Below are 144179 nucleotides of genomic sequence, written 5' to 3' on the forward strand. Positions count from 1 at the left end.
AAGAAAAGACGTACAACTGCGACAAAAGCAAACGAATTCAACAATTTGGATTTGAATTACTCAACGTAAACCCCGTACAAGATTTTGAATGTCCGGACAGTATTCAATTACACGCCTTACTCTTCTTAATTTAATGCATAACCTCATGTCTGTTTTGTCATGTGTCAAGAACTATCAACCAATTCTCACAATCCAACAGCCAATCAGAGAAGGAGGCTGAGATGAGTTTGGCGGTGCTTGGAGAAAACATTCATAAGAGATGAACAGCTGCTGCGAGAGGTAAGTCATTAGCAAAGACTTTATTTAGACACACACATGCACGCACACACGCTCACACACACACACACACACACACACACACACACAGTAAAAGCAGCAAATGTGTGTTAATTCTCTGAGTTTCGTCCAGTGAAAGCCCTGGAACAAGTTGTGCGGCACTGCTGTCGTCCTTACACCGAGCTGAAGGGCCCTGAACTATTCTTTGTGCTCCACCGAGTTCAAACTGCTTATTTTTTGCACCATGTTACGCAACTTTCTAGTCACTAGATGAATGTAACTGTCTCTGTTGTTCATATGTAAAGTCATTAAGACCTACCGACAGTTACTATAGATACCATCTGCATACGTTTCACTATTTGCTTCGCCTCATATTGCTGTGAGACAGTGTGTGCAACGTTTAGACATCATCTCTTAAAGCTCTCTAGAGCACCCACATTATGACTCTGAGGGTGAAAGACCAATGGGACAAATGGAGTTATCCCACACACATAATAACTAGCTCCTCTTTAAAATCTACTGTGGCCAAATGCAATCATTTCTGCGGAGTGACGAGGGAGGTGACACCGGCCCCAGTGAGGATTCGGGCGCACGCTGCTGAATAGGGGGGCTAGCCCACATTTGGTGAGGAAACAGTGTTGGTGTATAAATGTGTGAATTTGACTCTAGTGTAAAGCGCTTTGAGTGGTCAAAATGATTGGAAAAGCGCAATATAAGTTCAGTCCATTTAAATCTTTTTTTTTGTTTGTTTGTTTCATGAGACCTCTAAACATTTGAAATATTGGGATCAGCTTGGGATTATTTGCCAAGCTTTATTTATCGTTTCAATTTGGGACAGGCATTCTTTGGTATCAGAAAATACATTTTGATGTCCGTATTTGGAAACATCTGTCACAAAGACATGCGACTGAAAAGCGGTTTCTGTCTGTAGTGAGGCGAGATACGCCAACTGTGTGTGGGCCTCCCACCCCCTCTCTCCCTCGTGCATCGAGAAGGGTCAAGTTAGTCAGTGAATATGGAATGAGCAACAGATGCTGCAGTGGTCACTCCAATTTCAAGCACTGTTTGACCCTGAAACTGCCCCACCTTTGGCCTTTCTCCCCTACACACCCTCATCTAAAGTTCCTCTACAAGTGATACAGATACTCGTGTCTCAATGTTGCAGATGGCCCAAAATAAAGTGCATGCTCAAATCTTGGCCTTTTACGATCATCTCTCTGGGAGTTTCCTCTTCAGTAAGAATTGGTATTATGAACAAATCCACTTCCTGAGCGATAGCACAACTTCTATTTTTAACCACAAAATGTGTTCTCCATTTGTCAAATTGCTCGATATGGCTGCGACAGAACGCGTTCCCGCCTATAATAATGCCATTAAAGTCAAAGTTTGTTCTGACATACCTCTGTAGCGTAGCCATGCTAGTGAGTCGTTTCTGTTGTGGCAACAAGATGAGCAACAATGACTTCTTCTACTTTATTCTCCCTCCAGATGCTGGTCAGCCAGTTATGTTCTATAAATTAATTGTCAAAGTAAAAGTAACAAAATAACACTTTACCACATAATAAATATACTTTTTCATAAAGCCCAAAATATGTTTATTTATTTTTTATTGGTCTGATGTAATCATCTAATTTTAAATGTCATGTTTTTGTTAGCTAAAAGCAGAAGCTTAGCATAATTATCAAAAAGAAATACTTGAAATCATCTGTGTGTAGCTATTTTATATAATGTGTTTCACTTAGTGATCTTGTTCCTGAACATTATAATAATACCTACTAAAATCTATTCAATCAGTCTATACTGAAAGACGATGTTGTGCTCCAGTCTGTCGTGATTCACCTCACAGATCAGTGGTAGGTACAAGAAGTAGATTGTCAACAACTGTAATGTTACCTGGCTAGAGCAAGACATTAGATGATTGTTATGTTCATCATTTAATGTCAACTCATCCTCAATAATTAAAAAAAGAAAAAATCTATTTATACCGAGGGAATTTTTTTCCAATCACAAGACAACAAGACAATCACATACAGATTCACAACCCAATCTCTGAGATCTCTGATCCGATGCCTAAAGCGTGTGATCTGACTCCTTTCGAAAGTGAGGAGCGGCAGCTCTACCTTTAACTCCCTCTGCAAGATGGCGCTCTTCATCCTGTCTTTGCGGTTCAGTCCAGCCACCCTATAAGGAGGAAGCTCATTTCAGCGAGTCGCATCAGAGGTCTTGTTCTTTTGGTCAGGATCCACATCTTTCTACCATAGGACAAGCAGAACATCGATTACGAGGATATTTAGATTAAACAAGCAGATCATTGGAAACAGCAATGTAAAAGTTGCCCTGTATTATTTTAACAATAAAGTCACAATTAATTGGGGGCAAAAAAGTTAACCTATTTCATCAAGCACTAAAGAAGTCAATGAACAAAGATGATCAGGAGACCTGGCATCAAATCTATAGTTATATTCAGAGAAGGCAAGTCAAGCATGTCACTGTACTCGGCTTTTACTCACGTTAATTTGTTATTCTCATAAACCATTCTGCCGTTATGTAACGGTGCTGTGGGCACTTTTTAACATGTAAAGTCTGCAGCTTCCATTATTTATGCCCTTTCAGAGCACAGATGTACGTGGGATATGCGCCTGCACTGGATTGTGTATGAAAATGGACGAAACGTCCCGCGTTCAGCGGAACAAAAAAATGTGCCAAACTGCCATCAAAAGTGCCACTTTCAGAGAGTTAAAGCCTACTTACCGGTCACAGCATCCATTTTGCTGTAGCTCAGCACCATCAATAGCACGGTGGAGCTTAGTGTCTTTCCTTTTCTCCTATCCACTGCTTGGAAACCGTGTTGACTTCGAAACATCTTTAGAAGCGAACTGGGTTTTACACTTTTGCCCGTTTAGTTTTATTCATGACTGTACAGGAGTTGGAGTTGTTTTCTTCTTTTTTCTGACATAAAGCATAAGCCCTTGCTCTGTTGCTGTCTTCACAGTACACTCACAGGCATTGGAGTGGTAGCACCATGCCCTGGTTCCCTCTGTCTGAGTGGTACTGATACGTTGCAGAAAAAAAAAGTGGAAAAATGAAAATGGAAAATTACCTCCAAAACCTTGAAATTCATCTAGTAGCTGGTTAACATTAAGCTTCAGGAAAATCTATGGATTAAGTCTAAAATCTAACCATTTTAAATGAACTCATACAAATCTGCCAAGATGATATGTCAAATATCCAACATATGGTCAGCCAGTGTTCAGTTCACCCCAACATGCCCATGATGAGTGACTACACTTATTGATTCAACTCAATAATCTGTATTTGCAAGTAGAAAATACAGAAAATACTCTATAACATAAAGATAAAATCTTCTTTTTTCTTTATATTTGCTTTTTCTTTTCTTTTTTTTTTTAGAAAAAAAAAATCTGAATAGATAATGCTCCAAAAAAGTAATGTGATCTGTTTTTATTACAAATAGTCATAAAAAAAAAAATAATCTGACACTTTGAGCAAATTTGCAACAATAAAGCAACTATGCTTGATTGCAGGTGCACAGCCTGTAATCCCAGCCAGGCTTGGAGCCGCTGTGAAGCAGCCACATCTAAACAGAGTTTTCCTCTGGGACCTGTTACCATAGTCACAACCATCACACAGATTAGAACCTGACCTTGGGGAGATGCGCAAGCCTCTTCTTGCTGATCTCACTATGATTAGGAAACAGGGACAGACAGAAAAGCAAAAGAATATGTGCGACAATTAAGCAATTTGTTTTTTCCCCCAATCAGCAGAAACACAGTCACTACCCGAGATGTCAGCCGCTATGCTGAATTTGTGCGAAAAAGAAATCACAAATTTGATAAACTTACCTTCATTTTCAGCTAACGATCAAAGTGGATAGATTTTTAAAGCAAAGCATTATAAAATACATCGATATTTAGCTTTATTAATCATTTTTCATGAAAATACACACTCATTTATTTGTTACATGGAGTGTTTATGTAAGCAGAAGATCATACTGTACTTCCCCAGTCCCAGAGAGCCCAATGTTTCTCTGCACCTGTTCCCAGAAGATTGCAATGGAAGATCCACCAGTGAGACTTCCTGGAACTGGCAGCATCCCCTGCTGTAGTGAACTGGGCATGAAAACAAGCTCCATTAATGAGGTGCCTGCAGAGCCTGCAAATGTTTCAGATAATGGTGGAAAGTTTTGTTTTTTTGTTTTTTTTCCCTAAGTCTCTCAAAGTTGAATTTAACAAGTTCTATGATTATAATGACCAACTGGAAATCCATTAAAAAGTTGTGCAGTCAATTCCCTTCAAACTCTATATACTGTAAGTCCCGGGCTCTGATTGCAGAGGAGATTGCACTCTCCACAATAGACTTGTAGATTATATACATCACCTTGCTGCAAACATTGAAGGACCTGAGTTTTTTTCAAGAAGTAAAGCAACAGCTTTACTGTTGCATCTGTTGACCAGGTGAACACGAAAGTATTTATACTCCTCTCTTTCTCCCATGACGGAAATAATGCTTAGCCTAACTCTGTTTCTCTATAGCCACTGATGACTGATGGGTGGGGGTTTTATGGCTGACACCATCTGGACATGCAGCCTTCAGTTCCTCCAGCTGCCTCTTCACTTGACTTCTAGAAACAAGACAAGTCGGAGGCAAAAAGAGGAGCAGCATCTCCTAACTTGGTTGAAGACAAACGGGAGGTGTGGTGGGAGGTAAAACATTTAAGGTGTGACAGACAAACTGATGTGTTTGGTCAGAAAAGAAGGATGCTGAGTTTCTTCAGCTTCCAGTGACCACTTCCTCATAATTCTCTTCGTTGCAGGTTCCCTAAAAAAACAAGGAGTTTATATTCCAAGCAGAGCAAAATAAGCTTGTGATCTGATTTTTCCACAGGAGGTCTTGCTTTGGAGATGTAAAAATCTGTGACATTTGCATAAAACAAATCCAACGTCTTGTTTTTTCCCTCGTGGAGCAGCAACCTTCTTGAATAACCTTCAGAGATTGCAGAGAGTCTTGCCTTGAAAAGAAAACTGTTCTTTGTGCTTTGTACTGTATGATTTCGCAATGAATAAAGATGCATGTCATTCAATACAAAGGTTGTGCAAAGTCCCCAAAACTCCAACATCTCAACAAATCTTTTTCGCATATGAGAAACAGGAATTGTGCTTTTCTTAATGTGACTCTTTGTGTGTGTTTGGTCATTTTTTGCCTCTACAAACACACAAAAGACAACATTTGTGCTGAGATTTTGTTATTATGGTCATCCATTAGAAGCATGCTACGTGTCATAAGAGCAACAATGTGCCACATTTCATAACTGCATGTTTCTGTTTAGCCCTTGGCTTCAATATCACAGATGGATTTATTTTATTTCATGGTAAATGACAGAAAAACTAACCCTGCTGCATGTAATTCATTCTTGAGTTCTCTTTCTGTGCAGAAATACAGATACTGTCAAGATCTTACTGCAATTTTTTAAAATATTTTTCATTCAGTTAATTTAAATGTGGCAGATTTTTGTTTCTGGTGACTGTACGTACAACTATCTCACTTTTAGTACACAAAGTATGACCTGGTATTGTAAATAGGTGTTCATTCTGCAATAGAATTTAAATTGCTTCCAAAAATCGTCTTTGTGGGACCAAATGTTGTTGTAGCCTCATTTGGTCAGCAGAGGTCAGTGTTGTATGGACGTTCATTCATGAAATGTTCTCATCTGAACGGAACTCATTCATCAGTATTCCCTTTAGCTTTATCTGGGCCAGATGTTTGTAGTTTTTCTTTACATGAATAGTAATTCAAACAAAGTTTCTACAACATAAAACAGAAGCTGTTTTGTTACAATGGAGTGACACTGCTCTTTTGTTCCTTTGTCTTGCCATCAGCTCATGTAGTCCCTGTGGTTCCATCAACTGAATAAACTACTTTAAAATGTTTACATTTGCAGGCAGATGATGAAGTGTCCATGGCCTGCAGCAAATGTTAATATGTTGTTTTATCTTTGAGTGAAGTAACAAATACGTCATTGGGCTCAACCACTGCTTACCTGTGGAAATGAATATGCCTCAGGGAAACAGCTTAGTGCTCCCAAGGATTTACATGCGTTAATTAATTTTGTTCTGTAAATATATTTGTCCCTGAATTTGAATGTATTTGTCCAGTTCACATAATTTTTTTTTTTTTTTTTTTTTAAACGTGTTAATTTAAAACCAAAGGAAGAGGGGGGAGGATAATTGACCAGCTGTCACCATAACCATGTCTCTATGGGTAATGTAGGCCTCTCCCAGTGTTGCTTTTTGCTACCATTTACAGTTGTGATTCAGCTGTGTTTACAAGTGCATTGGTGTTAAATTTGTATGTAACCACTATGGTTTAAACTTACAGTCTTTTTGTGTTCTTATGTGTATAATTATAATTCACACTGATTGATAATAATAATAATAATTATGGAACGCATTGAGGCGGAACTGTTTGTCCTACTCGAATTTCTTCACGATACTTTATAGCAGAACACACGCTGCAGGGAGAAGCCGCGGATTTGATTTTCCGAGGCTAACTAGTTAGCGCGTACCCTGCTGTGTGCAGCTTTCTCCTTCAACAGGAATGTCACTATTTTAAGACAAATCACAGCGTCAACTTAAAACAAAACAAAATGAACCTCGATAGACTCAGAAAACGAGTTCGGCAGTACATTGACCAGGTGAGTGAACTGGAGCCCTTGTTGGTTTCTGTGTTGCTAGCAGATGCTAATTCCCAGCACACTTGACGGAAAAAAAGCTTCACATTTCACCGGGTTACCAACAAAACGAAAACTCTAACATAAGTGAAAACTGCGTATATAACTAACCTTGTGTTTTCTTATGTGCTTGTTTATAGCAACAGTATCAAAGTGCGCTGTTTTGGGCCGACAAGATAGCATCCCTTTCTCATGGTGAGTAGCAGTCGGTTGTCTTGTTAAATTAATTTGTACAACGACCGGAACTTTTGCTCCTTCAGAGCCTACAGAGCGTTAAATCCAGAGTACTGACCCCTTACCTGTCCAGCGGGCGGACTTACGGATTTGGGGCGCATCTTGGTAACCTGTTGACCGTGGCTCCAGTTGTCAAGGTTTCATCACGTTATCCCCTCCAGAGCAAGGTCTGATCAAAGGAGGAGAAGTGGGATCAATTCAGTGAAACGGACCTGTTGATCCCTGTTTAAAAAAAAAAAAAAAAAAAAGAAATCGTCTTAAATACTACCATTAAAATCCTCTTGCCCTGTCTCCTTCCTTATCTGTTGAGATGTATTTATTCACTCTTCAAAAGAAAAGCTGCTGCTCTTTTTTCTCTTCTATAATGTTAATGAGGCATTTCTGTTAAAACTACAGTTGTTCAGGTATGAGTAGCTTATCGTCGAAGCTACTTGGTGTGTTTACAGTCGGTCATTTTGTGCCAACATTGGGTGAGCAAAAGAGATAATCTAGAAAACCTGAGGGTACTGACATTATTAACACACTCAGTTTTAAGTGATTTGCTAATATAATCGAAAGTTGGAAAGGTAGCTTGGTAAGAATTTCAGCGTTGCTTTGGACCACCACGACTGAAATGAAAACACAAGGTCCCTACACGTCCTAGAAAAGTAATCAACTGCATTGATTTTAAGTATTTTTCTGTTCTGTGTGAAAATCATTTTTATTAGAATTTATGGACCGCCTTCATCTTTGGCGTGTTTTTTTGTTTTTGTTTTCTGATTCATTTTTTGATGTCTGTGTTTCTTTGCCTTTCTAGGTTTGTATCCTTGTTGCTTTTAAGATTTGTGTTAGGCACGCTGATTCGTGTTTTTTTTTAGTTATGGTTGTAATTTTTTAAACTTCTCACCAATGATATTGTTGCATGAAAATGTGACGATGGGGTTTCTTTATTTGGCATGCAGAAGATCCCCAGGATATCTACTGGCTAGCTCAGTGCCTTTACTTAACCTCACAGTACCATAGAGCCTCACACGCCCTCCGTTCAAGGAAACTCGACAAGGTAGGTGGCATTTGACGCTTTTCACATCAAAACGAGCCTGTCTGAAAAAGATGAGCCGTAAATTGAGTTTTCTGTTCTCTCACATAGTTGTATGGAGCTTGTCAGTATCTTGCTGCTAGGTGTCACGTAAGTAAATTAAAAAATATGGAAGTTGTAAAATGTTTCATGCATGTGTATTAGTGTGGATGATCACATAGGTGAATCTCCTTTATTTTATTTTTTTACTAGTATTCTGCCAAAGAGTTCCAGCAGGCCTTGGATATCCTGGATGCAGAGGAGCCTGTTAACAAGAAATTAGTAGATAAAAGTGAAAAGGACGACAGCGGGACAGAATCTGCAAAGGAATGGGACATGTCGCCTGCTTCTGTAAGTTAAACTTGATTTGGAAATATTCCACAAATAAGGTTACATGTCAACCTACATAGTGGTGCAGTAAGTAGAGTTCACTGGCATAGATGTGACTGATTCCCAACTTGAAGCTTGTCTAAATAGGCAGAGTGGATTAGAACAAGGAGTCGGCTCAAAGATGAACCAAACTTTTGGAGTTCCACTTAACTTTTATGTTGTGAATTGACCTATCAGAAGCTCCCAAAAGCCTTGATATTATCAACTGTCTTTTCTGTTTTTAGACGCGTTTAATTTTGGTGCATGTGTATTTCTGATTTTGGAGAAACTACTGAAGTATATGTGCTAATATTTTAGGAATTTAGTGAATAATTTTGTTTCAAATGTGAGTGTTTGGACAGATCTTTTTCCAAGAAAATTTAAGGAGTAATCTTAATGTACAAATTGTTATGACACCAGAGTATGACAGATCAATCATTTTTAAGCATAATGCTTAATGAAATGATTTACAAAATCAGTTTTTAAACAGTTATTACTTTTTAAAAAAAAACCACTAAAATAATTTCCAAATTTTGTTTCCCCTCTGAAAAATGTTAGATCAGTAGCTCCATCTGCCTCCTGCGGGGTAAAATCTATGATGCCATGGACAACAGGCCCCTGGCCACCTTCAGCTACAAAGAGGCCTTGAAACTTGATGTCTACTGCTTTGAAGCCTTTGACCTTTTAACATCCCACCACATGTTGACGGCACAGGAAGGTGAGGTTAATCTGTTCCGATGACCTCATTGCCCCCTATTATTTGTTTGGTACTTCTATAATGAATTCACATTCCCATAAACATTCCTGCAACAGAAAAGGACTTCCTGGACTCGCTTCCTCTAAGTCAGCAGTGTACTGAGGAAGAAGAGGAGCTGTTGCACTTCCTCTTTGAGAACAAATTAAAGAAGGTAGGAGGCTCTGCACTTGATTTATTTATTTATTTTTGTACAAAAAAATAATATAACACATAAATTGTAAAAATAATTCTTGATAGATATAGCAGTTTTGAATGTAGTAAATTATAACATAACCCCCATTTAAGTATCAGGGCACCTATTCCTAAGCAGAGTACCCAAGTACATATGTTGGTTGATGCATTTGAAAACTAGAGATGGTGGAAATTCTGCAACGTTTAGATGCGTGTCTGGTTCAACAAACTGAATCAAATGGTTGATTCTCCTCCCCCCCGTCAGTATGCATTCAAGTTTTCCAGAGTCCTGCTATTGACCTGATTATTGAAATCAGGTGTGTTGAAGCAGAGACAAATCTAAAAGTTGCAAGACACTGGACCTTGAGGACTTTAGTCTCCTTAACAGGAAATATTTAATCTACATCATCTACAAAGGAATCCTAAATAGATTATTTGCTATTTTAGCCTCAAACTACCAGCACCGGATGCTTGAAGTCGTCTTTATATTTTGTCAGTTCCTCTTGGGTTTTTTTTGTTTGTTTTTTTTTTTACCCTTGCCATTTAAAGGCCAGACTTTGTGTGTTTTTGTTTGAAATAGTAACACATTTCCGTAAGTCTTTATCAGAACCCTTTTTTTCCTGTTTTTGCTCTCGTACAGATCCATATCTGACTCTTGGTTATCACGCAGAGAACATCCAACTCACGCACTGTTGTTTTCTGTTCCTCTGCAGTACAACAAGCCAAGCGATCTGGTGGTGCCAGAGATGGTCAACGGTCTCCAAGACAACTTGGATGTAGTCGTGTCTCTTGCTGAGAGGCATTATTATAACTGTGATTTCAAGATGTGCTACAAACTCACATCAACGTAGGTGTCTGTTGTTTGTTTTTTGTTTTTTTTCCTAATAAATTGGTGGTGTTGAACGGAAAATGTGTACTTCCACTGAAAATTTGCATAAAACATTTTTTTTTTTTTTTGTTAAGCAGTCAGAGTTCCTGTTTTGCGCTTGTACTAAATGTCAGTAAATTGACAAAAGCAATGAAGAAACAGAAGGTGTGACAGTTTGTACAAAAGGTGGTTGTTTCCCCCACTTCATAAAAACAGGAAGTGTAAAAGTCTCCTAACCTCTAGTTTTGACTCAGAAGATGTGATATTTTTTTTAAAAGCACGACGTTTGCTTTTCAGGGTAATGGTGAAAGATCCTTTCCATGCCAACTGTTTACCAGTTCACATAGGAACGTTGGTAGAGCTTGGAAAAGCAAATGGTAATTTAACTCGCGTAGGGTGCATGCATTTACAGACAACATTTATTAGAGTTAACAGGACTGATCAGTTTTTCTTTTTTCATTGCAGAGCTGTTTTACCTCTCACACAGACTTGTAGACTTGTACCCCAACAATCCAGTACGTATTTTTTGTTTTCCATCTTTTCTTTAGAAATTCAAGCAATGGCTTGTTTTTGTGTTTGTAACTAAGTGACTTTTTTTTTTCTCAGGTTTCCTGGTTTGCGGTTGGGTGCTATTATCTCATGGTTGGCAACAAAAATGAGCACGCTAGGCGATACCTTAGGTAGGTATTTGCAGTCAAAAGAAAAGGTGTCCTGCTTTGTTCCTCTTGAAGTCGGGTTTCTTTTTAACTTTTATTTCCTGCAGCAAAGCCACCACTCTAGAGAGAACTTATGGTCCTGCGTGGATCGCCTATGGTCACTCCTTTGCAGTGGAAAGTGAGCATGACCAAGCCATGGCTGCATACTTCACTGCTGCTCAGCTGATGAAAGGGTAGGTAGCAACTGGTTCCCACTGGATATTGTCTCTTGTTTTTAGGCCAGTCTCTTACTTTGAGCAGCAGATTCTGTATTACTCACATCAATAATCAAGTTACATTCAAATCTTTTTTTTTGTTTGTTTGTTTGTTTTCCCCCTGATTTTTATGGTCAGTTTGAACTTCAGTAAATTCTCTTCGTTACACCTTCATGCCTAAACATGTTGAATTGTTGCCATATAATTTGGTCTCTGTGGTAACAATCAATTGAGCAGGGATAATTAGTAAAATATTTACTTCTATGCAAAGTACTCAGACTTTTTCTTGCATGAATACACGTGAGGCAACAACAAAGCAAGTTTAAATACCTCGAGGGATGTATAAACAGACATATTTAGAAATGTGTTTTGCATTTGAATTTATTGGATCATTAGCTTTCCTACTCAAAAAATAAGTTCTCAAATCCTCAAGATGATATCAAACTCAGACCCAATACAATGGCTCCTCCTGATTACTTTAAACAGTTTGAAAACAAGTTTATTTACATTGTCGTGGTCCTTTTTTTTTTTTTTTGCCAAGTTTTACTTTCTTTTACAATACTACATGTTTTCCTTGTACATTAAATCTGATTTCCACAGATGTCACTTACCCATGCTCTACATCGGCCTGGAGTACGGTCTGACTAACAACTCCAAACTGGCAGAACGTTTTTTCAGCCAGGCGCTTAGTATCGCCCCAGAAGACCCGTTTGTCATACATGAGGTGGCAGTGGTTGCATTTCAAAATGGAGAGTGAGTATATTGCTCCAATCAGACGAAACACAGTATTCCTAATAGATAAATGTTTTTTAAAAGTTAATTTTAGTCTTTGTGCAGCTTCTTTGATGACCCTTTTTACTGAATTTACCACTGTTGATTAAATAACCAAACAATGTTCTGCAAATATTGCTAGCATAAGCTGCTGTTTTATAAAATATCTGCATATTTTGCCTCCTCGACTGGTGCAGGTGGAAAACGGCAGAAAGGTTATTTCTGGATGCAATGGAGAAAATCAAAGCCATAGGGAATGAGGTGATTCATTTCAATTTAATACATGGCTTTAAAACTCACGTTCTGCATAAGCATTACTTATAATTTATTTTTTGACTTAATTTAAGGTTACCGTGGACAAGTGGGAACCTTTGTTGAACAACTTGGGTCACGTGTGTAGAAAACTAAAGTAAGTACACGGTCATTAAATTGTGTTGTGTTTTTTTATGTCCTAATATAAACTGATCAACACCTTGTAAGCTGTATTTGAACCTACTATAGATTTATTTTTAATCTGTTAACCGCTAACCCTCTGAGGCTGTGGGGGGGGGGGAGCGTCCTTGTTTAAAAAACTGAAACTTGAACAGTCGAAGGTATTGTAGGAGTGCTTTGTGTCATCTGATAAATACAAGAACTAAATGTTAGTCAATCTTCTATGTTAGTTTATTAAATTCAGTCTTTGAATAACAGCTTTTTGAAACTTAATATTTTAGAAAGTACGACCAGGCTCTGGAGTACCATCGTCAAGCTCTAGTGTTGATCCCACAGCATGCCTCCACCTATTCCGCCATAGGATACGTGCACAGCCTCATGGGGGACTTTGAAAGTGCGATCGACTACTTTCACACGGTGGGTTTAAAAGACTTTGATTTCTCAACTTGGTGCAGTTTCGTGTGGTTGGTAGTTTGTTGAAACCAGAGAGGTTGTGTGTAAGAAGTATTTGTAAGGATGTGTACATCACAGCATTTTAGTTTGAACAAGTAAAATATTTCAAGTAAGTTATAGAACCTTCATGAAATGTTTTTGTTGGTGCTTGGTTACAATTTTGACAGGGGTATAAAAAGTAGCTTGAGATTGGATTGATGTAGGTTATTTTATTTTTTTTTTTGTTGCCAGAGTTATTGTGTTTTTGTTTTTTTTTAATTGCTATTTTCTATGATAGGCACTCGGTTTGAAAAGGGACGACACTTTCTCAGTGACGATGCTTGGCCATTGTATTGAGATGTACATCGGGGACACGGATGCATATATAGGTTTGTGTTATATTGGAAGTCAATAAATATATATTTATATTTACTCTGAATATCTTTAGCAGTTTCACTTGGTCTGAAATAAAAAAAATTCTTCATATTTTAAGGAGCTGTTTTAACAAAAATAAAATCTAAAAAAAATGTTCACATTAATGTAAGACATGTAGATATGATGTGCTAAGTTAAGAATGATTTTAGATGACTAGATAGGATCCTATGATTGCTGCTTTGTTAGATTTTGTCCATTCGATCCATAATTACACACTTTTTGGATAATTAATATAGTTAGAATGGAAAGCAGAGAAAAGGGAGTGAAATTCAGGAAAAACATTTATCAGTAAAGTAATAAAACAGATTTCATAAGGCCCTACGATTAGAAATGGTAGTAAAGTCTTGGAATGTTTCACATTTTGCTGAAGATTATGTCATTAGCTCATTTATTAAAGGTGTTTCCACTCTATCACATTCTGCAAATGTCCACAATTATCATAAGTAGCAATATAATTGAGTTATAAAATCACTTCTAGAATATCTATAAGACAAAGCATTGTAGGAAAATATGAGCAGTGGTTTACAATGGTTTTACCTTAGTTCAGTTGTTGAATTCAAATACCCATATAAAACAATAAGCATGAACAATACTTGCATTAATTCTGCAAGTTTAAAAAATATATTTATTTATTTTTCAAAAAGGCACTGACATCAATGACAAAGTGCGAGGCAGCTTGAACACCCCGGCCCTGATGAAGATGCTGAACACATCGGAGTCGACTGACCTTCAAGCCACGCCAAGGTCGGAAGAGACTAACCTGTCGATGTTGGAGACGCCGGCGTCCAATCAGGAAAAGATGATGCTGGAGACGCCTCTCCGGCTCTCATTAACGCTGGAGTGCGACATGTACGAGAGCGACGTGATGCTGGACACCCTATCAGACACCAGCACGTGATTTCATCCCGTCAGGAGGTGGAACTGTTGTAGCAACTGGTCGTCATAGCTACACATGTCCACGCCCCGAGGACAGCAGTCGGTCAAAAACTCTTAGCAGATGTCCTCCACCATGTGGACTCCCCGTTCTGTGTGTTATTTTTGTATCAGAATGCTCTTGTGAAGATTTTTAACATATAAGTGGCTGAATTTGTATGCAGCACATGGCGTTGTACCACAATTTCACAAGAATGCACTTTAAAGGAGGGGGAGGTGAACACATGCCTTGTTTCAAGGGTTGAATACGTTTTACTTGGGGGGGGTTAAAAACACTGGGAACATGTGGCCCCCTGACAGGAACAAACACAGCCACACACCTCGCAACACAAGGACGTTTAAAGTCACTCGGTTAATGCCTGAGGCAGGATCCTCCCTGCTGATTAACCTGTGGATCTTCACTCTGTCGAAAGAGCTGGCTGAGAAAAATCTGATTTGATTTTTGGTTATTACTACAATAAACCACACATTTATCTTAAAATCTTCGTATGCCTTGTTTTTGTCTGTCCCTGTGTGTGGAATATCATTTAGTATTAGAAAAGCATGTAAACACATTATGCCAACTGGTTAAATCTGGATGAAATACATAGATGTTTAAAATGGGTTGTGATTTAAGAAACCTTTATTTGGAATATATATATTCTTGGGTTTGTTGAAATCAATTCATTCATCCATCTGTATATCCAGATCCTATTTTATAAGATCAATATGTTTTAATGTTTTATCAGTGAGAAGGCGTGTGTTCAGTCGTGGATGGGGCAACGGAAGGAGGGGCTCACCTGAGATCCATTCATGCAAAAACCGCCACTGGTGACAACTCTCCTAAATCCTGTGTGCAAACCGAGATCAGCACGCCTTTCAATGGATGTCATGCCTGTTAGTTGGATTAGAAATGGGCTGTACTCCGTCTAAGTCGACCGGCATTTACACCAACGATCGGATCTGTCAAGATCCGGAAACCTGTTCCACTGTTGTCCCCAACTTGAAGAGTTCGGTATCCTCACCTGAGGGACCCCGGCTGCGTTTCGATACCAGCAGTGGAAAGAACACGTTACTTAATGGTGAGTTTATGGGTACAGTGAAAAATTAGAGGTAGAAAACTTGGCTTTTTTTTTTTACTTAGGTGAAATGCAACCCTGTGCATTTATTTTCAGTTCCCTTCCGAGATTCCTACAGGCGGGTAGGGAACCAGTCTGGAGAACTTGACTCCTGCAGCTCTACTTCTTATAGCTCTTCCTGTTCGATCCGAGAGCCAAACAGAACCACCAGTCTCCAAGCATCTGATACAGACTGACCTCAAACTGGATATAAGTTCAGGTGAAGTTCTTGTTTTTTTTAATTTAATAAATTAGAATTAGTATTCCTTCACATACAGTGCAAATAGAGAATTCAGAAAACGTTCCACACAACTAAATAACCAGAAAGAATTGTAAAAACCATTAAGCAAAAAAGCATTTTCTTACCACTCGCGATATTTGACTCTTATAGTCTCGCGAGGACACGGTAAGGCTTAACGCCAAGCGAATTTAAGGGAGATGGGAAGAAATGAGGTCTGATAAGGACCAAATGACCGCGGGTAAGGAGAAAAGCATCTTCGAGATACAATTAAAAGACGTCCCAAGAGAGCAAGAAAACATTCCCGCCAACGCTAAGCCGAAAGAAGAGAAGAAGGAGGTTTTTACGAAGGTACATAGCCGAGCTGTTGTTTACGAAGAGCAGACATGGAGACTCGAGGGGAGGAAAGGATGTTTCAGCACCAAGGATAGCAACAGGATCAGAAGAGGGGAATTTTAGGAAGCAGTGGGGAAACTATGCAGACTCTTATTTTTTATTTTTCCTTTTGAATTGTTTCTGTGCTACAGTTATTGGACATGTTTCTGCTATGAAGCTAACATTAATAGGTGACAGTCTAACGAAAGAATCATGTAAACGCTGCACAGCTTAATGTCCTGTTATTCCTTCATACAAAAAAATACAAAGCTTATTTATTTAGTTTTTGCTCCTGTATCTCAAGAAGTCGCAAACTACACCGTATTGTACCATAGTGTCCAGAACCAGCCGAGGTATAAGCGAACTAAGCCAGTGTTTAGTTTAACAGCAGGGGGAACCCAGGAGCTGTTGATGACTCACACAATATGTAAATCAAAATATGTTTTAATGTAGTTAATGAACCACCTTTTAAAGGATCTAAGCGTTTTAAACAAACTGACATGTACTGATATATTGTAAAGCATTGTGAGTCCCTTCATTTTGAGCTCTATTTGTGTTCATTGAACATAAGGCTGTTGATGTTTATGATACACAAGAAATATTGTGTATCAATAGCGTGGCATTGATTTTCCAATCATATGAGTGTTGAAAATTGGCATCAACATTAATTCTGATTAGTATTTGCTTTTTTTTCTTTGTGTGTTGAGTCTTTGTCATTCCATACTATTATTATTAGATTTACAATATGTGTTAAAAAATACATCAGTGCTATCACTGGCTTGTGCAACAACCAAAGCAATGCTTAATGTTGTTCTGTCATATTTTTCAGTATGTTTTTGACCATTCTACTTTCCACAATCTCTCTGGATACAAAAAAGCTTAATTTATTTGAATCCCCTGTTTACCAGTGGAGCAGCTTTCCAAACAGCAGAGATGTAAATATTATCCAAATAATGATGGAGTTCATTCACGTCCCTTCATATCAGTAACACAGGGTTACTGACTTATATTCAGATGAATTGATAACAACCTTGAAGGTCATTCTTACACCATAGAAGGTCACCAGAAAGACCTTTAAGGCGCAGATCGTATCGTGACTGACGTACACTTTGAAGGTTTAAATTATGGAGGTCAAAACTTTAATCACTTTGATGTAAAATTCATTTCCTGCACTTTTCGTTGAATAGGAAAAACACACGTATGACTTTTTTTTGTTGTCTTTTTCAGGTGGTTATTCGAAGACTCCCTCCTAGCCTGTCAAAGGAACAACTGGAAGAGCATCTCAGTCCTCTTCCCTCTTATGACTACTTTGAGTTTTTCCCAGCAGATCAAAGGTACCGTGAGGTTTTATAGCCCTGTGGTTCAATAGTCTACTGTTTTCATCCTCGTTTATTGACCGGTTTTTGCCTTTACAGTCTCTATCCCCACCTCTTCTCCCGAGCTTATATCAACTTTAAAAGCACAGAAGACATCCTGCTGTTCAGGGATCGATTTGATGGCTATGTCTTTATCGACAATAAGGGTATTTTAATTCTTTCCAAGCCCATTTTGTCTGTGTTGACAGCTTTAGCCTTCATTGTTGACTTGCGGCGTTCAGCTGTATGAAATACAAACAGAATCTCTGGAGATAAATGTTGACTTTTATGAAGGTGAATTAGACCATTTGTTGCCATTGTTGCCTTTTGACAGCTGGTCTATTTAATTTGACTCGTATTTCAATATTGACCCAGGTCAGGAATACCCCGCTGTGGTAGAGTTTGCGCCTTTCCAGAAGATTTCCAAAAAGAAGCTGAAGAAGAAAGATGCCAAAGTTGGAAGCATTGAAGAAGGTTGGAAAACAGAGGAAAATAGATCGATTCTCATTAAATGTACTAATCTTGTGTGGCATTTACATTGTTCCTGTACGGATTTAGAATAAATTCAGCACAGACAAGTTTAGCGTATAAACTTTTTAAACTGTATTTCATGTCCCTTCTTTTTTTTTTTTCTTTTTTCTTTGAATTTCACTCAGATCCAGAATACAAGCGGTTTTTGGAAAACTACTCCTGTGATGAGGAGAAGTCCATGGCCAATCCTGAGACTCTTCTTGGGGAGATAGAAGCTAAGACCAGAGAGCTCATTGGTACAACATCACACATTTTGGACATTTTTTATTTTTTATTTTGACTTTTTCTGACCTTATTACCGTTTGTAATATTACTACAACCTGCAAAAAAATAATAATAATAATAATAATAGCAAGTAGACAGTATATAGAGAAGTAAGTAAATGCAAAAGCACAATCCTATCACACTTATGTTTTTCAATAAAATCCATGTCCCAAATACCAACAATGAGATGATATTAATATTATATGATAAATTACGTTTCACTATATTTACTTTATGTATTTTATATTTGTTTGTTGCCTGACAGGTGATGCTTTGTTTTGTTTTTAAAGTTAAAATGTTGGGAAACTACGGAAGAAAAACACTGATCTATAGTTGCAGGACAGATTTTTATCTGCTCTTTTTTTTCTGTTGGAATGAATTTGTGTTGTTTTAATTGAAAAGTCTTACTCCAAACATGTCAAAGGTTTAACTTCAGATATGTATATATTTTTAATATCCACATCAATTTTATGTGAGTGACTCTTGTTTCAAGTACTAATAACAAAGGAGTATAAGCTTATTTGGACAATGCAGTCACCAGCTCCTCCTTATCTTTTATATCATGTCCAAAATGTACAAAATAATTATCGCATTTCTTTGCAGTTTACTTAAAGTTAATGTTACTCTAAGAAATCAACTCGATTTTTGACTCTTCCTCCGTTTGCTTTTAGCCAAACGAACAACGCCTCTCCTGGAGTACATCAAAAATAAGAAAATCGAAAAACAGGTGAGACAGAAGCACGGGTTGTAAAGACCAGAGCTAAAGCAAACAGAAAGATAATTTTCTGTGCATCACACTTTCACCAGAGGATAAGAGAGGAGAAGAGAGAGGAGCGAAGAAGAAGGGAGCTTGAAAAGAAAAGGCAACGGGAGGAAGAGAAACGAAAGCGGCGAGAGGAGGAGAGACGCAAGCGGAAAGAGGCAGAGAAGCAGAAGAAACTGTCCGATAAAGACATCAAGATTAAGGTCGCTCCTCATTTCTGACAAAAACACCTCTGACCAGCTTTTAGTCTTTCCATTTCAGCTAAATATCTCAGAGTAATGTGCTTTGTGTTATGTGCATTGATAGCTCCTAAAGAAGAGCGACAGAGACGACGACGTTGACTCGGACCGAATGAAGGAAAAAAGCGAGCCTTGTGACGCAGGTGTGGGCAAGTGGGAGAAAACCGGAGGACAAATGAAGTCGAAAGAACCAAAAGAAAAGTACGAAACACCCAATCCATAAAATGACCAAGTAGTTTGCAAAAGTTTATTTTTATTCTTAATGAAAGCCAAAAGACAACTCAGCTTTATCGCTTTCACACGTTATAAAAGTTTTCAAAAAGTACTTCTCTTGTAGTAGTTGTATTTGTGGTAATGATATATTTGCATATACGGCACCTCATTTGACCTTAGTGTGTCACTTCCTGTCCAACTAATTTAATCTTCTTTAAAGCACCACAGCTGACAGTCAGCCAGAAATTAAAAACATGAAATGTCTATCAAAACATTGCATGTAAAAAAAAGAAAAGAAGAAGTTTTGATAATATTTCAAGAAAGTATTGATGTAACTTTTAGGAAAATGTGAGGATTTTGAAAACAATCTTCTGATTACTAAAGTGGACATAATTCACTACTAGCTACTTTTTTTTTTTTACTGTTACTTTATTTTCAGTATTTCAAAACAACTGTAAATCCTTCAACAATGAAAGAAAAATTATGGTCATCAATTTTTAAATTTCAGGCTGAAGTGCAATAAGTTACATGAAGCCTTTAGGGTACAGCTATGAGGCTAATATCTTCTTTAAATATCTGTCAATTGTATGTTATTTCCTCGTAAAAGCCTTTTATTGATTTTATTCTGGTATTTAATTGGCTTGAGCGACGACCCTGAGTTCCTCCTTTGTGTTTACTGCTAGCTTTGCTGTAACGCCACATTTCAATATACATTTGACCAGCAGAGGTCAGGCTGAGAGCGACAAAGAGCAGAGAGATCAGCACGGCCGCAGGCAGAGAGATAAGGATCACCGCGGCAAGGACGAGGAGAGGAAACGGCAACGCCACCACTACGAATTCGACAAATTCATGCGGCGGAAAGATGAGACCAAATGGGGGAAGGGCTACTGCCAGGACCGAGCCAAGAAAGAGGGCCATCATCACAGCTACTCTTACTGCCCTGACGGGGCAGACAAAATGGGAAAGGAGGACAGGGAGGACCTGAGCAACAGAAAGGAGCGCCTCCGAAACAAGGTGAGCGAGAAGGTGAGCATGAGATGGAACAGGAAGGTGCGTTCCAGATGTCTCCCGTGATGCTGAACGCCTGCGAGGAAATCGCAGTGGAACACAAATGATCATCTTTTGGTTTTGTTTTTCTGATTCACTAAGTCTGAAAAACATGTTTTTCAGGAAGTTCTGTGGTATTTTTGGGAAGAGGGTGAGAATTAATGGCATAATGTGTAGAGTTGCGAAAGACGTAGGTGGAAGGTTACTTTCTAGGGCAGTGATCTTGAACACAATGAGAGAGATGCCTACATGCTAGAAGTCAGTGTCTAGACCTAAATCTGATTGAACATCTGCGGAACGATTTAAAAGTCAATTTTTTGTTACTTTACCACAAACCCCTGTTGTATGTGGTCGGAACACAACAAACTGAGAAAGTTCAGGGGGTAGGTATCACTTTTGGAAGACATTGTGAGAAAGTTTAGCTACTTTACTCAGTGAGGAGCGAAAATGTATTTTAATCTTCAGATCACAAGTGAGACAAAATGTGTAAGAGTTCAAGATGCACAAGTAGTTTTTGCATTACACACTAAATGTGCATCTGTGAACCCTGACTTGGCCTTGTTTTTATTTGACATCGCTCTCTCTCTCTCCCCGTCCTGCAGGACCGTCCTGCCATGCAGCTCTATCAGCCCGGCGCGCGCAACAGGAAGCGCATGAGTTCGGCTAATAAAGGCTATGACTGCCTCCCTATCGGTCATTCCCCCGAATGCAGGACGGAGCATTGTTATGAGGTTGTTGCCATGACAGCGGGGATGGAGAGGGGGTTTGAGAAAAGCAAAGACGAGCAGTGAATACTCTAGGTCTCAAGAGGAAAGTAATGGGGCATAAAAATCAGTTTTAAAGGGAAGCTGCTGTCATTGGTTGACTGATTTCTTTCTTCCTGTTTGTAGGTTGGTAATGAAATTGTATCTGTGGAACTTTCTTCATGCTATCTAGCTTTCAGGCCCGTCAACTTTTAAGGTACTCTGCTCTCGCTCTTTGTGGTACAGAAGCGTCTCAGTTAAGACATCCCGAAAAAAATGTACTTTCAAGACCGATGACCTTGCCTTCTGCATGGGAACTTCCTTCCAACATCTAGCATATTTTGTCATTTGTGTTGTTTTTAGTAACCTTATATATTTCTATTAATATAAAAAATATTGTTGGTAAAACTGACAGACAACAGATCTTTTAAAAAGAAGGTAAGAAATGTCCTTTACTATATGTACAGGCAACCAGCAGACTAAAAATTGATTATTAAATCCAATTTCAATGCCACAATTTATTTTTATTTATTTTATTGTCAGTAATGCTTTGTACACAATCAACTACAGCGCCACAAGAAAGTATCCCTTTATGCTTTTCCATATTTTTTTGCATTAGATCCGTCTTAAAACTGATCTGAGTGTAGTTTTATCTCATATAGCTTACTATATTTAGTTTACTTATAGTTTTCTATAAAAATGTTAAAACAGATTTTCCGACAATTTTGTAAGTAAGAAAAGAAAACAAATACAGTAGGTGCATAAGTACTCACTAAATCGGATCACAACTGATGAGCGGCAGCAACATTTGATGAATTTTGTGGCTGAACGTGATTGGACACATTTCTCCACACAAGGTCCTACAGTTGACGGAGCAGAGCAAAAACCAAGCAGTGAAGTCAAAGGAGTTTTCTGTAAGACCCCCAAAGACTGGATTCTATTAAATCACTAAAACTGGCATCCATCACCACTGTCATTTTTTTTGGTAATGCATCAACGGAAGCCTTATCCAGGACCTTTCATAGACCCAATACTCTGAATCTCAGACAAAGGTAAAAAAAAAAAATAAAAATAAAAAAAAATCTTCCAGCAAAACAATGACACAAAGCACACGGTCAAAATGCAAAGGAAGGAGCTTCAGGGGCAAACTGTGAATGTTCTCGAGTGACGCAGACAGAACCCGGACTCGAATCCAGCTGAATATTTCTTGAAATAGCTGAAAATGACTGCCGACCAACACTACCCATCCGACCTGACTGAGCCGGAGAGGATATATGCATTAGAAACAGGGTGGAAATACCCCCAAAACAGTGATACCATGCTGACATGCTTATTATGTCAAAATGCATTTTTTTTATAAATATGCAAAATGTCTGAAAAAACTGTTATCTCTGTATTGCAATGAACTATATTGAGCAGGTTGAAAAGGGGAACTAAACTCATATTGGTTTTAAAATGAAGCTGCAATCAAATGTGGAACAGGCAAGCTGTTGTGAATATTTTCTGGTGGCTCTGTAACAGATGAAAATAACAGCCTTACATGTTATGAATAATTATAAATAACATTTCAAACATTTTGGATTGATTAGTGACATGATTTTATTTATTTTTTAATATTTTATTGCTGTCAACAAAATAAACTATATATAAAAAAAAAATAAATAAATAAAAAGCCTTCCGTTATGTGAATAGACGGTATGTGAATGATTTTGTTTTTCTGCTTTCAGGTTTTTTTTTTGTGTTGAACTGTGAGAAAAAAAATAAATGTCTGTAGTAAAGAGCGTTTAGCTTTGATTCGGTTATTTTGGTTGTTTTTGGGTGAGGCTGTTTTATCTCCAAAACTGTTTATTCTGCACATGAAATGAGTCACTTACAGTCAGAGCTGTCGAGGACAGACCTGCCCTTCTCACTCTGACTGAACCAGAAGGCTGATATGGTGTGTATAGCAGGTCTGCTGCCATACACACGCCTTCCTTTGAAATCATTCTGCGTTACAACAAATTATTATTATTATTATTGTTCTTTGTGTTGTCTTTTGTCTTACCCAGAGAGATAAACACGAACTATGCCTGAAAAACTTTCCCCCAGATAAAGCAGAACTATGACAATCAACAGGAAACCAGTCGCATCAGAGCACACGTTGCATGAACTCGTGAGCGAGCCCAAGCTATCACATTCTGCCTTCACTTTAAAGCAGACTTTCTCGCCTCACACTTATATTTGTTTGTACATTGTGTCTGGGTGTGTACTTAAAAGCTTAGAAGGTAAATAACCTCACTGCTGTAATCTACATTATTTGCATGCGCTTACTATGGTTGAACCGGTGTGAGCTCACAGTCCTTTTATTTTAGTTAAGCACCTGCTCATAACAGAAAGTGATATCGTCACACATGGCATGTTGGGATTTCCCTAACAATACATATTTGTGTTTTTTTGTTTTTTGTTTTTTAGTTTCCATTGTGGTTCTTCATCATAAGCTCTTTATTAGTATCCACTGTGTTGTACTTTTTGTATGATGTGCTCTGAAAATTTACAAGTTAGTTCGGAATGGAAAACATTAACATGATGGGAGAGAAATAATGCAAGATGAATGAAGGAATCTGAGTGCTCTACGTATCGAGATCTGTTGTCCGTTGAGCTTCGATTTCAGGCGTGAATCAAACATGTGGCCGTTACTACAGTTGGTAGGATGACGGTTGTCACATGGTGCATTTCCTCTCAGTGGCACTCTATCAAGTTTAGACCACATTTCCTCACCAGCCTTCCTCAGTCAAAAGTATCTGTCCCTCCATCTACAACTGCCACACACGTGCCCACCTGCCTGGTTTGCCTCGCTGCTCACAAAGGTACGTTTTCAACTATGAATTCCAACAGTTCTGAACTTTTTGTTACTCGCAGTTCAGTGTTAATGTCAACGTGTTCCTCGTGGCACCTTTTGTTTGCTTTTAATTCTTTGCTTTTATCATCCGTACATTGTGTTATTGTGTCGATGTGTGATGTAACAACATAGGGAGTCTAATTTGGACAACATATGGCGTTCTTGTTTGTACTGAGTTACTCAACAGCAGAGAAGTGAAGCTTTTTGTAATGTACACTGTTTTTGATATCATCTACTCAACCTTACACAATAGTGATAATATGTAAAAGTGAGTTAGTGTGGATAGTATGAGGAAATCAAAAATGTTACTGTCGTGATGTTAGACACAGCGCCGTGTTAAAGTATTGAGCCATTGCCTTTTGTTTTTTTTTTTGTTTTGTTTTTTGGTCAGATTTTGCTTTAGAGCATTATAGATAAATGTTTTCTGAATATCTTTCAAAGCATTTTCATCAGGTTTTCAGAGTTGTTGTTTTCTTTTTTAATTTATTTTCCATCTGTGTATTTAAAAGACTACAAGCCTGGTTCCTCAATTTAATACCAAGACTGCTCAATAAGTAGAATTTATTAACCAATCCCTTTTCTACACCTGCCTAAAGCTGACACGGTCGGGACGGAGCTGGCGTGTAGGTCAGCACAAACTAATTTTTATACCAGTACCCATTATAGCAAATTAACAAATGTAAAATTCTGGATTAAAATACGAAGTAATTACATATTACAATAATATGATGATAATTTAACTTTTTTAACTTAATTTTTGACATTCCCTCATATCTCTTCAGTAATTTGCAGGAAATGAGAGACTTTGTCTCAGTGGCAGCACACCGTAAATATTGTCACTGTACGCAATAAAAAATGTAACGAAAGTGTCTAATTATTTTAGATATTATAGATATAATAATTATAGTGAAATTGCCACAATCTGTCTTAACACAGATATCTCTGTGGATGCATTCAGGACACTTATCAAAGGTGCTAAATGAAGCACTTTGCTGCCATCTTGTGGTCAGAGTTTGAACAATACCAGTTTATGTTTTTAACAGTCTTAAGTTGTATTTTAAAGGGGGGAGTGGGGGATATTATCTAAAATCGATTTTTTTGAGTGTTACTTCCTGATACAATGTTATTCCCTCATCATAAACAGACTTGGAGTGTTGCTTTGACTCTTCCATGAATGTTTGAGAAATCCTTAATTCTCCCATGACAGCCACTCGGGGCGCCTAAGCACTCCGCCTCGGAGCTGTAGTCTCCAAGAGGAGCTTCTGCCTCACAGAGCACCTCTCCCCCTACACTCCTCCTCTCTGCTCCTGCAGACTAGCATCAGGAACAATTAACAAACACCTGACAGAACTGCACACTTGCTGAGCTTAGCATATGAACTACTTCCTAGTGCAAGCGCTCTTAAGAATGTTGTTAAAAACTTGATGAAAAAACGCTGCTGTGATGACGTGCTGAAGGCGGTGTCAAAAAGAGCAGGAGCTTCTTAAAGAGACAGAGGCCCAATTTCAAGGCAAAATCAAATTTCTTTTAAGTTGTGTTTGAGATATACAGCATGTTAATGACAACTTAGGAAAACGTAGTTACTTGACTGTGCTATAAAAAGGTAGTGTGACTCGAAAATACATAATAATGTCCCTTTAGTTATAGACAATGGGCCAGAAGTTATTGCACAAATCATTAGCTGTAATTGAGTTTTAAAGCTCATGAAACTAGTATACTCAGTTGTGCCTGTTGTCTCTAATTTGCAACAGACACTTTTATCTGTTAAATGAGCCATGTTCAAATTAATAATCTGAGTTTGTTTTATGATCTGCTTGACGGTGACAATGCTCTCAATTTAGATTTTGAATTATTTCAAATAAAAGGAAACAGTAAATGGTCCATGTGTTACAGTGCACTAAAACAAAGTGTCACTATGTTTCTCCAAATACCCGTAACACCTTATTGGCTTACCTGCCCGAGGAATAGTGTTGCAATGAAATCTACTCAATCTAAGGCAGCATAGACTGCAAGTGGTTAAAGGAACTAAGTAGAGAGCTGGTTACAATTATTGAGAAATAAAGATAAAAAGGATGTTTCTCAGCTTTTTTGACAACCTGGAACCTCCTCTACCACCAACACCATAGCCACCACATAGGAGAGAAAGTGTTTGCGTACCATACCCATGCTGACATCCTGACTTCAAACCACTGTTACTCGCTGGGATTGACAAGATATGAGTTTCTCCTGTCAGTTGAAGACATATTGGAGCCAAATTTAATTTTAAAATCCACACTGTAAAATTTTGCAAATGTACAAAAGGTGCCAAGAGTTTGCATATGTTACCACAAATCATGCATGCCCTTTTCCTGTGTGAAAACTCCACCCGTTTGCATGTGCTTTCTTCTTGCACACAAACAACCCTGGCTGATGGAACCTGAATCTCATTTTCACACCTTAGCTTAAAAGAAAAATATGCATTGCGTGCATCACATCAGAGAAGCTGTCCGTTTTTTTTTTTTTCTCTCCCCACCTTGCGGTTTCTGGTACGTCATGTTTCTTTTTATCTTCTGCCTTTTCATTCTGATTTCACAAAAGTAACAATATGTTTGTGAAAAGAGCTGCTTGTCATCGCTATATTTCTGATGTTATCGTGTAGAAAAATGAATATGACTACCAGGGACTAAAAAAAAAACAACTCTCATGTTGATTTCTGACACACAGGTAAATGGTGACCATTCCATCTCATCATGACGGGGAATTCCAGCAAGTTGCACCTCGACAACGCCACCCTGTCACTGTTTCGGGATGTGAACACCAGCACTGTCATATCTGTTATATACATGCTTGTCACTATCATCAACTGGGTGGGAAATGGCCTGTCAATGTGGCTGCTGCTGTTTCGTACCTCCCCAAAAACGCCCTCCATCATATTCATGATTAATCTAACGCTCACCGACTTGGCTCTTGGCTCCGCCCTCCCCTTTCAGATCGACTACCAGCTCCAAGGATACAACTGGAGATTGGGGTCCAATATGTGCAGGTATTAATGCTTCAACAAGAACTTTCTATTTCTTTTCCACTGAAACAAATGGTTAGACTTTGTCACTACAAAAAAATTGCTGTTTTAAAAACTAATATTTGTTCAGATAAAATTAGCAGGTTAGTCATTTGACTTCTCAAGCTACTTCTAATGTTTCGCCATCTGAACTCTGAAAGTAACTTCCTTTTAATTGTGACCCAAAATGTCACACCTTTTCCCTGCTTTTCTTAATCCTGTAGTCAAACACAGTCTTGCTTTTTTTTTTTTTTTCCCCATTCCCCTTGCAGCTTCATGACCCTCGTTTTCTACGGCAACATGTATTGTTCTATCCTGACGATGATGGCCATCGGCATCGACCGCTACCTGGGCATCGTGAAGCCCATGAGGTTCCGGAAAAACAAGAAGAGAAAGTCTGTTGCTGTCATCAGCTGTCTTCTGATGTGGGGTTTGGTCCTGGGTGTCTTGTACCCTCTCATGACCACCGACCTGACCTACAAGGTCCCGGAGCTCCAGATCACCACATGCTTTGACGTGCTGAAACTAAGCATGCTGCCGTCCGTGGGGGCCTGGGCGGCTTTCCTGTTCAGCATGGTGTTTCTTCTCTTCCTTTTTCCTTTCTGTGTTACAATGTTCTGCTATGTTAGTGTCATACACAAGTTGTCCAGTGATTCCAAGACTGTCCAGAAAGGGAGAGCCATACGTCTGGCTGTTGTCGTTCTGCTGGTCTTCGTGTTCTGCTTTGCTCCCAACAACATCCTCCTATTGGCTCACAGTGTCCTTAGACTCTTCTACGGCAAGTCTTTGTACATGGCCTACAAGCTTTCTCTCTGTTTTAGCTGTCTGAATAGCTGTTTGGATCCTTTCATATATTACTTTGCGTCAAAAGATTTCAGGCAGAAGCTGAGAGAGATCATGAATCTCCAGAGTCTGAGTAGTGCAGACTCTATAAGGATGGAGAACAAAGAGACTTTGTATTCTGGATAAGCAGATTTATACGGTGAAGAAACATATTCAGGTGCCTTTGCGATGCCGTAACTACCCTAACAATGCAAAAAATAAAGAAAGACTTGCAAAAGAAAGCAAGTGACTAAAGGAAAGGGAGGGTTTTGGGATCTTGCAACATATGTTCTTGGTTCATATTGCAAAATCTTAATACATCTATCTCTTTCTTTAACAATAGCTTTAAAAGGTTTAAGCTGTTGGACAGTGACTAAAATGTTACTGCTCCAATCATAGTTTGTGTGTTTTCTCCATTTTATATGCAATCGAGTGGTTGGGAAATCGTGGAGTGCCACAAGCATTTATGTTGGGCCCGCAGTCACTTAGCTTGTTCACCAATCGTCAGATCTTCCGTAGGTGTTAGAAATTGTAACCCGATATCTGCAGACGTTACAGTCATACACAGAGAATAACAATGATGAATGAGTGACTGTTAGGATTGTTGCACAAAAAGGGCAGTTTCTCAGCTTACAGTGACAGAATGTATTTGACAAAAATCCTATGAAAGACCTATCCAAATATTGGTATAATATTTATATAAATTGGGCTGAACAAGTATGGATGTCAAAAAGTGTTTTACGAAGTTGTATGATAGTACAATGAAATATAATGTAACAAGCACAAAGGTCAGAAATGAGTCATCTGTGTCCATTGATCCTCGCCCTGCTTACTGTAACCAAGCAACTTCAAACCCCATAACGTCACTGTGTGATCAAACCTTCATAAAACACATTCTTTTCACTGTTTTATGATTGTACTTTACTATAAACAAACTCTGCACTCAGACGGTTGCCTTGTTTTTAAATTTGTTCAAAAATACAATGGAGTCAACATTGGAGGTTTTTGAACAACGTTCAGACAGTGGGAGCCTCAACGTTTGCTGAGAGTGTAGGATCTTGTTAATGAATACATACTAACTAAAATAAGATTTTGAACATTTTACGTTACATGAACCGATAGGATTTGCTGCTGTTTAAATGAAAGAGTGATAAACATCAACCGACAGCATGTGCTGATATTTAACATCTCTTCATGGCTGTTATTTTTGCAAAAAAATATGTAGCATCCAAAAATGTGAACTGTTATAAAAAAGAAATGTACATATTATGTTAGCCTAACATCCCCAAATAAGTTTTATCTTAATGTTGTTGGGTTTTTTTATCTGTTTATAAAAATGTCAGTGTTCTGTGGTGTTTAAATGTGTGAATTTGACAACATTGTCCTTTTGTTTTATTAAAGTGTATTAAATGATTTCCTCTCTGTTTTCAGGATTTTTTTTGTATAAAGTGATTTCTCTCTTTTTTTTGTTAATATAATCTTTGTCATTATTAATATTACTTTTTTCGTTGGTAAACAATAGAGCGGATGTGTACCTTAACATTCAGACAAGAGATGTGCTGAGGAGTTAAAAATAAGCAAATAGAGGTATTTGACAAGGGTTAGGTGCTCAAATATTGTGCCAGACAAGCAAAAAGAAATTGTATAATGCAGCACCAACGCCATATTTAAATACTTTGAATGAAGAGACCATTGAAGTAAACAAACAGCTAGTCGTCTTGAGGTTTTAATTCAATTTCCAGGTGTTATACTACCACCCGATATTCTGAATCCATTTTCAAAATTTTATGCTGTTTTTAAATTTCTCTTTTAAAAGAAAATGTGAGAGACTATTGTTTTTTGACTTCTCTCGTGCATTCAACACTATCGGTCCAGGTCTATGAGATGAGAACTGATGCCAATGCACAAGAGGAGCCGTCATCCTCTTGTGCCCCAGATTGTGGACTGCCTGACTAGCAAACAACAGTTCATCCACCTGCAGCGCTGTGTGTCAGATATTGTTGTTAGCAACACGGGGGCTCCACAAGGGACTTTCTCTGCCCCCTCTTCCGATTCACCCTTTATAGCATGGGCTTCAGCTATTTCGCTGATGCCTGCCATCTACGGAAGTTCTTGGATGACTCAACTGTGGTTGGTTGTAACTGTGGTTGGTTGTAATAGTGAGGTTGATGATGAGGTGGAGTGGATGGCTGCTGTGGGCAACTATGTTTCATGAGAACCACCCGCAGTTCAATGTGACAAAGACCAAGGAACTGGTGGTGAATCTGAGGACGAGGACTAGGATGTCAGTGATCCCTGTTTTCATCCAGGGCGTCAGTGTGGACATTGTGGAGGAGTATAAATATCTGGAACTCCATATTGTTTGTAAATTGAACTGAATTAAGAACACTGACGTTCTCTACAGGAAGGGCCACAGTTGCCTCTATTTTCTGAGATGGCTGTGAGGTCCTCCAACATCTGTTTGACCTTGCACAGGATGTTTTCTGAGTCTGTGGTTGAAGGTGCTATCCTGTTTGCTGTGGTGTTCTGGGGAAACAGGCTGCAAGTGGAGGACACCAACAGACTGATCCACGATCAAGGCCAGTGAGCTGAACTGAAATAAGCATTTTACCCTTGGGGATCAATAAAGCATATTCTAAACATTTTATAACATTCAACAAATATGATCAATTATATGTGTATTATATTATTGAATGTTATACAATGTTATGGGGGCGGGGGGGTTCAGCCTCCGCTCGCTGCCTGACAATATTTTTAGACAATATTTTCATATATTTCCTTGATCAACAAAAGCCAGAGATCGCCGCTTTCGCCGGTGAATCTGCTCCATTAGACGCCGGCTGAAGAATGGCGCGCACCCACAGGCATTTGATCCTTCACTTGTAGGCTACGTCATCACGTTGCAGCCGTCATTCGGGTTATTTTAGCAAGCTGCTCTTTCCATGTTTCCTGGCTTCTGCAGGTAAGACTGGAGACCAGCGAACAGCTATTGAATTAAATGATACGTAATTTTTCAAATTAATTCTCGTTTGCTAAGCTGAGTGATTCATAGACGTGAACCTTGCTGGTTTTGTCACGGTTTCTGTTAAGTTAGCTGATACGAGCTAGTGCTGCTTGAACTGTGTGAGTGAGGGAGTTATGAACCACAAATTTACACAAATAACTTGACATAAATACATAACTTTGCACATTTTGTCCTGAATACCATATTTACGCAGTTATAGTTAACTGATTTCAGTGGCTGCAAATGCTAGTCTGTTTATTCAGAACTTTATAAAGATGCTGCAACATAAAATTAATCTTTCCAAACTATGCAAATCTTACAGTAGACCACTGGTTTTATTTCACTGCTGAACATCACGTGATGAAGCTGAAAGTCTGTTGTTATGGCAATATATTCATTGATAATGTGTGTAAAATCAAATAAGTAAAAACAAAATAGAAACGTTCAAATAAAATCGCACACTAAAGGTGTAGCATCTATAGAAGTATATCGTGTTATACTTCCAGTGATGAACTGACAGCACAGGGTGACGTCATGTTGATCGATTATTTAAACAGTGTCTGTGTGTCTGATAGATCTGTGGCCTCTTTCCTTTCACCTCTCAGGTCAGTTGAACTCTAAGGCCACCATGGTGCTAAATCCCGTCATTTCTAAGCTGTCTGGTAAACTGGTTGTATTGGCTAGTTCCTCTCCTAGAAGACTGGAGATACTCCGCAATGCGGTATGTTTTTTACACATTTGGTTAAGTAAAGCAGCCCCTAAAACTACTACTCAGTGATTCTTGAGAATAAGGACAAAATGGGTTTTAATTTTCCCATATATTTTTTTATTATTATTTCTCAACCTTATGTATGCAAATATGACAAATAATGTTTTGGAAATGTAAAGATGCTAAGGTGCAGGCTCCCAGTTGCAACATTTGTTTTAAAAATTAAATTTTTAATGGACCTGACGCAGAACTTTGTCATCACCATCTGACAAAAATAAATATAAAATTATTTTAAAAATACCCTATTAGTGACATGTTCACTCATTTTTACAGACAAATACTTCTCAAGAAACAAAACCTAATATTTAAAACAAAAAACAACAAAAAGTCCATCTGACGGAGTTGACACTGCATGACGGAGTTGACACAGAACTGAAGGTGGTGACAAACTAGTGAGTAAAATTAAAAACTTGATAGTAATGCAATTTATGTAAAATACATTAAAATGAATTAATTGCACATTTAAGTGAGATTTGTCAACAATTTCACTGAAAGAGTCAGAAAAACTCTGATGGAGTTGACATCTGACGGAGTTGACAAAATACCAAACTACCTCAATTTATATGATGTTATTCTGAAGGAGGCCATATTGTAACTCGTCAGGTCCATGAAATCTTTACAATATACCAAAATTAAGCTTTTATTTCACAAAATTTCATCAAAGTTTTGTAAATTGCCCGTTATGGTGTTGACACGTCATGGTTGTGACAAACAACTTAGGAATAAAACAGAAGAAAAAACTAAAGAACAACATATGCTAACCAGAGCTAACTAGCCCTCTGAGCAAAGGAAGAGAAAGGAAGTAGTCATGGGGTCCTCAGAAGTTCTGGTGCCCCCAATAATGTCTGATTTTTTTTTTTTTTACATTCTTTTCATGTCTGACGGTGTTGACAAAAACTAGGGACAAATTTCAATGGAGTTGGAAAATATATAAAAAATGATTTTTAATTCAGTTTACTGATACTTTTATAATTATTTATATGACTATTTATACTTAATTGTGATCATATATAATTTTAATATTTCTTTAATTGTTTTAAACTACTATAATGTATTGAGTTCTGCTCCTGGACAAGGGCTTTTACAGGCATCATCCACCTACTACAATGTTTAAAATAAAAATAAAAATTCAGCAAACACCAGGAAAATATACATTGTTGTGCTCACATGACTCAGGTTAGTTGAGTCAGATATTTGAAAAAAATATATTTTGTGCATATTTTATTCTAATTTTGTGCTTTATCTATAGGACCTGTTTTGTCCCTATTCTCAAGAATCACTGTACTATCAAAAATATAATGTTACCAGATTTACAAAATTCATCAAATGTTATCACAGTAAATGTGTGAATTAGGTTGCTCTCATGCTCTTAGTTGTATAGTAAAATGGTATTCTGTTCAAATAGATTGTCTTTTTAAGAGATTGTGAAAAAATATGTTTGGTTTCTACAAGTTTGCCTCAGAGTTAAAGGCATCCTGCTTTCATTTGTATGTTTTTTTTTAAATTTTTTTATTTATTTAGACGCAGATGCTTACACTCTAAATCGTTCAATCGTATTTTTCTCTCGCGTGTGCTAGGGTTTACGTTTTGAGGTGGTGCCGTCTTGGTTTAAAGAAACTCTGGATAAGCGACTTTTCAAAGCCCCTCATGAGTATGCTGTTGAGACAGCCAAGCAGAAGGCCCTGGAGGTGGCCAGGAGGATGCCAGTTGTGAGTTTGGCTATTTTCTCAGTATAATACGCAAAATTGCCTTTTAAGTAAATGTTCTCATGAACACATTTTGACCTAATTTGCTTCAGAAACACTTGAAAACTCCTGACATAGTGATCGGAGCAGATACCATTGTGGTAAGACGAGAAAAGCGCTGCAGAATTTACCCACATGATGTTATCGTAAACATGTTTGTATCTAGCTGTTTATATGTTTGTGGGCCATAATTTGCAGACTGTCGACGGTATGATTCTGGAAAAGCCGGTGGACAAACAGGATGCGTACAGGATGCTGTCTAGGTATAGACTTTGCACTGTCTTACAAATTACATTGAAAATAATTTAAAAAAGTGTGATTTTTATTTTATTTTTATGTTTTTCAGTTTGAGTGGTAAAGAGCACAGTGTTTTTACTGGAGTTGCCATTGTCTTGTGTCATGAAAAAGACGGTATGTTTTAACATTATAACAGTTTTGCTTTTGGCACATTTCTAAAACTTAAAGTAAATATATATAAGTATATATCTAGTTGAGGAGATTTTTTTATTTTTAACTTTGAAATCAATTTTTTTTAATTTAAAAGTAATGTTTGAACTTTTCCTGCTCCCCTCCCAGATGATGAAGTGGACTACCAGTTGATAGACTTCTATGAAGAAACAAAGGTTAAGTTTGCAGATCTCTCACAAGATATGCTATGGGAGTACATCAATAGTGGTGAGCCCATGTGAGTATAGAAATTTGAACTTTGGGAGTCGGTATGTAATATCTACTCAGTCTGTGTGGTAACATCACAGTCCATCTTTTTCTTTTCTTTTTTTTTACTCACTATGAGGTGCATGAACTCGCCTGTTTCTGGACTTTGAAATTTGTTAAGGCTGTGTCCACCTCGTTTGATTTGGCAAGGTTTTTCCATCATCCCATCCACCAATCAGTTATCTGAAACTAACTGGGTCACAAGGGCAACAGGACCAAGAGGGAACCCAGAACCTCTCCTAAGCACCATCCAAACCATTCCCTGGCCAAATGGACTATATAATCCCTCCAGCAAGTTTTGGGTTTTGGGTTTCCTCCTGATGGGACAAACCTAGAAAACCTCCAAAGAGAGGCGCCCAGGTCCATCCTGATGAGATTCCTGAATTACCTTGACTGATGCTTTCCCATGCGTAGAATCGTCAGCTCTGTTTGATGATTCTCCACTTCTTGAGTTCTCACCTAATGGTGGAACTTCTCACACTTTTTCTCTAGAGCTGAATCAGGCAACCCACCGGAAGAAACTCATTTCGGCTGCTTGTCTCCAACATATCTTTCTTTCAGTTATGATTTGCGCCTCATAACCATCTGTGAGAGTCGGACCGTAGATGTAAATTGAAAGCACCTTCTTCACCACAGGAGATCAGATTAACGTCAAGTTCTGCTGCAAACAAAACCACAACCTGTCAGTCCATTACCTGCTTCGTCCAACCATCGTCTCGTTCAGAAGACACCAACACACTTTAGATGCTCTGCTCGAGGCCGAAACTGACCCTAAACATTTCAAGTTTTGCATGTAGATTTTTACGTGGCATTTCCTTTTTGCAAGAAAGCCGAAATGAGTCAGAGTAGATTGGGGGGGGAGCATTCGTGAACATCAACTCCCGAGTCCTGCCACAGATTTTTAATCAGATTTATATCTGGACTTTGCCTGGGCCACTCCAAGGGATACATTTGCTTTTAGTCTAGAGCTCATCTAGACCAAAAGATGAGCTCTTTTGGAACTCATCCAAAAGAGCTTATCGAACTCACCTCAGAGTTTCTACTGAGATGAAACTCTGAAGCGTTCGAGTTTCATCTCAGTAGTTCGGGGTTTACCGCCGTATGTTTAAGACAGAGTTTGACTCATCATGGCAAAGCTGAAGAAAATCTGTGAAGATGGCAGTGATTGCTATCCAGGGGACAGTGATTGCTTTCCAGGGTTTCCTTCAGGATTGCCTGAAGCAAGTCTGACCAGCTTCCATGTTCTTACTGAAGGAAAGCATCCTACAACAAGGCACTTTGAATTGCCTTGTTGCTGAAAATGAGCTATATAAATAAAATTACCTTACCTACATAGAACGATGCTGCCACCACCATGTTTCACCCTGGACAAGCCTTTTGAGGGTAGTGTGCATTGTTAGTTTTCCAACACACACTCTCTCTCGTCATATATTACTGCTTTCAGTCTATGTGATACTGTAAAGTAAAATGTTTTCTGTGTGTGTCAGGGACAAAGCTGGCGGCTACGGCATTCAAGCTCTGGGTGGCATGCTGGTGGAGTACGTCCACGGAGACTTCTTAAACGTTGTCGGGTTTCCCCTCAACCACTTCTGCAAACAATTAGACATGATGTACAACCACTGCTCTTTCATCAACCCTGAGAAAACCGAGTCTGTCTATGACAGTCATTCCACCCCGATTCTAATTGAGCAGAAAGACACCTCCACATCCATCCCCAAACCCAGCAGCCCTTCGGCCAGCCCGCTTCATAAGGTTCGTCAAGGCTGCTGCGTGTTCAAATGCTGTCGGTCTTTGGTTGATTTTGCTACAGAAACCCTGTTTCTTACAGGTGAAAAAGAAAGACAGAGAAAGTGAGGCAAACATCAATAGTTTGTCGAAACAGGATGCTGGAGAGATCAAGCTTCATAATTCTGAAACTGCCATATTGAGGAGTAGAGAGGGAGCCGTCATTGATCACAGCGAGCCTCAAAAAGGAGACTTGGAGCTGATTTATGAGCTAATGGACGGATTCAAAGCCTCAAAGGTAACAGGAGTTTCCAGCATTAATTTTACCTTTTAGCTTACAGTTTTTATTGAGAATCTCTATGCAGTAAGGACTATCGGTCATGTTTTATTCTTTTTTTTTTTTTTTTTACAAATTTGTTCTAATATTAAAGCAAAACGTTGCCGTTTTGGTGAGAACGTTGAGCCAGGTGCTAAAATGTGGTTTACAAGTTGCACTTTTGCACTTATTTTTTTTTTTAGTTGCACTGCTTCCTGTTTTTTTTTTTTTTTTTTTTTTTTTCTAAGTTTCCTGGCAACTTCATTGTGCCCATCAAAACATGCTCACGGTGATAAAACACAGCTGAGATTGATATCTTTACGTTTCTTGATGAGTAAGTGAAATATTTTGGGTTTTTCAAAGAGGATGACAATGTGGGAAAAAAAAAAATAAATCATCGTTCTTGTAAAATGTTTCAGAATTCCCCCTACAGATTTGCACAATTCTTTCTCTTTTGCTTTCTATAGAGCGCTTGCTGTAACACTGGTTCCCACAAAATGATTTTTTTTTTTTTCCACGTTGCATCAATCTCAACTCTCACTTCTTTCATCAAATGGTGCTTCGTTTTTGCTTTTGATCTCTTTCAGTGTGGCAGTTATGACTTGATTTATGTTGTTTCCAAAATGTGGTTCATGTCATTGGTGTAGGTTTGTAGAAGTATGTCACTCAATCAGTGCTGCTTTCTTATGTCAAAGATTTACTTGACACCTCCGCAGTCACACAGTCATTTTTCTGCTTCCTGGCAGCCTACATTAAAAACTCTCATGCTTTCAACAGATCACGCCTGTTTCTCTGGTTCTCACTTTCTGTTAGGGGGCTCTTTTAAAAACTTTGTTTTTTTTTACACTGTGCATCACCTTGTTAACATCACACAATCTCTTACTTGCCTTGCATATCTAATTATACCATCTATAGCTTGATTGGTGCTCTGGAAGCTCGCAGCTGGTGAGCAGATCACACCTTTTGTGTTGAAGTTAAAGCCAAAGCAATGCGTACAGAGGTTTCTTTATTTATTGAATTTTGCAACTCGAGCTTGAGCTTAAATAGTCCAGTGCATTGGAAAAGAGGCACGGTACAACTTGAACTGGGGCCCATTTCAAGCCTTTTTTTTTTTTTCTTACTTGTTCTTGCAAATTCATGCAAAAAGTGGACAGTGTTAAGCTTGACTGTTCACACTTGGCATTAAAATTCTTTATCTGATTTTTTTCGCTCCGTACACCCAAAGGGGCGTCAAAGAACACGCCCTTTGCTGGTTTGTTGAAAGACTTCAGTAAGTGGGACGTTTTAGCTTTGATGCCTTCGTAATCATTTTTCTGTGTTTGACTTTACGGTCATGGGAAATTTTTGCTGATTTAAATCACCGGCTGATTAACTGACACAGTATATTTTCCACTCGTTTCCGTTTTGTATAATTTTTTTTTTAAGCTGGTGTGAATTTGTTAATCTTTTCCGTAAGTCTAGCTCACCCACTGACTCTTTTTGGTTGCTCTAATACATTGAGTTTTTATTTATTTATTTATTTTCCTTTTTCTTAAATTACAACCCTCTTCCCTGTCACAAAACATTTCTTGAATATTGGGGGTTGACAATTTCTTACTTTGGATATGAATTTTACAGTTTCTTTCTTTTTTTTTTTTTTTTTTGCAAAGTCCTATATCATTTAAAAAAAATAATGGATAACAATATCCCACTTGCTGTAGTATTCTGGTTGCTTTCTTTTTCTTCATTGTGTTCAATTAAATAATTTAAACATTAACCATGACTCTGATTAATCAGCGCTTCATTATTTAAAAGTGTTCTGCTGGAAAAACTCTTGCAGCTTAATTATTTATGCTAACATGCAAGCTGTGAAAAAAGAACACGAAGAATAAAAAATGCTGAAATTAACAGAGCAGCACAAAGATGCTAATGTTTTTATTTATTTTTATTACTTTTTTTTTATCACCTGATAATCACTGCCTATTATTTTCGTGACCCAACATCTTTGTTTTTTCTGTGGAAACATTTTCATCAGGAGTTTCTAAAAGGTATTAATCCAACAAATAAGTTTAATTTGACTGAGACGTCAGTGTCTGATTTATCGATGCTGTTCATCAATTGCATTTCTTTTTTAAAGCAAGATTCTCGATAATATTGCTGCTGCAGGAGGAGGGTTGGCGGATCTTCAGTCCGTGCCTGTTCCTGCTCTTGTTTTGGTGTCATCTGTTTTTGCCTTCTTTTTTTTTTTGTGCGTCATTTTTGCTGAGTATCATTTTGAAAGTGCGCTTCTTAATTTATCTGTAGATCTTTTCGCCTTAATATGATTACATCTCGTGCATCGTTGCTGTATCTCCCGAAAATGTTCCAGGCGCTGTTCACGGCATCGAAGTTCTGCCTGTTTGACGTTCTGCACAAGAAGCCTGGGCTGGACGCAGAGCAGATAGCCCAGGAGATCAAAGCCTCTGTGAAGGGGACAGAGACGCTGCTGGAAGCTTGTGTGTCACTGGGGCTGCTGAAGACCAGAGATACAAGTTAGTCATTCCTCTGACGCTGTTTTTATTCCATAAGCAGCTTCACTTACTAGGTTTAAAATGGCTAAATTGGCTAATTTAGTTCAAAAAGCATATGTTATCTAGATTAATTTAACACAGTGATGTATCTCAAATGTTTTTTTTTTTTTTTTTTTTTTTTCTGTTGTTTTTATCTGGGACCACTATCACAATCAACCTGCTCCAGTAAGCATGTATTTATTCCTCACAGTTATGATTTGCGCCTCATAACCATCTGTGAGGGTCGGACACTCAAATATTAGGCTTCTCAGAAAATTTGAATATCGCACAAAAAACAATCAAGTCCTTCAAACGGAGGGTAATCTGTGAAAGCTGATCTGTAGAAGATTACTATAGATCAGAGTGCCATGCCAAGGTTTGCATAATGGAAAATTGAGTGGATGGAAAAAGTGTGGTAGAAAAAGGCACACATAAGATGCAGAGAGGACACCTGCTTTGAGAGGAGTATGAACCGCATTCAGAAGGCGTGGACTCCATCGGTTGTGAACACTTAAAAGAGCAACCACACGTCGCCCTATTTAGGGCCGCAACTTACTAAAATAAGTTACTCTGTGTGTAATAAATCTACATCTAAGTTTCATTGATGGAACTTAATTTCGGAATTTATGTTTCGATAACATTTGAAAAAAAAAAAATATTTGTTTTTGTTATTGTTTGTTTGAGCAGGACGCCCAAAACCTGGATTTGAGAACGCGGACGTGGCCTCGTGTTTCCTGCGCTCAGATTCTCGTTTCTCGCTGAACGCCTACATTCTTCACTGTAATGACACATTGTGGCCCGTTTTCTCTCACCTCGAAAGCGCGGTGCGGGAGGGAACTAGCCAGCGTGGGAAGGTCAAGGCATCTACAGAGATTTGTCAGGTGATCATCTTGCAGTTCACTATCTGATTGATGCGGTGTAGATGAAACTTTCTGCAAAAAGCTTACCGCATTGATATACCATACTGCTTGTTTTTTTTTTTTTTTTCTTTTATAGGAAGCCAAGCTGAGATTCATGCATGCCATGCACAGCTCTGCTAAAGTGGCAGCTGCGGCCGTGGCGACGGCCTTTGACCTCTCCAGCTACAAAACGGCCTGCGACGTGGGCGGTAAGAAATGAAGGGACGAGGAAAATGAGCTCGCCGTTTTTCCCAATGAGAAAACGTTCGTCCGCTTACGATTTTCTCGGTTTTGCCAGGATGCACCGGCGCCTTCGCGTACGAGTTGACTAAAACCCACCCCGACCTGTCTGTGGCTGTGCTCGATTTGCCTGCCGTTGTGGAGATGAGTGGGCCGTTTCAGCGGCAGCACGCAGACAAAAGGGTCACTTTCAAAGCTGGTTAGTTGTCAATCATGTTGTTTTCAGTTACTAGATGTCGTAGTGATGTAGTGATGGAGCCAGAGCTCTCATTTGCACTGTAAATTCCCCGTTTCCCTGCTGTTCGGACAGGAGACTTCTTAAAAGACGAGTTGCCTAAAGCGGACTTGTACATCCTGGTGAGGATTCTCCATGATCTGAGCGACGAGAAGCTGCATATTCTGCTGAGGAGAATTTCAGATGCGTGCACTCCAGGTATAAAAGCTAAAAATAATTAAGAAAAAAAGGCAAATTGTGTATAGTTTCTTTGTATTTAATGTTGTTAGACTGTTAAAAACAATTAGAAGCACTAAGCCGAGTGTTGTTGGAATATAAAATCAAAAAAATCAACTGCTGCTTTGTTAGCATAAAGGAGCAGCGCGGGGCTCTCTGTGAAACCTGTGCGAGGAAACAGCCGAGCCAAAGCGCCTGCTCGCTTATACGGTGATTTATTCTTTCTGTTCGTGCTCTTAACGTTGCATGTTTGCATATACTTTCTGCCGCCAGGCTGTGGCCTCCTGCTGAGCGAGATCTTTCTGGATGAAAACAGAAGCGGCCCGAGCCGAGGGCTGCTGCAGGCTCTCAGCATGAGCGAGGGGAAGCAGCGGAGTGCGGCGGAGTACAGTCGGCTTTTGAAGGGTCACGGTTTCATAACGGCACAAGTGAAGCACACGAACAACCTTCTGGATGCAATGCTCTGCACCAAGGCGTAGCAGACTTGCACCCTTACCTACATTTAGAGCTTTGTGATGTTGGTTATGATGAAGGATGTTGTTGAACTTTGCCAATATTAAACACTAACTTTTGTTTTTGTTAAATATGAAAATAAGTGAAAGATGTCCTTATTTCAGGCTGAACTCTTTATGTACAGGATGTCAGATTTTGCACTATTCTGAAGATTATTGAATTAAGATTGTTCTGTTGTGCCAACTCTAAAATGAAGACATTTAACAGCTGCATGTAACACTTTCCTAAATCTAGTAACTTTATCCAGACTTTGAAAATTCAAATTATTCATCAAACGTTTTGTTACATAATGAGTCTCTTCACAACTATGTCTGCTGGAAGTAATATTTTGTTTTGATTAAATAATAATGTAAAATTCCCTCATGTCAGAAATAAGGTTGGGGAAATGCACAGCAGTAGAATTAATGTATTGCACTTAAATGTTTTTAGAGCAACATGTTGCACAATTGAAAATACTTAGTATTAGAATAATTAATAATATAATATGAATGGAGGGCACACATTTTGCCAAGTAAAATTTTTTTAACTTGTTACTGTTAAAAATTTTCAGGACAAAGCGGGGAATGTTAGAAACATTTAATGTTGGAGATGTTAAATCCTGCTCTTGCCTTCGGACTTTAAAAACAGAGCTGTCATCAGAAATGACAGTTTGCAGCTATTACTATGACATTATTGTCATACATCCTGTTTGCATGTGAAGTAAACAGGATGTAAATGAAAAAAGTGGTTGGGGTACATTTACAAATATAAAAAAAAAAAATACTTTTAATAATATATCAACAGAATCAATTTTAGCTCCATATTATACCTTTGCAACTTTGTACTTCCGCCGTCCATACAGACTTGTCCCTGGGGAGGTGGCGCCTGTCTCCTGCATACATTGGGTGAGAGGTGGGGTACACCCTGGACAGGGGCAACACAGAGACACACACACTCTCACTCAGCTAAGGGCATGAAATGCAGCGTCAATTACATTAAAAAAAGTGATATAAAGTGCAAATAAATAAGCTGCGTAGCAGTTTGGGGCTTGACTGCTGCAGTTTTGTTCACTTGATGTTGGCAGGTAGTTTCAGGTAGACTATGTTGAAGAGACTGTTTCTGACCGATCACTGGAACATCCTCTGCAGGGCCCTGTTGCATGGGATAGTGCAGCTGGAGCTCCACACTGAGAAGCGGTACTTCAACACACTCCACAACAAATCTGCAAAAAAAAAAAAAGTGTCCGAAGCGACGGTTGTGTTAGCTTCCTTCTGTATTGAACGGTTGCTTAACGTGAAGGACTTGCATTCAGGTCATGACCTTCTGGAGTTGATCGTCCTCTTCCTTGTTTTTCTCACAGAGAACCAGGATGTTGTCTCCACACCGTCTCTTTCACAGTTTGACATCCTTCCTGCTGATTGACTCATCGCTTGTGAGCATCTTCAGAAACATAAAAAAAAATCAAATAAAAATTGCTGCTTTGATGTAGCATAGAAAGGACGTTGCTTTGTCTTTCAGTCTTCATCGCTCCAAAAACACATCATCTGTCCGAGCTTGCTAAAGTTGAATTCTCCATACAAAGTGTGGTTTGTGAGTTTCTTGCAGGATCAAGTAATCTCCTCAAGATGGCGCTAAAAAACCACCGCATCTGCCTGAGAGTAGCAAAGAAACATATGGAGATCCCTATTGACAGAGAATAATCCCCCCCCCCCACCCTCCAACGTCTGCATATCTGTTACCGGGATCAAATTAATAAAGAACGACAGAGAACTATCAGAATTGAGGTTGAAGCTGCCAGGTTGGATATTAATGTGCATTGTGTGCATTTGGTTTGGAAGCACTGCCTTGTAATCTGTAAAGGGGTAGGACACCATCCCCTAATTCCTTACAGATCCTCTTCTTGGATTTCAGTTTGGAGGCAGCAGTTAAAGCAGCCAAAGAGCCGCAGGGAGCACGGGGAGGATCACTGGCTTTGATAAACAACGCGGATCATTTTGGATTGCTTTTTAAAGTATTTTCCTAGGAGGGTAAAGAAGGGTGGTCAGTGTTATTCACTGCTATTTTCCTGTCATTTCGTATCCAGGCTCTCTGTGACATCCAACTGATTTCCATTTCTCAGGTTTCAGTGTGTGGATAAGGAGAGACAGGAGAAGGGGGGACTCGAGTTCAAACATGACACCAAAGCAATTCACAAGATGCTTTATTTTTTTTCCCCCTTTCTCTCTTTTTTATTGACAATGTCAACCATGGCCATTACAAAAAAAAAAAAAAATCACGTTTGCAATGCTTTTCGGAACAACTCGAGGTCGTGTCGCTTCTCACTTTTAAAGGACATCAAAGGAAACCAGAGCAAAACGGGTTAAATGTTGTGGGAAAATTTCAGGCCTTTGAAATACAGATGAGCGTCACAAATCAAAGCAAAGTCTGTTTCCAACCCCCCTAACTCCAAGAAAACACGATGAAGCATTTCCAAGAAAGGGTATTTTGCATATCTGTCCACTCTTGAGTGTCCCGGCAGCTGGACCCGCTTCACCCTCCAAAAATGCCTCTCCTCTCGTGTGCCGGCATCAACAGCAAACACTCTGCTGCGCGTCCTAATGAAAACCATTCAAGTCAATCAAGTTTAGCGGAGACCAAAGGCCAGTGTAATTTGGGAAAATTGCTGAAACTCCAAAGTAATCTTCTGTAATGTGATCTTGCGTATTGAGCGCTGGCTGTACTGTACGTGTCGGATAAGAGCTCAGTCATTTTCTTCAAATGCAGTCCTGACAAGCAGCATGGCTATCCACCTGCAAGTAATCATCATTCTAGTGTTAAGTGCTTTGATATTAAAATGACTGATTTAAGACCATTTGCTGCTAGCAGATAGGGGCCTTAAAGCACTTCCACATGTTGATAGAGAGGATAAGGCGAGTTTGTGAACTGGCTTGGCTGCGTGTTGCAGAGCGGCCAGCGATAACATGTCCTGCGCGTAGTAATAGAGCAGTTACGAAAGCAAACTTACATTTATCATGAATGATGTGATCAGAACCTTTTAGATAGTACCAAGAGCAAGGGTTTAGATTTATTATGTTTGTTTTTTTGACGTCAAATTGAAATGTTGTGCAAGTTGCAAAGATGCCACTTGAGGGCAACGTTGGCTAAATAAAACATCCACAGCGTTAACGCTACCTTTTTTTTTTTTTTTTTTTTTAGGGCTTTGCTTAACAGCCAGAAAAAATAATTTGATTAAATAATTATGTTTGATTTTTTATTTATTTTATTTTTTTTTTAAATTGCCCATCTCGATTTCTTTTGCGGCATCTTAAAGATAAACAATATTTGTTTATTGCCGGAGCCTTTTAGCTACTTCAGGGAGGGTCTGCGGAATCCAAAATGCTTGGATCCAGAATAACAAACATCCTCTAATCAGCGCATTTTTCGGAATTGCCTTTTAAAAACTGAACTCATGCTTGGGCACCTGTTTCAAAGAGCAGGCTTGTTTATCAAAGTCCTCCTCTGTCAACAGACGAGGACTCTGTTGACAGAGGAGCGAACGTGATGACGGCTGGCTCCTCGGCCCACATCTGATTTCAGCAAATGTGCAATTGTTCAAAGTGAGTTGTGCTTCATTGATTTGTTTCAAGGCAGAGGAAAAATAACCTGAGGGCTTCTACCAGTTAGAAATAACAATGGAGTCCTTCTTTGCTGTTTGCCGCTTGCTGGCTTGACATCATTGGTAAAGCAGAGGGATTTTCACTGTGGATTTAACTAGTAGTTGGGGACTGGGGTAAAAATAAATCAGATACTCCTCATTGAAGTAGTTTTATTTTGGCATATAGAATTTCAATAATACGAGATTAGGGGAGCTTATAAAGCGCTGTTCCGTGTGTTGTTATTTTTGATGAAATGCTGCATTTATCACAAAAATGCCGGATGTAAAACTGGAAATTAAAACAAATCTTTTTTTCTTTTTTTTAAGATTAAATTAAAGCTCATTGTATTAGTTTTGATCAATCAGAACATTGATAAATATAATAACTGAATGGAAATTTAGTTTAATTAAAGAGCATGTTTTGATGTATTGGAAATATGAGTGACTATTCTACACATCTGACACACTAGCAAATGGGATGTGATCCCAGCTAATTCAGCTATTAAATTTCTACTAACTTTTAATTTAAGAAAAAAAAAAAACTCATAGTGATTACCTAATCTCATGCTATGTTCTGCATGCACTGAGATTCAATCACCTCTGCATAGCGAATGCTGGAAGTGTGTTGAGATGGCAGCGCAGACATGACTTTAATCTGGTTAATTGAGCTTATAATTTTTTGGAACAACTCATACATTGCAGATAGAACAATAATACGAATAAAGGAATTTATTGACTTTGAATTTACTTACTGAGAAAAATGACTGACTCTGTACTTACACAGTGGCACAGTATGAATTTTTTACATCCAATTTTAATCCCAGTAGCCACACATAAGCTAAACCTAACGGGAATACGTCATAAATCATAGAAACAGTAAAGAGATGACAAAGGCAGATAGCAGCTTTAGCAGGTTTCCTTGAAAATGTGCAAAGATTTACTAATTTGTGATTTTCAGATGGAGCAACATCAAATCTTCTAGTGTAATTTTTAATTTTTTTAATTTTTTTTTTACAAACAGATAATGTCGGATCTCACAGAAAACATGTATTTAAAGCAGCCACGCATATTTGTCAAAATCAGCAGAGGAGCAGGGTAGAGGTTACCATTAGAATGAAAACAAAAGCACATCTAACCCTGACAAGACATCAACAAGGACCACATCGCGATAAGACAATTATTGTTGTGGTCAGATATGAAAGCGTCTCACCCCTTTCTGTCTCTTTCTGTGACTTGTCGTTCAGCGATGCAGTCGGGCCGGAAACTCTCTGAGCCGAAATGGTTGGTGACTGAGCTTTTATCAAACCGACTGAGGGCGCTTTGTTGTTATTTTAGGATTCCTCATGGGTGCAGTCTGAAAGAGCAGACGAGTGGGTTCCATCATTACATGGGTGCACATTACAGACACAGAGGAGTGTAACAGACACCAAGGAAAAGAAGATAATGTTGGGATGCTTATGCTCATGTCAATTGCATTGACTAATTTTTTTATCTTTTGAAGAAGAAGACTGTTTTTTTTTAAGGCAAGGGTTCAATATGATTCTCTCGGTTCATCTCATCTACTTTTCTCTAAGCTTTTCGCCAAACATATGCAAAGTCAAACTCCAGATATTTTGTGAGGACCCCACGAAATTGCCAACTGAGGAACAATAGTAGAAATGCAACACCGATCTTTTACCGTTTGAAGCACACTTGATCTGTGGTACGCAAAAGATTCAAGAAAACGTTGGAAGAAAATCTATAAGGAACGAACCACGAGATCCATCCGGAAATGCAAGACAAAAGTTCAACATTCTCTAAGCTGAAAGCCACTGTAAAACATTGAACAGGACTTATCTGGTGCAAAATAAATGGGTATAAAAGGTGCTGGAAACTCCTTGATGAGAAAAAGGGATCATCTGGCTTTTTGTCAGCATCTGTGATTTTGAGTGTGTTTTTGTTATACGCAGAAAGAACTGGTAACTTTCACATCTGTGAAAACATCAATAAACTATTAACCAGGCATGTATGATTTTTTTTTTTTTTTTGCAAGACAACACCTAAAGCGTATTGTACAACAGCTTGGCTCAGAGTTAAATAGTCCAGGTGCTACATATACAGCCTTGTGTCCAGATCTGATGGATCCAGCATGCAAAAAAAATACACAATACCCCAAACCAAGCGAAACCTGGAAAATGTTTCATTTTCAAAACCACGGGTCTGATCAGTTCCCAGACACTTATGTAATAATGGACAAAAAATTTATATCAAACAGAAAGTTAAACATGTAAAAGACTTTCGTCATCTAATATGGTGTAGTCCTACTGATGAATCGTTTAGATTCAGGTCATCTGTAAATATTTGCGGCTTATCCTTGCATTTAATTAAATGTCTATTTTAAAAATACGAGGATTGAATCTGCTCACTGAGACGCCATCCTCACCACGGCTATTTTTGAACGCGGCTCTCACATCCGTTGTTACAACTGTAAGTCAAAAATCTAATTCTCCGGTTAACATCTATTTGATTCTCCATTCATACAAAACGACTGATCACAAGCCCTGACGATGTAGCACGGAAAGCAAATGCTCAGCCCCCCCGAATGGTTCTGTGGCGATGCGATATTCGCCGGCGGGGGGGGGGGGGGGGGGGGTCTGTGTAGCGGAGTTGTTGTTGTGTCTGCTATCACAAGGCTTGAAGGTGCTTCCGGTGTGGCCCCCCGACACCGATCACAGGCAACCGCTGTTTTAAAACAAGCGGAACGATATATTCCTCTCGCTGCGTGACGATGACCCCTGCTCCTGACCCCCTCCAGCGGCGCCTCACCCCTCCAAACAATAACAGTCAATTCCCCCCACACATCTGACAAAGCCGGAGAACAACTTATAAATGATATGCATCTCCTGCTGGTCCCATGGCAACCGCCTCGACTTTATTGTTGCGCTTCTTTGATCCCGCCAAGCTTTGATTCATTTCTCTTTCACCCTTTTAGCTAAACATATCATGTGAATTTGGAGCTTTGTTCCTGACAGGCCCCGTCTTACCTCGCTCTCTCCACAGGCTCCTGACGCCTCCCAGAGGAGCCGCGGAGGAGGAGAGGAATTCCACCGGATTCAAAGCACTTCGACGGGCTGCTTTTTGACTCCTCCGTCTGTCTTGGCTTGCTTCTCTCCCCTCCACTCCCCGTGTTGACCTGCTCCTCGTGATTCCCCCCCACCCCGCCTACCCTCCTGCCAAACCATCTTCCTGGTCCTGAGGGACCAACACCGTACAAGCGCAGGCGTACATGTTAACAAGGGGCACCGGGTTTCAGACGTTTATTTAAAACACTTTTAATAGCGCGTTCTTTAGCATGACGAAGTCTCGTGGAGAATCAAGTTAAATTAGCACGTTCTCGTTAGATTTTATAGGTTTGTCGAGGGGGCTTTAGATGCCCTGCCAAGCTCCTCGTAAACTCCACACTTTGAGTTTTCATTGAGAAACTCATTGTTGGCATCTTGACATGGTCTTAAACTTCCTTCCAATGAGTGCGGCCGTAAACTGGGAGGACTTTTACCCAATGAGTTCGCAATGAAAAATGAAAACGAGTATGTTTTTTTAGCACCATCTGGTTTCGATCAGGACAATATCCTAAACACGACCGGTTTTTTAAATCAGCCCTAGCCTCAACCTGCCTCCCAGACATCGGCCACTCATTATTCTGGTCAGGCGTCTGCGACAGCTACGCGGGATTTTTAGCCTTTTTTTTTTTTTTTTCACCGCTGAAATCTGTTGATATTCCCTTCATAATCACTGCGCTCTTTGTTTTAAGCTCTCAGAATGGCATTGTGGGCCCTCTAATTGACTTTATGTGCGTGCATGTGTTGCTCACATTGATAAATGCTTGCACGCAATCGCAATATGACGTTTTAATAGTCGTGACACATGTTCTGGTCGAAGCCTTAAGATGACCTCCATATATTTCAGGCAACAAGAACAACAAGAGATGAATATAACCTTTCAGAAAGTTGCTCTGCTTTCATTATGTCAACTAATACCACCCTCACATTTCTCGAGTCCAGCCTGTAAATTCAAATATATGTGCTGCCGGGTCCTGTGCATGTGCAGCAGCAGAAATAAGTGTCTTTGATGGAAAAGTCTGGGACCAGTTAAGTCTGTCACTGTCAATAAGAGCAATATTCTAAGCTGGAAAAGGAAGATGTGTTAGGTGATGTGGGATATTTTTCCTCCGGCCTTTATTGCCCAGTTATTCTTCGTGTCTGGCTGAAATTGCAGAAAAACATACTACGCTACTGAAACCATGAGAGCAATGATCGTGAATTCAAATGCAGATTGTTTCCATGCTTAGCTGCGCGCTCCAAAAGTACCCCTTTGAACTTTGTCAAGGTACGAGCCCGATAGACGATCGCGTCCAGTGAGTCGGAATGTGAGTTCGGATGAGGCGAGTTTGTCAGATTCAAAGTATCTATAGAAAATAACAATGTTTAAGCAGGGATTAGACGTGCTGTTCGTTAAGCCCACATTTGTGAATTGCTTTTTTTCCACCCCTCTCATAGATCAGGTGTAATCTTAAATGTCGTTTTGTATTAGCAATAAGTAATAAAAGGTAAAGAGTCTTTCATGTTAATTTATGTAATGTGCTTCTCTTAGAGATTTGAGTTACCAAGATAAATTAACTCTTCAATAACAATCAAATTTATTGGATGTGGCTGCATTTTACGTTAAAGACCAACACTAAATGATGCATAATTGTGAAGGGTAAGGAAACGGCTGCATGTTTTATTAATTTTCCCAATGAAAATCTGTAAAGTGTGGTGTGATTTTTTTTTCTTGTGAAAAGGTTAATATGGCATGAATGCATTTACAAAAATTTATAAACATACGTTTATAGCTGATCAGTATATGTGCACATCAGAGATGCAAACTGAGGCAGAAGCTGCACTTTTCATAACCCTTCTCGACTAAATATATCTGAAATCAGAGCTGTTTATTTGTTTTGGATGAAAGCAGTTAATATATTACTGCTACTGTACAGGCCTGAGTATTCTGAATGTCTTTCTCGCATATGCCAGATGGGCTATTAAATCAGCATCACACGTCCTATAAATGTCACCACAAAAACTGCAGTGAAAAGGCTGCCGTCACACGTTAGAAGCTTAAATGTTAAACATTTTTCTTTCAGGGATTTGCAAAACTAACTGGACCTAGTATTTTCTTTCAACGTAACGTTAAAAAAAAAAAAAGCATTCTCTTCAGCATTTCCTTTTGGCTTCTTGAGACAGATTTGCTCTCAGTCTCTACCAGACTGATCTCTTAAACCTCTACACACACTTGTTTTCACTTCTGGCCACTAATTTGCTTGGGTTAAAGGTGGACTGGCTGTTCTGAGAATTACGTGAACTCGGCCATCGTCTGCGCTCATAATAACGATTTCAGTGCAAACAGGTGCAGTGAATAATACGGGGACGTCGGTCAAACTCCGGCTTAATCAGTCATTCATTCGTACATTCATCACTGTCGTGCTAATCTTTAAAACACCCGTGTTTTGGTTCTGTGCTTTCTTCTCAGGTCTTGTGTTTTTGCCGCTTACCCAGAGCCGAGTATACTTCCCCAAAAAGCAAACGGGAAACATCCATCCGGCAGCATCAAATAGCTCCAAGAGCAACATGAATCTGAAGCAGAAGTTCTGACACTGATGGGGAAGAATTAAAAATTGCAGCTTTCCTAATTCCCTTCAGGCCATGAGCACTTAAATGTATTTTCAGATTTGCTTTAGTGAATACTGCAGCTTAATGAGGGGGTGGGGTGGGGGGGAGGGACTAATTTTCTTCCGTTAGCTTTCGAAGTTTTTCATTGCTGGAAAGCAGTGGGAGCCACTTGAACACATTACACTTTTACCTTTTATGCAAATAATTGACGCATTTCATATTGTCTTGCATTCCTTCATGAGTTCTTCTCTTTGCAAATCAGGGAGCAGACTTAAAGGCAATCCAGGAGGAGTTTATGGCTTTTTAGATGTTAGAGCAAAATTATCAATACACCATTACTGTGTTAAAAAAACACTTAAAGCAAAAGTTTTGCCAATTTACTAGCTTAATGGGCTTAAAAGGTGGTTAAAGTTAGGAACTAAAAGTCATATATTGATCTCAAATAATATCCTGTGATATCAATTGTGATATGTTTTTATTGTGGAACTAGCTTAAAGGGGAAATCTGATAAATCTGATGGATTTTAATAGTCTCACAAATTACACAGAGGAAGAACAAAAATCTTTGATGTTTGCATAAGATACTGGATACTGTTTACCAGTATTAAAGATAACTAAACATCAAAACAGTATAAATTTTAGTTTCTGTTTACTGTGTGTGCGCGCAATCTAAAGTTCCTTATGTAATATACTTTTGTGAAAAGTGGCACATATAAAAAAAAACTAAACAAAAAAAACAAAAAAAACAATCCACATTATACCAAGAAGAAAGAAAATGAGGGTTGTCTGGACAGTTTAAAAGAAGGAAATACAGAATTAATTCTGCAATCCCGGGACAGGATGTATTTCTATAATCTCCTGCTGTGCCTCCATCTGACAAACATGAGCCACACTTCATATCCCACAGGGAGCAAAACGTTTGAAAGTTCACATTGGTACCTCACCAAACTTGAGTCTTCAGAGCATTAATTAACCAAAATGATATGTAGCCAACTTGAATCACAACAAATCCACACCTTATGCATGAGCGCTGGCTTTACTTTCTGCACTGCTGTTGCAGTACAATCACCGACCAATGGAGGGCAGTGTGACTTTGGTGAAGCCTGATCAAAGATCCAAAGCTGCAAAATGTTTCGTTCAACATCCTGCTGTGGGGAGGATAAAGAACATGATCTATGAATTGCACTGTGTGTCTTCTGCCATTCAGATGTGACACTCTAACAGGTTTTGATCCTTCGCATGATTGTGGCTGATGAATGGAAAATATTCTGCAAGAATTAAAAGGAAACCACGAAACACACTACCCTTATGGTATGTTTCTGTGTCAGCCTTTATGACTATTTATGGCATATATGTTTTTTGTTTTACAAATTTTATCATTGCGTAGCACACACACATACACACACACACACACACACTCACATGGATGTAGGGATTGGGGTCTTCTTATTTTTTTACCAGATAGAGTGATTTATTATGCTAAGATACTTTTACATGAAATAGCTAAAGGTTCAACAGAATTAGACAAAACTTTTCAGACACAAACTATCATTATTTCATGTTAAATTGAATTCAAGGTGTTTAGACTTTTTTTTTGTCTTTGAAATTAAACCGAATTTATTCCTCTCAACGTTGTTGTTTAAAGACGTGTTTAAAGAGCCTGCACATGGTTTGAGGAAGGTGGGTTAAATCCAAAAACAACCCATGTGAGCTAACCTCACACCTGAGGGTGAGACCCCCACAGCACAACCTCTGCTTTTAGAGGGAGGAAAAATGTGATCAGAGAAGCGAGCGCTTGTGTTAAAATCTTAAACGCACAAATGGGAGCTTGTATGGCATGGATTTAAACTGACTTTGATTGTGTTAATTGTTTGAGTCAGCTCAGTTCCTCACTGCAGAGATCTTTACGACCTCATGAATGTTTTTTTGTTTTTTTTTAATGTCCAGTGAAATTCCTCCAGCTGCACATCAGGGACATTCAAACCACTCAGACACACACACACACACACACACACGCAGGCTCACGCTGAGTTATTACTGTACCTCTCCTATAATTCTCTGAAGCGCCACTGCAAACAGCTGCCTGATTAATAAGTCAGATCCTCTAAATGTGGCTCAGAGTCATGTATCTTTTAAAACTACTTAATAATGGTAATCAAGATTATCAGCAACGTAGCGATTACATCTTTACACTTTCCTCTCTTAATTATGGATCTCTCTCCCTCTGTGTGGATGAAAGGGCTGCTGCTCAGTCTCAGGTGGATTGTTCATCTTAAGTGTTTATGATGGTGTGTTTGCATCACAGCGAAGCTATGCGCCCTTAAAGTGGCAGTGCCTGTGAATCAACCACAATGGCGGCGCTCCTATGTTTTATTTATTGATGTGTTTTAGCTAGGGGAAGACCTCACGTTCATTACCATAAAGGCCCTCTAGACATTGAGTCGCACACAAAAGACCGAGCCGTCGTGCGTGCGTGCGTCGACGGGAGCTGAGCAGGCCGCTTTGCTCCGACTTTGCCTCTCGCCGCCAAACAGCGCGAGCTTGAAGCTGACAGTGTCAAAGTGTCTTTGTCTCGTGCACATAAACTGTCCCTGAAGCTGTCGTTGTTGAGAGAGATGTAAAACACGAGATTTTTTTTCTCTCTCTCTCTCTCTTTATGAGGGAAGTTGTTTTCATTCCCTACTTCTATTTTTTTCCTCTCTTCTTCTTTTTTTTTTTTTTTAATATGTCATATCTTTTCTGTCAGGGCCCCGAGGCGCCTAGTGGTGTTCATGCGAAAGAGGAAGAGGAGCGCGCGCAACTGCAAACCCAGCGGAGTTTGACCATACTGTACCTGCACTCATCCTTCTCCATGCTTATTTTGTTTAAAAAAAAAAAAAGTTCAAAGTGTAGTGCGTTTCACACAGTCTTGTTGCCATCTGATCTGTGCGTGTGTGCAAGCATGTGTAAAGGAAGGCAGATGCTGGTAAAGTAAGTAAAAACTCAATATGAACCCTGCAGAGGCCTCCCCCCTCTGTTCAATTATTTAGAGTCAAAGAAAAAAAAGAAAGAAACAAAAAAAAGCAAGGAGTAACGTGTTTCCTCTGAAGTTACCGCTCCTGTTCGGGCAGCACCGAGTAACATATTTATCTAGGCTCATCTTTGCCAAATAGCCGGAAATGGAAACAAATACCTTCAATTGAATTCCCGGCTCTAGCGTTTTCCTTGAGCTGCTGCAGTATGCGTGTGTGCGGTGCGTGAGTGTGTGTGTGTGTGTGTGTGTGTGCACTGTGGCGGAAAGCCTCCTCGGCACCAAAGATTGTGGAAGCGCTGACAAGCAATATTTTTTATGGCATCTGGATGTACACTTGGCAGTTTCGGTATTCTACCCATCTCTTATGACGGGAAGGCAGCAAAAAAAAGAGAGTGATAGAGATGACGAGGAGTAAGCAGGAGAAAATGCTCACCTCTTTAATTTGATTAAAGATTTAGGAGAGAAAAAGAGTCACATTTCCTCCCTGACACGTCTCTACCTGCACGGCGCACTCTGACACCTGATTCCATAAAGAGGATGTCACAGCCGAGCACCGCGGTAACGCCGGTAATTACTCTGAAGTCAAATAAATAAATATATTTGCTTCCCTTTGTGAGAGTCTGACAGGTTTTCCAACATTTTTGACGGGTAAAATTGCAAGTGTGTGTGTGTGTGTGTGTGTGTGTGTAGGGGTGTACTTTTTTGTGGTTGTGTGTTCAGATGTGGTGTCTTTGTGTGGGTGTGTGTTTGTGTTTACATATAGTGAGGCGCTAGCAAAGGAGGGAAATCAGACAGGATGAAATTTTGACAGCTACAGTATAGCTTGTTTACCCCCTCTTATCTTTTTTTTTTTTCTTGACTGTGATAATCTGCTCAGCCGCGCGCACCGACGGCGAACCTCTATTTGAGACAGATGAGGAGCGAGGTGCAGCTTTGTAAATAATAAGGTTAGAGTTTCTGCACAGTTGCTAGTTGCTGCGGCTGATCTCGCTCCCATTAGCGACAATTGGCTGTGACCTCACCTGCTCGGCTCGGCGCTGTCATCACGGCGCGGCGGGCTATCATCATCCGCCGTGGTCATACGAGGAGACACCGGGAGAAACGCTGCTCTGCTGAACCAAAGCAAGTCTGATGCTTGTTGTCATGAAGGCTCACTTCTTGACTTTTTGTACAGTTTATCTGCAAGAAACAGTTTCAGCGAAAAAGAAAGAAAGAAAAAAAAACATCTTAAGGAAAAAGGCTCAAGTAGCGATGTGCCTGCTAGCAAAAACTGGTGATGTTCGTAACTGTGACTGTACAAGCTGTTCAATACGAAATGGTAGATGCTGTTATCTGTCACGTATTTTGTGTCTAAATGTTTACAGCTTGCTCATATAATCTGATTGACCATTACAGTGTTTGCTGGTCCTCTGTGGCAAAACATATAATTTAAGGCTGTTGAAAAATAACTATACTCATGTCTAATTTGTGACTTTTGTGGTGTGCGCTTGACCTCTGTTTCTCCATGTTGTCCTCTGACATGTCCATCCAGCATGTTAAGTCTCTGACAGCTGGAGATACCAGTCGACTGAAACCCTCCAAGGACTATTGGATATAGACTGTTGGTGAATGTATGCTTGTGTCATTTTTAGTTTTCCATAAAGTGCTTCTCTTGTTTTTCAACGTCTGTATTAAAAACTCTTGAAATGATATTGGGGCTTTAGTGATTTATAATTCTTTTATAAAAAATTGGGGTTGTTTGAGTGATTTGAATGCATCATATCGTTAGCACCTGAGTTTAATTCAGAGTTTTCTGTTGTGGCTCATATTTTGTAATGGGTTTGCATTACATTTGCTGTTACACCCCAAATCTGCATGGATGTAAATCTCAGAAGTACCTCAGTCAGTAATTCAAATATTCTAGCAGGTTATAACAGGTTGAAGGGTTGGGTATTCCTGCTTTATGACTGATATGATAGGTATCGTCATACAATGCCAGTAATGTGATATTCTGTGTTCAATATCGACTCAACACGCAAATCAAATGAACGGATGGTTGGAAGAAACCTGAACCCTATTTGACAACCTTTGCATAATTGTTTGCTCATACGTATGTTTCACTTCTTCACTGTGAGCAGACATGTTTACGTTGTTTTTTCCAAGTCAAGTCTCAACTTTCTAATGACTGAAATGTATATTTTTTCATTTGGTGCATCTCTGAACCCTTGCATCACTGTAGGTTATGATTTCAAATATGTAATGTTTGCCCTTAGGCTTAAACCACCACATGGACATAGTTATCTTTTAATTTTTACTTTTAGTTCATTCAATTTAACATCCAAAGACCTGCTGAAGGCCAACTTATATTATTTTGAAAATTTATCAATATTTAATTGATCCTAATATTTACCCACTACCAAAAATTATTTAAAAGTTATGGCCTAAGAAAAATAGAAAGAGATTTAAAGATGTTAATGTTGAACTTCTGAATGAATCAAAGTGCTTTTCTTTGCTTCTGTATTGACTCAGTTAACGTCAGTTTATATCGATATCTTCAGATCACCCTCTCCTCTAAGTAGAGATTTTTCTTCTCCTCACTTAGTCCTTTCCCGCCAATCCGGGTGTCACGTGTTTCCACGGAAAAAAAAAGAGGCTCCACAGCGCCATCTGTGTTTCAACTCAGGCAATACAAAATAGCAGGGGGGGGGGGGGCGGTTTCTACGCAAATTGTGACGTCATCCGTGCACCAGTCAGCTGAACAAAGAAACACCAATCAAGAATGGCAGTGAATGTTGTGCACTAGTCTGATGAGGAAACCCAGATGAAGACACACATCTCCCCCTGGTAAGAGTGCCACCGTACAAAGTTATCAACTTCTCTGTTGTTTTGTGACATTAGTCTCTCCTGTGTAAACAAAGAAGGAACGCGCATAGCATAGCACAGCCCAGCCAGCTCCGCCATCTTGCTACTGAACGGTCAATGCATAATTTGGAAGATGGGAGAAATTTACGCCCTCTCCCAGGGTGGCAGGAGTAAAATGACATCACTCTGTTCTTGCCGCTCTGGTTTGGGAATTTGGGCAGCTTGTCCAAAAACACATAAACTGGACAGAACTTTGCATGGTATTGGAGAAATGTGAAGTCTGTCGCAGTGGGAGAGACCTTCTAAGGTTTTCTGAGTTTTCTGCACTTGAATTCTTGTGAAATATGGAATGTTCTGGCCATCAGAGACGTTTTTGTCTCAAGTAAAAGAACACGTCTCTCTCTTCTTGTCGAGTATGTATGACCCTACAAGTGTGTGTGTGCAAATAAAATATATGCTAAAAGCCAAATAACATCTTTGTTATTAAATCTCATTGGCGGTGGCTGTCACAGGTCTTTGAGCCGGTGTTGGTTTTACTATAATCTCAAGAACATTATTTTGAACATTTCAACATTATACATGTTATACATTTTTGATTATATTCTCCCCATTTCAACTTTTTTTTGTCCTTCTGACTTCAATATTAAAAGGTAAGCAACAAAACAAAAAAACTACTTTCTCCTCATTTTTTTTTCTTCATCATAAAACAGACCAAAATGTGAATGTTAGCTATTGAACATGGCTAGCTCAATTATCAATAAAACCAGAAACAGAATGAAATAACTTGGAAATCACAAACAGTTCCAATTAGTAGGTGCTGAGCAAAGACTGCTCTAAAGCTCCCTGACAATAATGAGGGGCAATTTTGTTTATAGCCAATTCATTATGAATTCTGTAACTTACTTGCATACTTAAATGCATCATCTGCACACGTAGCCACAGTAAGCTCTGTGGAAGTTCAAATAAGAACAAATTCGTATGGGGGCAGGGGAGAGAAGTCTTTAAAGTGAAGGGAAAATAAGAAAAAAAAACTTTGATTTTAAAACCCACATTTATCCTGTTTGCTCATAAGTAAAGTATTTTTTTAATAGACAAATATGTTTAAGAAGAAAACGTTTTTACCACGGTAACAAGAATATTGTCCAGTTTCGCACAAGATAAAGGATGTAGTTTTTGTTTGTTTTTTTGTGGTAAGAAGATCATTTTCAAAGTATATTAAGAAAGCCATTTTAGAATATTTATGGCTCCTTTACCGTATGTTATTTTCTTTCAGAGAACGATTAACTATTCTGCAAACTATAGATTTTAAGAATAAGTAAAATGCACCAATACACAAAGTTGCACATGAAACATGAAAGTGTATCAGCTATAAAATGATGTAATTTTGGAGATTAAATGCAGACGCATCGACTTCATGGTTTTGTACGAGTAAAATCCAATCCATTTAATAATGAGGAACTCTGGGTTTTACTTAGAAACATAATCCACACAGTTATTTGATTTTGTGGGTTATTGCTTTCGTTGATGTACACTTTGTCAGAAGGCAGACAAAATTTAGCAGCAGGAACACAACGGTACATGTCTCACAAATGACAACAAGAATAAGTCAAAGATGGCGGAGGCTGTTAAAACGCCATACTGCTCTTTATTTGTTTAGATACCCCTCCTCACAGTGAGACTGAGAACAAGGGTTTCCGATGCATTTCTCTTGACTTGAACACAGTTGAACTTTCTCACTGTCGTAGTTAGTTTTATTAGGAGTACTGGTGTCAGTTAGCAGCAGCATTGCTCATTTAAGATGCTTCAAAGAAAGACAGAAACAATAACGGAAAACTCTGAAATTTAATTTAGTTTTGTTATTATATAGAAAATGCATTTTGCTGGTCTATTTAAAAAAATTAGTAGCTCTTTTTTTTATGTTGCACTAAGCCACGTTGGTTTTGACGGTTCTAAGTGACCTTTTCATGAAAAGTAATAATTTAATTAACTAAAGAGGCTTGCGCTGTTGCATAATCTAATTCCTTTGCTTTGTCCTTTTGCACAGAAATAGAATTACAGTGTATCAAATCACACGAGTATCCTGACACTTTACAATTTGATTCAGTAAATCAAATTGCATGACTGTTGATGGTTGTACTGTTCGCTTCCAGCTCTGTAACTACAATGAATTGGAACATTATGTATTGAGATACTCGTAAAATCGAATACAGACCAGAAATGCATGTTACATGGAGTCCACAGAAGTATGCAAACTCCTCCATGCCAAAGGTCAGACTTGAAAGAGCAGTCATGTAAATAGAAAATGGCTAATAATTGCCTGAACATATGCAATCATAAACCCAAACAGTCTACTAGATTCTATAAAAAGCAAAAGTGTACAAATGTCAAAAATACACAATAAATTATAAATATGTAATTTTTTTCTAAGCTGTCTTTATTGCTAATCACGCACATTTTAAAGCATACGCTGCTTAATTTCCATAAATTTTCCAGCATAATCACTATTAAAAATGACCAATACAATAAAGCCCTTAAAATGAGTCCCAATCCCTATTTGTATACCCTCACACTCTTCCTTTCGGGTTATGAGTGACAGAATTACTCATACTCAAGGCCTTTCCAAACCTCTTTCCTTCCATCTCCTGTTCTCTCAGACCACCGAATGTCAATCAGCGATTTCCCCCACGCAAATTATCAACAAAATATCCACACACTCGCAACGCCTCCACGTCTCGGGAGTCCCCTGCACACACCGCAGCGGTGTCAAGCAGTCGCACTTCTCCGGTGAAGCAGATGTTTGGGATGCACTTTTACCATCTTGATCAGGTATTCACACGTACAACCTAAAACTAGCCCCTTTTTCCTTGACAGAGCCCTGCCATATAAATTATAGATGAAGAAACAACCTTTAAACATGTTCATTAAAGGCAGCTCTTCCGTGAAAAAAAAAAAAAAAGCTCATAAATATTTCTTTTAAGCAAATCTCAACACATCTCTGCCACCTCCTCCCCTCTCTGCTCGAACAGGGTATTCTCTTTTTCCCAATCAACTAGAATGTTTGAGGGGAAAAGAGAGTTACGGTGCCTCAGCGACCTTGACTGGAGACAAGCAGGAGACACATGCGCGTCTGGATCAACTTTGCCAGTGACGGCTGTTAGCTAGCTCCCCTCCAGAAGCTGAGCCTGAGCCTGCCTGCCTGGCTGCTGATGTGCTATTACTTTGCTCTGGAAGAGTTGCTTGTGCAGAGGATGACACATTATTATCCTTTAATCTCTCTCTCAGCTTGTTGAGCATCAAATTGAAATATCCTGAACAGATGTAAAAACACATGTGAGCCTCGGCGCGCAAGCTGCGCTGCGCTTTGTTTCATCTATCCGTGATGTGAGCCTTAAGGAGAAGCTTTTTAAAATTTCATCACTATTCAAAAGGATAATTAATACGTACCCCCAGGCTTTGATTATGCGATACCCAGTGTGGAGCGCTGGTGTTGCCATAATGAGCCACTCATCAGTACTCTCTGCCTGTGCCTCCCCAACAAACATACAGTTTGCATAAGGTACTTAAGATTCTGCAAAGGTGCCGTCGTCCCTGCACGTGCGGTTCTATATGTAGGTACTGACATATATTTCTGTGCAGGTGCTTGTGTTGCTGCGGGAGGCTTGAGCGCTCTGCTAATTTGCAGCAAGGCGCTTTTATTTAGATCTCGCTAGATGTTGTGGTTTGTTTACATGAGGACCCCTGTCAGGTTGTCATTAGAAAGCCGGGCCCTTTGCATAAAGCCTGGCACTGCCTACGCCCACACACACACACACGCGCGCGCACGCACACACACCTCCTCTCCGTCTCCTTCAACTCATTCTGAGCCTAAAATCCCGGAGAAGAGACACTGGTTGTCAGTGCTTGGGAGCTGATGCGATGTAAGTGTGAGATGGACAGGCAGGTGGAGACTGACAGGCCCCGGTATGTGGAAGGAGGCGGGGAGGGGGAGTTCTCACATAATGAGACCTGTCAATTTGAATGCCTAAAGGCTAAAAAGTGAGCAGGCCACAGCTGACGACTCAGGCGAGAAATATTTCAGGATGTCGTCTCACCCTTGACCCCGGCCAGACTCCGAAAAGGCAGCAATTACTTTCGTTCCACGGATGTAACTGCAGCTTTTGGAGAGTTGGAATGCACAAGCTGACTTTGCTGAGACCCTAAAAAAAATCTGCTTGTCTAGATTTATAAGCTGCCTTTGTGAAAGGTTTGTCTAAACAAATCCCCTTATGCCGACTATTTATTTTTTCATAAAGTTCCTCATCTGCGCCCCTGCTTGACAGCAAAGAAGCCGTCGCCGATAGACTGTAAGTGTATCCACTGCCTTCCGAGTTGGAATACAATGCACTGCCTCCTTTTTAGAGAAACTCTGGAATTGTGGCCCAAAAGTAGCGGGGTATATGGGGAATAGAGAATGTCATCAGAGATTTGCCCAGGGCCACGGACAACCCTGTGATGGTGCTTTACCCTGTTAGGAACTTAACATGTTCCCCCAGCACCGAAGTGACATACGAGAGGGGCACTGGGACCTCCTGACAGCAGACGGACCCACGTAACTTTCCTGTTCTTAAATCCAATTCCATGCTTGACACTGGGGAGAATTAGCTTTGGACAGGTGAGTGATAAGTTATCTGGGTGCATACGGCAATTCGCACTCAGGCCTTCTCGCAGAGCTCTGGAGGCAAAGGCTTTCCAGGTCCAAAACAACAAACTGAGCCCTACAGCATATGGCCACACTAAGAAGTCATAAATGTCTCTTTTGTGTCTATTTAAAGAAATTATCTTGTCAATCCCTGATCAATAGTTTTCTCGCAGGTTTAATGTGCTAAAGTATACATTTGCCCCAGTAGACTGGAGAGCTGAGGACATCAATATATTTAGCTTTGCTTTTTGGTTTCAGGGTTGCTGCTTTATTGACTTGTGTAAATGATCGTGCTCCAGGGAGGAGGTTGGACTTTGAGGATATAAATAATGAAATAAGACATGTTTTTTTTTTTTTTTAAATTAAAGGCAATACGGAAGGAAACCAACACTTTACTCTATCACAATGTGCTGATTGACAGAATTGCCGATCCAATTTATCTTGATTGGTCCTGATCTGCTGGCTGGCTGGTCAGGAAAATAAATCAAGTATTTTCTAAGCAATTAATACAATTTATGTAAGTGCATCCATGTTGCAGTGTCAGAAACCTGCTTCTGTGTGGAAGTTTTTGCAGAGTGAAAACGTCTTAATTATAGCAATTTTTAGTATCAGTGTTTAAATATTAAGTCTGTAAATGTAAAAATGCTGCTTAAATGGACACTATTTTCTTGTAAATATTAAGCTATAGTTGCAGATCATTCAGGCTGCAACCGAGGGAACAAGAGTGTGACGTTCTGCATGAAACAGGAAGGCTGAATGGAGATTTTAACCTCTGAAAATATTCTGCTTTGAAATGTTGGCAGAATTTTGGAAATATCAGCTACAAGTCAAAATTTTCTAGAATTACACATGGAGATGTTGAATTTTGGTCGATGTCATGGGCATCTGACTGTGTTATAAAATGTTCTACTGACCATTTTACAACAAATAAAACAACTTTTCAGCAATCCGTTATTCCAATCAAGCATGCAAGCAATCTGTAAAATATTGTTTTTTGTTGCTAAAAAGAAATCTGAATCAATTGAAATTGGCATCAGCAGATGAGAACTTTACAAAAACCTGAGATTGGATCTCAGCCATAGATCGTGATTGGTGCATCTCTAATTTCCAAAATTTTTCCTCCTTTTTTTCCCCCTCTTCCACCTTATCCTACTCTTTACTCCTCTCCTCTTTGAGTGACAATTGTTGGGATTGTCAAGTCCTTCCAAACCCTCCTCTATACTCCATCTCCTCCCCCGGCCTCTCTGGTCAATGAGTGTCAATCAGAGCTTTGGCCCTCGCGCAGATTGGCAACAAGTCTCCTCGTGCTCACTGAACAATTATAACTGGGCTGAGGTGAAATGGATTCCCACGTCGACTCTCCACTCAGTGCTCTCCCTTCCCTCGGCCGCCGGGGTCCTGCCATGGGAAGCAATTACCGCTGGATGCCAGCTGACAGCCCGATTCCGTTGCCAGCCCGATCAGCCCTCATCCTCAGGCTTTCCCTAGGCAAATAGCATCCTCAACACTCAAATCAGACCTCTTACCAGCCATTGGCTTCTGTCAGAAAAATGGATGGTTCCCTTTGTTCCCCTGGACAATATAAGATGGATACAAAGACAGGGAATAAAGAGGTGTTTTGATTTTGGAAAATCTAAACTCTTCTCAACTGAGCGCCCTTTAGAAGTTAAGAGAAGGTCTAAGCGTTGCCTTGTGGTGTCAAGATGAGGGAAACAAGATGATGGCGGTTAGGACAACCGAGACCAAAAGAGAGCATCCATAGTGAGTGTCCATAAATTTGACGGGCAGACGGAGTGATAAGTTACGCCTTTGTAATATCGAAGCAGCATTTTGTTTAATTTTTTACATCCTTTTGGGGGGACTTACTGTTTGGTTTTGCCAAACATTGTCCACCAATTATTTCTTTCCCACAGTGACGAAGGTTTCTGATGGCGTTTTGGACCGTCACTTGTGCACTCGCTCCTTTATCACTTTTTACCTTTACTTCTGAGAAGATGAAAATTGTTGCACCCAATTTCACTCAACGTATCAGATGGTCTTTTGGAGACTTTGTTCAAAGGGAGCAGGTGTAAGATGACTGAATCCAAATGAACAAAAACTGTAAAATTAATTGCTATAAAAGTCAGATAGTCATCTGCCACTTTGCTTATTAATTGAATAAACACATCAAGGCAAAGTTCAGTCAGTCCTTTAATCATTTTAATTAATGCACATTGTTCTCGTTCCTCTCCCCTTTTTCTCCAACTAACTCCCGCCGTCTCCATGTGTACCTATATTTGTGAAATAATAAATAAATTAGAATACATGCCGCCACCAACTAATTATCATGCAAATAAAGCAGGAACAAAGCAGACAGGGACTGTTAATCTGTGCCAGATCGCGGCAGAAATTCCCCAACGTGCGCAGAGGTGTCCACTGTGCAATTAGAGGGAAGTCTGATTTGGGATGCTATAGAAGAGGAGAAGAAAGCGCAGCACTAAAGGACAGGAACGACTGTCACTTATTCGCTATCAAATTAATTCCTTCTGCCTTTGTCTTTATGGCACGGCGGCTGCAGTGGTTTTACGTTATTTTGGGCTTTGTCTCCTTCTTTCACTCATTAGAAATGTTGTGCAAACTCAAAAAGGTTAAAGATCCAACCTCAGAGTTCACAGGTTCTTTTCGTAGAATTAAATTTTCTTACGAGAGAAACTGACCCTCAGGAGTTCCCGTCTGGTTGAACACCGATGTGTTCTGAGAGTTTCTGAAAAAATACAATAAAATAAGATAATGTTTTCCCCGAAATTCACCAGCATACACACATCTTTTGTAAAGCTTTTGTGTTTCCTGCTCCACATACTCCACGTACACGTGGCAGGTCTACGAACCTGGAGAATCTGTATGTTTTGTCGATGAATTGGAACAGTATGATCAACAAGTCATATCAAAACAGAGAACCTTATCAGCACCCTGCAGTGTAGCTGTTTACAGTAAATATCATTTAAATATCAACAAGTTGACCTCAACATCCTCAAAGCATTCCAGAGTATTCCATAAATATGTTATGGACATGCAGTATTTGCAGAGATAAACATGGCATTTTATCATATAGCCCATGCTGCATTGAAACTGGACAAATACGACCAAAACGAAATGGATAGTTGAGAGCATAATGAATAAAAGTGTGCCCATGCTCAGTTTTTTCTTTTTCTTTTTACTTCAAAGACAAATAAGAATGGCTACAGAATGGCTGAACTACACTTTCAGAGAAACACTTCAACTTTTAAGCACTAACCTAGTTTAGAAATCTATTATATACCAGGTTATTACTTCCTCACAGAAGAGAAAATCCTGTGGAGAAGAAAAATCTGCAAATAGGACTGTGTTTAAAAATTTAAGCTGGGCCTTGATTTCCCCCCGGTGCATTCAAAGCACGCATCAAGGGTGAACAACTCGGAGAAATTAAAAATAAAAGAAACTCTAGAATGTAATCTTATTATTACTATTATTATTTTTTCCTTCTCAGTGGCGCTGGGGTGAATATGCCATGAAATAAGAAAACAAACATCAGCAAAACTGCCTTATTATCAGCAATCCCATTATCATAACGACCTGATTTGCCTAAATCATGTCCCTATTAGGCCCAAAAGTCTCTCTGTCCCCTGCGGCTAATGAGAGGCCAGGCTGGGATTCTTCCTCTCGGCTCTGACATGTCTTTTATTACCCTCACACTAAATGGAGGCAATGATGAACATTTCGTTTGTGTGATTACTCGTTCTGCACCCTTGATGTCTGAGTCGAAGAGTTGTGTGCCCTCTTTTAATATTTGATTGTTTTTTTTTTTCTTTTTTTATTTCCCCCTATGTAATTTGGTCTAATTCATCACATGAGCCTTTCATTCGCCGATTCGGTGACATTTATCTGATGTGGATGCACTGATTACTGGACTCTGATATTGTGTTGGCCTTTGATGTCCAATTCCTTGTTCTTGTCCCAGTTTTGGCTGCAGCTAGTGCAGAAATGTCTCCTTTTTACTCCCTTCCAAATCTTGTGCGGAGCTTGTTTGCCGTGGCCTGCAAACAACTTAGCGAAATTACTCGCATATTATTTGGAAAATTACGATAAGGGCACAGCTAGATAATCAAAACATTTGGCTTTGGCGTGCTCCGATTAAGTGAATATTTTGGGAACGGCTTAAAAAGCTCAAGCTGCAAGCCTGGTCAGTCAAGGAGTAACTCTCGGCAGACCAGGGTCTCCGACGCGTCTCGATGTTTCCTGAAAACCGGAAGGCGAACCGCCCGTGGAAAAATTGCCCGCAAACCGGCTTCCAGACTCTACGAGTAAAACTTCAGGCTTGTTATAAATGCTAAAAACAGAACAAATTGGTTGTGTAAACAGCTACAGAATGCAAAAGCACGAATATTTCCACAAAAATAAAGAAAAAATGGATCAGATCCCTCACTCTCTGTGTCCATTCAAATCAGTTTTATTATTTCTCTCTGCTTCCACAAAAAAAAACCCTTCATATATCAGTTAAAAATATGAGGGAATTGCATTCATTATTTTCATTACACGCACCCACCAAATTGCATCAAGCTTATGAAATATTTCTTCCGTCCTGTTCAAAGGCTTGTTAGAGCTTGTATTCAATTACAGCTGTGGCAGGAACATGCTGTCAAGTCTCTTTAGCCAATCATTAGTTGGCGACTATTCCTACCCGCACAGTCGGCGGAGTTAAGTCAGCGAGCGGACGACACGCCTAATTGTTGTTCGATGGCTAAAGGTTGACTAATGAACCGGGGGCGGAGGACGGGACTGACGGAGGCTGTTGGTGAGAGGGTGGTGGTGGGGCGTGGGCGGGTGTGTTCATCAAGCTGAGGGCTGCACTCAGTGCTGAGAATTTGCAAAACTTTCCCCAGATCAAAGTGGAGAAGAAACGAGCCATATTTGGAGCATTTTTCCACTCGCTGTTGGGTCTGTTGGCAACGCAACCTGGAGTTGAAAAAAAGGGCAGGAATCATGGAGGAAAAGGATGGGTCTATAAATGAGGGAAAAAATATAATCTATGTTGTCAAGAGGGTGTTATTCCGTGACTGAATGTTCACTAAACCTGACAGATGAACTGTAATTAATTATTTGCCAATAGAGTCAAAAAGGTTAACAGCAAAACCCATTGTTGTTCTTTCAGATTTTTCCACTTCATTTGCAAATTACAAGCAAAGTATTCAAGCCTGCTAAGTTCTATTAGGTGTTCTGAAATTTCTACAAAACAGTGGGTAAACCAATTATATTTTTTATTGTGGACCATGAGGAGATGATGGGATTTAGACTAAATAACATGCAAGATCACTAAAGTTACAAGGGTTAGAAAAACAGGTCTCTTACTGATCAAAAATGTGGATACAGTCATGAATTTCATATTAAGTTGAAGTTTTCAATTATCCTTTTGAAAAAGTTATTTCAATGTGGCTACCACCTGGCTGTCTTTCAGCCTTTTTTTCTGTAATTTATTAATTAATTTGACTTAATTTGTATATTAACTACAATTCCCTACTTTGTTCCTACATAAGTTGGCTCAGGAAACGACAAACTTCTGGCCTAACTCCAGATTCATACTTAACTGATCTCAACATCCTGGCGGCGTTCAGTTTGTCACCTACTGCCGAGATCAACTCAAAACCTTCCGCGATCGTAATTGAGCATCTATTGATTAAATATGACTGTAGTTGGAAAACAACCATCAGCGTTAGCTTACCGTGCAACGTCTGGGCAACCGGAGGACTCCTGGACGGACAGCAGCGGTGCACCATGTCTGAAAGATGGCCTCCGAAGCAGATCTCCAAGGCTTGTCACTCTCATTCTTTCAGCTCGATGCTCCATAGAGCTGCCTCTGGATATTGTACTTCACTTACGATGTACAGTAAAATCTGCTCCTTATAGTTGGACCACAGCTGGTAGCTACAAAGGTGTCCCGAACCTTCAATCGTAAGCCAACTTCAGCGGCCGCTTCGTCCAAACTATAAACCCCCCGATGGTGAAGCTCTGAGTCCATGAGAGCCTCCAGCTGAAACACGTTCTGTCTGAGCGGCCACACGAAAAATAGTCAGGAGTAATAACACTATTTTCTAATGAAGTTAATGAGCTTCAGTTTATTGATAACCCGTTAGTAGGTCGCCAACTTTCTTGAAGCAAAGTATGGTGTGACGCGAACCAACCAATTGGGGAAGGTGTAGCCTGATGACGTGCCTCTCCTCATTTGCATTTATTATTTTTCTAAGTTTTGCGGGGAAAATAGAATGTGATAAATAAGAAAATAAGGAAATACTAAATGAATAAGGGGAATTGGAAAATGGGAAAATAAAATTTTTTCAAACAAATGTTAAATGAAAAATAGATAAAAGAAAAAATGGGTAAATAAAAAAGGGATATATGAGAAATTGATTAATGAAACTGGGAAATAGAAAATCGGGTTAATGGAAAAAGGGAATTGAAAAATGGTTACATTAAAAATAGATTAATGAAAAATGGGTAAATAAAGGGATAAATGAAAAATGGACAAATGAAAAATGGATAAATGAAAAAGAGAAATTGATAATCTGAAAAATAGAATTGGGTTAATGAAAAAGGGAAATTGAAAAGTGGTTAAATGAAAAATAGATTAATGAAAAATGGGTAAATGGATAAAGGGATAAATGAAAAAAGAAATTGAGAAATTGATAAACTGAAAATAAATAAATGGAAATTTGGGTTAATGAAAAAACTAAATTAAAAATTGGTTAAATGAAAAATAGATTAATGAAAAATGGGTAAATGAAAAATAGATAAAGGGAAATTGAGAAATTGATAATATGAAAAATAAATAAATGAAAAATTGGGTTAATGAAAAAGCTAAATTATTTATTTATTTTTTTTATTTATTTCACTCATTTTCTTCATTTATTGATTTATTTTGCTCTTTTTTATTTATTTATTTATTTACTTATTTAATTTTGGCTGAAATGGCTCTCCATAGTGAACAGATTCAAATTTCAGCCCAACTTAAAATAGTTGATTTTAAAAGTTGGTGCTTATTTTTAAGTCTTTACCGTCTTATTAACAATATCAAAGTCGCCTCAGTGTGGACAGTGACTTTGGTTTTCCAGCATTCTCTGGGTTATGATGGAGCCTTTGGTGGTTCCTGCTTTTGTTCCCAAATTCCTTTCATCGCTTTGCATATAATGACTAAAACCTGCAGTGACCAAATAGCAAAACTGTCTCCAACACAAATCCAAACCGGTTTTGTAATGAATAAAGCAGGTTAATGTTATGCTTTATGAATGGATCCAACCTCAACACTATTGAAAATTTATGGGCTAGGCTTAAAAACCAGGTCTATACCAGGAAACCAGCCAGCTGAACTTATGCAAAGAGTGGTTACATTTCCCGTCACAATTTTGTCGGGATCTTGTTGATTGATACTAAAAAGCCTGTTCTTTTAATCATGTTTGCCAAGAGACGTTTATCCTATAAATTGTGGGCTATATGATGTCTGCTTTTTGAACCAGTGTGCAAATCTGCAATACATTCAAACTTGCACATTAAATTCTTGATTTTAAAATGCATTTTCATTCCACCATTTCCATTTTTTTGCTTTACTTTTGTACTGCCTGAAGCTGGTCGTTCGCCACATCACTTAGGAGCGCAACAGTCACAGAAACAAAAAAGCACAGATCACTTTTTAGCTCTACTGTTGTGAGCCTGGTATTTAATGATTACAGTGATTTTGAAAAGAGGATGTGTTTTTAGAAAACCTACTTGTGATTTTAGATTTTATAAATGAGGAACACAATGGGGCTAAAACACTGAATGTTTTCATCATGCTAATTCAGCAGAGAGATGATGGCTAATGATGCAAATAAGTGACCTAAATTTATCATATTTCTTTTTCAAGTGAATGAAAAAGAGAACTGAGAGTACATTGCATGCTAAATATTTAACTTTTGCAATAAAGTAATTATTTAGACTTTCAAATTGGGATTTCTTAGGTGGTTATGAGCAGTAAATATCTCACTTGCAGCACTTAGGTTTTTTAGCTTTTTGCTTTGATGATCAGATTTTCCACATAAAAGTTGGTCTGAGTTGGCCTGGGACAATTGTATAACTAAACCCAACTAGGTCCTAGGTCTGTAATTTTTTAGCAGTTAGCATTTTGGCCTTTGCTAATGCTAGAGAAATTAGATCATCCAAAGGTTGCTAGTTTCGATCAAGGTTAAAAACTGACCATCTTTCGTCACATTTGCACAGATGAGAGCCTCACACCAAATGTGGCACTGGCAGCCAATCAGACAACATTTCCTTTGGACATACCTTAATTAGCCATCACTTAATGTTACACAGGCAGGTGTTTCCAAGGAAAAGACTGTCATAGCAGGTGTTGTTGTGATGCTCCAAGATGTGTTATTTGTGTGTGAAGAACCATTTTCTATGTGTATTTAAGAGAATATGGGGTCAGAGAAATGTGCAACCACTGATATACTATTACCTCATCTATCTAACAGGTATTTTCTTTTCATATAACATTAAACAAGCCCACACCCATCCCCTGTGGGTGTGACTTTCCATCCCCACCTTGGGATGGGAATGCTAAGACTTGTGCACTAGTAGGTCTTCAGGCTTAGACTATGATGTTACACGGAACGAGTGTAAGCGTCATCAGATGGAGAGAGACGCAGAAAGATGGGTAGCAGGTGGCAAGACGGCAGGACTAGAAAAACCCTGAGAGTAAACGAGTCAGAAGAATCTAAAGTAAATATAGCTGAATAAAAAGATTTAAATTCAAAATAATGTGCAAGAATGCGAGTGTTCGGCTACATTCACACTGCAGCCTGACGTGACCCAAAGCCAAATATTTTTTGCCCTTATGTGACCTGTGTCTGATGTTTTCATGACAGTCTGACCAACAGATCAGATTTTAACAAATGCCAGCCAGGCCACTTGGCTAGATCTGGTCCTAAATCTGATACAAATCTGATCTTTACAAATGTGACCTGTGTCTTATTAATGCAAATGTAGCTGCATGTCCTGCCACACGTGTGCATTTTTGCTTCCACGTAAACTACAAACTGCCATTAAATGTCTCCGCACTTGAGATCAGGTGTTACCCGTCTCTTTTTTTATATATATTTCTACGCTGTGCAATTTACTTTTGCCTATTTTCAAAATGTTATTGCACATAAGTAATGGAAAACTGAGAAAGTAAGCACATATAAAAGGAAGAAATGTAAACATGCCTTCTCCAAATGTCCGCACCTTTCCTCCAATTTTTTATACAAGTTGCAGATCTAGATGGACGGGGTTAGAAGCAGGACTCCATTCCTGCTCATGAAAGCTGCTGCAGAGTAACGTGAAAAATCTGGACAGAGTGAGTTTGGGTGTGATTCCCATCTGCCGCTTCTGTAAAAGCCGTTGAAGTCTGATCTGCACAATGCCGTGTATCTGAGAGTTTTCTTGGAGGTGCTCATGTTCTTCTTTTTTTTTTTTTCATATGCACAGCAAACAAACAAGCAGCAGACCCTCCTTGCGAGTGTGACTGTGTCACTGCATTTCATCAGAATACCCCAGACTCACCATCAGTCTGAACCAGTTCAAATAGCTCAGCTCAATCCCTCAGCAGCCGACGCAGAGGCACGAGTCCTAATAAGCTCATGCTAAATGTGATAAGCCGCTTTGTAGCTTCGTTTTGCCTGTGTTTTTTTTTTCCCCTCCTATTCTTTTCTTCCACCCTGGTGATTTATTCACTCCAGGCAATGTGTGCTTTTTGTCGAGCGCAGACTTACACACGCCACAGAGCAGCGCAAATAGCTTTCTATCTCAATTGGTCCCTTGGTGTCACAGTGGAAAGATACTTGGCCAGAAGATGTGGTGAAAAATGATTTTTCTTTTTTTTTTTTGTTGCAAATATTCAAGTGCTAAATCACAGTGTGTGTGCGCTCCGAGGAGGTTGAGTTTAGTAGTTTAAAGAGGCCCCTGATGGAAACTGTGACTGGAGGCTGAATCCAAAGAAATCCAGTGAAACCCTGTGCACTGCTCATGAAAATTCATCCTCAAGTACCTGCGCAGAGGTCAAACCAAAGTTTGGGTATATGTTGCCAAAACACATGAAAGCCTTTTTTTTTTTTTTTTTTCCCCATTCATGAGTCTGATGCCATTTGGTTTCGGTTAGACAGGAAGAGACAAACGGAAAACTAGATCTCTTGAGAAGTTTTTATATTCATGTACAGTGCCGTATAAAAGTATGCCTACTCCTTGGGTTTTGATACATTTTGTGATGTTATAAACTCAATCTTCTCTGTCTCTGCTATAAGCTCCACTTTCAACTCAACATGGCCTCTGTTCCTGCAGAAGAAAAGCGTCCCCACAGCATTAACCTGCCACCACCGTGTTTTATAGAGGATATAGTGTGTCCAAAATGATGTATAGTGTTTAATTTCTAAAACGCAAAGTTTATTGCGTGTTGCTGATCAGAGCACTTTCCTTTGCCGTTTCCCATGCATGGCTTGTTACGGTTTTTCTTCGACGTCTACTTTATTCTGGCCAGATTCACTGGAGACGTGGATCTCTGTAGCTCCTCTAGAGTTGTCACACGTCTCTTTGTGGCTTATCTGATTAATGTCCTCTAAACTCGAAAGCGGTTTGAATGCATATGTGAATGATTACATTTTGTGAAGGAGGAAGATGGGCTCGGTGTTTTTTTTCAGATTTTTTTGTGTTGTTTCCCGCCGTGGTTGTTGTAGCAACGCCACCTCACGGGTGAGGGATTGAACAGGTTTTTCAAATGGTCTAGTTCATTTTACGCAGCTTTGTGTGAAATCGAACCGCGCCAGATGAAAATGTTACAACTGTTGCAATTTTGATCTCCAATCAAACAGAGTCTACCTGACTATAAGAGTGGAAAACATCCTAACTTACAAATGACTGGACTCTTGTCAGATAACTTCTAAGTGTAATTTGATTTAGGGATGCCAAAGCAAAGGGGTCACTCCAAAACACACACAATTTTGAGAAGTGTACAATGGAGCATAGAGTTAAATGGGCACACCACAAACTTTAGACTTGTATTTGTTTTTAAAAAAAAAAAAAAACTATCAGCCAAGCATCATTTCCTTTGACTTCCCAAATACTGTTCTTCTGCTATCTCTGTCGCATTAAGTCTCAATGAAGTTTTTTGGCTACAAGTGTTTGAGCAGAAATACAAAGTAAGATGGTGTGCAGCATACGATTGTGTGCATGTGATTTTACTGCATGTAATTTGTGCACTCCTTTGCATGTATACAGACAATGAGGCACTCATGAGCGCAGCCCTCTGGCATCTCTGTCCCGCTTTGACCAGCTGGTGAATTGCACAGCCAAAGAGATGAAAAGCAACCTCGCAACTCACCAGAGTGGTACTGATGGAGCCTTTTAAGAGCAGAACCGTTCCGGCGAGTGAAAACATGGCCAACACTCTGGCTGATGTCATATCCCAGCTGTTAACTCAATCAAAGCAGGTCCCACCACGACCGAGCGAGCCTCAGCACAATGCATACCACGCAACGCGCAGTTGCTCAATAAAGTACGGGGAGCCTTTTGAAGCGCCGTTTCTCCTCTGGTACTCCTGTGACCTCCCTCTGCCAACTAGCGGGTCTCCGAAGGCCTGCTGGTTAAAAAGAGCCGAGCTCAATCAGCACATGCTTAGACTGGTGATGACTCCCATCTCCTTGTTGCTGTTGGCCTATCAGTGTTCCCTTGTGTTGCCCTCCATTTGCCATCCTCCGAAACAGGCGGCATTCCCGTGCAGCTGTTGAGAGGTTGTCCCCGATGTCATCTTAACAACGCCCTACTCCTCTATTTAGCACCCGTCTTTCGGCATATGTACCTAAGAGTTTTTGTTTGATGACATGTTCTTGGTGGTTTTCACAGTTCAGACTGCTTATCGGCCCCCTCCGTTCGCTTCTGCTCTCTGGCATGTGGAATGTTGATTGTGTGGTATAATGGCATGAGGGACAGAGTCCGAGTCAGAGCAGTGAGTTTGCTGTCTTCTTGTGTCAACAGGCATTTTAGCCTGCTTCTCACCAAGAAGGGCACAGCATGGCCAGCACACAACGCAGAAAGGACAAGCAGTTATTCTGTTTTGACAACTGGTGCCAGTGAGACCTCGGCTTGACTGTCAGTGTGTGTGTGTGTGTGTGTGTCCGCGTGTTTGTGCTGGTTTATGAATATGTTTGTCAGAGCTTTCCAGAGAGACTAGGGGAGCAGAATGGCCAAACACCAAGTATACTCTTCTTTCTCGCCTAGGGCAAGGTAAGACATGTTAGCATTCATAGACTCGAGGCACCAGAGGCCAACTGGTCGAAAACTGGAAAATATTGACAAATGACGTGCACCGTGCAGTAAGCCTCATTTAGGGCCGGGAACTGACAGGCTAAGAGGTGGATGACTGGGAGCGAGAGAGAATAAAGGAAATTAACCCTGCTTAGGAATTCATCTTTTTTTTTTTCTCTCTTTTTTTTGTGAATAGCAGAACCAAGACATCCCCAGTGTGCAAATGAATCATCAAGCAACATTCAATGGAGCATTACTATAAGGCAAGATAAAAAAAATAAAAATAAATTAGCCATAAGGTAAAGGTAAAAGCAGTGCTGACTTTGTTAGGGGTTGCAATCTAAAAATGTTCACAGTAACACGCTTAGACAGTTCTTGCGATTTTTCTCCAACACACCCACATCCAAATGTGGAGACAAAAAAAGAAAAGAAAAAAAAAACGAGAAGATGCTTTTATTATTTTAATTATGCTCTTTTTGTTTCACTTTTCCCTGCTGAAAGTCAACGGAGGAGCGCATTAGCGAGAGAACAAGCGTGTCTCGTGTTTGGAAGCACCCTAGTGATTCTTCCGCAGGTACAAACGCCGGTGTTGGAAATTGCGCTTATTAAAGTCAATACTTATACATATTCCTGATGCATAATTTATGGACACATTTTTTTTTCTTTTTTTTTGCGGCGTTGAAACAAGCACTGGAGAGAATCATTTCACACAACCCCAGAGTTTGAACATTTTCAAAGCGTTCAGAAAAAGGTGCAGAAAATATGCAAGAATTAGGGCAGTGAGGAAAAAAAAAAAAAGAATGTTAAGGAAAGGCTTTTCAAGCAATGAATTTATTGAGGTATTTTTAGCGCGCTGTATTGACAAACATACTTTAGGTTTTACCCTGAGAGCCGGAACGACTCTTTGCTCTCCTATCCGCCTCAGTGAGCTGCTTGTTTCAGTGACTTAGTAAAAAATTAAGCCTTAATTTCTCTGTTGAAGGGGTCTGAAGCTGGCTTCTCAAAATAATGTTTTGCTGACCTTCCACACTGTTGGCATTATTGCATTCTTGTGCATTATAGTGATTAAAGTCACTGTTGATACCTGGCAGCTGCGAAAGCTCCTTAATTCTCAGATGTCATTAATAAATCCCATGTTTGGGAATTCAATACTTCTTCCCCTGGCATCATAAACGCGTACACCATAATCCGCTTCTGATTAGCCGACTGCGGCTGCACTGAAGGTTTGCTTTACTGGCGTGACAAAACATTGAGAAGGTTTAGTCTAATTAATTAGAGGGTGTGTCATTTAATCTTGATTAAGAAGATTTTTGTCAAGTAGCAGTATTTCAAACTGTGAGACAAGCGTGCTTACGGTGTCTCTGAACATGTACTACCACTTTTGTAGCCAGCGTTCTATGTTTGCAGCAACATGTTTTGCAATGAGGTGATACTGTCGCTTCTCGATACATCCTCAGCATCAAGGAATGAGAGAAGTGAAAAGGTGTGAGGGATCTGATTTTACTTTTAATGCTTTCAAATCTCTTAGTTTGTTTGCGTTATACACCAAAAGTTGTGTATTTTTCTAAACGCATCACCGGGCTCTGAATCATAAGTGAGGTGTCTTTGAACATTGCTAAATCAAATTATTGGTAGCCATGCCGCCATTGGAGCAGGAAAGCCAAATGTTGAACAAGAAAAAAAAAAGAAAAAAAAAAGGCAAGTTGGTTCAGAGAGGATAAACAGCAATGCACTCTTTCCAGTTTTATTCCTGGCTTTTCTGGTAAGATTATCTAGGTGGTACCAAAACTTCAGCCTCCCATTTTATTTCCTCCTTCAATTTTAGGTAAAGTGAGAATAAAATCCAAAATTACCCTATATAATAATGTTTTGCTTCTGAGAGTCGCACAGGTTCTTGATAACTTTTTGGTGCTTAAATGTATTTTAGTTTCAGCCATTTGTTTCCTAACTGGGAAACAAGTGGCTCAATAAGCAGTATTTATGATCTGTGTTTATAATCTGTTTACAAGTTATTTAGCTTTGATTTATTAAGCATAGGGGAGAAGAAATTTGCTGATTGATATTAGACTCAGATTTAAGATTAGTGGCTCACAATAAACATGTGTTTTCACTTTTAAAATGTATTTGAAAGCCTTAATTTTCCATATCACTTTTTTTCCGCTTTTATAAAAACAAATGCTGAGAAAAAGTAGAAATTTATTTTTCCTTTTGGATGCAAGTGTAGGTATATAAAAATATTATATATTATCTCATAATATTGATAGTCCAGGTACAAGGCAAATAAAATGCTTTATTTGTATATGTGTGTGTGTGTGTGTGTGTATAAGTGAAAGATACTATATGTTCTCTTTAAAATAAGGCAAAAATATCTTTTTCATCATCTTTCCAAACTTATGTCTTCTGTGTCAGACAACAGGTTAATGGGGCAAAACAACACAATTTAATAAGTCAACAGTTTGTGGTTAAAATCATTAAGAGTGCGGCTAAGCAGGCCCAAATTGTGCACATTCCAGACGAAAGCGGGCCATCTGTTCCCCCTTGGTGCACAAAACATCTCTTTCATATTAAGTGTTTATTGTTTTTCTAGATTGATGCCCGTAATATCGGCCCCTTTCAGAATGACAGATTAGCATCACCTTCTAATCAGCGCTATTAGGAGATAAATATCAGTAATTAAATCACTGCGGCAATTTCTTTTTACAATAATAAGATTTACAAATGTAAGTGATTAAGTAATTAGCTCACATCTCTGAAGATTACAGTCCTCTGGACTTTGGTCTGTCTGGTTTTCTAAAGATTACGCGGTTTTACTTCAGTCGGCTGCCTTTGTTTTGTCTTTTGTTTTTTTTTTTTTTGTTTTTTTGAGAATGAGATGCTTGACCAAACCAAAAAGCACTTTGCAAATGACCCTCAAATCCCTTCAAGTGGTCCTGTTTTTTTTTTTTCCCTCTTTCCTAAGTGCGCTATTTCCCAAGTGGACATGCAGCACAAGTATGGCACAAGAGGGAGATTTATGCCTTACATTTATTCCAATTGAAAAATTATGTACACTTGACAAAATAAGGTCAGATGATATTTCTCAGCAGCTATCAAGGATTTCTTTGTCGCTCGGAGAACACTGGCCCTTGGGCTACCCTCGGTTTCAACATTTTTAAAGTTCTACCTTTTCTATTTACAAAGTAATTTGTCGGTTAGTGTTAATTTCCTAAATGCAACAAGAAAAAAAAAAGCCCAGCAGTGCTAGAGAGAGAGAGAGAGAGAAATTAAAGGGGGGAAAATGATACAAAGCAGCAGAGAATCAGGTAAATTGCTTCCATGTGTTGCTGGCTGCCACAGTCAGAGGAAGTGGAGCGCTGCCTAAATGCCCCTGACCCGCCGAGACTGGGCCAGCTCAGTTTGAAAGGCCCAGCTCTCTAATGAAGGCCTAATTTTTATTGCCACTCCATTGACTTCAAAGCAGTTCAGGTTGCCAAACATAATTTCACTGGAGGTATTTTCAGGTGCACTGCAAATAGTTCATAAATAATTTCCCCATTAGTTCAGGCGATGTTCCCTTTGAGTGAATGTCTCGTCTGTTCGGTCCCCAGAATGCCACTACCTAACCCCCCCCCCAATTGCTTGCACGGCGATGACTCCGGCTCTGCCAAACTGCAGACCAGCAACCGGCCTTGCGACGCCTCTCCGATCCCCCTGCACCCCACACTCGTCACCCCTAACCTTCAGCCTGACGGAGCTTAAGGAGTCAAATACGGGTTAGTGGCTCAGCGAGATCAGAACAGCCACTGCGAGGGTCTGGTCGCTGCTAGGAAACTCCAGAGCCAGGGGGTCCGCGGCTCCACCATTACAGGATTAGTGAATTAAAATAAATCCAGCCTCAAGAGGTCTGATCGACGTTCGCTTATTGCTTGTGACTCCGCTGCCACTTTGAGACAAAATCAACCGGAGCGTTTCCACAATTTAACTACCGAGGAGTCGTTTACATTACGTTTTAAGTCGCACAATCACCCACGCTCACCATGAGAGAGTTTTATGCACTGCTTTCACATGATAGAGATTATTTTCTTTTCCAGTCCATCCCTATGGTCCCGCTGCGCTGTAGTCACTCGGTCACATGAGCGACAGTGTTCTCTGGATTTGAGAGCCTCGTGGCCTGAGGGCAAAATAAAATGACTGTGCACAGCCAGAAAAAAAAAAAAAAACTGAAGCAGGTGGACGGTGGACATACATATAGCAACAACTCTTTTTATTTGTTTCCAAGTGGCTATACTTATTCTCCTGCTGGGCTGTCAAACATATTGACTGACTTCGTTACATTCATATAGATCTGGTGTTTTGGCCTCTGTGTTTTGCTCCACGTTTTAACAGTGTGAGATTTGTTTTCAGCAAATAGTGAGCGTAGTAATATTTAATTTGATCACACCACCACACTGCTTGATTTTTAAGTTATGCGATTCTTTGTACACATCAATCTCCATTTAGACTTAGTCATGCTTTAGTTTAGTGTCATTTGGGATCTTCTTCTGATACCGCGGTTCACATCCATTTAACTTTGACCATCGTAAGCTTCTGAGTTATTTGTACGAAACAATTTAGGGGTTTATTGTCAAATGGAAGGAAAAGGACACAAGGTTTTAAAGTCATTTAACAAAAATCTTAAAAGTGTGGCGTGCATTTGTATTTAGCCCCTCCTTACGCTACGATTTCTAAATACAACTAAATGCGTACAGTCGCATTCAGAAGTAACTTGATTAGAAAGTGTCATCTGTTTGTGTGTAAATTAATCACAGCATCAAGACATTTGTTCTGTGAAGGCCTCCGTAGGTTTTATAGAGCAGCATCAAATGGCTAGCACCACGAAAACTAAGAAACCGACCAGACAGGTCAGGGATAAAGTCGTGGAGAACGTCAACATCAGTTATGAAATATTTAAAAATTACTAAAATGTATTTAAGCATCCTAAAAGCCAATGAGGGAGAGGTTCATTTGTGCTTTTAACTTAGTCATAGGTTTTTTAGAAAAAAGGGGTAAAGATAGACGTTGTATCAGTGTTCAGAAGGGCTGCGTTTGTTTAAAAAGTATAATTGTAAAAATCTGTTTTCAGGCTACCAGCAGACGTTTCATTCATTTGTTTTGAGATTTTTGGTTCTTCTTGTTATTTGTGGATTGGTTAGGCTCTTGCTTTAATGTTAGTCCTAAGCTTTTGTTTCCTGTTTATGTCTGTGTCCAGTTGTCATTTTTTTCCCCCTCCAGCCTTTCAGTCCATGTTCCCTCACAGCTCCAGTGCATTCAGTCGATTCGACTCACCTGGTTCCCACTCATCGCCTCCCCAGCAGCGATCAGCCAATCAGCTGTTGTGCAGTGGTTCTCCAGCTCCCCGTTTCCACCCTCCAATCCTGACATGGTCATAATTAGTTTAGCTGAATTAGAAACACTGGAAGGAACAACGTTTTTTGAAAGATTCCCCACATTTTCAAGCACTTGTTACTGTCCCAGTGTGAAAGTTTGTAGCTGCAGCACGTTTTGTTGTTTTATCTGGGTTTATTTGTATGCTTTTAATTTGAAAATTCTTTCCCATCCTACTTCGTCCTGCTGATTATGCAGCAGCAGCAGCAGCAGAGTGTAGCACTCTGCAGTAAGTACCTGCAGCCTGCCAAACCGTTTCCTCGGTGCCAGTCCATGAGTTCTTGGTCGACGTTTTTTTTTTACGCAGAAGGAGGGAAGCCAGGAAGGAGGCACTCAAGAGATCTGGAGGTTTCTTCTAAATGTTTTCTTCCTGCGCTGAACTTTTCAGCTGAGGGTTTTTAGTGGCAAGACTTTAAAAAATATATATATATTATATATATATTTTATTGTAATAAATTTCCTACTTCCTTTTTATTGACTGTGTGGTCCTTGCATTACCCTCTGTGCCTGATTAAGTGCATGTGACCCTGGTTTGGTATTGCACTGACTTATTGTACATGTGTTTTGTACATCTTGCTGAGCACAGTTCAGTCGACCATCTAAGAGAGGATTGTGCAACAGCCCCTAACGCTAAAGAACGGTAGAGCCCTACGAGAAAAGAGAGCGACTAAGACTCCTCTGTTCAAAGTTTGGAAAACGTAAATGTGCAAAGCAGAGAAATGTCCCCAAAACCCCCGTGGCTTGACAAAACATTGAACCAGGTGGGATGAATCGAAAATGCTTGCCAAACTTTTTATTTGCAAGGAAATATAGAAAATTACATTTCAGACTGATGCCGAGCCTTAGCTACCAATTAAAGATCACTCAATCAACCATCATGAGGATGCTCGCCGACCTTTCTTGTCACGTTAAAAGACCTGAATGCAGTTGGCCACAATGGTTTTGAATGGAGAATGAAGGCCCCTCCCCCCTCTAACAATGTTGCAATTGCTGAAATAACTAAAAACACACCAATATCCAAAAGAATAAAACCCATGAAAGCACACGTGTTTCAAATTGACATTCTTAAAGAAGCTGTGTGATCTAGTGAGGTTGTGCTTTGACTTAACAAGCTGTTAAATCTCTTCTATCCTTGACCAATGTTCTGTAAAATAACTTTAGTGACAAAACAGAAATCAAAACAATGCAGACGTTAAGCCGTGAGATGATTCAGACAGCTCCGCGGTCGATTGGACACTGAATCTCCTTGACAGGAGAATCAGGCTGGGCTCCCCATTAACCACCTCATCCCCTCTTCACCAAAACGGATTTTGTCCTCCTTTTTTACATCTAGATGTTATTATTGTTCTGTAATTGCATTTCCTTCCCTGCAGCGGACCGGCGGAGGGGGAAAAAAATGGAACACTTCTTTATTGTAAGCAGGCAGGTATTTTTTTGCAATAAACTGGGGTGTTGTCATCGTACACGTAACGTGCTTAATGTGCAAACGGGTCATAAATCACGGCAGGCGATAACTGATTACTCTCGACTCGTTCTCTTTCCGTCTCTTTCCCTGCTTCGTTTTGGTCGCGGTTGCACAGCTCATGTGGTGCTTCACATCCAAGACTCGCACATTCATAATCGGTCTTCTGTTGTTGCGTTGAAATGTGGTTTGGCACGCAAAAGGGAGGTTCTGAAGAGGTCTTAAAATCTTTGTTGTTGTATGATCAAATTAACACTAAGCACTCTATGTACAAAAGTTTGTTTCTGATAAGAGACGAGAGATGAGCGTCCATCAAATGATAATGGTCACAATTTATAAGGAATATCAGTAAATTTAAGCAATGACATGTTGCCACCATGAGTGGCACCGTTCCAGAATTGTGCTGCTCGTCATGGCAGCATGTTGAAGTGTTAAAATTATTAGAATTAAATTAAAATAAATAAAAAAAAACATTTGAATTAAGCCAATGTATTTTTTTGTTTTTCTCAATTAGTGAAACATGAATGTGTTTGTTAAAATATCGACGAATTAACAATCGATTACTAAATCAAGGACAGCTTCATCTCCTGGACTCCATTTTTAGAAATCTTCAAACGGCCTGGCTAAGCTGAAAATGTTTGACTTTCCAATCTGTAATTTCTATTAAAATAAATTTAAAAAAAAGCCTCTGCCATGCGTTCGTTGTGATTAAAGACTGATGTGGATCATGATTCATGACTGCAGCCAGTCTGAATCCCTTACAACCAGCCATTAATGATGTTAGTATTGGAAGAAGGAGAGGCTTTGGTATCTGTTAAACACATATGGATGCCCTTAATGAGACCCTGTTTTTATTTTTTTCCTTTATACCATGAATAGCCGCCTTTCTCAGCTTCAGGGACCCGTCTCACCGTCAGATTTACAGTCCTTACACCCAAAACAAAACATCATCAACTAATTTAGTCGAAAAATGAAAACGGCCAAAAGAAAATGTCTTTTGATGCGACAGTAGATTTGCCACTTCAGGGAGTAAAAGGAAGTTACCTGATTTTACTACAAAGAGATTCCTTCTAACGGTTGTGTTGGCTGAACATGTGTCCAGACTGGCTCTACGCCCTAATCTGGCCCTCAAGGGGCCCCTTTATCCAATTTCTACAACTCCCAACAGGAAATGAGGACTTGTGGGGCCACAGGTAAGGACACACCAGAGTGAGTCATGTGGAGGGTTACCGAAACTGCACAATTGAAAAAAAAAAACAAAAAAAAAAAAAAAAGATCTAACACATCCATCAGTGGATCTCTGATTAGGAAAGTTGCAAAAGAAATATCATTATTGCAATTAAACGACTTAGTCTGAAGCATGAAGCAGATAATTTACGGCTAGAAATACTCATTACGCAGTTTTCAGAAAGCAATTTAATTTCAAAAGAACATTTAAAGAGTTTCAGGGGGTTTTGTCTTTGCGCAGAAGCAGAGACATTAAACGTTCGGACCTAATTAATCAGGAAGAGAGGCGCGACAATGATTCGCATCAAACACTCCTCGTCTTTGGATATTTCCTCCAGATTTTCTGCTAACGCTTTTTAATCATAAATGAAAACGCACAAAAAGAGACACTCAATTAGATCAGTCTCCAAAGTCCCGGCCTTATAGGGGAGAGAGGGGGAAAAAAAAGAAATTCCTCTAGCCCTTTGCTAACTTTCAAGCTAATGCATAATTGCTCTCTTGTGACTTCATGCCAGTTGCAAGCTCAGGGTTTAACTTGCCTTATTAAGGCGTTTTCAGCGCTGCATGGATTTGTTATATTGAGTTTAGACTGACTTGATTCAAACATATAAAGAATACAGAGAGTGAATTTGCCCTTGTTTTTATTACTGTGTGACAAGTTGTGAAGTTATAGTCTGACATGATCGTGTTGGCATTTCTGTAAATAGTTTTCCATCAGCTGAGATGTTTTTTCTCTGGTAACAGCAAAATCTACAGAAGCCTGTTGAGAGATTGTGAGGTTAAGATACAAATAGCATTATATATATATATAATGCTATCAAAAGATTATTTAATCCATTTGCAGCTTAAAATGAGTATGTCACATGTTGATATGAACAAACATTTTGAAAGAAATGGAGAAGGAAGACATTTTACTAAAACAAAAGCAACTAATCATCTATCAGCCAATCACATAGATACTTTAAACACAAAACAGGCAGAAGTAAAAAAAGGAAGATATATAATTTTCTTGACAGCATTCTTTTACTTACTTAGAAATAAAAAAATTTCTATTCTCCTTGGTTTCTTTAGATACATTATTTAAAAAAAAAAAATCCATAAACAGAAACACAACATTCCATTTGATGAGTTCTGACTTGTTTTCATAAAATTTAAGTGAATCCACAACTATCATTCTTCATTGAAGTTTGTGTTAAGTTCACCTTGTGAATGCATTTTTTAATGACTCATTTTAATTCAGGTGACAACTAGTAAAATATGCATTTTTTTATATCCTAAAATATCTAAGCATTTAAATACATTATAACATATTATATTTGAAAGCATAAATAAAGTCATGTAGCTTCAATGGACTATTGAACAACAATTGTTGGATGTAATAACAGTAACATGATCAGATCGCAGCCATAAACATGAATAATCAGCTCAGTTTGGTTTCTGGAATCAAATTGTACCAAATTTCCATGTAATCACAGATGACCATGTGGGTTATGCAACAATTAAATATAAATGTTTAGATATGAAAACAACAGACATCACTTCATCTACGCATCTAGTTATGCTGTCATAAAATGGAAACAAGTATTTTAAATGCATCTTCGACTGACAGGCTTTTTCATGTTGGAATCAATGTGTTTCTTTGAATTAGTAATGTCATAAATATGCTAAATATTTGTTACTTTTATGTCGTTTCAAAACTTTTATTTTTATAAGTTTACTCCTGTTCAGTTTTCTTTGTATTCCCTGTATGTTAATAAAAAAAAAAATACAGTTCTGTTGAGTTGGCAATAAATAAGACAGAAAAAAAAAACTGTCAAATCCCTTACTTTATCACATGGATTATACTTTAAGCAGAAAAATTCCTGTCATTTACATGGAAAAAAAAAGAGAGAGAAAGGATGCCATTTTAGAACCTAAACAGCGATGAGGCCTTGCAACATCACGTCACCACATCTCCTCGGCTAATAACCGGAGTGATTGGAGTGGCTTTGGAGTGGCTGTGGGACAGTTACTGGTTGGTAAAAGAACTCTGAAGATCTGATTCTTCTCATGCCAACTCGGATCACAGCGCAATGGCGTATTTCTTCCTGCCTCGTCCGCTCAGCGAAAAAGAAATTGCATTGACCCCTTCTATCTATTGCTTCCATATGTGAGCAGTTATCTCTCTTGCAAATGGAAATGAGACCCAAAATTGCAACAAATGGGCCCATGCCACTGAATGCAGATGTTCTCTGCTCCTTGCCCAGAGTGCACACGCCCGATCAAATTAACTTTAACCCCCTCCGCCGACAGAACAGACATCTCTTTTACAAACCCTCCACTCAAGCAATTTGTTTTGAGTCGAGGCCCCGGGAACAACTGGATGTCTGCACGCGGTAAATATGAAGTGATGGTATCGAGACACCTGGACCGGGCAGGGTTCAGCGTCACCGCCGCTTGAGGGGCCTCCCCCACCCCTTCTAACGTAAGACTACTAAGTTCTCCCCACTTCCTCTTCGGCGGCCCAGTTTGGCCTCCCGGTCGGCTCCTTCTCGTTGGGTTTCCTTTCTCAGCTGAGGGCAAGTCGGTTGTTTGACAGAGAACACCTGCTTGTTGGCCGACTCTGACGAGTTGGGGGGGTAGCTGGCTGGGTGGGGAGGGGGCTTGAGGGTAAGAAGCTACAGTCAGATGAAAGAGGCGAAAAGATTGCGAAAGACTAACAGGTGCTTCCTCTGTGCGACTCTGGGAAAAAACCAGGACTGGTAATGCATGTAAATGGGGAGCAGGATTCCTCATGCCCACGTCCCTCCAAACCCTCCTCCTCCTCTCACTCCTCCTCCTCTCTGCTGAAAAATAGGAAAGCCTTATAAAAGTGGCCTCACAGATAATTTAGCAAATTGGTTAAATGTTGCTGAGTGCCTGGAGTGTTAATATGCTTCTATTCAGAGCAAGGGAGAGGTCAGAGAAGTCACTGGTTTGCGAGGGCCCAGACAGAAACACAACAGTGCTCTGATGATCCCTCACTGTGCCCCGTAGGCCTCTTCTGTAATGACCGGCACGTCTCGCCATATTTACCGCCGCATACATCCGCGCTGCTCCAACCACCACGCGTTGTTTACTCACGCACACCTTTGAAACGGGTGCGATATTGTTTCTGATGACTATGTTCTTTGTCTTTGGGTCATTTCCTGTGAGTTTTATTGCACACACACACACACACACATATGTATGTACATATACAATGAACAAATTCTTATTTTCCTTGGTCGCTGCCACCATCTGCTCTCCTTTAGGGACCCTGATTATGGGTAATGAGCGTTTCCAAGCCCGGTTCCCTCATCGATCTCAAAACACAGAGCATGTCCCTGTTATTCCTCCACATGCGCTCGAACACATCCATCTCTCTCACAGTCACGGCGTACGCAGCAGCAGCAGCAGCCAGGCATCACCGGGGCAAAATCCAACCAATCATTTATATTGCTGTCAACTTAATGCACACAAATATTACATACATGTAGAAGGCATGCAGAATTGGGACGTACAGGTGCTAACTTATTAAACCGGGTCTGTTCCCCGGGCCGGGCTAATGAGGTGCAGGTGAGGAGCTGTTGCTTTAATCAAGTGGAGAGCGGGCCGCGCGCAGATTTGCAGCTTGTTGAAAGGCCAGTCGTACACATGGGCTTCATTAAGAGGTTAAGGGAAAATCAGTCAGGAACAATTGTTTTCCCACTCCCGGTGCTCGAATGGCGTGGTGCGCTCTCTTCATGTCTTGCGCACACATCGACAGAAACACCGACGCGGCCGCTGCACATGTGCATACATTCAGCGGGATGATGGATTTCAGCCTGTCTGCGTTGCTCTCTCTGTCACCTCAGACCGCCAGACGCAGGCTTGGGTCAGGGTGACATCAACAACCTCAAAGCAGCGTTTGAACTACATCAGTCAGATATTTACGGGGTTACTGTAATAAAATATTTGACACCTGTGTAAGTCTAACTGGGCCACAGGCGCAGTTCTCTCCATCCATTACCGAGTCCTCGTTGCCATACCCATCAAACCAAATGACAGCGTGGGTTCGGATTGACATTCAGTCGCGACTGCAACCTGATTTGCAGCCTGTGGCCGTTTTCTTTACGGCCTTTGGCCAGTCTTGTTGACCTAGTGATGATTTACTTTGGGAAATGCGGCTAATACTTTGCGAGAACCCTTAGCGACACAGTTAATTGAAAAAGCTTTGAGGCTCTTGTCACACAGTCATTGTGCCCTGGCACGCCTCAGATTACCTTCATGGGTGTAACTTTAAGCCAATCATTGTCCCTAATGAATGAAACTGTTTATTTTCATCTGCTGTAGTTTACACTTGGCACATCAACCAGTTCAGGAGATGTAGAGGTATCCAAGAAAAAACTTACACCGAGAAAAAAATGCTAAGAACTGCTGGAGCATTCTGGTTCATTCCAAGCACAAAGCACACATGGCGATATTTCATCCTGACATAAACGTTTTATGCTTGACCTTACTGCGGTGGTACTGAAATTCATATTGTAATGTTTCCTGCGTAATTAGACGTAAGATGTTTGGAAGCCTAAACGAATACCATAACTCAAGTTCTTTCAGTCCACAGAACCAGACGTCGTCGTTGACTTATTCTTACATTGCGTCTTGTCTTCCACTCTAAATGTCGAAACAAAATGTAATTTCTCTGTCCAGGTCATGATGACATCAAAGAAGAGCCTCTTCCTTAAGAATTAGGATTTGTAGGATGTTTCGATGCTCTTTCCAAAGAAATCTGAGCGAATCGTGGTCAGCAGTGTCTCTCTCCACCAGCCTGCGTCCACAGCTCATCAAATCCAGTTCCTACGCCGGCTGGTAGGTAGAGGCAGTTTGCACCACAAAATATATATATATATTTTTAAAGCATTATTTACTGGCTGTCATGCATCTATTCTCATCTCCAATGAAAAATCCTTCATAATAGCACATAGAGCCAAAAATACATGATCTTTTCCTGGAGCAAATGTGGCCACCGCCAAATTGTACACTTCCCTTCTCGAACAAGTAAGGACGGATAAAGGTTAGAGCTCCGAGAGAGAGGGGAATAAAAACAAAATCTTCATATTCAAATATCAAAGATAATTTAAAATACAGAACATGTGTTCAGCCCGATGCGTTTTAGGAGCAAATGTGCCTCACCATGTATCATGGTTTGAGTGCTTTAAGTGAAATGATAAAAAAGGGAAAAGACAACTAGCTGCAGGCCCGCAAAGAGCCGTTTGTGATTTATGGACCACTGGGGAGGTATAAAAGCACATTCGCACAAATTATTCCTACAATTCAGACAAATGAGCAAATAACTCCATGTTAGTCTTGACGGTAATAAATGACCTTTTCAGGGAGCTGTAGCGAGTTTAAAATGGAGTGACTTGTAGGAATTATTCTGTTGAGGAGGAAACACAAAACTACATTTTATGTGCAGGGCAACGACGCTGCAAAGTGTGTTAGCGGCATGCGATTGCTGGAAGTATTAATAACAGATTTTCATATCATTTGCAATTTTGCCAGACCGCGTTTATGAATCGAAACCCTCCGTTGTTTTGTTTAGACAGATGCGCTACGACATCCAAATTATCGATTTGTTTTCATCTGTTTAAAAAGTTGCTCCATAAAAGAGACGCATTATGCAAATACGCAAAGCATGACACAGAATCCAGGTTTTCTTCTTTTTTCCCCTCTTATGTTGATTCGTGTAAATTTCCTTATTGTTCCAACTCCCTGTTTCCCACAAAAGCCAAAGAGTGAGTTTGCGACGCGTTAACTCAGGCAAACCGAATCTTTTCTGCTTACTCTAACAAACTTTATGTTTTTTTTATTATTATTATTATTAACAAGGGAGATTTGTAAAGCAGTGCAAGCTTTATCGGTCTTAACTTTAATGGCTTCTCGCTGCTTAAAAATCCAATGCTTCATCCTGCTGTTGAACTTTTTGGGATAAAATTCAGAGAAGGTGTGTGTGTGTATGTGTTTTGTTTTTTTTACCCAAAGGTTTTTAGCATGCCGGTGTTGGGGGGTGGGGGGGAAACTTAACTCATCCCCGCGTCGCTTTTGCGAGACTTCCTGTGAAGACTGGAAGGTCATCTCTGAATAGAGTGGCGGTTTTGCATAAAACTCTGCGGCTGATTTGTGACAAATCTGCTTAAAGCGTCACTCTGCTGACAGGCTCCCATCAGTCCTCATTAAGTCCAGCCGTGTCAGGAGTGTCAGTGGGAGCCTCTCTCCACACCGGCACCCCTGCTGCATGAAAGCAGGTGACAGGAGGAGTTATTGTCTTAGAGAAGCTGTGTTGAACTCCTAACCTCTTTGTCTGAAGCCGTGACTTGAGAAAACACGTTTAAGACAAATAAAAAAAATAAATAAAAAAAAGAAAAAGAAAAAAAATAGTTTGACCGGTCATTAATGCTGAGCAAAGAGTTCAAATAGGATTTTTTATTTTTTTTTCTCCTTGGGGACCAAAAGCCATGGAGTAATTTTTGAGACACCTTGCACCTGTAGTGTTGCACTGAGGGAGAAAAAAAAAAAAAAAAAAAGCAGAGGTCATGGGAGTGTGAAAAGAACTTCTCTTCAACCTTTAACCCCTGACCCTGACCCTGACTGAGAGTGTAAAATGGGTGACAGAAGAAGTTTGATGAAGAATGAAATTAGAGTGGGGAAAAAGCAGTTAAGCTGATGCTTGTTAGCTGCGTTGGCTGAAACGTGATAGGTCTGCGGCACAGAGAGCATAAAGGTCCTGGGTCCGGTTTTATTTGGATTTTAAGTGTTTGTTTTAACAGCCTCGCAGGATAATGAAGCGACACACGTGGACGGATTAGAAACAAGAATCATGAAAGGAGTATCAATTCTGAAAGGATTGGAAATGTCAAAAAAGTATTTCTACTCTTCAGTAACTAAAGTATTGATGACATTAAAGCCATCAGACCATTCTGATAATTACTGACCAGATTTTTTAATGTTTACTTTGCTAGTTTGACCAATTTTCTTTGGGAACGAGTTCCAAGATTTTGAAGTTGGAAGGTCTTCTTTCCATCGTCCTAATCCGCAGGTTCTCTAATCTGATTCAACTCAGGACTCTCACTGGGCCACTGGAAGACTTTAATATTACGTCCAGACAGAAGAAACATGTAACTAATATCAACATATTACTTCAAATCTTAATCTGCCGGGCGTATGAAAGATTTTGACCTTGACAGTACGTCTCTTCCATCTTTGCGTCTCCAAAAAGTGACATCTTCTTCTTTCCAGATCAGCTCACAGTTAGTTTGTAGAGAACATTTAGCTGAGCTACTGTTAGCTTTAAGAAAACAGGATATTTATAGGGCTATTTCAGGCAACTTAATGGCAAGAAAAAGAAGGAAGACATAAAAGAAATCAGTTTCTCAATTGGTGATTCATTGGACTGAAGTTTGAACAGTCCAAATTAGAATTAAACTTCTCTAAAATTTTAACCTTTAGCTTTCTGCTGTGCTTCTTGGACTTTTTGGTCAACAATGATCTCTAACAAACTCCTGATACCTTTCCAGAGTAGTTGGGTTTATACTCAGATTAAATTACATATGGGGAAACTATTTACCTGGTAACTGAGTTCTGAAGACACATGTTTGCACAGGAATGTATTATTAGTTTTGCAGACAAGGAGAATGAGGAAAAATGAGGGAAAAAAAGAAAAAATTTCCAATTTTGTTTGAAAAAAAAAACCATCAGTAATTTTGCTTAAAATTCACAATAAAAATGATACTTTGTGTTGGTTTGTTATGCAAAATCTCAATAAAACGTTCAAAAATTTGCGATCAAATAAAATGTGAAAATTTTTAAAGGGATTTGGCAAGCGAGAAAAAAACCAAAGAGATGGGGGCAGGCCTCGAAGTGCGCCTCACGGTTGCCAGTAGGTGCAGCTGGAGTCTGCAAAATGCCAGATGAGGCATGTAAGAAGGTAGTACACGGTCTGAGTAAAGTTGGGGAGTTAATTGTGGGATGATTTTAACAGACCATGAAAAATTGTGGAACCCAATTATGGAGTTAAACCTTCTGCACCGCAAGGAACCCAGAGCACACTGCGAGCCGAAATGTTGAGAGGGACACTTGGAAACCTTTTTTTCCCCTCCTTCTTCTTCTTCCTCAGATCCCTCTGAACCTCATCGGCTTTTAAACTACTGAGAGAGAAAGCAGACGCCGTTTGATTAGTCCGAGTAAATCCTCGCAGACGCTCGCCCGCACGGTGACGAGCAAATCCTGACTCGCGGAAGCTGCCAGGCCGGCCTTTTATCGCGCTTTATCACTTCCCGCTATTGTAACTGACGTGCTTATTTAGCTGCAGGAATTAATGTGTCATGAGTAAACACACACACACGGCAGAAAGCGAGCGCAAAGTTTTTGGAGGAAGTCAGGTGGATTTTTTTTTCCCTGAGACCTTTGCACTCTTGCAGAGGTGGAAGTTTTTCCCACAAGATCCTGCTGGTCATACGGGCAACTTCCTGCGGGTATACAGGCGCGCTTCCTGTTTGGCTGCTGCAGTGCTTGAATGCAAACCCTACGTTTGCGTGTGTGTGTGCGTGTGTGTGTGTGTGTGTGTGTGTGTGTACGTTCCTGCCCTGCAGACCATAAAGCTGTCTTAACTTAAGCGGTGATTAATACGCCCATCAGCCTCTAAATGCTGCCTGCCTGTTCTCCAGCCTCGGCCCGCACAGAGCAGACCAATGTTTGCCTTTTCACAGGCACCCTCCCCTCTGCGACAGCGCAGGGTCAGAGGGAGAAAAGAAGCATTCTTTAATTTGATAATTAGTCTGTGGACTCGCTAGGGTGAAAGAAAAGGATTGGCCTCATTAGCTGTAATTGTCTAATTGCCTTTCATCTAAATAGTCCGTAATTTTCACTTCATGGATTGTACAAATACCGTAAATGCGCCTGTGTGTTATTTGTGTATCTTGGAAGTCACCTCTGAGTAAAGTAAGCAAATCCCGCCGTCAGGGCTCGGCAGAGTGAAAGATGATTGTGTTTAAATAGCGGGATGGGGTGAAATGATTGAAAAATAGTCCGACGAGGTTACAGTGAGAGAAGCAGGACTCAGTCAAGCAGCTAAATGCCATAACGGATTTAAAAGATGAGAAATCTCCCGGCCGCTTTCCGCCATTGTTTATCCTCCCTCAACGTTTTCTAATTTAAATAAGTGTGCTATGTTATTTGACGTGACTTTTTCTAATTTAAATTCGATGAGTTGAATTAGGCAAACCTCATCTTTGTAGTTCAGAAGGAAAAGGAAAAAGAAAAAAGAAAAAAGCAGCATCAAAGCTTTTGGTTAACTTCCAATTACACAGAACTGATTTTTTTAGCCACATTTTAACAGCGGATACTTTAACTTTAACCAGACGTCTCAGCATAGACTTAAAGCAGTCTTTGGTTTTGTCGTGAATCATCCCTGACCAAATATAAGCACAAACGGGAAAACTGTCACAAAACGAGGTTCTGGCTGGAGGTTTCTTCATGTTATCCTTTCATTTTAGATGTTTACTCAGCGGGGAGAAGTTGCTGCAAAATAAATGACCCAGTGCAGTTGTTTAGCTTATCTTAAGTAGACGACTTTTCACTAATTATCTGTCTAAATTGAATTTGAATATAATAAGGATCAAGAAGAGAGTTTTGTTCTTTTTGTATGACTGGAATACATTAGAATTATGTAATAACACACTAATAGATATGAACTGAATCTGTTTGTCTTCTGAATTTACTGGGGGTGAAATGTGTGGATACGACCTGGACAGGTTACCAGTCCAACACCGTGAAACACAGAGACACTCCAGACAAACACCCACTAACCAAAACAGTCATTTACAGCCTCCATATTACCCAAGATGAACGTTTAACTGTGGATGTAAATTGGAGAACCTGGAAAAACCTGGACATCCACGGACAGAATATGTAAAACCACAGAAAGAGGCCAAGCAACAGCTCTAATCACTGCAAGACTTTCCACTCAGAAAGTCAGAGAATATTTCACCGACTGACTTTGAGCTTCAATATGGCTGCTCCTTGCATCAAACAGTCGGAAACTGAGGTGCAAACATGCTTATTTTACAAGACACGCATGTGAAAGTGCTACATGTAGCATGCCAGTGTTACGTGTAGTGTCTTCAACTCTAAACTGGACAAATTAAAAGTGGTATCAGCATATAGAAAGCACAGCTGTTAATAAGTATTATGGACAATGGCAACTTAGGAGTCAACATGCTGAAATCTTATCTTTTCTGACTATGTGAACTGGAACGCCGTTACCTCAAATGCGACATCAAACCCTGGTCCAAGTTTTAACTTCCGGACCCGAATGATTCCAAAGCACGACTTGGAGAAGGTTTTGATTTCTTTTGCATTGTTTGTTAATTATTATAGCTATCAAAACTACCACGTTTGTCACTGAATTACTTCCTAGGCATCGATGTAAAACTTTCTTGGAGGGTTCACTCCTTGTCAGTTAGCATCTGGCTAGCTAGCAAAACCACGACTGTAACGTGACGGTTAATTGATCTCCTTAATTTTCCCTTAGGAGTCACCCAGTTTATGAAGTTGACCTACTTGAAAACAAAAATATATATATATATATTTTAGCCTTCCAATTGAATTGATCATACAAACATGTTTCTGTTTCTGTGAGTAGAGGAGGCTCATGCTGTGCTGCATTAACAAAGATGTAAACAGATCAGCACGTCTCCAGTTCACTGCCTCATCCTGACACCCCGCCTCCTTGTATAATACCCCTGGGAGGCATTGTCCCTCTTCAAGAGAGAACCAGCCCTGTAAGTGAGCAGATTTTTTTTTTTTTTTTCATACACTCCTTCCAAATAGAAAACACACACATCCATGCAGGAACCACCTGCCAGCACATGCTGGTCTTTTTTTGAGTGGACATGTGTACAATTCCAGGACCCAGTCATCCGGCTCCCCAGAGGGAAGGCCGGGCTTCTGGTGGACTGGATGTTTGAACTGGAAGACATGCACACATGCCAGCTAGAATGTGGATTTACATCACCTGTTTTCTAAGTAATCGAAACACAAATTCCCAAATCTTTCCAGGTTAATCTACACAATGTAGCTTAGTTCGTTTTCAGCAGGAAGTGTGCATGGGATGCAGGTGTGCTCTGGCTACATCCTCATTTAAAGGGATAGTTTAGATATTTTTTTTGGAGGTAATCTTCTGTAAAATGTAACCAGCAATAGTTTCTATTCTAGTTGTAAACACAGTTGTCTACAACTAGTAATCCTGCCAATGCTAGTCAGATGGGGGGTGGGGTGGTTGACTCCCATTATTATTAAAATGTTGATATAAATTTGATACAACACTGTTTATATTTATTAGGTACAAATGCTGAATATGCAGGAATAATTTCTAAACAGCATCTATCTTCTATTTACAGCTCTTCATAGCAAACCAGATTATGTGGATCTGGTCCTTTCAAAGATTTCCTTAAAATATTGTTTTTGATTATTAATTTGTATTTAAGCATTCCTTGTGATCTGATTGATTTATTTATACTTTGCTTCAAATGAACCAGGCTTTACCGTGTTGTTTTTAAGGAGTCTTCTTGATCAAGAGTTCTCCAGGGTTTTTTTTTATTATTATTTTTGACGCCTGGTCGTACTACACTTGTTGAACACCAGGTGGGGCTTGTCAAACATTTGCTGCTGTAATGTCACTAATTAAACATTAGGTGGTTCTCGTTAGATTCCAAGTTTCATTTAAAAGCACACATGTTGTGTTCAAATTTCCATTTCATGTAAGTGAACGGTTCAGCTTTTTACCCTTGCAATCAAAACAAAATGGGGAACAATTGAGAACTTCAAAACTTCGACTCGTGAATTTCACAGCTCTGGCAACATTCAAAAGTTTAATTCACTCGTGAACTTCGAACAGACTGAGAAGACTCAGGCGGCAAAGCACCCTGATGCAGATGTAACTTTAGCGTAGCATTTGTGTTTTTCTTTCATCTGGTAAAACAGCAACAAACTTAACAAATGTCTCTTCTGAGAGGAGAAATGATCAACATCTGAAATGCATCCAGTGGATTTAAACATTTCCAGCACAAGTTGTTTTAAGCTGCTAAAACAAATGAGCTAAAGCAGGAACACCTAATTGACTAGCTACCAGCTTTTCATTGTTCTGAGGATTTGTCGACATGTTTTTCAAACCCACAGTGATGTTACATCTTTCTTCTGTGTAAGTGATTATAACTGATTATAATTTTACCAGAACCTCACTTTTAAAATAATCCAAACCATCCAACAGTTCTCCACTTCTATATTACTTTTTTTAAACTTCATTCTAGTCATTGTCGAAAAATCATGTTCGGGCTGAACATTGACCTCCTGTTACTCCCAGCATAAATGTGAAGCCCCCCTCACCTTCCCCCAAAAAATAAACCTTTAGGATAATTTACATGTAAGATAAAACAGTTGACATTAAAATAAAATGACATGCCATAACACAATTTGCGCCCTAGTTGTGACTGAATTCATTATAAAAATTTAACAGACAGGGAATTCAAAGGGATTTTCCTTAAAACCTGGGATGATACCAAGCACTATATGATCGTGATTCATCCATGTGTGTACATTTTTGCGTAAATCTGTGGGTTTGTGCAAATGCTAGCACGTACAATCCATTTACCTTCTGGACTGTGTAAAATGTAAGACTATTTGGGAGGGTATTGGTTTTTATTAAATCAGCTGAATTCAGGTAATTGCCACAGTTCTCCAGCAGTTTTTGCACACAGTACAACGCATAATGACTTTTGCATGTGCGTAATATGAAGCTGTCAGAATCGGAGCACTGAGTGTGGATTATCTTCCATTTGCTGAACAAGGCAGCAGGGATAAAGATGATTGCATCATGCGATCATCTATCTCTGCTGTCCTCTGGAATGGAACCACACTGCAATGGATTTATTCACTTAGCAGCACACAGCAATCTCAGCATCAGCACTTCTTAAGCAGGTCAGCTGTTTTGTTTTTTTTTGTTATTTTTTTTTGCAGTATTATTCCGAGTTTTTTCTATTCATATTCACTGATGCAATAAAATTACCATTGGTCATGTGATGTCTTCAAACCTTCTCATNGGTCAGCTGTTTCTTTTTTTTTTTTTGTAGTATTATTCCGATTTTTTTCTATTCATATTCACTGATGCAATAAAATTACCATTGGTCATGTGATGTCTTCAAACCTTCACATATTTTCGTTATCTGCTCAGGCTACGTTCACACTGCGGGCTTTAATGCTCAATTCAGAATCTTCGTAAAGTAATTTTTTTTTAACATGGTTGTACTTATTTCCAAATTTACGCAACATGTATGTGATCTTCTAATGTGAACTGCAACCAACCTGAGCGTGTCCCGCATGCTCAGTAGAGGACGCAATGCCGTCACACGCAGCAAGAATGTTCAGCGTTTGCGGAAGTAAACGTGGAGCTTTTTTAAAGTTGTTGTCCAACCGGAGCTGGCACTTTACCGACTTAATAAGCATTATTGTCCAATTTTTTTTTTCTTTTGTCAATGATGTAGAGGTCGGATGAATGCAACCTGGCCGTACAGACACAGATCACATGTGAAAAGATCAGATACATATCGGATTTAGGGACACATATCCAAGTGGCCCGGGTCACATTTGTAAAAATCTAATCTTTGTTGTTCTGACTGTCATGTAAAGGTCAGGTACACGTCGCGTAACAGCAAAAAAACAATCAGATATGGGTCACTTCAGACTGCAATGTGAACATAGCTTCAGTGGTGTGTCAAAAAGTAAGCAGACATGACTCGTATGTTTTTGTGAGAAAGTATTTGTTGACGTTATCCTGACACTAACTGTATTGTTGAAGTCAGTGTTTGGGGTTTTTCAAGAAGTTAAAGGAGTATATGACCTAAAATCCATCTGTCCATTCAATCAATCTTTCATTCATTAATTCATTCATGCAGCCATCCACTCGTCCATCCTTGCTCTCCAGTTTGTCCAGGGCCTTGCTGCAGATGCAGTGTTTTCATCCCAGATCCCTAGACATCTCCTCCAGCACTTTCAAAGGAGCACTGAAGCCAGCTGAATGATATAACTTTTCCAGTAAAGTCTGCCTCTAGGCCTCCTCCTGGTGTTAAATCTGAAAAAGCTCTTCCTGTGAGAGGCTTCCTTACCACCCCAACTTTAGCTTCTTTTTTTTCTTTTCCACACTGAGGTGAAGAAACACTTTTTCAGCAACTCTCAGATGACCGAATTCCCCACTCATACTCTAACAGGGAGCTCAGACGTTCTTTAATGGAAACTTACCTTGAACAATCGACATCATGAGCACACTTTCATAGGTACGCCTTGCTAATAGCAGGTTGGAGACTCCTTTTATTTTCAGAACTGCCCTAATTCTTTGTGCTACGTTTCAAAAAAGGTTTCGGGTTCAGTGGATTTGTTAAAAGTGGGCCCTTGGATTGAGATTTGGTAATTGTGAGTGATTGGGGTGCAGAAGAATTATCTCAGGATGATTTAAGCTTTTTGACATGATGAACTAACCTGCTTGAAGTAGCCATCATAAGACGGGTGCATTGTGGTCATAAAGACACGCACAAGGTCAGTAAACCTGTTCAAGTCGGCATTAATGTGTAGTATATGTGAAAATGACAATGTTACACACTTTTACATAAAACGGAACGGCTGACTGCTTTTATTTATTTTTTTTGTTTTTTATGAGGCATCTTATGAGGAATGACACTAACTGATTTTTTTTTTTTAGTTTCTTAGAGCAGACCATAGGTTCTGTAACAATCTTTTCAACTGTAAAACATAGTTTATGGTAAAACTGTTGTCTGAGTTTTATTACAGATATCATGCTGGACATAATTCCAAATTATCTTGCTCTTCATATTCTGGCAAAAAAACAACAAAAAAAACCCCTCCACTAGCTGCATTTCCTGACTACGAATCTCAGCATTTTGTCAGCTAATGAGCAGTAAGCGACTCGGCCTGGTAACAAGATTCTAGTGGCTGTTGACTTGAATAACAACATGTTACTTACCGAGGAGAAAAAAAAAAAAAAAGAACAAAGACCCTTTTCCTCGTTACTGCTTGTGCTTGATTGTTCTCAGCTTTCTCTCTGAAGACGGCTCCTAATATCATCTCATAATCTTCCATCTTCTCCTCCAGATGCCCTCGCCGCCACTCCCTTTCAAGTCTGACTGTCGTTCAAAGCCCAATCATTAATGTGATTTATTTCTCGCTGTGTATTATTTGGCTCCTCTAATTTGTTTGGGTTTTTCAGCGGCGGTGTAAATCAGAATCAAAGCGATTGCCGCTGCTTTTCCCTGTCACCCCTGTTAATGGCCCGTCGACTGGAGGCTCGCACTGAAGAGAAGCAGACCTGCTGTCTACTTAAATCACCTTTCCATCATTTCCCCTCATCATAAACACAAAGAGTCTATTGGCTACCAGCACCAACACCTTCCTTGCCTGACCTTAAGAAAAAAAAAGGAATGTGCAATACCAGTACCACAAAATGTGAAAAGTGGTTGTGGAAAACACAAAACTAAAGACATCATTAATCATCATTAACGGCAAAGTATGAAACATAAATAAAATACAGTTGGCTTTTTTGCATTATTTTTAAGAGGCTGATATCAAATTTTAAAGTACACTTTTCTGACACTGGAACAGTGTCTCGAGTTGTGCCCTCAAAACTGGATGTGCACTTTCATGGATCGTTTTCTTTTTTTTTTCTTTTTTTTTTATTTATTTCTGTTTTTTTAAGCATTTACAATAACAAACATTCTTTTCTTAACTAAAAAGTACTATTATGGGAATATGTTTTAAAAAGAGTTTTGCCACATACATTTTTGTTTCAAAGATCCTTAATGCAATCCCTTAATGGGTGAGTTCATATGAAGACACCACCCACCAATAACAGCCTCTCTTGGAAACACTTTTCTTTTTTTTTTACCCCAGGGTTACAAAACAATTGGAACCTTGGATTTCAAAGAAGGAAAAAAAAAACAAAGTAGAGAGAAAAGGACAAAAAATAGTTCAAACCGCGGCTGTGAAAGAGCTAAATCAGGGAGTCGACAACCAGCCAAGGTCACCATGGGTGTTGTCAGGACTAAGCTCATGAGGTAAGAATGTGCTTTGTTTTAACTTTTTATGTGTCCTTTTTAAGTTGATGTCCACAGAAAACAATAACTGCTCCTTTCAAACATTTCTCTGAAATCTCATCGTGTTTAGATGAAGATCTTGGTCACAGTTTCTGAACCAAATGGAGGAAAAAACATTTAGTGTCAGCTGCTAGCTAAAATGTAAGCTAGCTAGAGAGCTAAGTAACTAGCTAGCGAGCTAGCTAGCTAGTTAGATAGATAGATGGATAGATAGATAGATGGATGAGAGAGAGACGGCAATGGCTTGACCTTCTCAAGAGAGCTACCATTCGACACATTTTTCAGATAAAGCTGTAAACACTATACCAAGCACACCCAGAGTTTGAGTCTGAAAGATGCAATTGAGGGAAGATGATTGTCATGTGTCCATCACGCGAGGAAGGCAGGCGGTTTTTCAAACGCTGTGATGTGTAATGTGATTGGACAGTGCTGTGACAGCGAGCCGTAACCTTCAGCTGTCTGCCTTCTGTAAACCCACCTCCATTTCTGGAAGGGATGTCAATGGTGGTGATCAATGGGAGCATTGGCACTCCTCATGTCAGATCCACTCCATGTCCATTTCCCGTCTCTTTTGTCATCCGGCCCCGTGCTTTTCCTTCCACAAGTCAATCAATCACAGATATGAACGGAGCTTCCAAGATGTCAGAGAAAGTTGTGGCGATGTTGCACGAATTCACCTTCACTTTTAGGATTACAGTACATGTGAGGCTGCCGGAGTTTTTTTTGTTTGTTTTGTTTTTATATATCATCTCATAAATTACACACGGCACTGTGCAGATAAGCACACACACACACACACACACACACAAAAAGAATTATTTGTGCCAGCACCTAGCTACAGCAGTCCTAAATGAGAATTTCACCAAACAAACACAATCAGCGCTCTATTAGGTTTTTCTTTCATGACGCTGAAAGGAAATGCAAACGAGATTAGATAACACAAAAGCCACAAGCCTCATTTCTCTCCTGTGTCTGGAGATGGCTAAACTCTCTAATAACCCTCTCTGATCAGCTCCTCAGGCCAGTTCTCCCTTTTGTTGAACCAAAACCAAGTGCAATAACTTAATGCGAAATTCAGAGGGAAATCCCCCCCCCCATCAACCCACCCCTCTCTTTTGCACCACTTTTTCTGCTTCTCCTCCACCTCTCCTGTTTTCCTTTGTTTTTAAATCAACCATCTAAGCTCAAACCTCACGAGACTCATCTGAGCGGTGGGTGTTGTTTTCGAACTGTCCAGTTAGAAAACCGTACGCGCGTCTTCCCGAGGCTTTTATTCGCAGAGTGGTCTTGGCAGCTGGAACAACTGGAGGAGTTTGAGCAGATTTTAGTGGATGAGCTCGCACTAAGACGAGGCAGCGGGAGAAAGTGGGATTCAACCCAGAGCCTCCACGTCACAACGTTCACAACGGCAGCCTTAAATGGCCAATACATAACTTCCCCCTAATCAGATTGAAGTAATCAGTCAGAAAAAGTTTCCCATATGTCGTAGTAGCCGAACTCAGTTAGCTGAAGTCGAGCGAGGAGGAGGAGGAGGAGAAGTGGCCAATTTAGAAAAGCCTGATAAAGCAGAAGAAAGGAGGAGCGAGAGGTCAAATTCGAGAAGCAAAAATGCGAAGGTCAGAGCCAGGACATGGGCCATGAGGAGGTTAGAGTGTCTGGCTGCAATTAGTCAGTCACAGGAGAGATGGAGATGATGCTTTGGGGAGTTATTCGTCCTCCGTCATTAGCGATTATTCAGTCAGAAATTACTGACTCTGAAAGCAACGTGTGGCTGCATCTGGCGGCTCGAAAACATATGTTTCCTTCGTAAACAGGCAGCCATTCTGCAAGATCCGAATCTGAAAATAACGACAGGAAGTTTTCTGTTTTCTTCCCGTTTTTTGGATAAAAAAAAAAAAAATCTAATAAAGTGTTGAAAACGTGCCATCTACAAGCATTTCTTTCCCAGATTCTCCTTTTCTTTTGCGCTGCATTAATGTTAATATAGTAATGTGGACTTAGTTAGGAAATCTCATTAAGTCGGAGAATTTTATGCGATGTGGTTAGATTGTTTGTTTAATAAAGGTTTGAGAGCGTTTTCAAACTCGTAAAATAAAACTTTTATATTCTTTTATTTGCTTTCAACAGTTTCTTAAAAAGAAATATGTGATTAAAACCCTATAAGTGTTTCATATTGGAGTGCATTTAAGGCCAAGCATGTGCTCTCTGTACGTAAAACATGCGCACACAGTTCGTGGAGAATGCAAAACCAACAAAAGTCTTTCAGATGCACAACAGGAAGGAGAGGGTTATCGAACACAAATAAAACCGCCTTATTAGTCTCTCTCTATTTTTATATCATTAAAAGCACAAAAGACATAGTGGAATTTCTTCTTTTTTTGTGGTTGTTCACCGCTGAGTCTTATCAGCCCCTCGAGGTATTGCTCGTTTGTTTGTTAGTGCAGGTGATGAGTGATGAGCTGAACAAAATCAACATCTGCAGCTTGACATGTTTGACAATGCAAGGTAAATACAAAGTCTTAATCATGAAGTGTCCTGGGAATGCTGTGCTAACACACAGATGCCGCACAAATGCAATAAGATCACAAGCAATTCCTGAACAAGTTCAGGGTGTGTTATTCCCATTTTGTGATCTGTAGCAATTACAACTCTAGAAGTATTTAATTTCTTTTAGTATTTTAGTATAATTTCTTAATGTTACACGACAGACCAACACAAAGTATTGTGCGATTCTGAGGAGGAAATTACACATGGAAAACATTTTTGGGAAATAAAATCTGAAAAGTCTGTTCAGCCTCTTTTTATTCAGTGCAGCCAAGTGCCAGGAGTTCCCTAATTGGTAATTAAGTACAGTTCTGTGAAGGACTCAAATCTTTATCGGTGAACATTCACGAACGAACAGCTTCATGGAGACAAAAGAGCACACCATGGTTCAGGTGTAACATTTTGAAGAGTTTTAGAGAAGGTCTAGGTGCTAAAACAATGTGCCAGGCTTTGAAGGTCTCACAGAGTGATCTGATGAAAATGAGTACTTCACAACTGCAAAAGTCTGCAAAGATTCGGCCGTCCACCTAAGCTGGTTAACCAATCAATTTAGGGCTCTGTGGTAACGCTGGAGGAGCTGCAGAGATCCTGGACTCATGTGTGAAAAGCTGTCAGGAGGACAGATGTTTGTAATACTTTCTGTAATCCTGACCCTTATGGAAGTGACAGGAAGAAACCGACTGCTCAAAGAAAAGCCATAAGAGCCAAATGAGACTGAATTGTATATTTTGACTGAGATGCACAAAGTTCAGTTTTATGAAAAACTAGCATTGATCTTAAACCCAGAAAACACTACCTATGATGACGTGTTGGTGTTGGCATCATGCTGTGGAGAATCTAGTTGAGAAATTGGATGAAGTTAAATTAGGGAAACCCTGGAAGAAACCTCAATATTAGTCCAGCAGGACAACAGCCCCAAACATACAGCCAAAGCAAAAAAAAAAAAAAAAAAAATTGAAGGTTTCAGATCATGGCATGTTGACGCATTCGAATGGCCCAGTCAAAGTCCGGACCTGGATACAACTGAGAATCTGTGGCTGGACTCGAAAATCGATGTTCACAGCTGTTACTCATTCAGTCTGACTGAGCTTGTGCTTTGCTTGCAAAAACTTTTCTTCCTCCTTTATTTACACACTACTTGAGTATTGGAACGTTGCATAAAATCTCAGCGAAAAACATTGAAGTGCTTCCAGAAGGACGTAATGCAAAAGGTTCAGGCGGTACGAACACTTTGTAAGACAACTGCTCTGTTCTGGAAATCGCTCGAAGTTACTGACAGACTCAAATGAAGGTGCTAGTTCTGATAATCGTACAACCAGAATGATTGCTGTAATTTTTATGAGAATGTGGTTTTTCTTCTGTCCTGCCTGTCTTAACTCACGCTCAGCAGCCAAAAGAGCCGACGTGCAAAACTTTGAGCTCCACATGTGTCTCCAGCTCTCTCTCTCTCTCTCTCTCTGCCGGATTCCTTTTGGCTCCTGAAACGCATCCCGATTTGGGCCGCGCTACGTGTGGCGTTCTCACACGTCAACGCGTGCACAACTGCGCGTGTACGTGCAATGCACGGAAGTCACAAGGACAGATTAATCCGCGTCCTGCACTCGCCGGCCCTCGCAAATAAAAACAAGAAATCAATGTAACCTGTAATTTTTACTGGATTGATCTGAGTGTGTGTGACAGGCCAAATCCAATAGCTGCAGTAGTTGTCTGACAGGCCTGACATGAGCTGTGCCTTGCTGGCCCCTCAATTATGCATGGTCCAATGTTTCCCCGGCTCTTAATTGAATCACACTGTCTCAAACTTGTTATTTCTAATTTGCCGTATTTGATTTCTGACATCGGCGCTGCTGCGTCATGAATTATGCAAACTGGAGAGGGGGTGGGGGGGAGGGCTTTAATTGTGAGTGTTATTAAAACAAAACTAATTGCAGATGATTCAAATGTGACGAGCAGGCAGGATGTTGGAGGATAGGAGGAGTAGGGGGGCGGGGGGGTTGCTTTGCTGATTTCGCTGCTACTGCCAAATAATGATTAGGTCTCCCAGCTGTCCGAGCGGCTGCCGGTCTGTGGTTGTGACTGCAGCCTTTGGATGGAACGGGATGCGTGGTGTAATGGTTGGACGGCGTGGTCTGCTGGTGCATTGCATGCTCCATTGCTCTTAGTGGAGCAAACCTGACAGCACACATGCACATGCCCCCCCCACCGAGTGAGTCACTCACATGAGAGTGCCCCAAAAAAGTACCGAAGAAGAAATCATAATTCCTATTCGCATCATGCAACTTGTTTTAGTCGTATTGATGAGAGCTCATCCATCCTGATGAGATCTTCTTTCAGAAACGGTCTCGGTGTCGAATAAACACAGAGGAAAATTGCTTTCGATATTGCCATCTCTCTGCGTCTGACGCTGCACAGACTCTGACATAAAATGAGAATACCCTCGGATTTCATCTTGTTTAAGCGTGTCGTCAGGCAAAAGCAATAAAGGATTTTGATTACATGACATGCCTGTAACTTTCCTTCTAAGACCACCAAAATGAGCACTTATTGCGCTGAATAAGAAGCCGTGAGGATAAAAAGACCCTTTTTGTCCCCCTGTGGTCTTGAAACTGAAGGTAGTACAATTAAAAAAAAAGAAAAAGAAAAGAAGATGCGTTGCAAAATAATTGCTCAATTATACCAATAAAGCCAAAACATGCATGTGAATGGTTGTGAGCTGTAACATGAACCCCCCACCACACACACACACACACGCACACGCACACACACACACGCCCCACCCTCCTGCTCAATTCATGAGAGATTTAACAATTGAATTGTGCCTGCAGGGCAACAGCTCAGCACCTGACTGTAAGGTAGGGATCCTCACGGCTGTGCTCCATTCGGGAAGTTGGAGATGTCTGGAAGTCATTTCAACATGTGAGGAGGGAGGGAGGGGAGGGCGCGCTTTTAGTTTCATGAATGTTCAATCAATTCAATTGGACAGCTTAACTTTCTCTTTCCCTCTCAGAGTAGATTTATAAGCCCACAGGCATTCACAAGGCTGCATTCAAAGGCTGAGTGTGCTGCGTACAAAAGAAGGAGCAATTTCACCTTTGGGGGCAACAGCTGAAATCTGTTGTTCAGGGTGAGGAGTGGGGCTGGGAGGCTGGGAGGCGAAGCTGGTTAAAAGGAGCCGAAAACAAAGAGATCATGGCGCGTTTTCTCCGAGTGCTTCGTGATAAAAGCAGTAATCCGTCCGCGGGAGTTTTTTTTTTACTTTGAATTTCCCCTGAGGGACGTCTGCTAATTCTGAGAAAGGTCTAAATCGTCATCGATAAAATGAATATATATAAATATTTTTGTAGTTTGAAAGAAAATTATTTAGATGAGGCGCTGAACTGTTCTTCAGAACCAAATTGTGCAGTCATTTAGTGACGATGTGTATGAATCGAACAGAGAGCGAAGACAAAAGACTGCACAAAACGTTCTGAAAAATGTGGAAGAAAATAAAAATGTTGGTTTCTGCATGTTGGAAAGTCACACATCCATTTCCTTGCTCTGCTTTATCAGACATGCTAACCATTGATTCTTTCATGCATAGAGTGAAAACATTTTCTTGTGTTTCTTGTGGACTTTTCTGTTGTAAACACACAGACCACTGAAGTGGACACTAGCGCAAGAAAATATTTGTTAAATTCATGGCAGACATGGCAGACAAACGAAAAAGCAACTCAGGAATATCCAGTCCCTTCTTCTACTGTAGACGACTCTTGCAGGCAAAAAATATATATACATGTTGTGGCATCAAGTAGTCCCTAAAGACTAACACTACCGACATGTTCTCCAAATAACAACTTTGTATTTGGAGAAAATTACAACTGACCACAGAAAAAAAATCACCCCCAATTTTTATTTTTTTTAACAACATTTTTTTTCCACCTATTATTGTGCCTTAAGAAATGAAAAACACTTTGGAAAAAAAATCCTGACATTAAGCATCATAATTCATGCATGAAAGTATTAAAAGCAAAATCGACTTCAGAAGAGTTCCTGTTTGTTCACACATATATAGATAACCAAGCTAACATTCAAAGCAACCTTTAAATGTGTTATTCTATATTTTTGTCTTATTTAACAATTTAAATTCATAAATCAATGCCCGATTTTGTAGCAAAATGAAATTAAATGGCTAAAATAATGTTGACTAAGTTGCCTGATTCAATCAACAACAGTGTAGGTGATTTTTTATGAAAAAATAAATAAATAAAAGTCAGCTGCCATGGCGACTGGGCAGAAGCTGGTGAACAGACATTAGTGACCAATGTGTTTAACTTCCTTTATCGTCCCGTTTTGTTGTGCATTCTCAAATTCTGTTCTCTCAGATTTCATCAAAAGAGGCATTTTATTTTATTTTATTTTATATAGTGATGTGGCTATATTACGAAATGGTGCTCCAAATATTGTGGGTCAGGTTGAAGTCGTTAAGATTTGCTACCGCCGAGATCCCAATGGTCTCAAACTAATGTAGAGAATCAAACTCTCTTTCCCCAGCTAATACAATCATTTATATCCAGCACAGGTCCAGGAGATGAGGCGGGGAATATATATGTTCCCTTGAACCCTCAAACCCTGCCTGTCAGATGCTTGTGTCTCAGGCAGGACGTAAAAAGGCTTTATTTTCATTATGCATGCATGCTAAGGAGAGGGTGACGTGACCTGCCGTTTCAAAAAGTCTATCTTTGCATAAAAGTCCAAGTCAGCGGGGCGCCTTGATGGTTGGGATCTGTCTATATGATGAAGTGGCTAAGTATATTTCGCCCGTGCCTCCAGGAAGGCTGCAGAACCTTGTCTGTGGAGATGACAATTAGAGTCACTTTCCAACCAGGTTAGCTCAGACAGGCCCTGTCATCCACCAGGAGACAAGAATGGGGGGAGACAGAGAGTAATATGTATACCAAACTGATTCTTCTTCACCTCGTGATCCCCGAACTGACCACCGACATGGGGGGGAGGGGGTTGAGGAGGAGGGTGGGGTGACCAAGAAGCAAAGTGGAGTAAAACAGAGAGGCAAGTGCATTTCTGCAATAACGGTGGATTTGTTTCTGACTTTAAAATGGTTATGAGCTGTCAGTTAGTCACTCTTATTTATTTATTTTCAGTCACGGACGCCCCGATGTTCTGTGGGCAATAAAAATGCCACGGCGATCATCCCTGAAATCTGCAAAGAAGCTCGAGAGGCATCAAATGAGACTGTGTAAATAAATATTCAGAGAAAAAAAACAACAACAAAAAAAGCCTTTCAGAGCTTTGGTGTCATGCAGTCCATGCAGGTAACCATTCCCGTCTGATCTCTTTCGAATCTGACTCAGTCCCGGGATCTTCTTAACAAATCTAAAGTAGTGCACACTGTCAAGTGTTTTGGCGCCGCAGTTCAACTGTCAGGTTGGAGTGTGTTAAGAGATGCGCTGCATGCTTCTGCGTTGCAACTTTCCATCCCCGAAAGGATTAATAATTTACAACCGGATTACTCCCAAACTCCTGTGTTTGCCTAAAAACCTGTGTAGCATTGATTTGTTGAACTGTCATAATAGCACATCACTCAAAGTAAACAATCTGCCTCACTAAGAGGTGTACATGAATGTCTTTCTCTGTCAGATGCGGGAGGGGAGGGAGGGGAGTTTTCATTCTCGTGGTTTTCCCTTCGAGTGTCTCTCTCTCTCTCTCTCTCTCTCTCTCTCTCTCTCCTTCCTTTGCGAGCTCAGACAGAAGTGGGAAGCAGGAGAAAGCTGTAATTGCTGTCAGTCTCTCCTGAGCGCAGCCTTAAAGGCAGCTGCTTTCTCACAGCTCAGGAGTGAAAGGAGTTTGGGCTGTGCGGCTTCCCCTCCAGGCCTCTGGAGGATTGGGTGAGTCCCCCGCACACCAGCCCTCCTCACCTCCGCCTCACACCCTCTTGTTTGCGTCTCATTGTCAACAAGGCGCCTTCGGATGCAGCGGCGGTTATCAGGGGCCCGAGAGCCCATCACAGTCAGATAACAGAGACGCGGGTAATTGAAAAGATTAGCCTCAACGTGCCAGCCGTGATTTGGAGGGCTTTCGAGTTGTGATCGCCTCCCTGTAACATGTTGCAAAAACACAAAAGGCTCCAACGAACACGTCGCCGCTCAGATTTTGACATGTTTGTGTTTACTTCGGATAACTTGTCAGCCACGTTGGCAGACGCGTATTCATTCAAACCCCCGTCCGCCGCCTTACCTGATGCACGGCATTGTTACGTTATGTGAACGCAGCGTCACCTGCTTTAAAACTTCGCCCACACAGAGCCGGGTCATAGCTGGCACCTGATATCACCCTGCAGCCAAGTCAGAACCAAGCTGTCCGTGTAGTGCGTGTCTCTTTTTGTGAGAGCAGGTGAAGTTTTTGAAATATGGCCGCTGTACAGCCACAGATTTCAGTGTAGCGGCAAAGCGGGAAGGGAAAGACGTCTCCCACAGCACAATACTTTCACGTTTTCCCCGGATGCTGTTTTCCGACACACATTGCAGTTTTCAAGGAGGTCGATGTTTGAGCAGCAGAGCTGATTAATCGTGCCGTGTTTCACAGCGGACGTTGTGCGTTCAGGTTGATTTCTGGAGTTAGATTTTTATCACACATCCACAAGTATGGGCCGTTTATTGGCTTCTCTGATTAAGACACTTTGGCTCAGCTTAGCGGGATGGTGAACTAGCTCTGCAGTTTTGAAGGGGGAAAAAAAGACCTTATACCAGATCTTTACACTTAGCAGTGGACAGATTAATGAAGGACAAGCTTTTGGATTTTTGTCACAATGGCATTTACTGAGTAGCATTCATCCTGAAGTTTAATTACACACAGTCAATCTACTTGCTACTTTGGTGATTACCAATAATTGCAAAAAACAAAACAAACAAAAAAAACAACTTAGTTATCACAGTAAATATAGCTGAATACATTATGCAGTTTTTGGATTTCTGTTTGCAGAGATGTAGAAAAACGTGTTTCCTGTTTTGTGATGGTCTGTGAAATAAAATAAATTGAAATCCATTGAAGTTTGTGCTTGTAACATAATGAAAGTGTGTGAAGAAATTCAAGAAATATCATTACATTCAGAAAGTACTGCTTCTTTAAAAATGCCATTCTGTTACATCACCAGTAAAGTATTAGTAGATCTAATGATTTATTCTAAGAATGTCCATTGACATACTTTGTAGATACTTAGTTCACATAACTTTTCGACTGACCTAATCCCTCCTTATTGGCTAACATTAGTATTTGCTTTAAGTCTTGACCACAGAGGTCAAATCCCCTCTCTGGGTGAAAAGCTGCAGGAAATTGCCTGCATTAGGGAGATGTATTGGTGTGAAAAGATCTCATGACACGCTGCTGAACAGGTCAACTCACTGCTGTTTATGTCTGCATTTTCTCTGCCTTCAAATCAGCCAGTTTTGGGACGAGAAGCAACAACAATATCTAATAATTAATCCATTTGCTTGTCTTTGGGAAATTTTCTTACTCGGTCTTGGATCGGCAGTCTACGTTTTGCACTGACGAAGAGAAAATGTGTCAAAAAATCATTTCGCAAAATATGACGAAAAGGTATTCGTGGTAAAAAAGAAAGGACTTTTACATGTTTTGTACCTAAAGTTTTTTTTTTTTTTGATGGGGTTTAATTTTCATCTTGTAAAAATACATTTGTCTAAAGTGCTGCCTTAAGCATCCTTAACTTTATTATTTATTTCTAAAACTCAATCTCTATAAACACAGACCTACAGCCTCATACAAATGATGATGCTTCCAACTGCACTTCTTGCTAGCCTAGCTGAACAATAAATACTCAAAACAGAGTTTGCTTTTGTGCTATGCTAACACTAGCATGTTTTCTCTCAGTTTTGATATGACTCCTTGATAACATGGTTTGTAGTGTATTTTAATTCGCTCCCAGTTAGCCATCAGTGGACAAAAATTACAGTTGATGTGACTCAATGGGTTGGATTTCCTCAAATGTTTTTCTGACAGGCATAATAAATTGAATTTGGCTGCATTTTACTCTAGCGAAGTTTTAATCTAACCAACTGTATATTTTTGGATCTGTTTGTCTCGTGAAGTGCCTTGAGTTGACGTTTGGTGTGAATGGACTCCGTATACATAAAATGAAAAGTAGTAAAATAATAAAATAAAATAAAAATAGATGTTTGCTACAGGAAGCTTTATGCTGATCATGTGTCATGTTATACCCACAATTTGTGATATTTCAGAAATGTCTGCTGTCCATATTGGGATCAGGTCCAAAATGAATGATAATAGGCCATAATATCGGGTTTTTATAATTATCATCAATAAAATGTTCACATATCGGACTTAATTATGCCAGACATGTGAGCATATAGTGCTCATTACTGTAATTGATTAAGAAGAAGAAGCTTAAACTAAGAGGAAATGGTGATGTAGGTCTATATGTTTGTAGCTGTTCTTGCATCCTAAGTGCTTTTCTCTCGTAGCTTCTGCTGCACATTTTCTAGCCCACACAGGCCCAAAAAACATAAACAGCACAGTTTACCATAAAATGTTTGCTCATTTTCTCAACCTCATGTGCCAGGTCGTATTTATTTCCATAACTCATAAGATAAGTGATGTCGCTTCCTACCCTTGGTTCACTTTGTCGCTTTGGTTGTTCGAGTCTCTTTGGCTCGAGTCTCAGGCCCACTAATTCAAGTTAATGGGCCTGAGTTAGTCTGTTTGGTCCACGTTTGAGTTGAGTTTTGTCCGAATAACCAGAGGAAACAAACTCTGGTCAGCTTGAACCAAATGTTACTGGTGTGAAAACACCTTCATAAGACATAATTAACCTCTCTAGCTTCATGTTGGACTCGCTTAGTGCAAGCTCAGGGTCAGAGACTGCACTTCGACATGCGAGAGCTGAATTCGGTCGGAGATTCCAGCCATTTAATGTCTTGATCTAAAGAAAGCCCCACTGGAAGCTGCTAAAGACTCAGCGGTTTCAACAGGCAGCAAAACGTTTTGTTAAAGCTTTTGCTGACATACTTACAGCAGGAGACTAAATGTTAACGATTGTGGGGGAATGTTGCGCCAAACTGAAGTTTAAGGTAATGCTTTTTGCTGTAATGCGCTGTTGATCTGTTTATGCAATATTCCAGCCGAGATTCGCAGTGTGTTGAATTCAAATGAGATTGGAACAGCCGTTCCTAAACAGGCCAGAACGAGAACTTTTCCCTCAGTTTGTCGGTATTTCCAAAAATACCAACCCCTAACACATCCATCCATCCAGAGAGTTTTTGTGAAAAAAATAAAAATAAAAAAATAAAAATTAAAAACCAGCCTTCAGATGTTAATCAGCACGTTTGAATTAGTTTTGAAAGCTAATGAGTTTTTAAGCAGCCTGTGGGACTTCCCGTCAATAAACTACAAACTCATTTTATTTTCTCTTTCAAATTCCTATGAAGAGCACTTCTCCAATGCCGCAAAGCCTTACTTTGAAATGCCTTTACTTTGATAAGAAATGAATTAACGCTTTGGAGAAAAGCGCGAGCTCTGATGGGCCTTCTCCTCTTCTGTTTGATACATATTATAATTGTGGAGCACTGACCCCCCCATACCCAACACCCCCCCTTACTCCCACTGATGAGCAGCCGCAGAGAAGTTGACCTTGCGGTGTGTGTGAATCGATGGGAAGTTGATAAAGCCAAGTTCATTGCTGCCTAACATAAAACAAAGCTGATTTGTTTACCTAGCTAAGCCAGCGCGTGTCAATCCCATTACGGGATGATTTATAGACCAGCACCCAATGAAATTGTTTAAAGCAGATTAGGTAGAGCCAACGATCACCACTAATATGACAAGCTGATGTGCTGTGACAGGTAACCAAGCAAACAAGTTCCTGAAATTCAGATCGAATTAGAATCCTAATAATCCTACAGGGAGCAGCGGATTTAATCAGGAAAGGAGAGGAAAAAGGGAAGGAGGAAAGAGGGAAGGAATGAAGGTTCTTCAGCCACATCTTTTTGCGATTTAAATGTCAGGAAGTATCACTCGTACGAGGGGAAGGAAGCGGAACAACGCACAAGGAGTCTTAAATGCAGCCAATGATATTACTGACTGGGGCTGTGATGAGGCGTTTTGTTAGGATAAATAACCAAATTTCTTTCCTTTATGGAGATTTTGTATCCATCTAGATTTCTGTGGATGTGCTTCAGAAAATAGTTCAGTTAAAAAAAAAAAAAAAATTATTACAATATCAAATATCCCAAGAAAAATATGTGTTTTAACCGTTATACAATATGCATGTGCTGTATTGCATTACATATAAATATGGAGCCACAAATAGAAATATTAATGTAATTTAATGTTGCAAAGACTCCACTAAAGGATACGAAGGAACCAGTGTCCCTGTTGGCATGATAAAAGACTCCCTTAATGGTACAGATATTGTGTTCCAATAAAATCCTGTTTCGGGTCACAGTACGCGTAGAACATCAAGTGTTTAAGAAGAAGAAAAGTAATCAGAGAACGCACTAATATCTCTGAGAGTTTTTACATATTCATCATTTGTCTGTTCAGCTGCTGTTTTCCCGCTCATAGTGTCCTGTTTATTTGAAAATAATGAGAACAAAATGAGGAATAATGCCCCCCGTTTCTTTTCCCTGGACACATTAAACTGATTTTATCTAAATTATGGCATTAATGTTTAACTACGGTGTATTGTTTGTTAAATATGCACGATCATTACATTTGGGGGGACAAAATTTTTCCACCTCCCCCTAAATGAACGTATATTATGCGTTTGTTTGTTTTTTTGTTCTACATCTGGTTCTCACTAGATGCAATTAAAAAAAAAAACTTTTGATAGATTTTATTCTCTCATTTGAGTTCTGGCCCGCGCAACGCAACCAAATTAACCAGGCCTCAATTCTGCAGATCAAAGATGAATTTTTGCAGCTTAGTTCATGAACTGCAACAGTGAGACGACGCCGGAACAAAATGAACAATATTCCCCAGTTCAGTGGTGGATAAACTTAGAAGAACACAGGCGCATTTGGAGCGGCGTCTTCATGCGTCACAGGATCTCTCGCTCGGGTTCTTTAAAGTGCCAAAGAGGCGCGTGTTCCCCCTTTGTATGCACATATCACAGACGTAAACTTTCCTTCATATCCCCTTGCATAAACAGTTGATTAAACTTGCCTCCATAAATGTCAGCAGTCTTTCTCCCTCTGATGAAGGGGGGAGGGTGAGGGGGGGACAGAAGCGGGCTGGATGAGTGGGTGGAAGGATGAGGGGGGCTAGAAAGTTTCAGATGGGGATCTAATTAGGAGGCACACAGCCCGGGCTTCTCCCCACTCCTAATGAGGAGTTTGTTATGGCACGGGGCGAGCGGCGTGTGTCACGGCGGGGCCGAAGAGCGAGTCTGCGCGACCGTCGAGCAGCTCCCCAGCCGGCTCAGTGTGATCCTACACCTGCAAATCCCCGACACATTGAAACCAGGCCTCGTTTGATGTGCTTATTCTTTTCATGTTGGGGGAAACGGGAGGGACCGAGGAGCAGGGACCTAGTTGAAAAGAGGGAGGAGGGGGTGAGGAAGGGATGGGGGGGCTTTGGGAGGAGTGCTGAGGTCTATTAGGCGTTTTAATAATGTTAATTAATGAATAATAGGGTTTGTAATGAGCTACCGGCTGCATTTTATTCATGTGATTATCTCATCCGGCTCTCTGATTCTCTCTGCCGGGGCTGTCAGGGGAGAGTGGCGGTAACACAAACAGGCGCGCATCCTAAGTTTCCTGCACACGCACAACAAAGGCGTGCGTCCGCAAGATATCGTCTCACAAGAAGGAGGACGGAAGACAGAGGCCGGTTTGGGTGAAGTGCGACGGACTCCACTCAGCTTCAAGCAACCTCTTCTTAAGAGGAAAAGAACACCAGGCAGCTGATTTGCACATGTGCGCCGACGTCCAGATGCTGCGACAGACACACACACAAATATTTCATAAGACTTCAACAGCTGCGTCTGTCTTATTGTGTTGCCCGTCTTAAAGAGATAGTTCAGAGTTATTAAAGGAAGGTTCTGTTGACGTCTTTCCTGAAGTAGATTCCTATACGAGCGTCTTCATTTGACATTCATCCGGAGTAGCTGGTCTGGAAAGCTAATGACAAATCTTAAAATGACCAAGAACAAAGTGGACGTCCATCATCTTAAACACCACAATGTCAACACAGTCAGGTTTATGGAAACTTCACCTTATAAAGCTTCCAGGTAGTCATGAGGGATGTAGCAGGATCCATTTCTCAAGATGAAACAATGCATGATTTTGGGGCAATTTAAGAATTAAAATTTGTGTGACAAGCCTTGTGCTGTATTTTAAAGAATATGTAATCGGTGTCGAATATTCAAGTTTGTATTTGGTTTTTTATGTTTGAATAAATTAGTTGTGTTCACATTGCTAAAAAAAAAAAAAAAAGAAAGAAAGAAACATTGGAAATGCTCCCATTGGGTGTTTTAAAACTACGGTATGTAACTTAAAAAAAAAAAAAGGGGGTGTGCTTAAGACTGACAAGACACCGTAATAAACATGACATAGCATCTGTTACGAACATGAAGGAGTCTTCATGAATGTTTATGACTGTTGTCATGAAGTGTCATTTGATAAATAATGACACTTTTAATGCAAAGTTCCAATAAAAGTTGCACTAAAAGTCAATTAAAAGTGTCAACTTTGCATTAAAAGTGTCATTATTTACCGAATGACGCTTCATGAATATAAACATTCATGAAGACTCCTTCATGTTTTTGACGGTGTCATGTCAAAAAATCTGTCTTTTACATAAGTTTTTGATACTGTTAATATGTCGTTACAGTATAATATGTGACAGATAATATGTGACAGAATCAAGCTCCTCCACCTGCTTCTTGAGCTACTATAGCAGAAATGCACTTGGTAAAAAAACAACCAATCAGAGCCTGAGGGAGTGTCTTAGTGCTCTCAATCACCTTGTGTATGTGCTGCTAAAAACAACTTATAATTACAGAAAAAAAAAGTTTATCCGCCATCATCTGTGGCTATTCTAACTAGCTTTCATGGCAGGTTCTTCTGTCAGGAAGATGCTGTGGCGCTGCAGAGAGCAAAGGGGGAGTGTGTGAGCAGCACGCATACAGGGATGAGTTACAGCACTAAGACCCTCCTCTTGGTTCTGATTGGATGTTTCTGACCAATCAGTGTATTTCTGCAGTTAGGACTCGGAGAAAGGAGAGGAGCTTGATTTGTTCCACAGGTTGCCTCATGTTATACTGGCACCAAAAAGTGAAGGTTTTAACTAATACACATCCTTTATAAAAGCTACATCTTGTAGCTTTAAAGGATCCTTAGATGATTAATTACTTAACAGGCTAATAAAAAAATAGCTATCTAAAAACCCTAAATTAGGTGTAAATTAGGTGATCAAGTTTGTCACAGTTTTACCCAAAACATTGATTTACACATATTCCAAATATAAAAGAAACACAAATCTGCAAATCCACTGGACCACATCAAACATTAAAATAATCAAATAATAGTGTTTTGTTTAAATTGTTACAACTTTTTTATTTCTTAAAAAAAAACAAAACTTTATTTTTATCTTCATGGCATTTTTAAATCACTTATAGGTTACAATCTCAGTATTTGATGACAAAATCCCATCTGACCCCCATTTCCCATATAAATACTTGGCTTTTGTGGCCAGTTGTGGTGTTTTTTTGTATTTGAAATTGATTTTAGATTGAAGAAGTTTGCTGAGGTGTTTGCTCCTGTCAGACTAGGCATTAGCTTCAGCCTCTTAGACAAACCAATATGGATTCAAACCACATGGAGACGCTGTAAAAGTCTTCTTATGAGGGGATTTGGTGCTTATGACCTGTCAGCTGAACCTTCTTTCAAAAATCCCACAGTATAAATCCTATGTGAGGGCTATTCCGTCCAGAAGGAGAAGAGGTTCTAATTCCTCTCTCTCTGAGTGCTTAATGATCTTTTCTTTTGTACATTGTTGTCACCAGCTTTATCCCTCTGTCAAATAAGCTGAAGAGGCACACAGCAGCCACTAGTGGGCCTCAGGAAGACGTCCGCTCTCTTGCTGTCTCACCCCCCAGAATGAGCGGAAAGCCTCCCTCCCTTCATGCACTCCTGCTGTCTCACCGACACTTTTTACGTGTCAGAAGGTGCAGGAGGACCTCCACCTCGCCAGAAACGTGTCATTCAGAGTTTGCACGGCCTTGCAAATGTATCGGTACCTCTGTTTCACATTCTCTCAATTTAGAAAGTTCCATCAAGTTATTGACTTGCAGCAATCCCTCCTCCTAGACAGTTGCTTGTGTTGCGTCGTTGACTTCACAGCAATCCCTCAAACCGAGCGTGCGTGTCAAAATTCAGACAAAAATGTAATTTTCTTTTATTCTGATTTTACATGACAGACTAGCACACAGTAGCATTGTAAAGGGTTGGAAAATGATACATCACTTGTGTTTGTTTGATTTACTAATAAAAATCTGAAAAGTGTGGCTAGCATTTCTTTTCAGTCTTCGTTACTCTGGTTTTCTTAAACATAATGCAGGGCAGTTAAATGCCTTCAGAAGTAAATTAAGTAATAAATAGAGTACACCTGTGTGTGATTCTAGTTCTATCAATGTCTTCAAGGTTTATTAAAGAACAAAAGGGAACAAATGGCACAACAAAGGCAAAAGATCAGGCCGACTTGGAACAAAGATGTGGAGAACTTTAAAGATTAGGTTATGAAACAATTCATCCAAAATAGAAAGACAATTGTGCAATTGTCGTAAACACATGACGACATGGCCGTCCACCTAACCTGACAGACTTGCCCTCCCTGCTGGTGGTTGGTGTCTCTGCGGTGTGTTGGTGGTCCTTGGTGTCCGAGGCTGAGGGCTGGAGTCCGTACTGACTCATTCCTGGTTTCTGCTTGGCCAGGCCTGGGTGCCCTGGCTCTGTCGGGCCTCTGATGAGGGGTGGTGTACCTCTTTGTCCATGGCTGGAATTGGATGTGGTGGTCAGCAGAGCCTGGGGCTTCTGCACTGTGGCTCCTGGGTGGTTCCTGGGGGTCTCCTTTGCTCCTTTCTAGAGGGACGTTTGTCCCTGCGGTGGTCCTCCCAGGGCTCCCACACTCCTTGCATGTCTGTGGCTTCAATCTCCCCCAATGTCTGCCTCGGGTCCTCGGAGGGAGGTCTTTGGAGCCTCACACCCGCTATTGAAAACTCTTATGGAGAAATCTACCAAAGCATGCTAACACACACACACATATGTGTTACTACGCTTATTGTGACTTTGTATTGACTTCCATTCATTTCTGTAAATGCATTTATGCCTAACCCCATTGTTTTCTCACCTTGTTTTATTAAGCGTTCACTAGTCACATTATTACAGTAGTTATTTAGTGAAGAGTCCTACAAATGTTCATTCTCATTGTGTCAGATAAGCCTTCTTCAAAAGTGGAGTAGTTGAAGAGAAATATCAACATCGCTGTTCAAACCAATTTCCATATGAAGCACAGTAACTAACTTCTGACCAATCAGATAACACTTTGCACAGAGCTCTGTCAGAATAGTTCAAGCAGGGCCTGGTGTCGAGTTCGGCACGTGGATGCCTCGCTGCGAACGCAATGAAGCAATTTTCATGTACACGACCAATTTTGGCACATGGCATGAAGTATGGGCCTTAAAACCATGTTCAATATTGTCTCTACAATGAAACATGGTGGTGGCAGCATAATGATAGGGGAACAGGGAAGCAAATCATATTCAATAGGAAGATGGATAGAGTTAAATACAGGACAACAGAAACAAACTTTTAGAGTCTACCAAGCACTTCAGACTAGGACGCCGGACCCTAAATAAACAATTATGGAATGGTTTAAAAGCATATAAATTTAATAAAATGTCCAAGTCAAAGCCTAGACCTAAATCCAATTATGATCTCAAGCAATACCTAAAATACTGATGTTCCAATCTACATGAGTTTGAGGTACTTTACAAAGAAGAATTGTGAATATTCTTTGTTTCTAGTTGCAAGTTGGAGACGTCCCCCAAAAGGCCTCACAGCAAAGTCGGACCAAGATTCATAGGGATAAATAGCGCACCACACTTTTCAGATTGAATTTTTTTTTAAGCAATTGAAACAAATAATAATAGTCCTTCCACTTTGCAAAGTTGTACTGCTTTTTTTTTTTTTTTTTTTTTTTTTTTTTTTTGTCATCACATGAAATCAGAAAATCATATATTGAAGTTTGTGCTTGTGGCGTTAGAGTAACGGACGTGTCGTATTTAACAAAATCTGGGGAAATATCAGTGGAGAAAAAAAAAAGAGTTATTGTTACTAACAGATATTTTATTAAGACAGAAATTAAAAGGCTAGATTCGCTGCAACTTTCAAAACTTTCTTTTTGCAAGTCGAAGAATTGAAAATGCAAATTTTCAAACAACGGGCGGCACACTTCACGGTGCACAATGATAGAAATAAATTAATGAGGTCAGCGTGTTAATATCATCTTACTGTGGGTGGAAAAAAAAATCGCAATCATTGAGCTCTTCCCTCGGACGGAGAGCTGAAAGATTCCCATCTCCGTCCGTTTGCTTGTTGGGCTGAAACGAAGTCGTCTTTGGGTGTTGGAATCCTATAAACCGTCATCCAGATCTGTAAAGATTCTCATTAAGCCGGCCCTCTTTGTCATCTGGAACACGTAGTCGGCCCACATTGTTCCCGTCCGCTCTTTCTCGGGAGCGGGAACAAAAGGCGGCCTCGGCTCCCAATCAGCGCCTCATGAAGGAGGGGGATCCCCCACTCAGGGTCTTAATCAGTGCACTGCTTAATAGAGAAACACTTCCCAAATATTATTAACCTCATCTGTCTGTATTAGGCCCTAATGGCCTCCCCCTCTTTGTATTGTCTTTTGCGGCAGCTGGTAATGTACATATATATTAATCCACTCGCTCTTCGTGTCTGCCGAGAGATTGCGCGGCGGCACTCGGAACAAACGGTGCCCTTCAGAGAGCGAGGCAGACACAGGTTAGGGAGCCACTAATTAAATGTCAGACTTGACAGATTAAAATTATGAAATTTAAAATCTGCAAGTGGCTCTTTGTCATTGTCAAATTAGGAGCCTGCGCCGCGTGATGAAGGGGAAGGAGACGGTGAGCTCTAATGGATTGAAAGGCAATGTGCTTTAACAGCAAGCGGCTCTCAGTGAATAAAGATTTTGCTGCTCCTGCCTCAGGTGGAATGGCTGCATGTTCAATTCCCCTCCACCCTCCATATTGTCTCCCGGTGTGGAGGTGAAGAGGTCACTCCAGCGCTGCCAGGCCCATCCTGACCACTCCGTTTAGGGTTTTCATTCCTCTGGCAACACAAATACCTGCCTGCGAAGCCAACGCTCGGTGAAAGCTATTCCACCTTTGGCTCTCTGTAAGCTCCTTCTGCATTCAAGCGCACTTTATACAGACGATGGAGGAGGTTTTCATCCCCGCCGCCGTCAAATAAGTGACATTCGTGGGGAGCTGAGTGAAATGGGATTTCCCAACAAAAGTTGTCTGAATTTCAAAAAAAGTTGCCTTGACATTAAAAGAAAAATAACAGAAAAGTCATAAACATTAAGAACTATTCTTCAAAGATATATTAGATTGTTTAATGCAAACTTGCTTAACAGACATGTTTAACCTCCCACAAAGAGAAAAAAAACACAGAGAAGTTTAGCAGGCAGTGCGTTCTTGTATTTTGAACTCCCTACCAGCAAAAAATACCTCTGTTAACATGAAACAGCTGTTTTTCTTGCATCGTGAAAGCAGCTTTAATTCATCCGTTTTCACCTCCTCAACTGTGATCCTCAACACAACAAGCACTTCAGGATATTGTGCTAAAAAAAAAGAAAAAAAGAAAGAAATAAAAATTATGCCCAAATGATGCCGAACCGTTAATGTATCTCTGCACTCGAACGCAGCGCCGTCTGCTGTGGACCGTTGGTCTCACGTTTTCGGTTCTGGCAAGGTCGAAAGGGGCCAGGGTGTAATAAAGCCCAGTATGGAGTGGAGGCAGCAAAACACTCAACAAGGATCAAAACACCGGCAACATGAGAAGTGACACGATCCAATTAAATTTAATTACTCGAGCCGTAGTTTCATTTTAGCTGACAATTTTGATTAAGGTGACTGCGCGCACTTAAAGCTAAAAGCAGAGGCCAAATTGTATCAGAGTAACAGTATTAGTGTACAGGGAGCCCTGACTCGCTAATAGGGTTTAATTAAAGTAGGGCTAAGAGGAGTGGAGCGAGTTCAAAAGTACAGACACCTCGTTTGCTCTTTGGAGTGGGTGTTCAGCGACATGGCATGTACGAAAAATTGTTTTGCCTGCAATCTTATCAGTTCTGGTTTTTTGCAGTTTTTAAAATGCCGGTAGAGGAAAGGCAGCATAGACGGTTTTAGTTGCACAGTGTTGCTTATTCCTGTTTTCCCAGATGCTTTATTTATTTTATGAGGGATGCTTGTACTCACACATCATGATTATGTTCATATGAGCACTTCAAATCAATAACTTTCTATTCAAAAATGACCCACATTTATTTCCTGTTATCTCCTACTGACTTAAAACTAATAAAAACTAATTATTTTATGATTTAATGTTTCAAGAATTAACACGTTCCTTAGTGTTGCATTTTTCCGTATACATACAATCCAACTTCAAAATTTGTATCTGGATCCAAACAGTGAAATATTTCAAAATGTTTAACACATACCTCTGACAACAGATATCACGGTTAATCAACTGTACAGGATCTACAGTGAAAATATCAACAAAATAGAGTCCAACTCATCACATTATCACCAGAGCACAAAGTACTATTTAAATTATTACATTCCTCACATAAAAAAACAACCAAATCTCCAATTTCTGACACCGTAATCTGTTGAATTATATTGTAACAGTCGCTGCCCAATGTGAAACTGTGCATACTGAAATAGATTCAGTTTTGTTAAGGATGTATCTTACATACACACCAATTACATTAATGGAAATAGGTCTTTTTGTGGGAAGTACTTGACAGGCTGAGTATCCTTACGGAAAAGCTTTCAGGGACAATTGAAGCTTAGACACTAACAAAATAAAAACTATCAGTTAAGTACAGGAAGTTGATATAAATTTGAAGAGAGGCAAACAAACGAAAAGTATCTTTTTTTTCTATCCTGCTAACAGGCAGTGTGCAGCAAAAGGTGTGGGGGGAGGTCAGTGTCTTGTTACTCTGTAAGAAAAAAACACTGGACACTTTGGTACTTTTTCTGGCATCTCAAGAAAAGGACGTTAAAGTATAAAAACAGCCTGATGGAAAAGTTTGATCTGTTCTAAAAATATATTTTTAAATCTTGCTCTGGTAATCAGTCTAGTGTGACGTGAAACCTTCATGTCAAGTATTCAATACCTCTCTGAACAACAGACCCAGCTTGTAAGGTATATTACTTAATTTCCTTTTTAAAATTATTTGTAAAAACTATCAATTAATGAATTTAATTTAAGTTTCAAACTCTTATTTTCGGACTTGATTCTTCTAACTGCTTTTCTATAAAAGTTCAGTCATTTTTTTATAGTTTGTCTTAGTCTTAAACTTGTGCTTACTAAAATAAATCTGCTCATGTATCTGGAAATGTCTTAATTGTTAAGTATGATTTTTTTTTTTAAATATTGCAATACCTGTGAATGAAACTGAATAAACAACCTCTTAATGGCATGAAATGCCTCTTTGTTATCCAGCTGATTTCTCAAAAATGTGGGTTGACACCTTTAAGTGTGGATGGCGGTGCGTTGGATGGGTTAGTAGTGAATGTGAGTGGCAGGAACAACAGTTAGCCTAAGGTGATTCACCTTTATAGTCCTACGTTCTGCTGTAGGAACGCTCTTACAGACATACACTAACCTTTACACTCGGCGAGACGCGCCCTCCGCGGGGAATGAGGCTCATCTGCCTGCCCCGTGGTGCTACACCGCCTTCAAAGCACCCGCAGCATTTGTTTTCTGACTGTCAATGAAAAATGCTCCGAGGTGTTTATCAGTTCAGTCGTTTGTTTTTTTTGTTTTTGTTTTTTTTTTTTCTGTTACGTGACTAAGATGGCTCTATGTATTTTGAAGAAATTACACCTAAATGCCTATAGAGATTAACCCAAAGTTAATCTTCAGAATCTCCCCCTAGTTTGCTTCAAATATGTATATACCGTAGTCCTTACCTTCTTTTGAACTTTCACATTTTACCACATCACAACCACAAGTATACCTGAAAAGTGTGGGTGCATCAGTATTACTCCCCCAAAGACAATTTTTGGTACTGCAATACTTTGTACAATCCTTTCACTGCAAGTAAGCTGCAGGTCTTCTTGGGTGTTTTTTTTACCTGCATATTTAAGAACTAACATTTATGATTTTTTCCCCCCTATTCAAAAGCCCAGACTCAGTCAGATTTAATATGACCAACCATTTTTAATCCTGCCAAGTCTGGACTTTGACTGAGCCTGTCTAACATTTCTGTGTATGTTTAAGGGCCACAACTGAAACTTTTAAGTGCCCAGACCAGATGGAGACAATGTTAGACGTATCTGTAAAGGTGTTTCGTCATTTAGGCTGTGCGTCCACATGGATCCGGCACTTTGGGAGACCGGAAACAATCATCTTTGAAAACTGGCACCAGTGGAAACATGTCAAAACATTGGCTTCATATTTGAGTGTGTACATGCACGTCATGTCTTCTTCTTCTTTTTTTTTTTTTTAATGAAGATATTGTAGCCCCATCTCTTTCCGTAACCAGCATGCACCTCATTCTCAGAAATAACAAACATGGCACCATTTTGTATTGTTCTGTGTTTTTTGCAACAATCTATGGGAGTATATACCTACTACTGCACTTTCTGTGGTGCTGCCTCCGGCCATATTTTGTGTCAGCCGTTCATAAAAAAAATTACCCTGTTCATCTCCAGGTTTCCTTTCAGGACATCCCTGTGTTTAGGTCCGTCCATCTCACACTGTACACTGTACACTGTTCATCACTCCACATGATGTACAGTGGTAGTTTTCTACTACATGCACAGTTTTGAAGGACTGAAAGTTATTTTTGGTCACATCTGAACATCTTCCTCATGGACAAACGTGTGTTAGATCTGAATTTGTGGCACATATTTTCTGTTCTCATATGAGAGATTGAAGAGGTCTCTATGAGGCGTTCAAGGCTTGGAAAATGTATTTATGCCCTAAAACTGCTAGGATATAAATACATTTGACTTTAAAATTGATCTGTTCTACACGCTCCTTGGTCTTCAGAAGTAAGTAAATTAGTTTTTTTTATAAGACACCTCTCAAGATGCAGAAATCTCAAAGGGCTCCACAATATACCAACAAGTCCCAACAACACACACAAAATTAAGATTTTGGTTTTACTGTTGTTCTCTAACAATCATCTAAAGTCTTTGCAGAACAGCTGCATTTATTAGACTAAATCACTCTGAAGAGAACTCTATTACTGTTTTACTGGCTTCCTAAGTCAACAGTTTTTCACATTTTGTTGATAAAAAATATTGAGAACCATTAGTCTTTTTCCTTTAAAAAACTATGTGCTACCTTTGTTGATCTATCATGTACAATCCCAATAAAACAGTTGATAATGTGTAATTTTTGAGTTGTACTATGTGGAAAAAGGTAAAAGTTTATGAAGCTTTTGTAAGGCACAACGATAAATATTTTCCAAACCTAAAAGTTTCTCTTACGGCTCAGTCATTTCCTCCTTTATGACGCTCCAGCAATAAAATATTAATTTGATCTCGAATGACAAGACGGATGCTTTTGTAAACCGAGTCCCCGTGTTTGTCGAAGAACGCATGTGAATGTTGTGTTAATCAATGTGTTAATGCCTTCCCATCAGCGTGGAGCAGCTCTGCTACTCTGTGCTGGTGCTGTGGGAGAAGTGTGTGTGCTCAGGGTGTGTGTGTGTGTGTGTGTGTGTGTAGGGGGGAGTGGGGGTCAGTCAGGTCAGGCCTGACACCATCTTTAACTGTTATTTACTGTGATTCCACGACAAGACAGATACCAGCTCCTGCGACTCCACTGATGTATGTTAAGCGTGCTCCAAATTACCCGTCTGATGGATCTATTGATGGCCCTTTCCAACCTGTCACCTAGTCTCCATCAGCCTCTCAGTTATCCCCCCTGCTCCCCCTCTGTCCCCTTCCCCCCCACCTCGGCCGCCCGTCCCTGTGGGTCTGAATAAGAAATGAGGTCTCAGGCAGATAGAGACCTTTGTAACTTGCACTTTTGCTGCCTGCATGGCCACCACTGGCGCAGCTGCAAAAGTTAAGCCCGTCCATGTCGGACACACTCGTATTCATGCGTGCTCAAAGACGCTCCCACACACACACACACACCTCTGTTCCCATCCCTGGAGATCGAAGAAGGGCAATGTAGACCATGACCATGTCTGCTAACGGCCCCCCCGTCCTATCACATCCTGTCATCTATTATTCTCTATTCAAGCTCATGCTCCAGATCGTAGACCCCGTCACAGGGGAGATGAAGATCCCAGAGGTATCTGTTACAGGTCTCGTAATACGCTGTCACCTGTGAGCCGGGCTGATAATATCCTAACGTGCTCTGATTGAGGAGAATCCGGGTTAACGCACTTACACGATAATAAACTGAAACAATCAGGGCGGAATAAAATCAGCTTCTTAAAAGACTTGTTAGCGGTGCAAATCAACAGCTACTCAATTTCAAAACTCCCCACAGGCTCCTCTGGAAAAAAAAAAAAAAAAAAAAAAAAACTAACACTGTATTTTCAGAGCACAGTTGATGATGGGCCCCATGGTCCCATTAGCTGAAAGATAAGATGAAGATGGTCAATAAGGTGCGTGTGTTCTGGTGCGCGTGTGGTTGCCAGGTCTGCTCGTTCAGATAAATACTGCACTGAATCTGGTTCCCACTAATTGACTCTCGCAGGCATTACTGGGATTAAGTTAGCAAGAATCCAAAGTTCATTATGCGGATAAATGCATCTTAGGCTGCTTAAGAGCTCACATGCAAACTTAACTCCCACATAATAAAAGACACAAAAAGCTTTCTCTCTCTCTCTCTCTCTCTTTCTCTCTCTACAGCGGAGTTAAAGGGTTTAATTCACTCTAGTTAGTCAGCACTTTGTGTTTGCGTACGGGAGGAAATAGTCCTTTTGTTCAATATTTTCTTTAACATCTCTGAGAAAATATTTCCTTTTAAAACTAAATGTTTTATGATCAAATATGGCTTCATTATTATGAAAGCAACCAACTCCGGCTCAGCTGGCTGCAGGGATGAAATCAGAATAGTAAAACAAGAGTATATATGTGAAATGTAGAAAAATTAAATCTTAAAAGTGACATTTACTATTGCAGCAGTTTGTAAATTACGGACTCTTGAGTATTTTCTTAATTGTTCTGATTCTACCTTAACAAGCTGCATCAAATATTGATGGAAAATAACATAAGCTAGAGATCATGAACGTACTTTGCAAAAGTGCTCATAGAGCTTAAATGTTTCCACATTTTGTCACCATAAAACCATAAGCTTCGTTGTATTTAGTTTGGAAATACCAAGAATAAGCAGTTTGATGTAAAAACTAAATGAGACATTGTTTTCAAATTGTTTTACAGAAAAAATCTCAAAAGTGTGGCGTGCATATGAATTTATTCCTGTTCTCTCTGGCACAGCTATGTACAATCCAGTGAAAAGAACTCCCTTAGGATGACAGTTAGGAAATAGAGTGTAATTTAATACATGTAAATACAGCTGCTTTTATTTTTAGGCTTGTTGGAGAGCATTAGAGCGAAAACTGCGTCATAAACACCAGAGAATGTACCAGACACATCGGGTTGTGGAGAAGTTCAAAGTGGAGTTAAGACTATAAAACAATATCCAATGCTGTCTTACAATTCATCATTCAACATAGTAAAAAAAGATTGTGTCATACAAACCAACCAAGGCACAGCCATTCATCTGAAACAACAGGCTGCAGCTGAGAAAGGCACAGAAACTCTGGAGGAGCTGGATGATGTAACTACAAGAAAATTCTGGAAGAAAAGAAGATAGAGGCTCCAAAAGGCTTGAGTCCTGTATGGTTTCATCCTCCACCTGAGCAAAGACACCAAACATAGAACCAGAGCTACACACTGCAGTGGTTTAGCTTATCTGTGTGTTTGAACAGTCTAGTCAAAGTCTAGAACAAAGTCTGTGGCAAGACTTGAAATTTACTCTTCACATGACTCCCCCCCATCCAATCCGTCTAAGAAAGGGCAAAAAATGTTGACCCTTTTCTAAAGACCGAGCAGAGAGGCATCTCAAATGGCTGTGAATTTAATGAAAGCTGCTTCTACAAAGTGCTGACTCAAGCTGGCAGAATACAAATGCACACCACACTGTTCAGATTTCCCCTCCACTTTTATGCCGTTCGATGTACCGATTCACAAAATCCAAATAAGCAACATGGCCGCTCGTAGCTGGGTTTTGCCAGGCACTCTGCATGTGTACTAAAGTTAGCTAAAAGCAGTGAATTAGCTTAGCATGCATGTTTAGACCCCTCAAGCTGCAATGGCCCCTGTTTTTTTTTTTTTTTTTTTTTTTTTTTTTNGGGCCTTAAAACCATGTTCAATATTGTCTCTACAATGAAACATGGTGGTGGCAGCATAATGATAGGGGAACAGGGAAGCAAATCATAATCAATAGGAAGATGGATAGAGTTAAATACAGGACAACAGAAACAAACTTTTAGAGTCTACCAAGCACTTCAGACTAGGACGCCGGACCCTAAATAAACAATTATGGAATGGTTTAAAAGCATATAAATTTAATAAAATGTCCAAGTCAAAGCCTAGACCTAAATCCAATTATGATCTCAAGCAATACCTAAAATACAGATGTTCCAATCTACATGAGTTTGAGGTACTTTACAAAGAAGAATTGTGAATATTCTTTGTCTCTAGTTGCAAGTTGGAGACGTCCCCCAAAAGGCCTCACAGCAAAGTCGGACCAAGACTCATAGGGATAAATAGCGCACCACACTTTTCAGATTGAATTTTTTATAATCAATTAAAACAAATAATAATATTCCTTCCACTTTGCAAAGTTGTACTGCTTTTTTTTTTTTTTTTTTTTTTTTTTTTTTTTGTCATCACATGAAATCAGAAAATCATATATTGAAGTTTGTGCTTGTGGCGTTAGAGTAACGGACGTGTCGTATTTAACAAAATCTGGGGAAATATCAGTGGAGAAAAAAAAAAGAGTTATTGTTACTAACAGATATTTTATCAAGACAGAAATTAAAAGGCTAGATTCGCTGCAACTTTCAAAACTTTCTTTTTGCAAGTCGAAGAATTGAAAATGCAAATTTTCAAACAACGGGCGGCACACTTCACGGTGCACAATGATAGAAATAAATTAATGAGGTCAGCTTGTTAATATCATCTTACTGTGGGTGAAAAAAAAAAAAATCGCAATCATTGAGCTCTTCCCTCGGACGGAGAGCTGAAAGATTCCCATCTCCGTCCGTTTGCTTGTTGGGCTGAAACGAAGTCGTCTTTGGGTGTTGGAATCCTATAAACCGTCATCCAGATCTGTAAAGATTCTCATTAAGCCGGCCCTCTTTGTCATCTGGAACACGTAGTCGGCCCACATTGTTCCCGTCCGCTCTTTCTCGGGAGCGGGAACAAAAGGCGGCCTCGGCTCCCAATCAGCGCCTCATGAAGGAGGGGGATCCCCCACTCAGGGTCTTAATCAGTGCACTGCTTAATAGAGAAACACTTCCCAAATATTATTAACCTCATCTGTCTGTATTAGGCCCTAATGGCCTCCCCCTCTTTGTATTGTCTTTTGCGGCAGCTGGTAATGTACATATATATTAATCCACTCGCTCTTCGTGTCTGCTGAGAGATTGCGCGGCGGCACTCGGAACAAACGGTGCCCTTCAGAGAGCGAGGCAGACACAGGTTAGGGAGCCACTAATTAAATGTCAGACTTGACAGATTAAAATTATGAAATTTAAAATCTGCAAGTGGCTCTTTGTCATTGTCAAATTAGGAGCCTGCGCCGCGTGATGAAGGGGAAGGAGACGGTGAGCTCTAATGGATTGAAAGGCAATGTGCTTTAACAGCGAGCGGCTCTCAGTGAATAAAGATTTTGCTGCTCCTGCCTCAGGTGGAATGGCTGCATGTTCAATTCCCCTCCACCCTCCATATTGTCTCCCGGTGTGGAGGTGAAGAGGTCACTCCAGCGCTGCCAGGCCCATCCTGACCACTCCGTTTAGGGTTTTCATTCCTCTGGCAACACAAATACCTGCCTGCGAAGCCAACGCTCGGTGAAAGCTATTCCACCTTTGGCTCTCTGTAAGCTCCTTCTGCATTCAAGCGCACTTTATACAGACGATGGAGGAGGTTTTCATCCCCGCCGCCGTCAAATAAGTGACATTCGTGGGGAGCTGAGTGAAATGGGATTTCCCAACAAAAGTTGTCTGAATTTCAAAAAAAGTTGCCTTGACATTAAAAGAAAAATAACAGAAAAGTCATAAACATTAAGAACTATTCTTCAAAGATATATTAGATTGTTTAATGCAAACTTGCTTAACAGACATGTTTAACCTCCCACAAAGAGAAAAAAAACACAGAGAAGTTTAGCAGGCAGTGCGTTCTTGTATTTTGAACTCCCTACCAGCAAAAAATACCTCTGTTAACATGAAACAGCTGTTTTTCTTGCATCGTGAAAGCAGCTTTAATTCATCCGTTTTCACCTCCTCAACTGTGATCCTCAACACAACAAGCACTTCAGGATATTGTGCTAAAAAAAAAGAAAAAAAGAAAGAAATAAAAATTATGCCCAAATGATGCCGAACCGTTAATGTATCTCTGCACTCGAACGCAGCGCCGTCTGCTGTGGACCGTTGGTCTCACGTTTTCGGTTCTGGCAAGGTCGAAAGGGGCCAGGGTGTAATAAAGCCCAGTATGGAGTGGAGGCAGCAAAACACTCAACAAGGATCAAAACACCGGCAACATGAGAAGTGACACGATCCAATTAAATTTAATTACTCGAGCCGTAGTTTCATTTTAGCTGACAATTTTGATTAAGGTGACTGCGTGCACTTAAAGCTAAAAGCAGAGGCCAAATTGTATCAGAGTAACAGTATTAGTGTACAGGGAGCCCTGACTCGCTAATAGGGTTTAATTAAAGTAGGGCTAAGAGGACTGGAGCGAGTTCAAAAGTACAGACACCTCGTTTCAGTTCAGGTGTGCGCTCTTTGAAGTGGGTGTTCAGCGACATGGCATGTACGAAAAATTGTTTTGCGTGCAATCTTATCAGTTCTGGTTTTTTGCAGTTTTTAAAATGCCGGTAGAGGAAAGGCAGCATAGACGGTTTTAGTTGCACAGTGTTGCTTATTCCTGTTTTCCCAGATGCTTTATTTATTTTATGAGGGATGCTTGTACTCACACATCATGATTATGTTCATATGAGCACTTCAAATCAATAACTTTCTATTCAAAAATGACCCACATTTATTTCCTGTTATCTCCTACTGACTTAAAACTAATAAAAACTAATTATTTTATGATTTAATGTTTCAAGAATTAACACGTTCCTTAGTGTTGCATTTTTCCGTATACAGACAATCCAACTTCAAAATTTGTATCTGGATCCAAACAGTGAAATATTTCAAAATGTTTAACACATACCTCTGACAACAGATATCACGGTTAATCAACTGTACAGGATCTACAGTGAAAATATCAACAAAATAGAGTCCAACTCATCACATTATCACCAGAGCACAAAGTACTATTTAAATTATTACATTACTCGCATAAAAAAAACAACCGAATTTCCAATTTCTGACACCGTAATCTGTTGAATTATATTGCAACAGTCGCTGCCCAATGTGAAACTGTGCATACTGAAATAGATTCAGTTTTGTTAAGGATGTATCTTACATACACACCAATTACATTAATGGAAATAGGTCTTTTTGTGGGAAGTACTTGACAGGCTGAGTATCCTTACGGAAAAGCTTTCAGGGACAATTGAAGCTTAGACACTAACAAAATAAAAACTATCAGTTAAGTACAGGAAGTTGATATAAATTTGAAGAGAGGCAAGCAAAAGAAAAGTGTCTTTTTTTTCTATCCTGCTAACAGGCAGTGTGCAGCAAAAGGTGTGGGGGGAGGTCAGTGTCTTGTTACTCTGTAAGAAAAAAAACACTGGACACTTTGGTACTTTTTCTGGCATCTCAAGAAAAGGACGTTAAAGTATAAAAACAGCCTGATGGAAAAGTTTGATCTGTTCTAAAAATATATTTTTAAATCTTGCTCTGGTAATCAGTCTAGTGTGACGTGAAACCATCATGTCAAGTATTCAATACCTCTCTGAACAACAGACCCAGCTTGTAAGGTATATTACTTAATTTCCTTTTTAAAATTATTTGTAAAAACTATCAATTAATGAATTTAATTTAAGTTTCAAACTCTTATTTTCGGACTTGATTCTTCTAACTGCTTTTCTATAAAAGTTCAGTCATTTTTTTATAGTTTGTCTTAGTCTTAAACTTGTGCTTACTAAAATAAATCTGCTCATGTATCTGGAAATGTCTTAATTGTTAAATATTATTTTTTTTAAATATTGCAATACCTGTTAATGAAACTGAATAAACAACCTCTTAATGCCATGAAATGCCTCTTTGTTATCCAGCTGATTTCTCAAAAATGTGGGTTGACACCTTTAAGTGTGGATGGCGGTGCGTTGGATGGGTTAGTAGTGAATGTGAGTGGCAGGAACAACAGTTAGCCTAAGGTGATTCACCTTTATAGTCCTACGTTCTGCTGTAGGAACGCTCTTACAGACATACACTAACCTTTACACTCGGCGAGACGCGCCCTCCGCGGGGAATGAGGCTCATCTGCCTGCCCCGTGGTGCTACACCTCCTTCAAAGCACCCGCAGCATTTGTTTTCTGACTGTCAATGAAAAATGCTCCGAGGTGTTTATCAGTTCAGTCGTTTGTTTTTTTTGTTTTTGTTTTTTTTTTTTCTGTTACGTGACTAAGATGGCTCTATGTATTTTGAAGAAATTACACCTAAATGCCTATAGAGATTAACCCAAAGTTAATCTTCAGAATCTCCCCCTAGTTTGCTTCAAATATGTATATACCGTAGTCCTTACCTTCTTTTGAACTTTCACATTTTACCACATCACAACCACAAGTATACCTGAAAAGTGTGGGTGCATCAGTATTACTCCCCCAAAGTCAATTTTTGGTACTGCAATACTTTGTACAATCCTTTCACTGCAAGTAAGCTGCAGGTCTTCTTGGGTGTTTTTTTTTTTTTACCTGCATATTTAAGAACTAACATTTATGATTTTTTTTCCCCCTATTCAGCATACAATAAAAGCCCAGACTCAGTCAGATTTAATATGACCAACCATTTTTAATCCTGCCAAGTCTGGACTTTGACTGAGCCTGTCTAACATTTCTGTGTATGTTTAAGGGCCACAACTGAAACTTTTAAGGCCCAGATCAGATGGAGACAATGTTAGACGTATCTGTAAAGGTGTTTCGTCATTTAGGCTGTGCGTCCACATGGATCCGGCACTTTGGGAGACCGGAAACAATCATCTTTGAAAACTGGCACCAGTGGAAACGTCAAAACATTAGCTTCATATTTGAGTGTGTACATGCACGTCATGTCTTCTTCTTCTTTTTTTTTTTTTTAATGAAGATATTGTAGCCCCATCTCTTTCCATAACCAGCATGCACCTCATTCTCAGAAATAACAAACATGGCACCGTTTTGTATTGTTCTGTGTTTTTTGCAACAATCTATGGGAGTATATACCTACTACTGCACTTTCTGTGGTGTTGCCTTCGGCCATTTTTGTGTCAGGCGTTCATAAAAAAAATTACCCTGTTCATCTCCAGGTTTCCTTTCAGGACATCCCTGTGTTTAGGTCCGTCCATCTCACACTGTACACTGTACACTGTTCATCACTCCACATGATGTACAGTGGTAGTTTTCTACTACATGCACAGTTTTGAAGGACTGAAAGTTATTTTTGGTCACATCTGAACATCTTCCTCATGGACAAACGTGTGTTAGATCTGAATTTGTGGCACATATTTTCTGTTCTCATATGAGAGATTGAAGAGGTCTCTATGAGGCGTTCAAGGCTTGGAAAATGTATTTATGCCCTAAAACTGCTAGGATATAAATACATTTGACTTTAAAATTGATCTGTTCTACACGCTCCTTGGTCTTCAGAAGTAAGTAAATTAGTTTTTTTTATAAAACACCTCTCAAGATGCAGAAATCTCAAAGGGCTCCACAATATACCAACAAGTCCCAACAACACACACAAAATTAAGATTTTGGTTTTACTGTTGTTCTCTAACAATCATCTAAAGTCTTTGCAGAACAGCTGCATTTATTAGACTAAATCACTCTGAAGAGAACTCTATTACTGTTTTACTGGCTTCCTAAGTCAACAGTTTTTCACATTTTGTTGATAAAAAATATTGAGAACCATTAGTCTTTTTCCTTTAAAAAACGATGTGCTACCTTTGTTGATCTATCATGTACAATCCCAATAAAACAGTTGATAATGTGTAATTTTTGAGTTGTACTATGTGGAAAAAGGTCAAAGTTTATGAAGCTTTTGTAAGGCACAACGATAAATATTTTCCAAACCTAAAAGTTTCTCTTACGGCTCAATCATTTCCTCTTTTATGACGCTCCAGCAATAAAATATTAATTTGATCTCGAATGACAAGACGGATGCTTTTGTAAACCGAGTCCCCGTGTTTGTCGAAGAACGCATGTGAATGTTGCGTTAATCAATGTGTTAATGCCTTCCCATCAGCGTGGAGCAGCTCTGCTACTCTGTGCTGGTGCTGTGGGAGAAGTGTGTGTGCTCAGGGTGTGTGTGTGTGTGTGTGTGTGTGTAGGGGGGAGTGGGGGTCAGTCAGGTCAGCCCTGACACCATCTTTAACTGTTATTTACTGTGATTCCACGACAAGACAGATACCAGCTCCTGCGACTCCACTGATGTATGTTAAGCGTGCTCCAAATTACCCGTCTGATGGATCTATTGATGGCCCTTTCCAACCTGTCACCTAGTCTCCATCAGCCTCTCAGTTATCCCCCCTGCTCCCCCTCTGTCCCCTTCCCCCCCACCTCGGCCGCCCGTCCCTGTGGGTCTGAATAAGAAATGAGGTCTCAGGCAGATAGAGACCTTTGTAACTTGCACTTTTGCTGCCTGCATGGCCACCACTGGCGCAGCTGCAAAAGTTAAGCCCGTCCATGTCGGACACACTCGTATTCATGCGTGCTCAAAGACGCTCCCACACACACACACACACCTCTGTTCCCATCCCTGGAGATCGAAGAAGGGCAATGTAGACCATGACCATGTCTGCTAACGGCCCCCCCGTCCTATCACATCCTGTCATCTATTATTCTCTATTCAAGCTCATGCTCCAGATCGTAGACCCCGTCACAGGGGAGATGAAGATCCCAGAGGTATCTGTTACAGGTCTCGTAATACGCTGTCACCTGTGAGCCGGGCTGATAATATCCTAACGTGCTCTGATTGAGGAGAATCCGGGTTAACGCACTTACACGATAATAAACTGAAACAATCAGGGCGGAATAAAATCAGCTTCTTAAAAGACTTGTTAGCGGTGCAAATCAACAGCTACTCAATTTCAAAACTCCCCACAGGCTCCTCTGGAAAAAAAAAAAAAAAAAAAAAAAAACTAACACTGTATTTTCAGAGCACAGTTGATGATGGGCCCCATGGTCCCATTAGCTGAAAGATAAGATGAAGATGGTCAATAAGGTGCGTGTGTTCTGGTGCGCGTGTGGTTGCCAGGTCTGCTCGTTCAGATAAATACTGCACTGAATCTGGTTCCCACTAATTGACTCTCGCAGGCATTACTGGGATTAAGTTAGCAAGAATCCATAGTTCATTATGTGGATAAATGCATCTTAGGCTGCTTAAGAGCTCACATGCAAACTTAACTCCCACATAATAAAAGACACAAAAAGCTTTCTCTCTCTCTCTCTCTCTCTTTCTCTCTCTACAGCGGAGTTAAAGGGTTTAATTCACTCTAGTTAGTCAGCACTTTGTGTTTGCGTACGGGAGGAAATAGTCCTTTTGTTCAATATTTTCTTTAACATCTCTGAGAAAATATTTCCTTTTAAAACTAAATGTTTTATGATCAAATATGGCTTCATTATTATGAAAGCAACCAACTCCGGCTCAGCTGGCTGCAGGGATGAAATCAGAATAGTAAAACAAGAGTATATATGTGAAATGTAGAAAAATTAAATCTTAAAAGTGACATTTACTATTGCAGCAGTTTGTAAGTTACTGACTCCTGAGTATTTTCTTAATTGTTCTGATTCTACCTTAACAAGCTGCATCAAATATTGATGGAAAATAACATAAGCTAGAGATCATAAACGTACTTTGCAAAAGTGCTCATAGAGCTTAAATGTTTCCACATTTTGTCACCATAAAACCATAAGCTTTGTTGTATTTAGTTTGGAAATACCAAGAATAAGCAGTTTGATGTAAAAACTAAATGAGACATTGTTTTCAAATTGTTTTACAGAAAAAATCTCAAAAGTGTGGCGTGCATATGAATTTATTCCTGTTCTCTCTGGCACGGCTATGTACAATCCAGTGAAAAGAACTCCCTTAGGATGACAGTTAGGAAATAGAGTGTAATTTAATACATGTAAATACAGCTGCTTTTATTTTTAGGCTTGTTGGAGAGCATTAGAGCGAAAACGGTGTCATAAACACCAGAGAATGTACCAGACACATCGGGTTGTGGAGAAGTTCAAAGTGGAGTTAAGACTATAAAACAATATCCAATGCTGTCTTACAATTCATCATTCAACATAGTAAAAAAAGATTGTGTCATACAAACCAACCAAGGCACAGCCATTCATCTGAAACAACAGGCTGCAGCTGAGAAAGGCACAGAAACTCTGGAGGAGCTGGATGATGTAACTACAAGAAAATTCTGGAAGAAAAGAAGATAGAGGCTCCAAAAGGCTTGAGTCCTGTATGGTTTCATCCTCCACCTGAGCAAAGACACCAAACATAGAACCAGAGCTACACACTGCAGTGGTTTAGCTTATCTGTGTGTTTGAACAGTCTAGTCAAAGTCCAGAACAAAGTCTGTGGCAAGACTTGAAATTTACTCTTCACATGACTCCCCCCCATCCAATCCGTCTAAGAAAGGGCAAAAAATGTTGACCCTTTTCTAAAGAGCGAGCAGAGAGGCATCTCAAATGGCTGTGAATTTAATGAAAGCTGCTTCTACAAAGTGCTGACTCAAGCTGGCAGAATACAAATGCACACCACACTGTTCAGATTTCCCCTCCACTTTTATGCCGTTCGATGTACCGATTCACAAAATCCAAATAAGCAACATGGCCGCTCGTAGCTGGGTTTTGCCAGGCACTCTGCATGTGTACTAAAGTTAGCTAAAAGCAGTGAATTAGCTTAGCATGCATGTTTAGACCCCTCAAGCTGCAATGGCCCCTGTTTTTTTTTTTTTTTTTTTTTTTTTTTTTTGCAGCTGTTGATTATTTTGTCATTTCACATCCATGACCCCCCCACCACCTTTATCCCACCCCTACACTGACATGTGAGCTGATTATGCCGAAGTAATACACGTGTGATCTTTACAGCTCTCGCTCTCTCTGCCTCCTTTTCCCGCTTTGTGCTTTCTGCAGCGATGAGTGACACAACAGCAGGTGCTCAGAGAACCATGGAGAGTGCTTTCATTTTGCCACTTACGGGACAAATTACCCAGACAATGGACCCGGCGAGCCGAAACCCTAATTTAATTCCAACTGTTGACTCTGGGCATTCGCCCTCCATGCATTCGCTGGGAAAAAGAAAAAAAAAAAAGGGAAAAAAAGAAGAAGACCTTCGTCCACAAACCGAAGAAAAACGGAGAGAAAAATATATGAGAGAAATGAAAGGTAATATTCTTTATCTAGGTGAACACGGCAGCAGATGAACTGCTCTAATATGAGCACAAATATGATTTAGGAAGTCCATGCTTCAAAAAGCCCTCTACTCAAAGTGATACAGATCAATAGTGTTTGCTAGGCACAGCAGAAATAGTAAGGGAATGAATAAGAGGAGTGGGTGGGGGGAGAGAAGATGATAGGAAAGTGAACAGAAAAAAACATACATCTCACAATGGGGAGAGAACAAGGGATCTCGGCGGCAGAGCTGTAGTCAAATTTCAGTGGTGTCAAATTAATTTCCGTGTTATCTGGAAATTCAATTAGAAAGAAGCCCCCCCCCCCTTTCCTCATGCCCCCCCTGCCCCGCATCCCTCCCTTTGCTCCGCTCCCTCCTCGGCTCCTTTGTGAGGCAGAGAGTGTCGGACATCCCGGTGTGACAGATTACACTGCTCAGAGTGCATATCAGGCCGAAGTGTTGAGGCCCACTAATCCGCCCTCTAATTCTCAATTAGTGTAAAATGAGCCCATAAATCACGCAGACAGGCCGATCGATGGAAACGTTGTTTTAGGAGTGATTGGCAGCCTCCCCAAAGGTTACTGTTTAAGTTGGTTTAAGGTTACAGCTCTCTCCAGGCTGGTGGCAGGCTGCGTGTGTGTGTGTGTGTGTGTGTGTGTGTGTGCGTGTGTTTTGGCTTGTGGTTAGAAGGGCTTGGGAGGGTGGAGGGCTAGTGTGGGGAGGGTTGAACTCAATCTATATGATGCAGGGCCTTAGTCCTTTGGGGATACAGCAGAGGGACAGCACCAATTTTTAGCCCATCAGCCGTCCAATTTTTCTCCTTTTCATACCTGCTGTAGTAAATGAGAAACAAATTAAATTTCACCCCACTATCTCCACAGAAACCATTTAAATCCTTTATGGAAACCAAATTGTCCCCAGACAAATCGCCCCTGGTTCTGTGGAAATACACTATGGCGCTGCAACCGAAATAAATTTGTGTCACTCCGGATATGGCTTTGTCTGTAATGCCATTCATTGGAGGATCCTGGTGAAAGAGAGAAGGGGAAATAAAATAAGGGGCACTTTTGGAGGAACAAAAGGGGTGAAAAAGAACCAAGCTCCCCGTTTTCCTCCGTCCCTCCCCCCACACCTCCTTCCTCTCCATCTCTTTTTCTCTCTTTCTGTCTTTCCTTCCCTCTCCCATGTGGTCGCTCTTCCCCTGTGTGGTGTTATTAATTTTCGGCCAGAGTTTTCTGCATTCATGAGGCTGAGATTGAAATGGAAATGAGGGCTGGCTGAGCGAGTGGAGTGAGCAGGCTCAGCAGTGGTCCCGGCGAAACAACGGAGGCCCCCAACGTGGCACACGGCCGACATTTGTCGAAGACGGAGGGGACTTGGCGGCCAGCATCCAGCCTCTCAGTCCCCCCTCCTCCTCCTCCTCCCTCTCGCCGGATTGCAGCCCCCTGACATCAATCACTGCATCAGGGAAACAATGCATAAAACTTCCCCAACAAGGACGATGAAAAATCACTGACACTGCAGGATTGGAGTGTGTGAAGAGGCGGAGGAGCGGGCGAGGAAAAAGCACCAGGTGTCATTCTGCCTTCACAGAGCTCAACAATTAGTCAAAAGCACACAGGAGAAAGAGGCAGAGCAGGAGAAGGAGAGGGCAGGAAGGAGATCAGGGCAAAACCAAAACCAAAGGAACAGAGGATGGCAGAGAAGTGGGAACTTTTGCTGACTAACTTGAAACTGCAACGGTTGAGGTTGGTCTCGGTAGCACGGAAGATTTTTTTTAAACACACCTTTGCACTTTTATATGCTCTTCTCTACAAGATGGAGTCCTAACAGATTAAAGGATTCTGTATATATTTTTGAACCATAAGATAAATAAATAAAACAGCCTTTATGACTTTTCTATGAGCCACCGTCACTTCCATAGTCTTGTTTTGGGGAAGATCTGTGTTGACTGCATGGAAGGAAAAGGTTGTCAGGGTGCTGGTGCCTACACACACACACATACACACACGAACACACATGCAGATAATTAAGAGCGACTTGGAGAGAGAGTGCAACAAGACCTTTTTGGAATAGTTGCAAGTAGAAAGTCGTTGTTCAAGTAATGTTCAAAGCTCGCCTTAGTCCATGTAGACGAATGACAGGTGAAATGTCACAAGTAGCATTTCATCCATCCCAGCAGTGAAACATGGTGAGGGCAGCATCGTGCAGTATGATTTTTTTTCTTCCCAGCAGAGATAGAATTAGGAAGGAAGTCAGAATTCATGGGTAGACGATCATAAAAGTACAGACAATAGATTTTCAATAAAGGCATATTCAAGTGCCAGAAAGGCCAAACCTAAGTCAAAGTTAAAATCAGTTATAAATCTTGAAAACCTACGCAGAGACGTTATTCATCTGATTTGACTGAATCTGAACTTTTTTTCTTTTTTTAATGGGCAAATATTTCAGCCATAGATCTGGAAAGCTGAGAGAAAGAAAATATTCCCAAAAATATTTTCATCACTTTTTGAAGGTGAAGGTGGCTAAAGAAAAATTGAGACTTAAACTGTATTTGTGTCAGTTCTCTTCTTCTGCACTTCTTTTTGTTGGTCTATCAAATAAAACTCTAATGAAATGCAATTTGTGGTTGTAGTGTAATAAAATGGAAATGACTTAACAAGATAAATGATCATACCTCAAATAATTTGAATCACTTACTTTAAAACTATGAAAAATGTACTTGTATATATAGATACTGCGCAGAACCTCAAGCTCCCAGGCCTCTGGTAAAGGACCCGAGCTCAGAGGATGAAAGAGACCACCCGCGGAGGATGAGAAGGGAATTTATATATATATATATATATATATATATATAGTTATGATGTCATTCCCACATCAAAAAGTGCTGCGTATTTTCCCAAAGCTCCTCCTTGGATTGTTGTGAGGAGTTGCTGAAGGGGGATTGTCAAAAAGGTTAAGGAATTTTTAAAGAGACAGAGGCCAATTTTAAGCAGCTGTGCTGCAAAGTCAGTTTTTTATTATTTTTTTTAAAGGTGCTTTTTTTCACAAAAAACTAAAAGTAGCACATTTACTTTACTGTGCTATTAAATGGCACAGTGTGTCTGGAAATGTTTTCATATGATGAGTAAAAAAATATTTTTGAATACTTGGTCCAAAAAAAGGTGCCTACAAAATACCGGCGCTTACCTGGAACACATGTATACAGGCTTCAAAAAACTTTTTGGAAAGTTTTTTTTTTTTTTTCTGACCTTGCTCTTGAGAAGTCACATTTTATGACGGTCACCTCAAGGTCACGTCTTACCCCGTCCAGAGCCCTTCAAGATGACATCACCACTTACAGGGGGGCCCTTCTTGTTTTCTTTTTTTTTTTTTTTGACATCTGTGGATTTCCATTTCTCTGTCGCCAGACCAGTCTATTACTGCGAACATTATTAACTGTGTGTGTTCACTCTGTCTCTTTTCCCTGCAGTTGCTCACTGTCTGCTTTATGTCCTCTGCCGCAAAAAAAAAAAAAAAGCTAATGCGCTGAATGGCTGCTTCTCGTCTCCCTGAGCTTATTGAAATCATGTGACTGCCATTTGCGCTTAATCCTTCTGGGTGTGCCACAAAGAGAAGAGACTCGGCAGCTCCTGAAGAGAGATGAGAGGACCTCAGGGGATTCACTTTGCTCTGCCTCATCTGCTGGGAAAGAGAGGACTAGAGAGACATAGAGTGTTAGACGACTGACAGCCAAGCCAAAATGTATCTTATAATTTGATTAGGTTACAATGACAATCTTTATTTATAGTCAGTCTCAGATGCAGCAGGGAGGAGGCTGTGTTTTTTATTTTTATTTTATTATTTTTATGACGTCTAATTTATATGAACCGCTCTAATAAACATCATTTAGCTAAAGGTTAATTACAGACAACAGCGTGTCCGACTCAGGCCTGGCCCCAACTACTCAAATCCGTGTTTGCCTCATTAGCTTTGTGATTACTCTCTCTCTCTCTCTCTCTCTTCCCACTAAGCATGGGTTCTCCTCCTCAAAACCAGCATATCAAGTCACTGGAGCACCTTCCATATGCATGAGAATTACATCAGACACAGTGCTGTTGTCGGAGCTTTTGAAATAATAATGTGGCAAATGATAACGCCTCGGGACGCTACAACACCTCATTACAGCTCAGAGTAGTTTCTCCGTAAAGGAGAAAACAGGATGGAATGAATAGGAAACATGGCGGGCGCAGGAACAACAGCGGTATTTATATTCATCCCTTTTTACATCAAATTGTTGCTTTCTCACGAAACGCATGAAACGCCAGGCGGGGGTTTGAACTCGGGGTTAATGAAAAAGTCCCTGGCGTCAAGTTACCTGCGTGTCTGCAGGCGAACTCATCTGTCGAAACAAACATTTCATTTGTGCGCCACGTGTTTTTCAGACGAGACCCCAGTAAAAGTTGTTCAATAAATTTTACCGTCTGTTTTACAGACATTCCCCTTTCTGCTCCCCCCCCCACCCCACCCTGTGTCATTTTTTTAATTGAAAGTAGACTAACTCGGCTATAAACATCATTCCACCGTTTCAGAGCCGGTTTAGATCAAATGGTTTGTTGCAACGGGCTGCGCGTGCTTACAGATGCCTTCAACCTCGCATTGTCTCCCAGGCTCTCGTACTGTTAAACACTCTGGCACTCTCTTTTTTTTTAAGGCTAGGAGATGGCTGTCACTGCATTTTGTCAGCAAAGCATAATATTTCTTCAGGAGTTCTGAACCTGGCACTCAGCGGGGTGGAAATGAAAATAAGGCAGTACATAAACGGAGGGGAGTCAGCCGTAAATCACCTAACACGCAGAGGCGGCAGCAGGTAGACGCGCTGCTGCTGCTGGCTGTCACAGCTCTCCCCGGGAAAGCAGGTTGGACACCAGCCATCATGCTTTAATCAAACCGCACATAACAGACATGTCCCTGCTCCTCGTGACAGACGCACATACGGCGCGGCGAGCGGCACCAAAGAAGTCGGCTGTAAGACTTTTCCAACTCGCGCTATTTAAATGTGCCTTATGTTTGTTTGTTTGGGTGTCAGAGGTTATTCTTTTGTGGTATCCTAAAAGCGATCTTTGAAGCTTTCAAATCAGCGGTTCACACACACACACGCACACACACACGCGCACACACACACGCATTCTTCAAAGGTCGATTCGCTTTACTGCTATGAAGCTTTTTTTTTTTTCCCACTGACACGCTGTGTGTCAAACGATAATGTTATTGTTGGCAAGACTCTTTTATAGCGGTGTAATTTTATTCTGACTTTTTTTTTTCTTTTTTCCTTTTTCTTTTTAATTAAGCAGTAGATGTCTCACATGGGCTATGGGTTTGCAGCTAACGTGTGTGCGGGTTGAAAGCTAATCCTAAACAGATGGAGAAGTATTCATATTGTTATGAGGGCAAAATTATGCAGTGCAGTGAAACAATAGGAACCTTTTCATTCCACGAGTGATGAATTGTCTGTCTGAACTGAAGTTTAAGTGGACTGAGAACAATGAACGTCCGCTGTAGTGAAGTCAGGCTGATGTTTGGTTTCGGTAGAAGCTTCCATGAACCGCAGCATTATTACAGCTTGGCTTTGCTGCTCGCTTTTACAATTTCCTTTGAATGTTACATAATTTGACATCTTAAATTGTTTCGAATACGGTGCTTTTGCAAAAGTAGTCATTATTCGGTATTCATGATTTTTAAAGGTATTAGATGCGCCAGTAAACACAGCAATCCTGAAGTGAAGGAACTATTGCTCAAAACTGGACGTCTTCCCAAGACTGATGAAAGGGCAGGAAGAAAATAGGTTGAGAACGGCACGTAAACATGTAATGACATGTCCTCCATGAAGCATCCTGACCAGATGCCTGCAGGTACCCTGTGGAGGAAACGTCATTTCGGCCATTTGTATCCGATCTCAATCTGTCGAGACCGTAAATGAGGACGAGATGAATGTGATTTTAATCTCCTGTATTCTTCTTTTGTTTGACCTGTGGAGTAGGGTGGCTAGATGAACACCCTTTGGTTCCAAATAAAAACAAAGAAGCTCTGCAGATTGTCCAAAAATACAACTGAATTCTTCCTAAACCCTGAGGGAAAATGTGATTTGGTCTGATGAAACTTATCAGCTGAACTTTTTAGCCATAATTCCACATGGTACAGTTGGAGTAAAAATAAGGGTATATCACAAGGATAAAACAATATTCTTTAAGCAAAGTGGTGAATGCATCATGCTTTTGGGACTGCTTTTCTTCTTTAATTATGTTAATTGGAAATTATGAGCGGTTCCTAAAACCAGTCAATGTTAACACAAAAGACGATGAAGATGAAATTAACTACATCTGTCAGCACAACAGCCCAAAGTAACCATTCACGTTTACAGAAGATCGCTTTCGCCAGAAGATGATTGTGTTTCGGAATGGCTCACCCAGAGATTAGACCTAAATCTGTAGTGTGACCTGAAGAAAGTTGTTTCAGCAAAGTTTCAACAGAGTAGTGGTTTAATGGTGCACACTTACAGCTTAGTGTTTTTTAACACATCACTAAAACTGGCATTCGGCATAACGTATGCACACCTTTCACAACCACAGATCCGGTTTGTGCATGGTATGAAAGTAGAACAAATATAGAAACATATATCTCGTTTTGCAGATCCATGCTGTTGGCTTGTTTGAAACAACAATGCAATACCTTACATCGCCTGTATGGTGAAAGCAACTTAATCACTGATTGATTAATGAAACGGGGTACGGAAGCAGCTCTTTTAAACCAAGTTATTGGCCACAAAGGGAATCATCCGCCGTTACGGACATTAACAGAGCACAGTGACGTGTGAAACGGAGAGTATGGCAAAGACCCGGACAGATGGTTCACCTTCTCTCCCTGCGACTCGCCTGTAACATGGTATATCTTGTCAAGGGGTGAGTTTTATTGATTGAATTCCTGCCCTCGGACTTAAAGCTACATGTGTCCGTGCTGCTTCTGGCTCTCGGAAACCCGACACCAGAGCACAGGTTGTGTAGCCGGGTGGGGAGTGGCTTATTCTCACAGTCATTCAGTCAGCCCCATCTGTCATCTGAAACACTGCCTCCCTGCAAGTCTCGTAGAGTGGAACGTCATTATCACTTACAAACGTTACCAGCCCCAAATTTATCTCTGCACATCTGAGTATTTTGAACGCTGCTTTGCATCTTTCATGAGTTTAGAACAGGGATTTTATTAAGCGTCTTGAAAAGAAAACAAAATTCAAAGTTCCTTCCCGCAGAAGATGAAGAGGTTACAAACAACAACGAGAAAAAAAACAAGCCTCAGATGTGATCATACAGTTTGTGTTTGTGTTTTGTTATTCTGTCAGGAGGGTAATTGCCGCGGTTGCAATAGATTAGGGTCCTCGCCGGGGAAGCGCGGGTATTCAGAGGACGCAGATATGCTGCCAGCCGCAGCCCAATCACACGCTGACCCCTCGGCCACAAACAGACCGCTTAATTGCACACAGAAGGCAGCAGAAATATGCCTACCCTTCAACAAACGGTTCATCATTTGTGCTAAACTATGAAATGATGTTATATAATGATAGGCACCAGCAGTGATCCACTGCACCCAAAGACCTTTCTCATCAATTATCTGTTATTGGAGCCTCTGTATCCTGTGTATTGTGATATTCGTTTACGTTTGATGAATGCTATGCTCTGCGGGTGTTTCGGTCCCCAGGATATCTTTCTCCCACTGATGTACTTATTAATAATAAATTGAGCGAAGAATGTGTGAGTTCTGCCTCCCTCCTCTGTGATTATAGAGACAAAAGAGCGTTTGAAGTATCCATCTTAATACAAAGACACTTTATTAGATAAAGCTAACTCACCCAAGACAAATAGTGAAGCCGAGGCGCTGGAGAAACGCCGGCGCTCTTTTCCTTTCCTTTGCCTCTCTCTGTTTTTCTTCTTTTTTGGCCTTTTTACTATAAATAAATGATCAATTTTTCTCCCCCTCCCTTTTATTTCATTATGTGGTGATTGTTGTAAGAAAGGCCTGACCTCTGCTGTGGTAGGTGAGCAGAAAAAAAAAAAAAAAAACAGCGGCGAGGATGTGGTCTGAGTCCGACTACATCGGCTCTCGCTCTATAAATCGCCACAGGTTGTGCACAGACCCATATGTCATTCATTTATATTGCCAAATTTGCCATCCACCCCTAATTCCCCTCCACGCCCCTGCTGGTTCTAACACCAACAATACATAATCTCCACATGTCAGACATTCAAATGAAAATATAGAGTGTTACTTATGCCCTCATTGCACCTCTCAGATATGTGTTTTGCTCCGGCTCTATCAAAGAGCAGTCAGTCGCTTCAGCCGTATAAATCACCCTCCAGCTGCAATTTGTGAAAACATGCCGATTAAGTTTGTGCAACGTGGTCAGCGGGGAAGGCAGTAAATTTCCCAAGTAACAAAGTTAACATTGATTCAAATATAAGCACTTGTCCATGTGTAACAACGATAACCTTTTAGTAGATTTGGAAAACATATTTGACACCCATTAAAATAATGAATGATTTTTCTCCTCCCCAGAGGAAGGCAGAGGAGGTGTGTTTGTACAGGAAGGGGAGGGAGAGGGGGAGGGGGGGAGAGCGCCGTGACTTTACAGCGGCCCTGCATCCCAAGTCCTATCCGAGTAGACTCGGGTACAGCGTAAATCTGTGAATTAGTTCTCATTGGGGGAAAAAAAAAAATAAAAATCTTCCTCGTATTTCACGGGCAATCAATAACTTTGCGAAATGAAGCCATAAAACCGAAATTACGTAACGGGTCGACAAACCTTTCAGTTAGCGCGAATGACTCGGCACTGTCGGGCAACAGGAAATATTTAATCAGCTGCTCTCACTCTCTGCTGTGAGAGGCTCGTATTAATATGAAGTTACTTGAATGGCGGACCACACATTGTAACGCTGCAGGTTACATAATGACCCCATGTCAACTGATTATATGGGTTTGGTTCAGAGCAGCTCTGGTTAAAACGTGGGAAGCGAGTGGCCCCTTGAGTGCAATGGAAAAAAAAAAAAAATCTATTTGAACCCCAGCTAAGACCTACAGAGACTGGCTAACTGGTTATGGTAAGTTGGGTTGTATTTAGAGAACACAAACACGTCCCCATTAAAAAAAAACAACAAAAAAAAAACCCTGATGTTTGTGTCTGTTGCAAAATTAGCCTTCCTCCCAAAATCCTGAAAGTTGTGTCAAAATCTGACAAAATCTGAAAATCAAACTTAACCCTTTCATGCATGAATTATGATCCGTTGTGTCTGGATTTTTTTCCTTTTTTATATATATTCTTAAGGCATAAAAAAAGGTAGGAAATAAAATTTGTAATTTTTTTTTAATTTAATATTTTTTAGGTGATCAATTGTCATTTTCTCCAAATACAAAGTTGTTATTTGAAAAAATACATGAGTAGTATTGTTCTTAGGGTTTATCTGATGTCACAATATTTTTTTTACCTGAAAGAGTCGTCTACAGTGAAGGAGGGACCGGGTCGGTTGGCATGCTTTGTGTCTGTCGGCCATATTTTATTTAACAAAAATAATTTCTTGCATGTGCAGCTGATGGCCAGTAGCTGATGGTGTATTTTATGAAGCATTAGTGTCCACTTCAGTGTGCATTTATAACATAAAAATCCACAAGAAGCACAAAAAAATGGCTTTTTGACAGCTGTCATAGTGACCACTATGCATGAAAGAGTTAATATATAGTTCACCCTGTATAAAAATGTGTTATTCATTTTTTTCATGTTTTTATTTTATCTTATTTTTTTTACTGCTTCATTGCAAATCTTGATTTACCTGGATGAAAGTATTAAAAAAAAAAACCCTGAGCAATGTGGTCACTTCACTGCAAAGGATTCTGGATAATTCTGGAACAGAAAATTGATAACAATGAACAAGACAAGGTTTCATCTTCAAGAACCAACTTTATATTCTTTGTTTAGGATTAGTGACCTGCACAGAAAATTGATAACAATGAACAAGACAAGGTTTCATCTTCAAGAACCAACTTTATATTCTTTGTTTAGGATTAGTGACCTGCATACGGTCCCTCTCACCAGAACCCAAACCTGAAGGACTGATGGCTGCTCCCATTGAAACTCATAAGCCAGAGCATTACTGTACACTAAACATGACCCCAAGATACATTAGTGACGCATACAAAGAGCGAGGTGTGTTGT

General features: G+C 40.0%; 4 protein-coding genes and 1 long non-coding RNA gene across 10 annotated transcripts; 4 read left to right on the forward strand and 1 right to left on the reverse strand.

The window, feature by feature from the left end:
- Positions 1 to 6718: 6718 nt before the first annotated feature.
- Positions 6719 to 14868, forward strand: cdc16 (cell division cycle 16 homolog (S. cerevisiae)). The gene is made up of 18 exons (XM_007547186.2): positions 6719 to 6985; positions 7162 to 7216; positions 8197 to 8294; positions 8382 to 8420; positions 8523 to 8660; positions 9237 to 9396; positions 9492 to 9586; positions 10320 to 10453; positions 10772 to 10851; positions 10940 to 10989; positions 11081 to 11154; positions 11238 to 11363; positions 11985 to 12137; positions 12353 to 12416; positions 12503 to 12564; positions 12869 to 13004; positions 13318 to 13408; positions 14099 to 14868. The coding sequence occupies exons 1-18, from the start codon at positions 6938 to 6940 to the stop codon at positions 14350 to 14352; spliced, it is 1857 nt and encodes a 618-aa protein (XP_007547248.1). The 5' UTR covers positions 6719 to 6937; the 3' UTR covers positions 14353 to 14868.
- A 997-nt stretch (positions 14869 to 15865) lies between these two features.
- Positions 15866 to 22306, forward strand: upf3a (UPF3A regulator of nonsense mediated mRNA decay). 4 transcript variants are annotated; one of them, XM_007547188.2, is made up of 10 exons: positions 15866 to 16073; positions 17325 to 17431; positions 17513 to 17619; positions 17828 to 17926; positions 18109 to 18219; positions 18919 to 18974; positions 19055 to 19213; positions 19317 to 19450; positions 20185 to 20488; positions 21112 to 22306. In XM_007547188.2, exons 1-10 carry the CDS (start codon positions 15933 to 15935, stop codon positions 21298 to 21300), a joined length of 1407 nt encoding a protein of 468 aa, XP_007547250.1. In that variant the 5' UTR covers positions 15866 to 15932; the 3' UTR covers positions 21301 to 22306. The 4 variants fall into 4 exon arrangements, with proteins under 4 accessions (XP_007547250.1, XP_007547252.1, XP_007547251.1 ...); XM_007547190.2 differs by having other exon boundaries at positions 20185 to 20476; XM_007547189.2 differs by having other exon boundaries at positions 20188 to 20488.
- Positions 22307 to 22461: 155 nt separating this feature from the next.
- On the forward strand, positions 22462 to 29199 carry p2ry8 (P2Y receptor family member 8). Of its 2 annotated transcripts, none has more exons than XM_016669015.1 (3): positions 22462 to 24101; positions 26847 to 27152; positions 27440 to 29199. In XM_016669015.1, exons 2-3 carry the CDS (start codon positions 26860 to 26862, stop codon positions 28134 to 28136), a joined length of 990 nt encoding a protein of 329 aa, XP_016524501.1. In that variant the 5' UTR covers positions 22462 to 24101; positions 26847 to 26859; the 3' UTR covers positions 28137 to 29199. The 2 variants fall into 2 exon arrangements, with proteins under 2 accessions (XP_016524501.1, XP_007547254.1); XM_007547192.2 differs by having other exon boundaries at positions 22462 to 24098; positions 26834 to 27152.
- A 1648-nt stretch (positions 29200 to 30847) lies between these two features.
- On the forward strand, positions 30848 to 40972 carry asmtl (acetylserotonin O-methyltransferase-like). Its single transcript, XM_007547193.2, has 15 exons — positions 30848 to 30951; positions 31599 to 31714; positions 33340 to 33471; positions 33561 to 33608; positions 33706 to 33770; positions 33854 to 33918; positions 34084 to 34192; positions 35709 to 35973; positions 36050 to 36244; positions 38610 to 38772; positions 39478 to 39671; positions 39787 to 39898; positions 39988 to 40128; positions 40240 to 40362; positions 40654 to 40972. Exons 2-15 carry the CDS (start codon positions 31622 to 31624, stop codon positions 40857 to 40859), a joined length of 1911 nt encoding a protein of 636 aa, XP_007547255.1. The 5' UTR covers positions 30848 to 30951; positions 31599 to 31621; the 3' UTR covers positions 40860 to 40972.
- A 679-nt stretch (positions 40973 to 41651) lies between these two features.
- On the reverse strand, positions 41652 to 50911 carry LOC107835706 (uncharacterized). Of its 2 annotated transcripts, none has more exons than XR_001661516.1 (2): positions 50076 to 50911; positions 41652 to 42312 (listed from the first exon to the last, which is right to left on the reverse strand). It is a non-coding gene; the product is annotated as an uncharacterized LOC107835706 (long non-coding RNA). The 2 variants fall into 2 exon arrangements; XR_001661515.1 differs by lacking the exon at positions 50076 to 50911 and adding an exon at positions 45717 to 47130.
- Between the last annotated feature and the right edge of the window lie 93268 nt (positions 50912 to 144179).

This window comes from Poecilia formosa, unplaced genomic scaffold (assembly GCF_000485575.1).
Source record: "Poecilia formosa unplaced genomic scaffold, Poecilia_formosa-5.1.2 Scaffold19, whole genome shotgun sequence".
NCBI lineage: Eukaryota > Metazoa > Chordata > Actinopteri > Cyprinodontiformes > Poeciliidae > Poecilia > Poecilia formosa.

What these genes read in the sequence shown, in the direction of transcription:
- cdc16 (XM_007547186.2), top strand. Translation starts at nt 6,938, where the DNA reads ATGAACCTCGATAGACTCAGAAAACGAGTTCGGCAGTACATTGACCAG. An exon ending in CACGTGTGTAGAAAACTAAA is followed by an intron (nt 12,565 to 12,868) that starts GTAAGTACACGG and finishes TTAATATTTTAG; the next exon opens with AAAGTACGACCAGGCTCTGG. An exon ending in CGATCGACTACTTTCACACG is followed by an intron (nt 13,005 to 13,317) that starts GTGGGTTTAAAA and finishes TTTCTATGATAG; the next exon opens with GCACTCGGTTTGAAAAGGGA.
- upf3a (XM_007547188.2), top strand. Translation starts at nt 15,933, where the DNA reads ATGAGGTCTGATAAGGACCAAATGACCGCGGGTAAGGAGAAAAGCATC. An exon ending in TAAGACCAGAGAGCTCATTG is followed by an intron (nt 18,220 to 18,918) that starts GTACAACATCAC and finishes GTTTGCTTTTAG; the next exon opens with CCAAACGAACAACGCCTCTC. An exon ending in TCGAAAGAACCAAAAGAAAA is followed by an intron (nt 19,451 to 20,184) that starts GTACGAAACACC and finishes ACATTTGACCAG; the next exon opens with CAGAGGTCAGGCTGAGAGCG.
- p2ry8 (XM_016669015.1), top strand. Translation starts at nt 26,860, where the DNA reads ATGACGGGGAATTCCAGCAAGTTGCACCTCGACAACGCCACCCTGTCA. An exon ending in TTGGGGTCCAATATGTGCAG is followed by an intron (nt 27,153 to 27,439) that starts GTATTAATGCTT and finishes TTCCCCTTGCAG; the next exon opens with CTTCATGACCCTCGTTTTCT.
- asmtl (XM_007547193.2), top strand. Translation starts at nt 31,622, where the DNA reads ATGGTGCTAAATCCCGTCATTTCTAAGCTGTCTGGTAAACTGGTTGTA. An exon ending in GCTGAAGACCAGAGATACAA is followed by an intron (nt 38,773 to 39,477) that starts GTTAGTCATTCC and finishes TTGTTTGAGCAG; the next exon opens with GACGCCCAAAACCTGGATTT. An exon ending in TTCAGATGCGTGCACTCCAG is followed by an intron (nt 40,363 to 40,653) that starts GTATAAAAGCTA and finishes TTCTGCCGCCAG; the next exon opens with GCTGTGGCCTCCTGCTGAGC.